At 43.4% G+C, this 137,880-nt stretch overlaps 5 protein-coding genes and 1 long non-coding RNA gene across 12 annotated transcripts; 3 read left to right on the top strand and 3 right to left on the bottom strand.

Annotated features, from left to right (window-relative positions):
* Positions 1–8,708: 8,708 nt before the first annotated feature.
* FKBP11 (FKBP prolyl isomerase 11) lies at positions 8,709–20,022 on the top strand. 3 transcript variants are annotated; one of them, XM_077170764.1, is made up of 6 exons: positions 8,709–8,969; positions 9,155–9,220; positions 9,613–9,700; positions 10,036–10,069; positions 10,405–10,475; positions 19,160–20,022. In XM_077170764.1, exons 1-6 carry the CDS (start codon positions 8,844–8,846, stop codon positions 19,279–19,281), a joined length of 507 nt encoding a protein of 168 aa, XP_077026879.1. In that variant the 5' UTR covers positions 8,709–8,843; the 3' UTR covers positions 19,282–20,022. The 3 variants fall into 3 exon arrangements, with proteins under 3 accessions (XP_077026879.1, XP_077026881.1, XP_077026878.1); XM_077170766.1 differs by having other exon boundaries at positions 8,712–8,969; positions 19,179–20,021; XM_077170763.1 differs by lacking the exon at positions 19,160–20,022 and adding an exon at positions 11,790–12,026 and having other exon boundaries at positions 8,712–8,969.
* On the bottom strand, positions 12,384–25,850 carry DRC2 (dynein regulatory complex subunit 2). The gene is made up of 8 exons (XM_077170762.1): positions 25,498–25,850; positions 24,726–24,893; positions 17,401–17,570; positions 16,740–16,878; positions 13,840–14,037; positions 13,407–13,625; positions 12,885–13,037; positions 12,384–12,800 (listed from the first exon to the last, which is right to left on the bottom strand). The coding sequence occupies exons 1-8, from the start codon at positions 25,627–25,629 to the stop codon at positions 12,483–12,485; spliced, it is 1,497 nt and encodes a 498-aa protein (XP_077026877.1). The 5' UTR covers positions 25,630–25,850; the 3' UTR covers positions 12,384–12,482.
* Positions 25,851–67,753: 41,903 nt separating this feature from the next.
* On the top strand, positions 67,754–74,521 carry RND1 (Rho family GTPase 1). Its single transcript, XM_077170761.1, has 5 exons — positions 67,754–67,996; positions 68,777–68,864; positions 71,557–71,666; positions 72,534–72,668; positions 73,435–74,521. Exons 1-5 carry the CDS (start codon positions 67,877–67,879, stop codon positions 73,678–73,680), a joined length of 699 nt encoding a protein of 232 aa, XP_077026876.1. The 5' UTR covers positions 67,754–67,876; the 3' UTR covers positions 73,681–74,521.
* Positions 68,661–72,904, bottom strand: LOC143691766 (uncharacterized). Of its 2 annotated transcripts, XR_013179690.1 has the most exons (4): positions 72,815–72,904; positions 71,338–71,426; positions 69,986–70,088; positions 68,661–69,551 (listed from the first exon to the last, which is right to left on the bottom strand). It is a non-coding gene; the product is annotated as an uncharacterized LOC143691766 (long non-coding RNA). The 2 variants fall into 2 exon arrangements; XR_013179689.1 differs by lacking the exon at positions 72,815–72,904 and having other exon boundaries at positions 71,338–71,786.
* Positions 74,522–81,065: 6,544 nt separating the features above from the next.
* DDX23 (DEAD-box helicase 23) lies at positions 81,066–95,421 on the top strand. Its single transcript, XM_077170755.1, has 17 exons — positions 81,066–81,167; positions 84,977–85,185; positions 85,622–85,732; positions 88,137–88,230; positions 88,337–88,402; positions 88,539–88,677; positions 88,959–89,092; positions 89,230–89,342; positions 89,575–89,718; positions 89,809–90,034; positions 90,349–90,494; positions 91,196–91,373; positions 92,059–92,301; positions 92,721–92,872; positions 93,106–93,214; positions 93,896–94,070; positions 94,519–95,421. Exons 2-17 carry the CDS (start codon positions 84,977–84,979, stop codon positions 94,740–94,742), a joined length of 2,463 nt encoding a protein of 820 aa, XP_077026870.1. The 5' UTR covers positions 81,066–81,167; the 3' UTR covers positions 94,743–95,421.
* On the bottom strand, positions 93,675–110,054 carry CACNB3 (calcium voltage-gated channel auxiliary subunit beta 3). 4 transcript variants are annotated; one of them, XR_013179688.1, is made up of 14 exons: positions 105,239–105,309; positions 101,400–101,522; positions 101,042–101,164; positions 100,480–100,595; positions 100,180–100,244; positions 99,948–99,967; positions 99,634–99,714; positions 99,387–99,445; positions 99,104–99,213; positions 98,826–98,977; positions 98,472–98,567; positions 98,195–98,344; positions 97,326–97,705; positions 93,675–96,032 (listed from the first exon to the last, which is right to left on the bottom strand). XR_013179688.1 is itself a non-coding variant. In XM_077170760.1 (13 exons), exons 1-13 carry the CDS (start codon positions 109,929–109,931, stop codon positions 97,391–97,393), a joined length of 1,425 nt encoding a protein of 474 aa, XP_077026875.1. In that variant the 5' UTR covers positions 109,932–110,054; the 3' UTR covers positions 96,321–97,390. The 4 variants fall into 4 exon arrangements, 3 of the variants coding, with proteins under 3 accessions (XP_077026875.1, XP_077026874.1, XP_077026871.1); XM_077170760.1 differs by lacking the exons at positions 93,675–96,032; positions 105,239–105,309 and adding an exon at positions 109,917–110,054 and having other exon boundaries at positions 96,321–97,705; XM_077170759.1 differs by lacking the exons at positions 93,675–96,032; positions 105,239–105,309 and adding an exon at positions 109,219–109,392 and having other exon boundaries at positions 96,321–97,705.
* Positions 110,055–137,880: the final 27,826 nt, after the last annotated feature.

Genomic DNA, 137,880 nt, shown 5'->3' with positions numbered 1-137,880 from the left:
CACACCCCTGGGAGTCATGTCCCATGCAGAGAGGGGGAGGGTCCTACCCTGCTGTTTTGGGAAACAGCGAGGGTTTAAGCATTTATTAAGTCAGAGAACCCCAAGTACCAGTATGAAGTATATCATTTGTATTCAGTTGCCTCCTTCCCTGCCATCTTTGTCAGTTATCTTTCAGCTCCTTCTCTGTTACAAGTCATCACCCTCAAAAACCATTGCTTCTCAAGCACAGCTTCCCTGAGCATTACTCACTCAGGGAAAATGAGTTGACATTTCCTTCTGGGCTCCTCAAAGTCCTACTTGGTGACTGTGCTGATAAGTTAGAAGCACCTTTCCCAAGTGCTTTATTTGTAAGTTAATAAATAGCTACCTTTCCAATGCCACAACCTCTTATAATGATAATGTAGAAGGTATTAGCTGAATTGCAGGCCAATAGGGGTCTTTTAACCCCCAACAACTTGAAGAGAAGATGACCTATTACTTGCTGTCCTTCAGATTAGGATGCCAGGAAAGAGGTAGAGGGAGCCCTCTTGTGGCAGTTGCCTCAGCCTTCCAGCCTCTGTTGGGGGAGCATGGAGGAAATGGGGGAGACTCAGCCTGGGAGGCAAATGCTTATTCCCTAGCTCTTGGGGGCTAAGAGTTGTGGCTGGGTAGAAGACCCAAGCTTGGGGTCTACTTCAGGATATCCTGGGCAAGGGAGCTTCCAAAATGAACCTGGAGAAAGCCAGTCCACCTTGGACTGGCCCAGGTGGAATAGAGGGCAAAGCTGTCCCCTTCATTTCAGAGTATGGGGCAATGGCAGAATGTGTGGCTGAGTATGTTTAAGGGTTTGATACGTTTTCATACTAGAGGCATAAGGTCAGAGCAGAAAAGTGTTGACTAATATTTAGAAACTTCAGTGTATCCAGACTGTTTTAAGAAAGAACCAAGGTATTCTGTTCAGGGAGTGGCCTGGGGATCTATTTCTGGGGTGCTCTGAAATCCTTTGAGAATCTGTAGTGGGCCATGTGGGGAGTGAGAGTTGGAGAATAACCATGGAGGGGAATTCCCCTGCCTATGTTATTGCTGAGTGCAGGGAGTGATGTCTTTGTGTTAACAATCCTAATGCTAAGAACAGCCTCTTTTCCAGTTCTGAAGGGTGTGGGCATAGGAGGGCCAGAGTCATGTTCTTTCACTTTTTACCCAGTAACTAGAGAGATGGAACATCATGCTGGTTATTGGGGTGTGGTGGGATCCAGATAGATGCCTGCCTTCTCAAGTTTTTCATTCTGAATTGGATCTCCTGACTGTGTTGCTAGGATGGGTAAGGATGACCCTGAGTTCCTGAGGGAAGGAAAGACGGCCAGGACTGAGCCATGAATATGGTAAAAAGAGTGAAGTCACTGAGGGCCTCCATGGTTGGAGGTCTGGAAGTGAGGAACTTGGGTTGAGACTATTCACTACAAAGACTTGAAGGTGAGTGTCTGTTGGCATGTGTCACCTTAGCTGTGAGCCATTGAAGAGAGTGTACGGGCTCTATTTCAAGAGAAAATCTGATTTCTTTAGTTGAGCCTGGTATAGTAGAGATGCTACTCAAGCCAGAACCCTGGCTATCCATGCCTAGAGCTGACCTATGCACCTGTTTTCTACCCAGGAAACCTTCCTTTGACACCCTAACTTGAAACTGGGCAAATGGAAAACTGTTTCTGAGTAGGCCTGTTCAGTCAGTCTAAGGCCAAGCAGGAGGCTTGAGAATGAGCTTGTCTTTGTGGCATGCCTCCCTGCCCCCAGCTCCCCCACCCTGTCCCTCTAATTCACACATTGCTAAGAGCCACCCTAGGGCAGGTCTTATGAAGACTGGGAGGCTTAGCTTGGGGTTCTTAACTACAGGGTTTTGGATAGCTAGCCTCTTTTTGAGTAGAAGATAGTAAAGAAGGGTGCTCTCTTGACTCTGGACTGTAGATGGGAAGTGGGGAATCTCTTTTCATCTGTGCCAGATCTTGCACTGATGGGATGATTCTTCTCTAACTTGAACAGTCATAGAGGAGAGTGGGGGGTGGGGGGGAGATAATTGTTTCTTTCTTGGATGAATGAGTGCATAACCATACCTAAAATAAAGTATCTAATCAACTAGGGTATACATGCCCTTGTAAATAAAGCCTCAAATTTTGAACCCAGATTTTCATAGGCTAACTCATAGGCTTTTTATTTATTAACAACTTATAAAAATAAACATTAAAAAAACAATTAAAGCAGTGCCCAGCTCACTATCTGCCACATAACAGAGACTCGATCTTAATGGACAAATGAATGACTGAATGAATAAGTAGTATTGTCTAACCAAGTGGGGCATGGTAGGTGCCCCATGAGTCTTGGAAGCAGGATGGTATGGTGGGGTTTTTCCTACTTATGGAGACAGTTCTTCTATTAGTGGTCCTCTGATTAAGTTGTGCCTCCAGCCAGGTTGGGCCAGTGCCCCTGCTTTTTCCGAAACCATCTCATCTTTCTTTATCCTTCATGTACCAGCTAACTTGACACATGGGGAGAGCTCCTTTCTCCCTGGTCCCTTCTGGGTCGAGGTGGGATTTTGGTGCCTTCTGTAGGTGGATAGTGTCTTAAGTAGTTCTCTTCTCTACCACTACCACCCTGCCACTCTACCCCTACACCCCCTTTGCATTTAGATTCTCAAATAAAGTCTCAAACCTGGATAAAGCAGTACTCTTCTACCTTCAGGACAGGATGCACTGTCACACCCTTTGCCCCGCAATATTCAATGGGTTCCCACTGTTTTAGTCTGGCATTCAAGGACAACCAGTCCTTCCCTCTCTAACTACCTCTCTGTCCCCTCTTCTGGCCAAATCCTTTGCTTTCACCACACTCATCCCCTCATGTCTCCTAAATATCCAACTCTCTGCCTTTATCCCTTTTCTCATTAGTTTAAAAAGCCCTCTTTTCCTTCAGGATCAAGCTTTACCTCTTCTATAAAGTTGCTTATGACTTCTCTAACCACAAGAACTATGTCCCTACCCTCCTCCACCTCCCTCTGGCTCCTTTAGCTCTATTAATACCACTTATTCCATACTTCCCACAAATACCCCTTGTATATTTATGTATCTTATTCATTCATTTAATATTTTATTTAATTAAAAAAAATTAACTTTTATAACAACTGTCTTAGTTTGCCACGGCTGCTGTGACAAATACTACACACTGATTGGCTTAAACAGGAATTTATTGTCTTAGTTTTGGAGACTAGAAGTCCAAAATCAATCTATCCTGAGAATGATCCATGAGCACTTGAGAAAAAGGTACATCATGCTGTTGTGGCATGTAATGTTCTATAACTGTTAAGTCTAGCTCATTTATTGTATTATTCAAATCCTGTGTTTCTTTATATTGGTCCTCTGTCTAGATGTTCTGTCCATTGATGAGAGTGGGGAATTGAAATCTCCAACTATTATGGTAGATGTGTCTATTTCTCTTTTTCAGTGTTTGCTTCATGTATTTTGGAGCACTCTGGCTTGGTGCAAAAATATTTATGATTGTTATATCTTCTTGTTGAATTGTTCCTTTTATAAATACATAGTTTCCTTCTTTGTCTCTTTTAATTGTTTTACATTTGAAATTTAATTTGTTGGATATTAGTATAGCTACTCCTGCTCTTTTCTGATTGTTATTTGCATGAAATATCTTTTCCCAATCTTTCACTTTCAATCTATGTTTATCCTTGGGTCTAAGATGCATTTCCTGTGGACAGCATATAGATGGGTCCTGTTTTTTAATCCATTCTGCCAGTCTGTGTCTTTTGATTGGGGAGTTTAATCCATTAATATTTAGTGTTATTACTGTACGGGCAGTACTTTCTTCTACCATTTTGCCTTTTGGATTTTATATGTCATATCTAATTTTCCTTCTTTTTATCTTTACTGATAGTCTTCATTTCTGCACTCTTCACACCTCTGTCTCCTGTCTTTTTGTATCTGTCTCTAGTGCTCTCTTTAGTATTTCTTGCAGAGCTGGTCTCTTGGTCACAAATTCTCTCAGTGATTTTTTGTCTGAAAATGTTTTAATTTTCCCCTCAGTTTTGAAGGACAGTTTTGCTGGATATAGAATTCTTTTTTTTGGATATAGAATTCTTGGTTGGCAGTTTTTTTCTTTTAGTAATTTAAATATATCATCCCACTGTCTTCTTGCCTCCATGGTTTCTGCTGAGTAATCTATGCATAGCCTTATTGGGCTTCCTTTGTATGTGATGGATTGCTTTTCTCTTGCTGCTTTCAAGATTATCTTTTTCTTTGACATCTGACATTCTGATTAGCAAGTGTCTTTGAGTATGTCTATTTGGATCTATTCTGTTTGGGGTATGCTGCACTTCTTGGATCTGTACTTTTAAGTCTTTCACAAGAGTTGGGAAATTTTCAGTGATGATTTCCTCCATTAGTTTTTCTCCTCCTTTTCCCTTCTGTTCTCCTTCTGGGACACCCACAACATGTATATTTGTGCACTTCATGTTGTCATTCAACCTGAATATGTCAGTCCCTACTCATATTTTTCCATTCTTTTCCCTATATTTTCTTTTGCTTTTCGGATTTCAGATGTTCCATCCTCCAGTTCACTAATCCCATCTTCTGCCTCTTGAAATCTGACATTATAGGTTTCCATTGTTTTTTTCATCTCTTCTGCCGTGCCTTTCATTCCTGTAAATTCTGTGATTTGTTTTTTCAGACTTTTGATTTCTTCTTTTTGTTCATTCCTTGCCTTCTTTATATTCTCTCTCAATTCACTGATTTGACTTTTGGTGAGGTTTTCTATGTCTGTTCGAACATTCTGAATTAATTGTTTCAACTCCTGTATCTCATTTGAATTGTTGGTTTGTTCCTTTAACTGGGCCACATCTTCAGTTTTCCTAGTATGATTTGTTATTTTTTGCTGGCGTCTAGGCATTTAATTACCTTAATTAGTTTATTCTGGAGATTGTTTTCACTTTTTTTACCTAGGATTTCCGTGCTGGATAACTTTGTTGTCTCTTTGTTCTTTGACATTCAGTTCAGCTTATTCTGGACCTCTAGCTTAGGTTTTGTTTAACAAAGGAGAATGTTTCAGTTCTTGTTTTCTTGTTTCTTGCCCTGCCTGTATGGTGCCTTTTTTCCCCCCTTAGGAGGGTCTACTTAGGTATTATAGACCCCAGCTGGATTTTCCCAGACCAAACTGGCCTCCTGTCAGGAGGAAAGAGTCACGTGCATCAGTTTTCCCTGAGGGTGAGACCCAGCAGATTGAAAGACTTTCCTATGAAGCCTCTGGGCTCTCTGTTTTTCCTTTCCTGCCCAGTATATGGTGCTTGTCTGCCTGCAGGTCCCAACAGCATAAGGTGATGTGGTACCTTTAACTTCAGCAGACTCCCCCTGCTCGGGGCATGGTGGAGACAGAGGAGAGGGTGTAGTTGGGTTTTAATCCCTTCACTTTTCCAGACCCTAGGGTCTGAACTCCTTGAGGGAGGGATTCCCCTTGAGCTGGGCCCCACCCCTCTCCTGGCGAAGGCACAGGCTCCAGACAAACACTCAAACAAGCTTAATTCCGCCTATGCCTGGGGCAGTGGAGCCCGAGAAGCCTTGCAGCTGTATCCAAAGAGCCGTGAAGCCGTACAAACTAGAAAAATCCTTTTCAGAGCAGGACCCCCGTTCCTTGGGTTTGCCAATCAAGAGCTTAAATTGGTACGTTGCTCTGTGTATCTCCAGGTCCTATGTGCCTTCTCCTTTCCTTCAGGGCCCAGACCTTTTCAAATCCAAAAAAAAACCTGTTTTCTTTTTCTTTTTCCGTCAGCCCTGCCCTTTCTGCTCTGGGGCAAAAACCAGTGACCTCTGCTTTTACTCGAGGTTCAGCTGAGCTGGGGGCCTATTTTTAATTGTCAGAATTTATTAACTAATTCCACAATTGGAGTTTTGTTGCACTCAGCCCCTGCTGCTGGTAAAGTCCCTTTCCTTTCCCCTCTGGGAAGCAGCCTATGGGGGAGGGGCACTGGCCGCACACGGCTTGGAGGACTCATGGTTCTGGAGGGCTTGTAGCCAGTCCAATTGGTCCAGACTGCGACATGCTGTGTGTCTGGTCACTGACATGGCCCCAGCAGTTGTTCTGTACTGTTCCTGGCTATTAGCTGCTGTGGAGGACAAACTAAATCCCACACCTTGCTAAGCCACCATCTTGGGCCTGGTCCCAAAATCAGTCTATCACTAGGCCATATCTTCTCCCAAGCCTGGCATTGTGGTGATGGCGGTCCAGCAGTTCTCCATCACATGATGATCTGTCTCCTTGTGTTTCTCCTCTGTTTTATACTCTTGTGTCCAAATTCTTTTACTTATCAGGACCTCTGCCAATTGGATTAAGGTCCACCCTGATTCATTTTGACTACAACTTAACTAATAACATATTCTAGGGTCTTATTTACAAATGGGTCCACATCCACAAGATCAGGAATTGGGACCCGAACATGTCTTTTGTGGGAGACATGATTCAATCCCCAACAAAATAATTTTTATTGCAAAATATCCAAATAGTACATAAGTAGACAGGGTAAAACGTGGAACCCTCAGCTATTTGGTGTGCATCCTTCTAATTCTTTTCTAAATATATGTGTCTGCACACACTTGGGAAGGGGTTAAAATAGAAATGGACTCACACCTATTATTCTACTTGCTTTTTTCATTTAAGGGGAAGAGATCTTCCGTGTTAGTATAGTTAGACCTCTTGACCTACATCTTAAATGATTTTTCAGTATTTCATTGTATAATACTTTATTCAAAGTAAAACGTATTTGTCTGGAATCTGTGATATGAGGGCACTGTGCAGCCAGCACTTAGGGGGCTCCAGACATGAACATAACCTTGTCTTTGCTGTCAGTGAGCAGACTCTTTGTGGAAGATGAGGAGGGAGGAGTGGGTGATGCAAATAATTGTAACACAAGGAAGAACATAATAAATATCCTGGAGAATATGCTGTGAAGTTTAGAAATAGAAATAACTTCTAGCCAAGAGAATTAGGACTTCACAGAGGAGTAGGATTTGAGCTTGCCCTGGAAAAAGTTTGACAGATGAAGGAAGAGCATGAGCCAGCAGGAGAGATGGAAACACATGATACAGGTTCTACTGACTCTAGACCACACAGCATGAGCAGGAAGAGGATTTGGTTGAATCCCATCAATGTTTATCAAGCATCTACTATGCATCAGATACCATACTGGGCAATGACAATATAGAAACAAGAAAGACAAAGTTGGCTATCTTTAAGAGACTTTCAGTTTAACAAATAAAAGCCAAATTTGGAAAGGCAGATTAGGGCCAGATGATGGAATCTTTCAATTGGTGAGTCAGGGAATCTGGATTTTATTCAGTGAGCAGTGTGGATCTTTTAGTGGCAGGTGGCATGACCAAAGCTGTTCTGATATCATCAGTGTACAGAATGGGGTAAAGTAGGGAGAAACTGGGGATAAGGGGGGTTATTACCTTTTTTTTTTTTTAAACAAGATAGAAGTTTATTTCTACCCCAGTTAAAGGTTCTGGTGTTAGCAACCCAGGGCTGGTATGGTAACTTTACAGTTATCAGGGACTTACGCTTTTATCTTTTTGCTTCACCATCTAGCACCTAGCTTCCATTCTTATGGTTACCTCCTGGTCTAATATGGCTGCAAAAGCATAAGTCATCTTATCTACATTCCAGGCAGCAAAAAAAAAAAAGAAGAGAAATTGGCGATGGTTGGCGATGGTGGGGTGTGTGGAGCAATGACAACCTAGATGAGTTAACTCCCTTAAGCAGCCTTCCTGGACGTCCAAGACAGTATCTTGCACTTCTCATTCAGTTTTGACTACAACTGTCTTATTGGCCAGAACATCCAGGTGGAGATACCCAGTAGATATTTGTGTCTAGAGCTTGGGAGGGTGGTCAGAGCTGAAAGGCATTAAATACCAGAGAAAAACTAAGGAGGGTTAGGTCCATGAAATGACCCATGAATTTCAAATCTTTTGAGGGAGCAGAATCCAGATGCCAAGGCCTGAGAGGGCAGTGAAAGTTTAAATCAAGCAGAAGGGGACTGGTAGGATCACATGAAATAATTTTCAAACCCTTTAAAAATTTGAAGTCCTTACACAAATATAAAAAGAAAAGGTACTGCTCTTTTGAGAAGTTTGTTGTAAGGAGAAAGGAAATTGTAATGTCAGAAGAAAAGAGCAGGAATTTACCACATTCTTGCAGGAGAACAGTCCCTTGCTCTTTTCAGTTGATTTCCCAATGACAGGAGGATAGGACAGCTCCCTACCTCCTTTTAAATTTATGAAATTCAAGCTGAAGGGGCTGAGGGAGGGGAGAGATGCAGCCTTTGACAACTGCTGGGTGGGGTGAGCCAGCCTGACACTGCTGGGAGAGCACACAGCAAACACACTGGTCTCAGGACTATGAAACACAGTCTCAGTCACCAATAGTTACTCTAGGCAAGTTGCTTAACCTGAGCTCCCAGTTCCTTATGTCACCTTTCAGGGTGATTTTGAGGATTAGAGACAAGAGCCTGGCATAAAGTAGGTAATCATAAATGGGTGCTATTCGGCCCAAACCCTCACAATGGGACAGAAGGGCTAACAGTTGGTCAGAATCTGCGACCTCCCGATCTTAAAGGGCAGGGAAGGCTCCCGGAGGCCACCTCCCTTCAGGAGGTGGGGACTAAATGGAGGAAAGGCTGCAGGAGGAGGAGCTGGGGCGTCACGACCCGCCCCGTCCCGTCCCGTCCAGTCTGGCCTGGGCTCAGAGGGAACGGCTGTCCTAGTCGCCACCACCCAAGCAGTCTGTCCTGGTGCCCACCTGGCTGCCCTGCCCGGCGTCCAGTCATGGCCCTGCGCCTCTCACTACTCCCGCTCCATCTGTTGCTGTTGTTGCTCAGTGGGGCGGGGTGCCAGGCTGAGGCTGGGCTCGAAAACGAAAGTCCCATCCGGACCCTCCAAGTGGAGACCCTGGTGAGGAAGAGACAGCCTCGGTCCCCAGCACCCGTGGGCTGGGCCCTGGGTGGGTATACAAGGGTCTGAACGAACCTGGGAGCCGGGAGGAGAGGAAGTTGCGGAAACAGTTGGGGGTGCTGGGTGTCGGGGCGAGAACGGGATCTTTGGAGGAGCCTCCGTGACTTCTCTAGCCCGAATCGTAGGTGGAGCCCCCTGAACCGTGTGCGGAGCCGGCCGCCTTTGGAGACACGCTTCACATACACTACACGGTGAGGGGTCCTGGGGGGCCGGGGCGGGGCCTGGAAGGGGTGGGGCCCTGATGAAACACGTCAGCTTTGGCTTGGACACGTGGCAAGGGGTTTGCGAGAGGAAACTCTGGGCACCGGTCGTGGAGCACGTGGCGGGGGGAGGGGCCCACCTCTCCCCCTGCCTATCTCTCCTTGCTTCTCAACCAGTTCCTCCAGGGCACTGAGAAGTAAAGGGCGGAGAGACCTCTGAGAAGTGCTAGCCCTTGGGGCTTCCTGTTCCCTTCTGCCCTGAGGGGATTACTAAACTGCAGCTGGAAGGGGGTTGCCGCTGCCCCAGCGGTCCAGGTGTGTGGTAGGCGCCTGCTGGGAGGGAGAAGTACTAGGTTTGCACTCTTGATGCTTTCTACCCTTAGGGCAGCTTGGTAGATGGACGCATTATTGACACCTCTCTGACCCGAGACCCTCTCGTTATAGAACTTGGTCAGAAGCAGGTGATCCCAGGTATGTGACCTGTGCCTCCCTTTCCACCTCTTCCTAACCTAAGCCCTTGCCTGGCATCTTCAATCCCTAAGGTGCACTGGAAAAACCCCTGGAATCAGTAAAGACCTCAGGGTTCTATCTAACTACCTCCTGAGGTTCAAATCTCATTTCCAGTACTCCTCTGGCTTTATACCCCACAGGAAGCCAGGGATAAGAAATGGGAGACTCTAAAAAAAAAAAAAAAAAAAGAAATGGGAGAATCTCAATCAAGGGTCTAGGGAGAGAATTTAGGCCTCCTCTAATGGGATTTGGGGACACTGGGCAGCTTTGAGCTCAATCCTGTCTTCTTCCTTAAGGTCTGGAGCAAAGCCTTCTAGACATGTGTGTGGGGTGAGTATCTGGGTACCCCCTTTTGTATCAGAGCAGGCAGAGGAATATGGAATAAAGGACCATGGCTTTGCACTGGTCACAGCTTGGTGAGTGGGATCCAGGAAGGCATCCAAAGCCTTTGTGCCTCTCTGACTGTGCGTTTCGTTAGAGGATTTGAGGCATGGGGGAAGGTGGACAACTTTGTTGATCAGCCTGTTTGGTGCTCAGGTGGGAGAATTGGCATTTGGGGTGAGCTCTGAGGATAGCTGGGGTTTTGCTGGTGGGGCCTCAGATGGACTGAAACTTCTGGTCTACCTGGTTTGGCCTCTGGCTTTGACTCATATTCTGTCCCTCAGAGAGAAGCGAAGGGCAATCATTCCTTCTCACTTGGCCTATGGAAAACGGGGCTTTCCACCATCTGTTCCAGGTAATCTGACTAGGCCTCCCCTAAGAGCTACGGGGAGCTACACACTTTGGAGCTTAGGGAGCTCTAGACCAAGTTTGCTGATAAGGGCAGGAGTGGCTGGGGCCTCCTTCTGCAGGGCCACTTTTTTCCTCCTTAGATCACCACAAGGGACTAGACACATTAACCTGTTAAGGCTGCCTGGCTTGGCCTCTGATTGCCAGCAAGTTTTCAGGGAGGAGACACCTGCTTGGGCCAGATGGGTCTGCTACCTATGCCATCGTTCACAAAACTGTGGACTTCTCTCCTGTCTTTTAGCTCTGACTTCAAACTGTGTCATTTGTGCAGTTGGCACAAATCCCCACCCTTCCTTTCAGCCTCCACGAGAGAAGAGATAGTAAAAATGAACATAGTCAAGTAGTTCAAAGCAAAATAAAATAAAATGAAAGCAACTTTTAAAATCCAGGTCAACACCATAACTTAAAAAGACCTCATAGGGGTGGGCCACAGTGGCTCAGCAGGCAGTTCTCGCCTGCCACGCCAGAGACCCGAGTTTGATTCCTGGTGCCTGCCCATGAAAAAAGAATGCCCTCATAGCCCTTGTAAGTCACTGCATTTCCCAAAATGCAGTTCTCTTACTTCTGGTTAATAAAATGTTCTGTTAACTAAAATGTATTGTGCTCGAAAATAGTGGAATCATGGTTCTTTTCCTAGTTCCAGCTTAGAGGGAGGCCTAGAGAGTAAGGAGACTAGGGAAAGTATCTTTTACCTAAAGCTCCCTCCCCTTCCCACTCCTGGTACTGCTTGGTTGCTTCTGTCAGCACACCTTCCCCCACTCACTCCTGTTTTCCCCTGCCCCTTCTTAAGCCACATCCTTCTTCCTCTCCAGTTCTTATGTTGAAACTTCTACATTTCTAGCCATCACACTGAGTATGCTCATTGGTTGTTGGAATTAAAAAAACATTCTAGTCTAATTGCAATTAATTTCAGCCTGGCAGATTCTAACAGTGTGGTTGTTTGGAAATGGGGTTGGGGTGGGGGACAGTTAGTATAGATGGCTCTCTCACTTATTTTTCAGATTCACAAAACTTTTCCTGTGCTGTCAAAGACATGGCACTGGAACTAAACCACACTTGTTAGCTGGGGTCAGCATGACTATTGCTAGACTCTGCTCACAACCCTCTTCTGCCTTTGTCTAAGAGAACTCAGTCCCTCATTTAAGTCTTGCCAGCTTCATACTTGATTTTGTTTTAGCTCACCCTCCCTATTTTCATTTGGATTCTGAGCCCTGGATAAAGTGTACAAATTCTAACCCTCACCCCCTCTCTACTTCTTCAGCGGATGCAGTGCTGCAGTTTGACGTGGAGCTGATTGCACTGATCCGAGCCAACTACTGGCAAAAGCTGGTAAAGGGCATTTTGCCTCTGATAGGCATGGCTATGGTGCCAGCTCTTCTGGGCCTCATTGGGTATCACCTATACAAAAAGGCCAACAGACCCAAAGTATCCAAAAAGAAGCTCAAGGAAGAGAAACGAAACAAGAGCAAAAAGAAATAAATAATTATTTTTAAAAATACTTCTTTGCATTCTCACCTGATACTTTCTGAGGCTGCTTTTGTAAGTGGGAATGAGGGAAAGGACTGGGGAATAAGGCAATCTGGATTGGATCTTGCCTGGCATGGGGTTTGTCAGAGGCCTTGGATCACCTTCATCTTCTTACTTTCCTAACTTACCCCAAGGGTCTGATCCTGGATCTTCCCATAGGATCTCTAGTTCCTGAAGGTATGGGTTTTGGCTCCCATGGGACCCTGACTCTGAGGAGCAGTGCTTCATGGAGCAGTAAGCCTCTGGGTTCTTGCCTAGCTTTTCTCACTACCCTCTGGGACCACAGTTTCTAGTGTCCTCAAAATGGACTGCTCTGTCCAATACAGCAAAGATGTAAGGAGCTCATAAACTCCATAGAAAATTTTAATAGCAAAATCCTCAGTCTCCCCAGAATAGCAGGGGGATGGGAAGAGGTTTTTCTCTTGGATCACAGGGTGTGGGAGATCACATGGGCTGCTTCAATTATGTTGTAAGTGGCTGGAGGTTTTTTGCCACCTGGCTGGGCTATAGGGGTGGATAAGGGCTGGGGTAAGTTGCTTCGATGGTTGACAATGAAGAGTGGATTGAGCTGGCTCAGCACTTCATCACTCACTGAAATGCCATCTAAGTATTGCTTGAGCATCACTCGCAACTTCCTGTTGATTTCTATCAGCTGGGCTTTTCTGCGTTGGAGGCTCAGTTGTTCCAGTTTTACTTTGTTGTATCTTTTCCAGAAATTGTCCATCCCTACGTAGTCCACCATCACCTGGAAGTTGAATTAAAGGGAGATAGTGTGCAGCAGGGCCCATTAGTGAATGCTGCCCAGTACCTCCTCATTCTCAACCTTTACCTTTGCGAGCTCCTCAGTAAGCTCTTCTGGGTTATTTTCCTCTATCTCCTCCTGCTCCTCAAGGGTCAATATTGATGAATAAAAAGGCAGCACTTTTTCTTCCTCTGTTTCAAATTTCCTACATATTTCAGCAAGTTTGAGGATCTTTTCACCCTATTGGTAGCAGAAAGACACCTTTTATTAGGAACAGGGCAGGAAGGGGAGATAGTGGAGATGGTTCCCTTGTTTATGCCCATGGAAGTTATAATCCAAATGGGAGACAATAGTAATAAAAATACCTAACAGTGTTGACTGTGTGCCACGCATTATTCCAAGTGTTTTATTTATTATACTATTTATAAATACTTACTATAAACTCATTTAAAATGTGAGAGGGGAGAGGAGGGAACATGGAATAAAAAAGGATTCCCAGTATCCCATTCAGGCAGGAAGGAGGAAAATTATCTTCTGCCTTCCTCTATCTTTCCCAAACCCTTTTCAAGTTCCTTGGCTTTGTTTGAACAGCCCTCTCCCCTTTGTTACCTTATCAACGATCTTTCTCAAGGTCTTGAGGGTGGAATTACTTTCAAGGGTGAGTTTGACCAGATTCTCCTGTGATACTCCCCGGGCCAGAGTCCTTTGGGCCTTAAGTTTCCGAAGCTGTACAAGTACCAACTCCTTGTCATTACGGATATACTGGTTCTGGTCTTCACTCTCACGGCTGTGCACCAAAATCTTACCTTTTAAAACACTTATGGAATCCTGGTTGGGAGAACAGAGTAGATTAAACACTTGACTAGCTAAGGATCTTTAATGACAGGTAAAAGGCCTGTCGGAGCATTGAAATCAGAGTGTATCAACCCTTCCCAAACAGTGTTAGGAAAACTGTTCCTCCAGGGGGAGGAAATTAGGGGAAGGTGAACAGGGAATGATGGAGCAACTGAAGTACTGAGTATTAACAGTTGGGTATGCTAACCTGTAGTTTCTGTATTTTTTTCATCTGTGCCTCAATCTCTTTGGAGCTCTTCTCATCCTTTACCTTCAGGGTCTCAAAGGCGATCTTTCGATCATCTGTGGCATCAGTGTAATTCTTGAGTGCATCCTGGAATCTCTTCCACAGATATTCCACCATGTTCTCCAGTTGCATTCTTAGAAAGTGCTTCTCTTCTAAATTCTAGGAAGTGGCATCCAAATAGCCAGGGCTTAGAATTACCCTATTAATATCCTTTGTCTTACACCTGCAACCTTACCCTCTTGAACTGTTTGTGGCAGTATAATACAGAGATCACAAGTGAAAATGCCTACAAAGAGCAGGCAGATGATAAAAATAAGTCTTGTGGGCTGGGTCGGGCTTGTGGTAAAAGCTCCATCAAAAGGAGGTCACAGGGCAGGCCACGGTAGCTCAGCAGGCAGAGTTCTCACCTGCCATGCGGGAGACCCGGGTTCAATTCCCGGTGCCTGCCCCCCCACACACACACACACAAAGGGTGCCACATCTCTCTCTCTAAACCAACTTGGCAGGTAAACTCACTGCCCTCCCCCTACATGGAACATAACCCCCAGGGGTGTAAATCTGGCAAGGTGGGACATGACTTCCAGGGATGAGCTGGGACCCGGCATCATGGAATTGAGAAAGCCTTGTTGACCAAAAGTTTCGGTGGCTGAGCGATTTCAAACAGAGTCAAGAGGTTATTTTGGAGGTTATTCTTATGCATTATACAGATATCCCTTTTTAGTTTATGGTGTATTGGAGTGGCTAGAGGGAAGTACCTGCAACTACTGAACTGTATTTCAGTAGCCTTGATTCTTGAAGATGATTGTATATAGCTTTTACAATGTGACCACGTGATTGTGAAAACCTTGTCCTGATGCTTCCTTTACCCAGGGTATGGACAGATGGGTAAAAAAATAAGGACAAATAAATAAATAATGGTGTGGGATAGGGAGTAAATGAAAATTGGGTAGATTACAATACTAGTGATAAGTGAGAGGGAGGGGTAAGGAGTAGGGGATGTATGGTTTTTACTTTTTTCTTTTTCTTTTTCTGGAGTGATGCAAATGTTCTAAAAATGATCATGGTGATGAACACACAACTAAATAAATGAAGGGGGCCATGGCTGTTCAGTTCCACATGAATGGTGCCAGTTGGAAATGTGGCCCAGTATTGCTAGATCTTTTCCATTTGCCACATCTTTCCATTTTTCAAGGGCAACTGAACATTCAGATTTTTATGTGAAATCTCCCAATTTTTAAATGTAGGTGGCTTAATAAAAATTTTATAAAACACTACGGGATGCAGTAGAGGATCAAAACATGTTCTATCATCCCAAAGATTTCTCCAAACTGTTAGGCAACTTTTGTGAAGCTTGACTTCTCTTCTTGGTGAACTGACCATGCAATCTGGCTATGGTCCAAACATAGAGACTTTTGCAGTCCAATACTCTCCTGCACATTTTAGTTGAGCACCTACTACATGCACGAAACAGTGCTATGGCTGTGGGATCAGCAATTCCATCCTGACCGAAAGGGGGGAAAGAAGTGTAACTAATAAAGAATCAGTGATAGAAAGAGTTTAAATAGAGTCAAGAGGCTACTCTGGAGGCTGCTCTTACGCAAGCTTCAGTTAGACCTTGCTACCTATCCTGCCAAACCCCACCCAGGACCATTCCAGCCAATTCTAAAGAATACTTAGGGCAATATATAAGATTCCACAAGAGTTCCAGGCACTAGAGTAACTTGCCAGAAACTTACAACCTCCAGATGGGTCCCTGGAACAGAGAAGTCCTGAAACCTAGAGGGCCCAGATTCTCCAGAACATCAGACAGTTCTATCTCCCTACCCCACATTAGTGACAGACCCTTCCCACATGAAAAAGTTAGAATAGCCATAGCCTAAACACCTCTAAAGAGAGGGATAGAAAGATCAAAGGTGATGGTGGAGTTATAAAGAGAAGATAGGATTTACCAAATGAATATGATTGCTGAATCATTAAATTGAGATCTCTTTTAGACTCCAGTATCTTAGAGAAGATAGAAGTAAAAACCTAAAATTGTAACACTGTAACCCATACTAAATTCTGAAATATGTTCTACAACTCATTGTGGTGGTATGCTTTGAAATTTATTGCTTTTTTGCAAATATGATATTTTTCACAAAGAAAGAAAAAAGTTGATTGTGGTGATAAATAAAAATATTTAAGCCTTCTAGCCTCCTATATTTTGGAGCAGCTAGAAGGAAAAATATGAGAGGATCATATGGTAAGCCCATGACAAACTGTGGGTTGTGTCCTGTAACTGCCTGTTGAAGAGCACTTTGAAAACTATTGCTTTTTTATTTCTTTGCTTTGTATATATGTTACACTATACAATAAAAAAGTTAAAAATAGAAACAAAAACAAAAAGAGAAACAACAACAACAAAAAACACTGTGGGACAAAACAAGAACCCCATATCCAAACCCAGATCTGCAGACTAAGTTTGCAGCTTCCAGGATGGTGGAAAGCACTTTGAGCCAAGGGACAGGAGACCTGGATTCTCCTTCTGGCTCTACCACAAACTAGTAGCATGATTTTGTCATACCATTTTATTTCTTTGTACCATAGTTGCTTCCTACAAAGAGGTGAATCCAAATGATCTCTTTGGTGCTTTTTAGCTCTAAACAGCACTCCTTCAACATTTCAGAAGGATCTTAACCTCCTAGTCAATTTTCACAAATTACAAAAGCCAGTAGGGGTACCTACAGTGGCCATGGACATTTTAATGACTGTGCCAGTGTCTGAAACATTAGCCTCTAGCCTCGGTGAAAGGGGTGTCTTCTAGCTCTAGTATCCTTGAGCATTTTTTTCTCACTTCTCTCCCAGCTCTTGCCTATCTGTACCTTGTTTTTGAGATCATCCCACATGCTCTGGAACTCCAGCTTGCTTTCATACTCGACATCTATGTAGTTCTGTTCCATGGCCATGAAGACATCTTGTAGATAGTGTATCTCTTTCTCATGTTGGTCAATGATTGTCTTCCTGTGGGAGAGAAGACACTGTCCCTGCTGTGAGAGCTAAAGTATATGGTCCAATAACAACAACTCAAAGCAGTATATATAAAACTATATAAATGGTACAAATTCTTAGATGCCGAAAGAGAATACAGGGAGGGAGGGTTCTATTCTTTTTTAGGGGCCAGGAAGAATGAATAAGATAATTTTATTCTGATTTTTGAACAGGTAATGCCTTCATGTGATACAAAAGTCAAAATGTACCAAAGGTACAGTAAGAAGTCTCCTTCCTTTCTCCCTTTGCTGTCCCCTGCCAGGAGGTAGGATTTTGATAGTTGAAAGTGGACGGTGAGGATGTTATAGACAGACTTCTGACAAAAGAAGGCCATAAGCTTAAACCTGCATTAGTTTAGAAGGCACACAGAATTCTCCATGTTGGGGGCCATGTCATAAAGTTAGATACTCCAGGCTGCTGGCTACCTGCTTACAGGCAGGTCCTTGACACACACTCTGGCTGCTGCCCTGGACTCAATTCCCTAGGACCCCATACCTTTCTGTTTCAAACTCCTTGGTTAGGGTCTCCAGTTCCATGTTGTAGCTTTCCTCCAGGAGGCTGAGCCGGTGTCTCTGGAGAGCCAAGAGCTGGTCAATGTTGTGCAAGTGGCTGCGCAGAGCATGGGCATACTGCTCCTCAGCTTCCGACAGATCCTTAGCTAAAGACTGGGCAGGGAACAGAGTTATCATTCTGGCTGAATGGTATCTGCCTGAGAAAATTAAAATGTCAGCTGGCTAAGTGGATGGCACAAATGCCATTTTCCCTCTGGTTCCTAAGGCTAGTTCTCTGGCTGTAGGAGTGCTGGCTCCCACGCTTGAATGTAAAGCAACAGTGACATCAGGTAAAAGGGGAAATTTTAGGTTGTATATATGTTACTAGAAAAAAAGTTAAGAAGAAAACAGGGTTGTACAAAACAAACAGTGAACCCTATCGTAAATGATGGACTACAGTTAATAATAGTTATAAAAATGTTCTTTCATGAATTGTAACAAATGTACCACATTAATGCAAGGTGTTACTAATAGGATGGTATATGGGAATCCATATTTTATGCATGATTGCTCTGTAAACCTACAACTTCTCTAATTAAAAAGGAAAAGAAAGAGGGTGACATTAGGGATCTCCATGGAGCCAGGCAGTGCCCTCAGGACCAAAGACATTTACAGCAATGGAGCAACCACTAAAATGAGCCAGTGATGCTTGTTGAGAAAATGGCTGCTTTGAGGTCTGAGGCAGAAAATAAACAAGTTGAACCTGGGGCATCTTGTCATGCTAGACAGCAGAGAGCTGTCTCAAAGAGCAATGGGATCATGTCAAAAAGACTCATGAACCAACTAAAGTGGCTCACTGTGACAGACCTTATTTTCCAAAGATGGGCACAACAATATCTCCCATCCTATAGTCTTCCTCAATGTGACATTGCCACTCCCCCATCAAGAAGAAGAGTCTTACTGAATGAAGCTGAATGTGAGCTGAATGATAGAGGGAGGAGGGCTGGGGGCACAAATGAAACCATAAAGAAAGATGATAAAGACTGAGATGGTATAATCTAGGAATGCCTAGAGTGTATAATGATAGTGACTAAATGTACAAATTTTAAAAATATTTTTGCATGAGGAAGAGCAAAGGAATGTCATTACTACAGGGTACTGAAAATAGATGGTAATTAATATTTTAAAATTTTAACTTATGTGTGAGACTAAAGCAAAAAATGTTTATTTGGTACAAAATTTATATTTTGACTAGTGGATTTCCTAATATAACTTATGTAGACAGCTTAATTGAACACCATAAGTACATGGAACCTTGAGTAGGACATGAGATTTTGTTGGTTTGTCCAGAGTGATGCCCCGATAAATCCCAGAGTGATTTGGACAATGAATAAAAAAAAGTACTTGTGATGAATATGCAACTATGTGATGATACTGAGAATTACTGATTGTATATGTAGAATGGAATGATATCTTAATGTTTTGTCTGTTAATTTTTTTTTAATTAATAAAAAAATAAAAATAATAAAAATAAAAGTATTTGCAAAGTCCCCTTTGGGGAATGGTGAGAAAGGGGGAAAAATTCAACTTCCCCAAGTTGAATTCTTGATATTCTCACAAGCAGTGCAGACAACCAAAACTATAGGCTGAGCCCCCAGTCTTGGGGGTTGTTCATATGAAACTTAACCCCACAAAGGATAGGTCAAGCCTACTTAAAATTAGGCCTAAGAGTCACCCCCAAAAGAACTTCTTTTGTTGCTCAGATGTGGCCTCTCTCTCCAGCCAACACGACAAGCAAACTCACCACCCTCTCCCTGTCTACGTGGGACATGACTCCCAGGGGTGTGGACCTTCCTGGCAACATGGGACAGAAATCCTAGAATGAGCAGAGACTCAGCATCAAGGGATTGAGAAAACCTTCTCGACCAAAAGGGGGAAGAGTGAAATGAGACAAAGTAAAGTGTCAATGGCTGAGAGATTCCAAACAGAGTGGAGAGGTTATCCTGGAGGTTATTCTTACGCATAAAATAGATACCACATTGTTAGTCAAGATGTAATGGAGATCTATGTGATGATATTAAGAATTACTGATTGCATATGTAGAATGGAATGATTTCTAAATGTTGTGTTAATTTCTTTTTTTTTTAATTAATAATAAAAAAAAAAGATGTAATGGAGAGGCTGGAGGGAATTGCCTGAAAATGTGGAGCTGTGTTCCAGTAGCCATGTTCCTTGAAGATGATTATATAATGATGTAGCTTTCACAATGTGACTGTGTGATTGTGAACACCTTGTGTCTGATTCTCCTTTTTTCTACCTTATTGACAGATGAGTAAAACATATGGAATAAAGATGAATAATAGGGGGAACAAATGCTAAAATAAATTTAGAGTGAAATGCTGGTGATCAGTGAGGGGAAGGGATGGGGGATATGGTATATATGAATTTTTTTCTGTTTTCTTTTTATTTCTTTTTCTGAATAGATGCAAATGTTCCAAGAAATTATCATGATGATGAATATGCAACTATGTGATGATATTGTGAATTACTGATTATATATGTAGAACAGAACGATCAAAAGTTAAGAATGTTTATGTTTGATGTTTATTGGTGTTTTAAAAAAATAAAAAAATTAATAATAATAATAATAAAAAGAGAGTCTTTTCTTCCACCTTCTTGAATTTGGGCAGACCCTGTGACACTTTGACCAATGAATATGGTGTGTCAGTTCTGGGACTAGCCCTTAAGTGCCCTGGCAACTTCTGCTTCCTGCCCCTTGGATCACTTGTTCTTGGGATGCTGCCTTCAGGAATCCAGCTTCCATGCTTTGAGAAACTCAACACGTGTGGAGGGCCACGTGAAAGCACTTCAGTCAGCAGCTTAGTTGAGCTCCTAGCTGACAACCAGAATTAAGTGCCTACCATCTTGGCTGTCCAACCAATCAAACCTTCAGATGACAGCAGCTTCAGCTGATATTTGAATGAGAAACCCCAAGCAAAAACAAGCCTTGTGGGCCCAGTCAACCCACAAAACCCTGAGATATAATAATACATTGTTGTTTTAAGCCACTAATTTAGGGGCATTTTAATATGTAGCAATAGATAACTGAAACACTCCCACTGGTAAAAAAGGGACAGTTTGAGCATGAAATGAACTACAATCGACCAAAATATATCAAACATGTTTCATAAAGATACTTTTAAAAAAATCAGCACTGGAAGATACCAAATCTTTCTCTCTCCCTCTTTTTTTAAAGAACAACTAGTAAAGAAAGGAAAGGGAAAGATTCAAGCATTTACTCTCCTTTTTCTATATAAACTATATCTCTGGATGATCAGATGGTAAATGAAGGGAAGCATCTCTAGAGGTATTTAAACTAATAAATGATCCCTAGTCCTGCTTCCAGAGGGAGGAGAGTAATTCTCACATACATATTGGGTTCATGAATGTCTGTCCCATTCTGTCTGGTGGTAGCCTGACGGACTCGTCCTCCCAGAAATTGCCTTATGTGTGGAAGGTGGCACAACTGAGCTTTCCAACAGAACACTGAGAGCGCAGTCAAGTCATGCTTTCTGAGGCATGGGATTTCTGGCTCTAGGACATACAGTGCAATGCCTGGGACCAGGACCATGAGGAAACTGTTTCCTAAGTAAGTGGGGACATTCCAAACTGTGTAAAAGGGGAAATTCCCAGGGCCATACATCTATGCCCAAGACAAGAGGCATAAGCAGGAAGGATTAGGGAGGCCCCTATGCTTAGGCCTGGAGCTATCTTACAAATTTATTGTATGGATAAACCCTGAAGGAGAACACTCACACAGGTTACCAGCAAAGACTGGGAAAGGTGTTTTGTTTTTTTAACTTCTACTTCTTTTTTTTATTAGCTCCTGACATTCAAAGAAAGCTCTGCCATAGCACTATCTAATACAGGCTTAAGGAACAGATGCCTCAGGGTTTAAATTCCAACAATAACATGCTAAAACATAAAAATGTCCAGGTTTCAACAAAAGATTACAAAACATACAAAGAAACAGGAAGTGATAGCTCAGGCAAAGAAGATTAAAGCATTAGAAGTCATCAATGAGGAGGACCAGACCTGAAACATTCCAGACAAAGACAAAAAAAAAAAAATGGCCCTAAACATGGTCAAAGAGCTAAAAGAAAACATGGACAAAGGACTAAAGGAAATCAGAAAAATGACAGATGAAGGTAAACATATCAATAGAGAGGTGGAAATTATGAGAAGGAACTAAACAGAGCTGAAGATTACAGTAACAGAAATTAAAAGTTCCCTAGTGGGGTTCAACAGCAGATTGGGCCTGGCAGAAGAAAGAATCAGAGAACTTGGAGATAAGACAATTGAAATCATTCAGTTTGAGCGTAGAAAGAAGGAAAAATGAAGAAGAGTGACTAGGGCCTAAGGAACCTGTGGGACACCATCAAACACATTGTGGGTATCCTAGAAGAAGGAGAGAAAGGAGCAGAGAGAATATTTTAAAATATAATGGCTGAAAACATAGCAAATTTAACAAAAGACAGGAATATACACATTTGAGATGCCCAATGAACTCCAAACAGCATAAACCCATAGAGACCACATCATCTTATAATCAAACTGTCAAATACCAAAGGTAAAGAGAGACTTCTGAAAGCCCTAAGAGAAAAGCAACATATCAAATACAAGGGTACCTCAATAAGATTAAGTGCTGATTTCTCATCGGAAATCAAAATCATGGAGACAAGAAGGCAGTGGAAAGACACTCAGTGTGGTGACAGCAAAAATTGCCAACCAACAATTTATTCAAACACCATAACTACGTGGAATGTTGAATAGGACATGTGATCTTATTGGTTTGTCCAGGTTAGTGTGATGCCCTGAGTAAGTGGGCAGAGAATAAAAAAGTATTTGCAAAATCCCCTTGGGGGTAGAGAGCCTGTTTTGTTGCTCAGATGTGGCCCCTCTCTCCAGCCAACACGATGAGCAATCTCACCACCCTCCCCCTCTCTGCGTGGGACATGACTCCCAGGGGTGTGGACCTTCCTGGCAACGTGGGACAGAGATCCTGGAATGGGCTGAGACTCAGCATCAAGGGACTGAGAAAAACCCTAGAATGAGCTGAGAATTAACATCAAGGGATTGAGAGAACCTTCTCAACCAAAAGGGGGAAGAGTAAAATGAGACAAAGTGTCAATGGCTGAGAGATTCCAGAGTTGAGAGGTTATCCTGGAGGTCATTCTTACGCATTAAGTAGATATCACCTTGTTGTTCAAGATGTAGTGGAGAGGCTGGAGGGAATTGCCTGAAAATGTAGTGCTGTGTTCCAGTAGCCATGTTTCTTGATGATGATTGAACAATGATATAGCTTTCACAGTGAGACTCTGTGAATGTGAAAACCTTATGTCTGATGCTCCTTTTAGCTACTATATCAACAGAAGAGTAGAACATATGGAATAAAAATAAATAGGGGGAACAAATGTTAAAATAAATTCAGTTTGAAATGCTAATGGTAAATGAAAGCGAGGGGTAAGGGGTATGGTATGTATAATCTTTTTTTTCCTCTATTATCATTTTATTTCTTTTTCTGTTGTCTTTTTATTTCTTTTTCTAAATCGATACAAATGTGCTAAGAAATGATGAATATGCAACTATGTGATGATATTAAGAATTACTGATTGTATATGTAGAATGGAATGATATCTAAATGTTTTGTTTGTTAATTTTTTTTTTAATTAATAAAAAAAAGTTTTAAAAAATCCCCTTGGGGGACTGTGGAGATAGGAGGAAATATTCAACTTCCCCATTTGGGGAATTTCTGATATTTTCGCCACTAGTGGGGACAACCAATTCAATAGGCTGAGCCCTGGATTTTGGGGTTTGCCCCTATGAAGCTTACTCTTGCAAAGGAGAAGCTAAGCCTACTTACTATATGCCTAAGAGTCACCCCCAGAGAACCTCTTTTGTTGCTCAGATGTATCCTCTCTCTCTAAGTCAACTTGACAGGTGACCTCACTGCCCTGCCTCCTACATGGGACATGACTCCCAGGGGTATAAATCTCCCCAGCAACATGGGACAGAAATCCCGGAATGAGCTGGGACCTGGCATCATGGGATTGAGAAAGCCTTCTTAACCAAAAGGGGGAAGATAGAAATTATATAAAATAAAGTTTCAGTGGCTGAGAGATTTCAAACAGCGTCAAGATGTTATCCTGAAGGTTATTCTTAAGTATTACATAGATATCCCTTCTTAGTTTATTGTGTATTGGAGTGGCTAGAGTGAAGTACTTGAAAATGTTGAACTGTGTTCCAATAGCCTTGATCCTTGAAGACAATTGTATAACTATATAGCTTTTAAATTGTGACCATATGATTGTGTAAACTTTGTATCTGATGTTCCTTTTATCCAGGGTATGGATAGATGAGCAAAAAATAAGGACAATAAATAAATAAGTAATGGGGGGAATAAGGGGTAAAACAATGGGTAGATTGAAATCCTAGCTGTCAATGAGAGGGAGGCGTAAGGGGTATGGGATGCATGAGTTTTTTTTTCTTTGTATTTCTTTTTCTGGAGTAATGCAAATGTTCTAAAAATGATCATGGTGATGAACACACAACTATGTGATGATATTGTGAGCCACTGATTATATACTTCACATGTACTGTATGTATGAAGCTATCTCAATAAAAATATATATTTTTAAAGTCTAAAGAGAAAAAAAAATTGCCAACCAAGAATTCTGTATCTGGCAAAACTGTCTTTCAAAAATGAGGGAGGAATTAAGACATTCCCAGATAAACAAAAGCTGAGGGTCTTACCACTAGATTGATCCTACAAGAGAGACTAAAGAGAGTTCTGCAGATTGAAAAAAAAGGACACTAGACAATTGACTGAAGCCGAATGAAGAAATAAAGATGTCAGGTAAAGATAATGACGTGGGTAAATACAAATACTTGTACTATTGTGTTTTGACTTGTACCTCTACTTTTTATTTTCTTCAGGTCCTAAAAGGAAAGTGCATACAGTGTAATGATAAATCAATGGTTTGGGACTCATTGGTTGAGGTACACTGTGCCTTATAACTCTGCTATTGTGTAGTACTGGTTTGGGGCAGTAGATGACCAAGGAAAATGGCTCCTCTGAGAAAGGGAGAGGGGCAGAAGTACAATATTCTATTTTTCAGTTCAGTGAAAACATTACCAACAGCCTGGCTTTGTCACATTCGGGGTCTTGTCAGGGCTTTAAGACTGAATAATTAATTCACGAGACCCACTCTATTAAAAGAAGCAGTCAAGGCAGCCCTACTCAAGTGTTCCCTCTGGAAGAGCACCTACCTTGATGACACTGTTCTTGCAATCCACTACGCGTTCAAATGTTTGGCTGAGGATCTCAATATCCTTAAGAAGCTCTCTGGTCTTGACTTCTCGAAGGACGGTTCTCCACTGTGTGTTAATCTTATTAAGGTTCAGAGCACTGTTGCGTTCCTCTTTAGCCAGCTTGTCCTGTGTGAAGAAATAAATACACCTCCAGGTCAAGGGCCAAAAGCCCTGACACAGTACTACAAACAAGATCATCTGATATCTGACACTTTGTCTCTTCTGAGAAATCAAAGCTCCTGATGGCTAACACTCAGGGGGTTTCCTGTTCTTATTTAGGGAGATTCTGAAGTAAGACAGGAACAGCCTTGTAGCATTTTAGGAAGGACAAGGGTGAATTTCCTTCAGTATGTAGGCATCAGAGAAGGATGTTGTTTTTAATGACCCATCTCCAGGGACAACATCACAATTTCAGACAGTTTCGGGACCTGACAGCACCTAGTGTCCCAGTTCTGGGGCTTAGTTGTGACTGCCAAGCTCTATGCCACCCCACTTCCCACCTCCGTGCTTTGCAGAGAAACATTCTTACCCCTTCCCCCAACAAAACTGCCTGAACTCAGTACATCTGGGTCTCAAATTTAACAGAGGGGAACCGGGATGAAAATGAGGCTGTGGCAATGACAGGGTGGAGGCGCAAAGACAGGGTTGAGGCGACAATGACTGTCGAGGAGATAGGGCCAGTGCAGGGGGCAGGAGAGGTGGAGCGAGGCATAATGCAGAAGACTATCACCTTTAAGAACTGACTCAGGAGCCTCTCTTTCTTCTTGGCTATCTCCTCCTCTGCCAGCAACTTCTGCTGAAACAGAAGCAGCTGCTCTTCATCGGATAGGGGCACCTTGGCCTTTTTCCCTTTCTTGGGCATGGCTGGGCGTGTGACAGGAGCCGGGCAAGAAGAACCGCCCCCTCACCTACTTTAGAGGGGGTAGGAGGAAAATGCCCAAAGGGGCCTTGCGGAACTGCCCCTCGGTGGTAGTGGGTCCTTAGATCGCGGCCCTCAGACCAGAAAACCCGGACTAGCGGTGGGACAGCGCTGGACGGAAACGCAGCTCCGTCTCCTAGCAATAAGACGCGGGCTAAGTCGGCGGCGTGTGAGGCTGGGAGGAGAGTTCCGGGTTTGGCGCGCCCCCTGCCCACTGGAGGACCGCGGCCGGTTTTTGGCAAGGAGGGTGGTCTTACCTATCAAAAGTCCTAGGCTCCTCATTGTACCTTTTACATCCTTTTAAAGTTTAGATTATTAGAATGACCATAATAAAAAAATACAGATGACAACAAATACTGGAGAAAATGTGAAGAAACGGGAACCCTCATACATTGCTGGCGGGAATGTAAAATGGTCTGCCACTTTGGAAAAGCAGTTTGGCGTTTCTTAAAACGTTAAATGTAAATTTATCATATGACCCAGCAATTCCACTCTCAGGTATTTACCCAAAAGAAATGAAAACATATATCAATGAAAGAAGCCAGTCACAAAAGGCCACAGAGTCTATGATTTCATTTATATGAAATGTCCAGAATGGGCAGATGCACGGAAGGAAGTGGTTGTTAGGAACTGGAGGGAGGAGTAAATGGGAAGTGAGGGTTATTAAGTATGGAGTTTCTTTGGGGGATTGACAAAAATGTTTTCAAATTAGTATTGATGGTATGTAACTCCATGAATATGCTAAAAAATCACTGAATTGTACTCTTAAACAGGGTGAACTTTACTATATGCAAAAAATAACTCAGTAGGAACTGAGTGTGGGGACATGAACATTTGCACACTGGTGTTTATGGTGGCAGTGTTCCTGATTCACAATGGAGGAGGTGGCCTAGGGGTACAACGACTGAGGGAAGGAAGGGGGAACTGCGGTGTATACATGCAGTGGACCACTGAGTGCAAGAAGGAATGAAGGTGTGAGGCATGCAGCTAGGTGAATGACCTTAAGGACTGTATGTGGAATGAAATGTCAGGAGCAAAAAATACAAACATTATCATGCCTCAATCATATGGACTAATGATAATATAAAAATTTGGTGAAACAAATGAATATGAATGCTGAATCATTAAATTGTTATCTCCTTTAGTCTGCAGAATTTTAGAACAGCTAGAAGTAAAAACCTGAAATTATGGAATTGTAAGCCATCTCAAACTTTGAAATATGTTCTATAACTAATTGTGGTACTGTGCTTTGAAATTTATAGCTTTTTTGTATATATGTTATTTTTCACCAAAAAAAGAGGAAAAAGTTGATTGTGGTGATAAAAAAATATTTAAGCTCTCTCGACTCCTATATTCTGAAGCAGCTAGAAGGAAAAATATGAGAGAATCATTTGGAAGCCCATGACAAACTCTGGGATCGGTCCTGTAACCATTTGTTGAAGAGTGCTTTGAAAACTACTACTTTTTTATTTCTTTGCTTTATATATATGTTATACTATACAATAAAAAAAGTTAAAAAAAGAGAAAGAGCTGTGATAAAGGTTTAAAAAAAAGAGAAAACTTGGTGAGCTGAAGTTGAGAACATGGGTTATCATGTTTGGGGCCTATTGTAAAGGGTCCTAGATTGTAAGCTCTTACAGCAGCCACATATATTCGGGAGTTGCAACTGTTATTTCTAAATTCTGAGATACAGTTTGTTTATAACCTGGTCATTCCCAGAAACTTTGGGTATCTATGTGACACCTGAGACTCAGCGTTAGAGTTCAGAAGCTGTGAGAGTCAGCAGTACCCCTGAGTGCTTTAAACAGGAACTGTTTAAAAAGTTGAAAAAGTAATCAGACTTTGAGTAGAGATATGAATGAAGCTGATCTGGTTAGGACTAAGATAAATCAGAATACAGGGTGAAGATGATATTGTCCGTATTTTAAAACTTCAACTTCTGTGTGAAACTAAAGGGAGAGATGCTTATTTGGTGCAAAATTTATATTTTGGGTAGTGCATTACCTAATTTAATATGTGTGGTCAGTTTAGTTGAACACCATAAGTACATGGAACTTTGAATAGGGTGCAAGATTTTGTTGGTTTGTCCAGGTTACTGTATTGCCCCATTATATCCCAGAGTAATTTGGGCAGTGAATAAAGAAATATTTGCAAAGTCCCCTTGGGGGATTCAGGAGAAAGGAGGCAATATTCAACTTCCCCATTTGGAGAATTTCTGATATTCTCACAAGCAGCAAGGACAACCAAATCAGCACGCCAAGCCCTTGATCTTGGGGTTTGCCCCTATGAAACATTCCTGCAAAGGACAGGCTAAGGATACTTAAAGTTAGGCCTAAGAGTCACCCCCAGAGAACCTCTTTTGTTGCTCAGATGGGGCCTCTCTCTTAGCCATGCAGCATGTGAACTCATTGCCCTCCCCCACTACGTGGGACATGACTTCCAGGGGTGTAAATCTTCCTGGCAAAGTGGGAAAGAAATCCTGGGATGAGCGGGGACCCGGCATCAAGGAATTGAGAAAGGCTTCTTGACCAAAAGAGGGAAGAGAGAAATGATACAAAGTTTCAGTGGCTGAGAGATTTCACGCCCCCCCCCCCCCCCCCCCCCCCCCCCGAGTCGACAGGTTATCCTGGAGATTAATCTTATGCATTATATAGATATCGCTTTTTAGTTTATGGTGTATTGGAGTGGCTAGAGGGAAGTACCTGAAACTGTTGAGCTGTGTTCCAGTAGCCTTGGTTCTTTAAGACAGTTGTATAATGTTATAACTTTTATAATGTGACTGTGTGATTGTGGAAACCTTGCGTCTGATGCTCCTTTTATCCAGGGTATAGACAGATGAGTAAAAAAATATGGATAAAAAATAAATTAATGGGGGGGATAAGGGGTAAAATAAATTGGGTAGATGGAAATATTAGTGGTCAATGAGAGGGAGGGGTAAGGAGTTTGTAATGTCTGAGTTTTTTTCTTTTTTCTTTTTATTTCTTTTTCTGGAGTAATGCAAATGTTCTAAAAAATGACCTTGGTGATGAATACACAACTATGTGATAATATTGTGAGCCATTGATTGTACACCATGTGTGGAATGTGTGCAAAGATTTGTCAATAAAAATATTTTTAAATGCCTCAATAAAATTATTTTAAAATGTGAAATATAATGCTGATACAGAAAAGTGCACTAAATAGTTAGCTCAGTTTGTATTTCAGTAACTTATCATTTGTATAACCATTACAGGGGCTATTGCAAGCCCTCAGAAGACTCCCTCCTGCTTCGTCCCAATCACTGTTAGCTGCCACTGTCACTGTTAGCTGCCACTGTCCCCAAAGGATAACCAGTCACTTTCTTGCCTAGCTTGCTTCCAAAAAAAACTGTAATTTAGTATTGCCCTTTTTGGGGGAACTTCATATAAATGAAATCATAGACATGTATTATTTGTGTATTGCTTCTTTAGCTCAAATTATATTTAGAAGAATTGTCTATCTTTTTCATTGCTGTGTATAATTCTGTTGTGTGAATATACTACCATATTTATCTTTTCTACTCTCAGTGGACATGTGGGTTGTTTCCAGTTTGGGGCTATTATGAATAATGCTGAAATGAATATTTTTGTACGTGCTCATTGGGAGCACAAATGCGTGTGTGCTGGTTCGTAAGATATGCACATATTAAACCTTATCAGAACAGATGGAGATGTTTTCCAAGGTGGTTGTATGGACTTGTACCCCCACCAGCAGGGAATGAAAGTTCTTGTTGCTCTACCTCTGTCCCAACAATTAATATTTTCAGTCTTTTTAATTTGAGTGTTTCTAGTGAGTATGTATTTCCTAGATAACTAATGAAGTCAAATGCTTACCTGCCATTGGGATCCCACTTTTGGTTTCTTCCCTATTTTTATGTTAGGTCATCTGTGTTTCTTTTATTGATTTGTAGTAGTTCATTTTAAATTCTGGATATAAGGTTTTTATCAGCCGTATGTTTTCCAAATATCTTCTCCCAGTCTACAGCTTACCTTTTCAATTTTTGTTTTCTAAATTAAGATTTAGTTTATACACCATAAAATATTCACCTTTTTCCTTTTTTTTTTTAAATTGGGTTCCTTCCAATTGTGAACAATGCTGCTATGAACACTGATGTATAAATAAACATTGGAATCTCGGCTTTCAATTCTTTTGGGTTTATCTAGAAGTGTGATTGCCAGGTCATATGGTAATCTTATGTTTAACATTTTGAGGAACCACTGAACTGTTCTCCATAGCAGCTGAAGCATTTTAAATTCCCACCAATAATATGTGAGGCTTCCTATTTTTCCTCATTCTGCTTTCTTTTCTTTTATTGATAGCCATCCCAATGGATGTGAGGTGGTATCTCATTGTGGTTTTTGTTTTCGTTTCCTTAATGGCTAATGATGTCGATGATCTTTTCATGTACTTTTGGCCATTCATATATATTCTTTGGAGAACCATCTATTCAGGTCTTTTGCTGATTTTTAATTTTTTTTTTTTTTTGGCATGGGCAGGCACCAGGAATCGAACCCAGGTCTCTGGGATGGCAGACAAGAATTCTGCCTGTGGAGCCCCATCACACTGCCCTTTAGCTGATTTTTTAAATTGGGTTTCATGTCTTTTTTGTGTGTGGAGTAGTAGGAGTTCTTTAAATATTCTGGATATTAAACCTTACCAGATATATGATCTTCAATTTTTTTTTCCATTCTGTAGTTTATCTTCCCACTTTCTTGATAATGTCCTCCAATGCAGAAAGTTTTAATTTGGATGAAGTCCTATTTATCTATTTTTTTCTTCTGTTGCAAAGTCTAATAATCCATTGCATAATTCAAGAGCCTAAAGATATTTCCCTGTGTTTACTTTTAAGAGTTGAATAGTATTAGCTCTTATATTTAGGTTGTTGATCCATTTTGAAATGATTTTCTGTGTGTGATATCAGGTATCACTTTCATTCTTTTGCATGTGAATATCCAGTTGTCCCACGCAATTTGAAGAGACTGTTGTTTCCCTATTGAATGGACTTGGCACTCTGGTCAAAAGTCAGTTGGCCATGGATGTGTGGGTTTATTTCTGAACTTTCAATTTTGTTCCACTGGTCTATATGTATATCCTTGAGCCAGTACTACAATGTTTTGATTACCACAGCTTTGTAATAACTTATAAAGTCAGAAAGTGTGAGTCCTCCAACTTCCTTCTTTTTAAAGATAGTTTTGGCTATTCGGGGTCCTTTGGTCTTTGATATGAATTTGATGAGTGGCTTTTCCATTTTTTGCAAAGAAGGCTATTGGAATTTTTTTTATAGTTTTTTTTTTATTAATTAAAAAAAAGAATTAACAAAACATTAGAAATCATTCCATTCTACATGTACAATCAGTAATTCTTAATAACATCACATAGTTGCATATTCATCATTTCTTAGCACATTTGCATCGATTTAGAAAAAGAAATAAAAAGACAACAGAATAAGAATTAAAACATTAATAGAAAGAAAAAAAAACCTATACCTCACATGCAGCTTCATTCAGTGTTTTAACATAATTGCATTACAATTGGGTAGTATTGTGCTGTCCATTTCTGAGTTTTTATATCCAGTCCCGTTGTACAGTCTGTATCCCTTCAGCTCCAATTACCCCTTCTCTTTTTTTTTTTTTTTAATTAACGGAAAAAAAGAAATTAACCCAACATTTAGAAATCATACCATTCTACATATGCAATCAGTAATTCTTAACATCATCACATAGATGCATGATCATCATTTCTTAGTACATTTGCATTGGTTTAGAAGAACTAGCAACATAACCGAAAAAGATATAGAATGTTAATATAGAGACAAAAATAAAAGTAATAATAGTAAAGTCAAAACAAAACAAAACAAAACAAAACAAAAACCTATAGCTCAGATGCAGCTTCATTCAGTGTTTTAACAAGATTACTTTACAATTAGGTATTATTGTGCTGTCCATTTTTGAGTTTTTGTATCTAGTCCTGTTGCACAGTCTGTATCCCTTCAACTCCAATTGCCCATTATATTACCCTGTTTCTACCTCCTGCTGGACTCTGTTACCAATAACATATTCCAAATTTATTCTCGAATGTCTGTTCACATCAGTGGGACCATACAGTATTTGTCCTTTAGTTTTTGGCTAGACTCACTCAGCATAATGTGCTCTAGGTCCATCCATGTTATTACATGCTTCATAAGTTTATCCTGTCTTAAAGCTGCATAGTATTCCATCGTATGTATATACCACAGTTTGTTTAGCCACTCTTCTGTTGATGGAGATTTCGGCTGTTTCCATCTCTTTGCAATTGTAAATAACGCTGCTATAAACATTGGTGTGCAAATGTCCGTTTGTGTCTTTGCCCTTAAGTCCTTTGAGTATATTCCCAGCAATGGTATTGCTGGGTCGTATGGCAATTCTATATTCAGCTTTTTGAGGAACCGCCAAACTGCCTTCCACAGTGGTTGCACCATTTGACATTCCCACCAACAGTGGATAAGTGTGCCTCTTTCTCCGCATCCTCTCCAGCACTTGTCATTTTCTGTTTTGTTGATAATGGCCATTCTGGTGGGTGTGAGATGATATCTCATTGTGGTTTTGATTTGCATTTCTCTAATGGCCAGGGACATTGAGCATCTCTTCATGTGCCTTTTGGCCATTTGTATTTCCTCTTCTGATAGGTGTCTGTTCAAGTCTTTTTCCCATTTTGTAATTGGGTTGGCTGTCTTTTTGTTGTTGAGATGAATAATCTCTTTATAAATTCTGGATACTAGACCTTTATCTGATATATCATTTCCAAATATTGTCTCCCATTGTGTAGGCTGTCTTTCTACTTTCTTGATGAAGTTCTTTGATGCACAAAAGTGTTTAATTTTGAGGAGCTCCCATTTATTTATTTCCTTCTTCAGTGCTCTTGCTTTAGGTTTAAGGTCCATAAAACCGCCTCCAGTTGTAAGATCCATATCTCCCAACATTTTCCTCTAACTGTTTTATGGTCTTAGACCTAATGTTTAGATCTTTGATCCATTTTGAGTTAACTTTTGTATAGGGTGTGAGAGATGGGTCTTCTTTCATTCTTTTGCATATGGATATCCAGTTCTCTAGGCACCATTTATTGAAGAGACTGTTCTGTCCCAGGTGAGTTGGCTTGACTGCCTTATCAAAGATCAAATGTCCATAGATGAGAGGGTCTATATCTGAGCACTCTATTCAATTCCATTGGTCGATATATCTATCTTTATGCCAATACCATGCTGTTTTGACCACTGTGGCTTCATAATATGCCTTAAAGTCCGGCATCACTAGACCTTCAGCTTCGTTTTTTTTCCTCAAGATGTTTTTAGCAATTCGGGGCACCCTGCCCTTCCAGATAAATTTGCTTATTGGTTTTTCTATTTCTGAAAAATAAGTTGTTGGGCTATTGGAATTTTGATTGGGACTGTGTGGAATCTGTAAGTCATGTTGGCATCTTAATTATTGATATCTTAATAATTGAAGTTTTCCAATTCATGAGCATGAGATAGCTTTCCATTTATTCAGATCTTCTTTAATTTCCTTTGGCAATGATCTGTAGTTTCCATTTATATCCTTGTTTCCCTTTATATCCTTGGTTAAATTTATACCTAGATATTTTATTCCTTTAGTTGCTATTGTAAATTTAATTGTTTCCTTGATTTCTTTTTTTGGATTGTCCATTGATGGTATATAGAAACACCATGGATTTTTCCATGTTGATTTTATACCACACCATGATGCAAATTAATGAGCTCTAGTGGTTCTCTTGTGGATTCTTTGGGAGTTTCTCTATATAGAATCATGTCTTCTATGACTAGGTATTTTCATTTCCTCACTGCTAAAACAAGTACCATACAATAGGATGGCTTAACAATAGAAATTTATTTGCTCACAGTTTCTGAGTCTGGTAGGCTACTTTCTCCCAGAGTTGGTATCTTCTGATTGGCCAACAACATTTGGGATTCTTTGTCTTTTCTGTCACATGGCAATATACATGGTGGTATTTTCTTCTTTCTCTTCTGGCTTCCATTGACTTCCAGCTTCTGAACACTCCCTCCATTTTTTACTTTCTTAATGGTATTTTGGTTGTTTAAAACTTTTTATTTTTAACATATATACAACCTAAAATTTCCTCCTTTAACCACATTCAGATACATAATTCAGTAGTGTTAATTATATTCACAGTGCTGTGCAACCATCATCATCATCATCTATTACCACAACTCTTCCATCTGCAACAGAAATTCTCTACCAATTAAGCTTTATCTTTCCCTTCCTTACTCCTCCCCAGCCCCTAGTAATCTGTATTCTAGTTTCTGACTCTGAGAATTTGCTTATCCTAATTAATTTATATCAGTGAGACCATAAAGTATTTGTCCTTTTGTGTCTGGCTTATTTCACGCAACATGGTGTCTTCAGGGTTCATCCATGTTGTCGTATCAGAACCCCATTCCTTTTTGTGGCTGCGTAATATTCCAACATATGTTTATACCACCTTTTGCTTATCTGTTCATCTATGATGGACACTTGGGTTACTTCCATCTTCTGGCAATTGTGAATAATGTCACTTTGAACATTTATGTACAAATACCTATTCAAGTCCCTGCTTTGAATTCTTTTGATTATATACCTAGAATGAGTTTGCCAGATCATATGATAATTCTATACTTAACTTTCTGAGGAATCACCAAACTGTTTTCCACAGTGGCAGTACCATTTTACATTCCCACCAGTGAATGAGTGTTCTTACTTCTCCACATCTTCTCCAGCAGTTCTTCTTTTTCTTTTTTTTAATTAGTAGCCATTCTAGTAGGTGTGTTTTGGTTGTTTCTGATCAACAGAATTAAAAAAAAAATGTGGTTTAATGTATCAGTCTTTTTCTTTAGGTTTATTTATTTATTTACTGGTATCATGTTTAAGAAGGCTTTCCCTATCCTATTAGTCTGCCTTTTACATTTATATCTATAATTCACTTGGAGTTGATTTCTATATATTGTGATTTCTGTATATACCTTGGGTATATTTCCTCACTGTTCTGCACTGTTCCCTTTGCCATAAACCAAGTGTCCATATGGTATCGTATTTGCTTTTGGATTCCTCTGCTATTCCTTTAGCCTGTTTGTTTATCCTTGTTTATACTTAACTTCACAGTCTTAATTATTATTACCTTATTCTAAATCTTTATAGATACTAAAGCAAAAACTTGCATCTTGTTTATCTCGAAGACTGTACTGGTTATTCTCGGCTCTTTGTGTTTCTATATACATTTATAAATTAGCTTATCAGTTACCATTAAAAAAAAAAAAGCCCTTTTGGCATTTTAGGGGAGGATTGCAGTAAATGTCTAGATAAGTTTGAGGAAAAATTGTTGAAACACCCAGGACTTCCGGGTCAAGATGGCGGCTTAACAACGTGTGCGTTTTAGTTCATCCTCCAGAACAACTACTAAATAACCAGAAACAGTACAGAACAGCTCCTGGGGCCACGTCATGTGACCAGACACACAGCGTATCCCAGTCTGGACCAGCTGAACTGGCTGCGAGCACCCCCCTGAACCGTGAGTTCCCAAAGCTGCAGCTGCCAGCGCCCCTCCCCCACAGGCCGCTTCCCAGAGGGGAAAGGAAAGGACTTTACCAGCAGCAGGGACTGGGCACAATCAAACGCCAATTGTGGAACTAATTAACAAATTCTGACTACTAAAAATAGGCCCCCAGCTTAGGTGAACCTGATCAAAGCAGAGGTTGCTCATTTTGCCCCGGTGCCAAGGAGGCAGGACTGACAGAAAAAGGGGGGGAAAAAATAAGGAAACAGAGGTTTTTGTGGCTGTGTATCTAAAAGGCTTGACTGCCTCTGGATACAGCTGCAGGACTTTTCAGACCGCAACTGCCCCAGGCATAGGCAAAAGTAAGCTCTTTGGGGGGCTTGTCTGCAGCCTGTGCCTTCCCCAGGGGAGGGGTGAAGCCCAACTCAGGTGGAATCCCTCCATCAAGAAATTCAGACACCAGGGCTTGGTAATTTGAAGCTATTAAAAACAGCCTACAATCTCTCCTGTGTCTCCACCACGCCCCCAGCAGGGAGAGTCTGCCAAAGTTAAAGGTACCGCATCATCTTATGCTGGTGGGACCTGCAGTCAGACAAGCGCCACACACAGGGCAGGATAAGAAAAACAGAGTCCAGAGACTTCACATGAAAGTCTTTCAACCTGCTGGGTCTCACCCTCAGGGAAAACCCATGCAGGTGACTCTTTCCTCCTGATAGGAGGCCAGTTTGGTCTGTGAAAATCCAGCTGGGGTCTATAATACCTAAGTAGACCCTCCTAAGTGTGTGTGTGTGTGGGAAGGCACCACCCAAGCAGGGCAAGAAACAAGAAAACAAGAACTGAAAAATTCTCCTCTGTTAGACAAAACTTAAGCTAAAGGTCCAGATAAAGCTGAACAGAATGTCAAAGAACAGATAGACAACAAATTCATCCAGCAAGAAAACCTTAGATAAAAGAAGTGAAAGCAATCTCCAGAATAAACTAATTAAGGTAATTAAATGCCTAGACGCCAGCAAAAAATAACAAATCACACTAGGAAAATTGAAGATATGGCCCAAAGGAACAAACCAACAATTCAAATGACATACAGGAGCTGAAACAATTAATTCAGAATGTACGAACAGACATGGAAAACCTCATCAAAAACCAAATCAATGAATTGAGGGAGGATATAAAGAAGGCAAGGAAAGAATATAAAGAAGAAACTGAAAGTCTGAAAAAACAAATCACAGAACTTATGGGAATGAAAGACACAGTAGAAGAGATGAAAAAAACTATGGAAACCTACAATGGTAGATTTCGGGAGACAGAACATAGGATTTCTGAACTGGAGGACAGAACATCTGAAATCCGACAAGAAACAGAAACTATAGGGGAAAAAATGGAAAAATATGAGCAGGGACTCAGGGAATTGAAAGACAATATGAAGCGCACGAATATATGTGTTGTGGGTGTCCCAGAAGGAGAAGAGAAGGGAAAAGGAGGAGAAAAACTAATGGAGGAAATTATCACTGAAAATTTCCCAACTCTTATGAAAGACTTAAAATTACAGATCCAAGAAGTACAGCATACCCCAAAGAGAATAGATCCAAATAGACATACTCCAAGACATTTAATAATCAGAATGTCAGAGGTCAAAGAGAAATAAAGGATCTTGAAAGCAGCAAGAGAAAAGCAATCCATCACATACAAGGGAAGCCCAATAAGACTATGCACAGATCTCTCAGCAGAAACCATGGAGGCAAGAAGACAGTGGGATAATATATTTAAATTATTAAAAGAGAAAAACTGCCAACCAAGAATTCTATATCCAGCAAAACTGTCCTTCAAAAATGAGGGAGAAATTAAAACATTTTCAGACAAAAAATCACTGAGAGAATTTGTGACCAAGAGACCAGCTCTGCAAGAAATACTAAAGGGAGCACTAGAGACAGTTAGGTAAAGACAGAAGAGAGAGGTGTGGAGAAGAGTGTAGAAAGGAAGACTATGAGTAAAGGTAAAAAGAAGGAAAATTAGATATGACATATAAAATCCAGAAGGCAAAATAGTAGAAGAAAGTACTACCCATGCAGTAATAACACTGAATGTTAATGAATTAAACTATCCAATCAAAAGACATAGTCTGGCAGAATGGATTAAAAAACAGGACCCATCTATATGCTGTCTCTACTCAAAGGACACGAGGCCAAGGACACAAATGGACATTTACACACCAATGTTTATAGCAGCATTATTAACAATTACCAAGAGATGGAAACAGCCAAAATGTCCATCAACAGACAGTTGACTAAACAAACTGTGACATTTACATAAGATGGAATATTATGCGGCTGTAAGACAGAATAAAGTTATGAAGTATGTAACAACATGAATGGACCTTAAGGACATTATGCTGAGTGTGATTAGCCAGAAACAAAAGGACAAATACTGTATGGTCTCACTGATATGAGCTGACATTAGTGAATAAACTTGGAATATTTCCTTGGTAACAGAGACCATCAGGAGATAGAAATAGGGTGAGATATTGGGTAACTGGAGTTGAAGGGATACAGATTGTGCAACAGGACTAAATATAAAAACTCAGAAATGGACAGCACAATATTACCTAACTGTAATACAATTATGTTAAAACATTGAATGAAGCTGCATATGAGAATGATAAAGGGAGGAGGGCTGGGGCATAAATGATTAATCCCAGAGTGATTTGATCAGTGACTGGAAAAGTATTTGCAAGCCCCCTTCGGGGAATGGTGAGAGTGGGGAGAAATTCAACTTCCCCAAGTTGAATTCTTGATATTCTCACAAGCAGTGTAGACAACAAAAGCTATAGGCTGAGCCCCCAGTCTTGGGGTTTGTTCATATGAAACTTAACCCCACAAAGGATAGGTCAAGTCTACTTAAAATTTAGGCCCAAGAGTCACCCTCAAGAGAGCCTCTTTTGTTGCTCAGATGTGGCTTCTCTCTCCAGCCAACATGACGAGCAGTCTTACCACCCTCCCCCTCTCTGCGTGGGACATGACTCCCAGGGGTGTGGACCTTCCTGGCAACGTGGGACAGAGATCCTGGAATGAGCTGAGACTCAGCATCAAGGGACTGAGAAAAACCCTAGAATGAGCTGAGAATTAACATCAAGGGATTGAGAGAACCTTCTCGACCAAAGGGGGAAGAGTGAAATGAGACAAAGTGCCAATGACTGAGAGATTCCAAACAGAGTGGAGAGGTTATCCTGGAGGTTATTCCTATGCATTAAGTAGATATCACCTTGTTGTTCAAGATGTAGTGGAGAGGCTGGAGGGAACTGCCTGAAAATGTAGAGCTGTGTTCCAGTAGCCATGTTTCTTGATGATGATTGAACAATGATATAGCTTTCACAATGAGACTCTGTGAATGTGAAAACCTTGTGTCTGATGCTCCTTTTAGCTACTATATCAACAGAAGAGTAGAACATATGGAATAAAAATAAATAATAGGGGGAACAAATGTTAAAATAAATTCAGTTTGAAATGAAAGCGAGGGGTAAATGAAAGTGAGCGGTAAGGGGTATGGTATGTATAATCTTTTTTTTTCTCTATTATCACTTTATTTCTTTTTCTAAATCAATGTAAATGTTCTAAGAAATGATGAATATGCAACTATGTGATGATATTAAGAATTACTGATTGTATATGTAGAATGGAATGATACCTCAATGTTTTGTTAATTTTTTTTAATAAAAAACTTAAAAAATAAAAAAACAAAAAACAAACAAAAAAAGGTTTGAGGAAAATAACCATTCATACAATACTGAACAATTCATGAACATGATCTATCACTTCATTTATTTAAGACTTCTTTAATTTCTCTTAATATTATTACATAGCTTGCTCTGTAGAAGTCTTAAACATTTTATTAGTCTTAGGTATTTGATATTTGATATTTTAAATCCAAATACAAATTATATATTTTTTAAAACTTTCTTTTTCTGTGTGCTGCTGACACAAAGGAATGAAACTGATTATAATTAATTGATCTTATAGTCAGCAATATTGCTAAATTGACTTATTAATTCCTATAATTTATTTGTAGATTTTTGTAGATTTTCTATATCAGAATTATATCATCTGTAAACAATGACAGGTTTATTTCTTCTTGATCTTTAAATCTATGTCATGGTCAGGTTCATGTGTCAACTTGGCCAAGTGGTAGTACCTGTTTGCCTGGTTGGGCAAGTGCTGGCCTGTCTGTTGCGATGAGGACATTTCATAGAATTAAATCATGATCAGGTCAGCTGCATCCACAGCTGATTCCATTTGTAATCAGCCAAAGGGGAGTGTCTTCTGCAATGAATGATGCTTAATCTAATCACTGAAAGCCTTTTAAGGAGGATTCAGAAGAGACAGGCTCTTTCTGTTTCAGCTGGTGAGCCTCTCCTGTGGAGTTTGTCCAGACCTTCCATCGGAATCCTCGGCTTCACAGTCTGCCCTGCGGATTTTGGACTCTGTGTTCCCATGGTCACGTGACACCCTTTAATAAATTTTATATTTGCGAGTGTTCCCTGTTGATTCTGTTTCTCTAGAGAACCCTAACTAATACAATCTTTTATTCCTTTTCCGTGTCTTCCTGCACTGGTTAGGACCTCCAGGACAATGTTAAACAATACTGATTAGAAAAATGATAGCAGGCATTTTGTTGATGATTTCAAAGGGAAAGCTTTCAACATCTCACCATTGAGTGTAATGTTTGCTTATGGGTATTTTGAAGTCCCTTTTTAACAAATAAAGAAAAATTTCTTTTATTCCTTAATTAGGAGATTTGATTGTTTTAAATCATTAATGGATGTTGAATTCTACCAAACACTTTCTACGTCTATTGTTCTGCACTCATTCCTTTGTCATAAATCAATGTCCATATATGTGGAAAAATTATTTGCTCTCACTTATATGTTTGGTTAATGTAGTGAATTACATTGGCTGATTTTCAAATATTAAAATATCCTTTCTTTTTTTGAATAAGATAAGCATAGTCATGGTATATTATCTTTTTTATACATGTCTAGATACTATCTACTTATATCTGGCTTATGCCTTTTGCATCTGTGACTCTGGGTTTAATTTTCCTTTCTTGTGATGTTTTTGATAGCTTCGGTATTAAGGTTATGCTTGCAAAATAAAGTGAGTTGGAGAGACTAGCCTTTCTTTCTGTTTTGGGGAGAATTTTTGATGGTTGCCATTATTTCTTCCTTAAATTTTTGGTAGAATTCACTGGTACCACACGGGTCTGGGATTTTATTTATCCCAGCTTTATTTACATATAAGGCACATCCCATAAACTTTACTCATTTAAAGTGTACAATTCAACAGTTTCTTTGTATATTCACAGAGTTGTGCAACCATCACCACATTCGATTTTAGAATATATCTATTCCAATTTGCTAGCTGCTGGAATGCAATATACCAGAAACAGAATGACTTTTAAAAGGGGGGATTTAATGAGTTGCTAGTGTACAGTTCTAAGGCCAAGAAAATTACAAGTCTATAGAAATGTCCAATCAAAGGCATCCAAGGAAAGATACCTTGGTTCAACAAGGCTGATGAAGTTCAGGGTTTCTCTCTCAAGTGGAAGGGCACATGGTGAACACAGTCATAGTTTCTCCTCATCTGGAAGGGCACATGGCGGACACAGCATCATCTGCTAGCTTCTTCTCCTGGCTTCCGTTTTCATGAAGCTCCCCAAGAGGCATTTTCCTTCTTCATCTCCAAAGGTCACTGCCTCATGGACTCTGCTTTGTGGTGCTGCAGCATTCTCTGCTCTCTGCGAATCTCCTTTCTCCAAAATGTTTCCTCTTTTATAGGACTCCAGAAACTTATCAAGACCCAAATGGGTGGAGACATGTCATCACCTAATCCAGTTTAACAACCACTCTTGATTTAATCATATCTCCAGGGAGATGATCTAATTACATATAGTATCGAATAGGAATTATTCTGTCTTTACAAAATTGGATTTTGATTAAAACATGGCTTTTGTAGGGGACATACATCCTTTCAAACCAGCACAATATCATACCCCAAAAAGAACCCACACCATTAGCAGTTATTTCCCTTTTGTGGGATTTTTTTTTTTTTACTTTAAAAAGATTTTATTGTCGAAAGAGAGATGTACTTAGTCACTCCATTTAGTGGAGTAGAGTGGTGCAGCTCCTCTGGAGGTCAGTGTGGTGGCTCCTAGGGGTGGTGTGGCCATATGATCCTGTAACCCCGCAGTTAGGTTTATACTTAGAGGAATTGAGAGCAGAACCATGAATGGCTGTTTGCACACTGGTGTCTATGGCGGCTGTGTTCGAGATTTGCAGTGGATGAGGAAGCCTAAGGACACATAGACAGAAGAATGGAAGGGGGAACTGTGGTGTACACATACAACAGACTGTTAAGCTGCTGCAAGAAGGAATGAAATGGTGATGCATGAAATGAAGTGAATTAAACTTCAGGACAGTATGTTGAGTGAAATAAGTAAGAAATGAAAAGTCAAAATTATAACGCTTCACTAATATGGGCTAACCATAATGTACAAACTCTGAGAATTGAATTAGAGAGCATAGGTTATTGGTGAAAGCATATTGTAAAGGTTCCTAGACTGTAAATTCTTACAGCAGTCACATCTATTCTGGAGTTGTAACTGTTATTTCTAAATTCTGAGATGCTGAGCTCTTTGTGTATAAGCTGGTCGTTCCCTGGAACTTTAGGTATTCGTGTGATACCTGAGACTCAGAACTAGAGTTCTGCAGCTACAAAACTCAGTTTACCCATTAAACAACTGTTAAAAAAACACTGAAAAAATTATCAGACTTCAATTAGAGATGTAAATAAAGCTGATCTGGCTAAGACTAAGATAAATCAGACTAAACTGTAAAGGATGATATAGACTGTATTTTAAAACTTCAACTTCTGTGTTAGAACAAAGGAGAGGTTTATTTGGTGCAAAATTTATATTTTCGGTAGCACACTATCTGATTTAACTTGTATGGTCAGCTCATCAAACATGATAAATACATGGAATCTTGCATAGGGAATGAGATCCTGTTTGTTAGCTTGGTATGATGCCCTGATGCAACTCTGAGTAAGCTGGGCAGAAGACTAAAAAGTGTTTGCAAAGTTCCCTTGAGGGACTGGGAGAAAAGGTGGAAATATTAAACTTCCACACCTGGGGAAGACCTGATATTCTCACAAGCACTGGGGACTGCCAATTTGATGGGCCAGACACTCGCTCTTGGGTCTTGCTTTATGAGACTTATTCCTGCAAAGGAGAAGCTAAGCCTACTTATCATTATGTCTAAGAGTCACCCCCCCCACCCAGAGAACCTCTTTTGTTGCTCAGATGTGGCCTTTCCCTCTAAACCAACTCTGCAGGTGAACCCACTGCCCTCCCCACTAAGTGGGACATGACTTCCAAGGTTGAGCCTGGCTAGCAGTGTGGGAGAGAGAAAGTCTTCTGGACCAAAAGAGGGAAGAGAAATGAAACAAAATAAAGTGTCAGTGACTGAGAGGTTTTACATAGAATGGAGAGGTCATTCTGGAGGTTATGCTTATGCAGTATATAGATATGCCTTTTCAGTTTTCGGTATATTGAACTAGCTAGAGGGACATATCTGAAACTGTCGAAGTGTAATTCCATAACCTTGATTCTTGAAGATGATTGAATAACTATAAGAGCTTTAAAGGTGTCTGTGTGATTGTGAAAAACCTTGTGACTGATACTTCCTTTATCCAGTGGCTGGAGAGATGGGTAAGAAAAAAAAGAGAGACAAAAAATAAATTAACAGTGAGGGGGTATGGAGGTATGGAATATTTTTGATGTTCTTTTTTACTTTTATTTTTTATTTTTTGGAGTAATGAAAATGTTCAAAAATCAATTATGATGAATGCACAGGTGTATGACGATACTGTGAACCACTGATGATCATATGGTATGTAAATGTATCATATATCTCAATTAAAGAAAGAAAAAAGAAAGTAAAAATAATTTTATGCCTATGGCAATTTTCTACCCAATATTCCCATGTTGATAACATTTCCCTATACTTGAAACCACTTATTTCTGTCATTAGTTACCTCTTTACTCTGAATTTAGCTCTTTCTTGCCTAGGGAAAGGAAAATGGTACAACAATTTCTAGTTCTCCAAATAGGGCTGAAGAATCTAGAATGTAGATGGATCTACAATACTAAATGGTGGTCATCTGTTTATGAGATGCACGTCAGTCATTTTAGCTCAAAGAGTTTAAACTGCAGAAATTCAGCGGGAATGTCAATGTCAGGAAGAAAAATGTTGAAAGAAAAGATTGAGGGTAGGCAATAGAAAGCCCCATATGACACACATCACAGAAAAAATAGCTGAAAGAACAAGTTTCTTTTTCTAATGAACTGACAAAAGAAATGTACTTACAAGTAACAGTACGAGGAGAATAGGGCAAGAGGAAAAGATGCGTTTTTCAATATGATAGCTCATATGAATTCTAAGAGAAGAGAAAAAACAAAACCCGGAGTCCAATATAGAATCTTCTCCAAAAAGACATTTTATTTTTAAAGGAAAGCACCTACTGCCCCAGTGTGGGTCTAAGGGCCTCCAAGACCCAGGACCTACAGGTGCTGCTGTAGGGTCATTAGAAAAGTAGACAAAGAATGGCCTGAGGCCCTGGAGGGGAAATGCTGGGTTCCACTTAAGAAAACTCTTTCTCCATGTAAGAAAGTGAGCATCCTAGAGCTGTGCTCCAGTAGCCATGTTTCTTGAAGATGACTGTATAATGATAAAGCTTTCACAATGTGACTGTGTGATTGAGAAAACCTTGTGTCTGATGCTCCTTTTATCTACCTTGTCAACAGATGAGTAAAACATACTGCATAAAAATAAATAATAGGGGGAAAAAATGTTAAAATAAATTTAGATTGACATGCTAGTGATCAATGAAAGGGAGGGGTAAGGAGTATGATGTATGAATTTTTTTCTGTTGTCTTTTTATTTCTTTTTCTGAATTGATGCAAATCTTCTGAGACGTGATCGTGATGATGAATATGCAACAATGTTGATAATATTGTGAATTACTGATTATGTATGTAGAACAGAATGATCAAAAGTTAAGAATGGGAGTTCTGGGTCAAGATGGCAGCTTAACAACGTGCGCGTTTTAGTTCGTCCTCCAGAACAAATGCTAAATAACCGGAAACAGTACAGAACAGCTCCTGGGGCCACGTCATGTGACCAGACACACAGCGTACCCCAGTCTGGACCAGCTGGACCGGCTGCGAGCACCCCCCAAAACCGTGAGTTCCCAAAGCTGCGGCGGCCAGCGCCCCTCCCCCACAGGCCGCTTCCCAGAGGGGAAAGGAAAGAACTTTACCAGCAGCAGTGACTGGGCACAATCAAACGCCAATTGTGGAACTAATTAACAAATTCTGACTACTAAAAATAGGCCCCCAGCTTAGGTGAACCTGATCAAAGCGGAGGTTGCTCATTTTTGCCCTGGCGCCAAGGGGCAGGACTGACAGGAAAAGGGGGGAAAAAAAAAAGAAGGAAACAGGTTTTTGTGGCTGTGTATCTACAAAGGCTTGACTGCCTCTGGATACAGCGGCAGGACTTTTCAGGCTGCAACTGCCCCAGGCATAGGCAGAAGTGAGCTCTTTTGGGGGCTTATCTGGAGCCTGTGCCTTCCCCAGGGGAGGGGTGAAGTCCCACCCAGGTGGAATCCCTCCATCAAGGAATTCAGACACCAGGGCTTGGTAATTTGAAGCCATTAAAACCAGCCTACAATCTCTCCTCTGTCTCCACCACAGCCCCAGCAGGGAGAGTCTGCCAAAGTTAAAGGTACCACATCATCTTATGCTGGTGGAACCTGCAGTCAGACAAGCGCCACATACTGGGCAGGATAAGAAAAACAGAGTCCAGAGACTTCACATGAAAGTCTTTCAACCTGCTGGGTCTCACGCTCAGGGAAAACCGACGCAGATGACTCTTTCCTCCTGATAGGAGGCCAGTTTGGTCTGGGAAAATCCGGCTGGGGTCTATAATATCTAAGCAGACCCTCCTAAGTGTGTGTGGGGGAAAGGTACCACACAAGCAGGGCAAGAAACAAGAAAACAAGAACTGAAAAATTCTCCTCTGTTAGACAAAACTTAAGCTAAAGGTCCAGATAAAGCTGAACAGAATGTCAAAGAACAGATAGACAACAAATTCATCCAGCAAGAAAACCCTAGATAAAAGAAGTGAAAGCAATCTCCAGAATAAACTAATTAAGGTAATTAAATGCCTAGACTCCAGCAAAAAATAACAAATCACACTAAGGAAATTGAAGATATGGCCCAGTCAAAGGAACAAACCAACAATTCAAATGACATACAGGAGCTGAAACAACTAATTCAGAATGTACGAACAGACATGGAAAACCTCATCAAAAACCAAATCAATGAATTGAGGGAGGATATAAAAAAGGCAAGGAAGGAACAAAAAGAAGAAACTGAAAGTCTGAAAAAACAAATCACAGAACTTATGGGAATGAAAGACACAGTAGAAGAGATGAAAAAAACTATGGAAACCTACAATGGTAGATTTCTAGAGGCAGAACATAGGATTAATGAACTGGAGGACAGAACATCTGAAATCCGACAAGAAACAGAAACTATAGGGAAAAAAATGGAAAAATATGAGCAGGGACTCAGGGAATTGAAAGACAATATGAAGCGCACGAATATATGTGTTGTGGGTGTCCCAGAAGGAGAAGAGAAGGGAAAAGGAGGAGAAAAACTAATGGAGGAAATTAACACTGAAAATTTCCCAACTCTTATTTCTTTTTCTGTTGTCTTTTTATTTCTTTTTCTAAATTGATGCAAATGTTCTAAGAAATGATGAATATGCAACTATGTGATGATATTAAGAATTACCAATTGTATAGGTAGAATGGAATGATCTCTTAATGTTTTGTTTGTTAATTTTTTTAATTAATAAAAAAAGTTAAAAAAAGTTAAGAATGTTTGCGTTTTTTTTTTAATTTAAAAATTAATTTTAAAAAAAGAAAGTAAGCATCCAATGTTCAACATGGGAATGGAGAGCAAAAAAAAAAGAGTCACATAGTACCTTCCATTCAGTAATGACATAAAAGAAATCCCAAAGAAAATTGGTCCTCCAAGAAATAGACAAAGCAGCCACATCTCCGAGGCGTCCGTGAAGGTGTAATCACCTGTGCTAGGTTCTGGCCCGAGACGATTAGCGGTTGTTAACATATATTCAAGAAAGAGGGTTCCTTTCTGCCACTGTAAAGTATTAATGTTTTAATGTTGAATAATTACACTTCATTTCATGAATTATCAGCTATACTTTTAGGCTATTTGGGTCCAGAAGAGGGAAAGAAAATATAGACACAGTGTGATTGAATAAATTTTTCATTCATTTACTTATTTGCAGTTACAATCTAAATGTTTGTTACTCAGAGCCTCCTGTAATGCCACTGGAGACTAGTAATTGAAATAGACAGTATGTGTAACAAGAGACTAAGGAACCATCTGAGTTTTGCCCCCCCAAAAAACCTATTTCCCAAGGGTAGGGATTAAGTTGTAGGACTCCATCACAGACTAGAATAGCAGCCAGAAGCCTGGGACAAACAACTAGAAAGGTAGCTGGAGGGGAGGGCAGGATGAAAACTGATGACATGTTCCTGAAGCAGAAGCCCAAATGTCAAACATCAATAGGGAATCCTCCTAAAATGTTGTATCCCCTTAAATCTTTCTGTGGTCCTTGGGGGCAGATACTGTGAATTGTCTCTTTAAACTTCCATTCCACCCTTATTTTAATTGGAGAAGTTAGAGAGCTCAGAACTACATTGCCGTATGTGCTTACACCTAGCATTATGGTTGCAAATCAGATTTACTTGTGGGAGATTTAGAAAGTAGAAGTGAACCAAAGATTGTCTTCTTCTGATCAGCAAGGCAATAGAGACACGAGTTAGATGTCATTACCATCACCCGACTGAGGATTCCAGGGGTTACTCATGGCCTTCGGAATACGAGACGCAGCTTCCTGACCTGTGAATCCCAGCATTCTCCATGTATTCCTGTCATCTCTTCTTCCATTACCTTATCTTTTTTTCTTGGCCTTTCTCTTTGCCATTCCTAGATTTTTTGTAGTCATGACACATGGAAATGGCACTGAAATGACTGAATTATTTTTTCTGGGATTTGGTGCCCAACACAGGTTTCAGCATGTCCTCTTTGTCATATTTCTACTGACCTACAGGACCTGGATTCCTCAGATGGCAAGGCACATGGTGGCATCTGCTGATCTCTCCCTTCTCTTCCAGGATCTGTTCCTTACAGCATCTGGCTTCAGTGGCTTCATCACTGTTTCTGTGGCTATCTCTCTCAGATTTTGTCTTACTCTTTTAGTTTCTGTGTGTCCCTTTTATGGGAATGTTTTAAATTATAGATTGAAGTAAGGGTTTTCAGCTTCCTTCATGGTCAAATACAAACTCCCACACTTGAGAATTAGCTCTTCCCTGAGACCCCTGTTTCAGGGGATTAGTGCCGGCAAACAACGAGCCACCGACTTTGCCACCGCACTGGGCACAGGGACACACAGAAAGGGGATGAGTGAATAGGACAATGAACCTTGGCTCTACATCATCCTGAGTTTTAGCACCAGCTCAGAGCTGAAACTTTGGACAAGCTTAAACTCTGAATCTGCATCCTCATCTGGAAAGTGGGAAGAATAATCTCTCTTCTGTGTCTATTTCTTAGAACTGGAGTAAAAGGGCTTACAATTTAGATGAAACAAAAATAATGAACATAGACACATAAGCATGCACAGCAAAAACTACATTTTTGAGCACTCTCTATGTGTGAAGCACTCACAATGCATTAACTCATTGGATTCTTACAATAACTCTGAAGTTAGTGCGGTTATTGTTTTTATTTTACGGATGAAAAAAGTGGTACTTAGGCTAAATGACTCACTCAAGTTACACAGCTATCAAATGACAGCTGGTGGGCAGGGGTTGGCACTGACCAGTGTCCCATGAGAGTACTACATTTGTGGTCTGTCAAGGAAGCTTTACAGGATACCGGGTTTGGCTCTTCCAATAACTCTTATAAAGCAATCCCTCCTCCACCTGACTTCTCTCTTGCTCCATAATTTCTACTAACCTTTTCCCATTTGCTCTTCCTGTTTCTCTCTGTGGCCCCACTCTGAAATCCACATTCTTCTCATAGCTTCACAGATCAGCTCTAGGATGGATACAGAGGCTCCTGTTTCCATGGCGATATGGAGAGGTTGGTACACCACACGCTAAGTGTAGGCGATGCAGAGAATTGGCTCAGGATCCAAAGGTGTCAGCGGTAGCCAGGCTCTGGGAAAAAGAGATTGATGTGAAAGCCAAATCTGAGTGACTGGACTTCCTTTGAGCTCTAGAAGAACCTCCACCCCCCATTCCCCATTCCCAAGCCCTCTGTCCTCCCTACACTCCTAATTTGGAAGAGGGTAGAATATATAAGCCCTGGAAGCGCCAAAGCAGAAGCTACCACCCTTGACTTGCTTGAAGACAAAGCTTAGTCTCTCGTGATGGGAAGACTGCCTGGGGGGAGAGGGAGGCCACCCCTCCCCGGCTCCCTTTGCCTTGCTTCCCTCTCCTCTTCACTGCCCTGACCTCGTTCTTTGAACCACCGACCCAGGTGCTGACGAGGACCTAGGCCACCAGCAGGGGGCAGAGTCTCCCTCATGAAAAAACTTCTGTAGACCTCACTCTGCTCCCACACCATCCCCGCCTTCACCAGGATTATTTTCAGCTGACAGGCAGCAAAGGGGCAGTAGGTGGATTTCAAGGCAGGAGATGGATACTGGCAGGAGCTGTGAGCCTGTGAAGTTCTGATCTTAAACTGTGGGTCCCACTGGGGAGGGTGAATATTTAAGACCACAGAGTCAGGGGCTGAGATAAGTGACACTTGGACTTTTACTGGCAACGGTTTCTTCTGACATTTTTCTTGATCTGTTGAAAACAGCCAAGCCTAACCCTGTCAGGCAGGCTTATTCACTCATTCAAAAACTGTTCATTGAGTATCAACTATTATATTCATGAATGGAAAGATCTAATTAAAAAATAAGTATTTATTGAATGCCTACACAGTGGCTGTTAAAGCCATTTTTGGGGTGGGGAGGATATCCCTTGATATCATGATAAAAAATACTATAGACTCTTTCCCAGAAAGAACGCACTACAAACCTACAAACATGTCCATATGATTTTGGGAGCTCATGAACTCCTGAAAGCTCATCGATGGACCCCAGGGTATAAAACTCTAGTCTATTATAGACCAAGCCCTGTGGTGGGCACTGGGGATACAATTGTGAATTAGATAAACTGCGGTCCCTGCCCTGCCTGAGCTTACACAGACAGTGGAGAGACAAAGACAAGTAAAGAGATGTTTTCAATTCAATAGGGGGGCAGGCCATGGTGGCACAGTGGCAGAGTTCTTGCCTGCCATGCCGGAGACCCGGGTTCGATTCCCAGTACCTACCCATGCAAAAAAAAAAAAAAATACAGTGAGGGGAATGCAGGTGCTGAGAGCTCCGAAAGCCGGGCAACCACCTAGACCAGAATCCTCCTAGAGGAAGTGATGGGTAAACTGAGGTCTGACAAGCCAGTTGGAGCTGGCTAGACAAGGACCCGGGGAAGAACAATTTGGATAGGGAAGAAAGCCCATGTAAAGGCCTGAGGAGAGAGAAGAGCAAACTTGAAAACCCGAAAACCCGACAGCAGGCCAGTGTTGCTGGCTTAGAAATGCCAGGAAGAGGACTGGTGAGAAATGAGGCTAGAGGGGAATGTGCCATATGTAGGCCCTGGGATGCAACAGAGAAACAGGGAGTCAGCTGCTGCCCTCAAGGACATGGACAAGAGAGTCACTGGTGATGGTGCAGAATGCAAGTTCTACATTGGGAGGAGGTGCATGGGCGGAGGGGGGGTGCGGGGGAGGCGGGGGGGGCGAGAGGGCAGGGGGAGGGGAAGGTGGGGGGGCAAGGGGGCAGGGGGAGGGGAAGGCGGGGGAGGCGGGGGGGGTGGCAGGGGTGGGGTAGCAAATTCAGTGTGGGTGGTCTGGCCCGGGGTCCCGTTAGTGAAGCTTCAGGAGCAATGTGGGTCAGCGATGCATTCAGGTATCTGAGTATGCAGAGTGTTCAGGATCCTCTCAGCCTCTGAAAGCAGCTGCAGTCTTGGTGGGGGTGGGGGATCACAAGTGCACTGTGGTTTGCCTGCAGCCTTACCATCAGGAACATCATTTATTCTAGGGGTGAAAGGGCTGAACTGGAAAAGTGCCGAAGAATTGTGGCCAGAGACAGCCTCGGAAAGGGAAGCCTGTGGGGAGAAAGGGCAGCAGGCTCAGCCCCTGGCTCTACGCTGAGCCTGGTGGGACTGAGAGAGCATGAGGTAGTCTCGCAGAGCTTAGGCAAATTTATGCTTCTTCCCTCTAAGCCTCCTCCACTTCACAAAAGCACCCTGCAGGGAGCAGGGGAGGGACAGAGTAGTAAAGGAAGTGATAGCGCTACAGAAGAAAGAGGGTTATAGGCCAGAGAAAAAGCAGGCTTTAAGTCAGGAAGGCAGGCAATGTTGCAATGATTTACCGTCAATGACTTCTTTTATTTAACAAACACTCATATAGTACTTCCTACATGCCAGGTACCGTCCTAAATACTTAAACAGAGATGAACTTATAACACTCCTAGGAGAGAGGAATGATCATCATCTTCATTTTATGCATGGAGAAACCGAGACACAGGGTAGTTAAGGAACTTGCCAAGGTCAAACAGCAAATAAATGACCACGATCCGAACCTGGGCAGTCTGACTGCAGAGTCCGTGCACTTCACAGCGCTACATTGTGCTGCCTCTTGAGAGGGAAGGCAGTTGCAAGTGCTAAGAATTAAGCTTAGGCCTCCCACACAAGACATGAAAATTTTACCACTCTGCCTCACAGGACACTGATTAGGTACAAGAAGCACCTGCTGCGTGTGAGGCCTTCGAGAAATAGGAGCTGCAGTGAATGCTGAGGATCCGCCATGGGGTGAGCAGCCAGACTCTAAGGCCTAGGGGCCCAGAACTGGAGATGGGCAACTAGTTAAGAGATAACGTTAAGGTACTGGATAAAGTCCAAACTCCTACTGTGGCCTATGAGGTCTTCTTACTTGTGTCACCTCTGCCCACCCCTCCCCTAAACATGCCCTCTCTTTTCCCAGGCTCATCCTTCAGATCTTAGCATCAATGTCAGTTCCTTGGAGAGGCCCTCTTGAATGCCATCTCTGAATTAGATCCCTGCTGTTATTCACTCATTTTCCTTTATAACCTGCATCATAATTTGAAATGATATATTCAGTTGTGCTTGTTCATTTACTTAATGCCTGATTTTCCCATTAGACAGTAAGCTCCGTGAGGGTGGGAGTTCCATTTTATTCTCCACTGTAAACCTTGTCCCTGACACAGTTCTGGACACATATTGGTATTCCATAAAAATTTGCTAAACGGGAGTATCAAATTAGGGAGATCTCAGAGGTCCACTGGACCAATGCTCCTTTCCCTCTACCATATGCCCAATAGGTGGTCACCTACTGTGCTGGTTTGAAAGGAAGTATGCCCCCTAAGAAAAGCCATGTTTTAATATAAATCCCATTTCTTAAAGGTAGAATAATCCCTATTCAATACTGTATATTTGAAACTGTAATGAGATCATCTCCCTGGTTGATGTGATTTAGTTAAGAATGGTTGTTAAACTGGATTAGGGGATGACATGTCTCCACCCATTTGAGTGGGTTTTGATCAGTTTCTGAAGTCCTATAAAAGAGGAAACATTTTGGAGAATGAGAGATTCAGAGAGATTCAGAGAGATTCAGAGAGAGCAGAGAATGCTGCAGCACCACGAAGCAGAGAGTCCACCAGCCAGCGACCTTTGGAGATGAAGAAGGAAAACACCTCCCGGGGAGCTTCACGAAACAGGAAGCCAGGAGACAAAGCTAGCAGATGACATCGTATTCGCCATGTGCCCTTCCAGCCGAGACAGAAGCTCTGACTGTGTTCGCCATGTGCCATCTCACTTGAGAGAGAAACCCTGAACTTCATCAGCCTTCTTGAACCAAGGTATCTTTCCCTGGATGCCTTTGATTGGACATTTCTATAGACTTGTTTTAATTGGGACATTTTCTCACCCTTAGAACTGTAAACTTGCAACTTATTAAATTCCCCTTGTTAAAAGCCATTCCGTTTTTGGTATATTGCATTCCGGCAGCTAGCAAACTAGAACACCTACTTTCTCCTTGAATACTCCAAGTAGCAGAAACTCATTACCTTACCAAGAATCCCATCCCACTTTCAAAGAGATTTAATAGTGAGAAAGTTCTTCCTTATCAAAGAAAGATTTGATGCCCTGTCACTTCTTCTTGATCTTAGTTTGGCCCTCTGCAGCCACATGCAACCATTACAGCCCTTAAAAAGCTGGAGGCAGGGGTGCAAGGGTAGTTCAGTGGTAGAATTCTCTCTTGCCATGCGGGAAACTGGGGTTCAATTCCCAGTTCATGCACTCCCTCCCCCAATTTTTTTCAACAAATGGTACTGCAATAACGAGATGGTTACATGGGAAAAGAATGAAATATGACCCTCACCATACAGCATACAAAAAAAAAAAAAAAGTTGAGGCAGCCATCATCCTTGCCCCCTCCACTCTCAAGCCTTCTCTTTGCCACTTGAACAGTTCCTTCAGCTCCAGAAGGCTTGGCTTCTTAACTCTTCTTTACCCTCTTCCCCCTTCTCAAGAAACACTACCTTCACTCAGTACCCTGAATGTAGCCTCATTTATTAATGATTAGGCCCCATGCACTCTAGCAACTGGAGTACAGGTCCAGCTGATAAGAGAGGAGAAGGAGAAGAAAGTAGCCTGTATTTCTCAGGAAACTATGTTCTTGATGATGGAATTGGCCCTAGGCTATTCCTGAACTAGATATAACCACTGACGGCTGCATTCTGGGTCAAGTGGCCCTTCTAGATCCACTTAATACCCTTTTCCTGGGAAAAATGTGTTTGGGTTCCAAACAATCAAGTTAAATACAAACCTTTTAAATAACTAGCTTATAAAGTGGGAACTGCTTCTATAGAAGTATTTGGGTAACATCGAGTGGGAGAGTGAAGGGATGAGAACAGAGTGGGTTTGCTCACAAAAATTTCCAAGAAGTTGGTGAAGCATAGGTGGGAAAAATGGCACATAAGCCAGGCTTTAGAATTGGATGTATCTGGGTTCAAATCCCAGCTCTGTCCCTTTCTGGCTGTGAGACCCTCTGTGTCCTACCTGACTTCCCCTCATATTCCTCCTTTTAGTAGAAGACCGTAATTCCTACTTCCAGATTTTGTAGGGGAGCATTAAGTGAGAGCCTGTTTGAATTTCCTTCAGCACAGTACCTGGCAGTAGTGAGGGCTCCATATTGTCATGTTTTCCAAGTGGGAGTCTTTTCTCGTTACATGAGTAGCAGGATCCTTGGCCTGCTAAAGCCCCTGAACTCAATGCACAACTCCTCTTTCGCAGGAAACTGAGCTTATTAACAAGAGGGTTGCCCCTCCTTCCCCTTTCCAGGAGGGTTGGAGACTACAAGGGGGCTCCAGAGAGGAGTCAGGGGGACACAGATGTAGGGGGCTTCAGTGTCCCTAAGACTGGTGCTTCAGCACTCATTGTTTCTGCGGAAGTCTGTGCCTGCCTCTGTGTGCCCTGGTGGAGCACGGTGACTGTGTGTGCCAGTGTCACGCTGGATGCCGACGCGTTGCATATTCTGCCCTTAATTGGAGGCTGGAGTTTCCCTCCCTCTCTCAGGCTCCAGTACTCAGGCCTTTGCAGTTTCAGACCTTATCGCTTGTTGTCTGCCCTCTGGCCTCTTCCCTTTGTTTACCAACTTGGCTGGCTTTCTCCTCTGGGAACAAAGGAGGTGTTCAGTTCTGGGCAGTGCCTGGCTCCAACTACACCCCCCCCCCCCCGCCCCGCCCTCCCTTACCCTTTCCAGGAGGGTTGCCCCTGTCTGGAGAGACCCCGTTGATTCTGAGAAGCCAGTTCCCACAGTTCCAGGCTGAGGCTGAGCTCCTTGGTTGGCACCCCTTTTTTTCTCACCCTCTGGCTTCCATTCCCGTCCCCAGTGAGGCCCCCAAAGCTTCACTTGTCTAGGCTGGAGACAGCTCCTCTCCCTATTGTCTGGCCAGGATTTGGAAGCTCTGGTTTCCATAGCAACTCCAGGGCATTTAATTAAGGGAGGAGGCCTTCATCTCTTCTAGGCTGGGCAGTTCCAAATCTCAACCCGAAAAGGATACCCTGAGGGGGTGAGGGAAAAGCGTCATCCTCCAATATAGCACAATCCTGGCTTCCCACAGAGTCCATTATAGCTTCCCTAGTCCACCCCCCTCCCACCTGCCACCCCTGTCCCCACCTCACTCCAGAGCAGGCTAGAGAGATTGCCCAAATCAGCTTGGGCAAACCTCAGGTCCCAGGATAACAGGAATGTCGAGGGGTGACAGGTAATTGCTATGAGTTACCCGCCCCCACCATGCCCGCTACCCCCCATGTACACTGTTGCTTTGTTCATTGAACTCTCAGGTTGGGGATAGGGTGGCAGATCATTCAACATTGCCCCACCGTTCAATTTCTTAGCCACAAGATGGGTTTAGGTGCTCTTTGAACTCCCTGGAATTGTAAAATGTTGTGTATAAGTTCATTATAAGCTTTTTCCCGGGTATTGGGCATGTAGCTTTCATCAGATCTTCAAACACAATCTGTGATCTCAAAAAGTTGCCTAGCTTTGCCATTTCACAACTGTGAAGCTTTAGCAAAATACTTAACCTCTCTGTGCCTGCTGTCCTCATCTGTGGAGTTGGGAGAATGGTACTTCACAAGATTGTTGGCATCTGGAGAGCACTCAGTAAAGGGTGGTGGTGGTTGTAATTATCATTACTATGAGTGAGGACTAAAAGGAAGATCCCACTTTACCCAGCCCATGACAGACTGGTGACAGAGCTGCCCCATACACCTCCTCAAGATGAGAGATGATGGGCCTGCCCTCTCAGTGGGGGGCATTCACCTCCTCCCTTCTCACCCCCTCTACCCCACCCCAGACTGCTGGAAAGTACTCCAGACTGATCGGAAGCCGGCAGATTTCAAGAACCTTGTCACAGGGTGGAATTTCCATGTCAGGTCACTGAGTTATCCCAGTTCCTGAAATTCCTGTCTCAGATTTCTGAGCTATTGCCATGACCACTTCTTCCCATTTCTGGTTAGGTTCATTTGTATGTGTGTGTGTTTCCTTTTCACTGTATTTTTAGACTTTGGAAAAAATAAACACAGTTCACACACTAGCACCTTCCTGATCTCTCGAATCTTCAAAGGCATGGGGGTGGGGGTGGGGCGCTCAGATTGTTCTTCAGCCCTGCCCACCCCCCACGCACCCTGCGTTTTTACTTTCTGTTGAAAATTCCCGACTTACCCCACCCATCTCCCATCACTTTGCCTCTCCCATCCCTCCAGCAGTGAGATATGCAGATTATAATACAAATCTGAACTGTACATGCTTCTGGCTTTTTTTTTTTTTTAATACTTTTTATGTTTTTATCTTGTTTCCTTCCTGGAACTTTCTTACTGTAGCATTTTTTTCCTCCTTTTGGAACAGGCATCTCTAGCCCCACAGTTCTTGGCTGTGGAGCCAGATTAACATAGGACCTTGTGCCCCACCAAATATGTTTAGGTTTCATCGTTAATAAAATAGTATCTAATTGACGGAGTTGCAGAGAGGCTTCTGTGAAATAATGAATGCAAGCCCCTAGCACAGTGCCTTGCAAACAGTAAAGACCTCAAAAGTGGAGCTACCATTCTCTGGATCTGAGGGTCCAACAGGAGCAGGGTGCTTTCTCAGCCCTCTTTTTCTCAGCTTGGTTCAAACCCCAGCTAGAGTCGTCAGGCTAGACTTGGTGTTATGGGTGTCAGGGGACAGATAATGAAAGGAGGTGGCTCAAGGACAGACGCATAGACAACGGGACAGAATTGAGAGTTCAGAAGTTAACCTTCACATCTATGGCCAATGTGGTTAAAAAGGGAAATTTTAGGTCATAGATATGTAACTAGAATAAAAGATAAAACAGGACCATACAACACAGTGAACCCTGTTGTAATTGATGGACTATAGTTAATAGTGCAATTATAAAAATGTTCTTTCTTGAATTATACAAATGTACCACATGAATGCCAAATGTTAATGTGGGGAGAAGTTTCGGTGGCTGAGAGATTTCAAAAAGAGTCGAGAGGTTATTCTAGAGGTTATTCTTATGCATTATAACAGATATCCTTTTTAGTTTTTAGTGTATTAGAATAGCTAAAAGGAAATACCTGAAACTATTGAGCTGTGTTCCAGTAGCTTTGATTCTTAAAGACGATTGTATAATATATAGCTTTTACAATGTGACCTTGTAGCTGATGCTCCCTTTACCCAGGGCATAGAACGATGAGTAAAAAAAATAAGGACAAAAAAAAAACGAATGATAGGGGATGGGATAAGGGCTAAAAAGAAAATTGGGTAGATTGCAGTACTAGTGGCCAATAAGAGGGAGGGGTAAGGGATATAGGATGTATGGGATTTTTCTTTTTATTTTTTTTTCTGGAGTGATGCAGATGTTCTAAAAATGATCAGGTGATGAATATACAACTATGTGATGATATTGTGAGCCATTGATTGGATACTTTGGGTGGACTGTATGTGCATGAAGATATCTCAATAGAAATATTTTAAAATTAATGGGCGGAGGGGTATATATATTTTACATTTTTTTGGTGAAACTTACCTAACTAAAAAAAATTTTTTAAGGATATTGAAAAAAAGAGAGAGATACCCTATTACACCCACTATAATGACTACTATTAAAAAGGCAGAAAATAACACGTGTTGGACAGGGTATAGAGAAAGAAGAACACTCATACGTTGTTAGTAGAAATGTAAAATGGTGCAGCCATTGTGAAAAGCAGTTTGGTGGTTCATAGAAAGTTAAGTATAGAATTGCCATATGACCTAGCAATCCCACTTCTGGGTACATACCCAAAATAACTGAAAGCAGGGACTCGAACAGTTATTTGCATACTGATGTTCACAGCAGCATTATTTACAACTGCCAAAAGATGGAAGCAACCCAAGTGTCCATCAACAGATGAATGGATAAGCAATATGTGGTATGTATAGGTAATGGAATATTATTCAGCTATAAAAAGGGATGAAGTTCTGACACATGTGACAGCATGGATGAACCTTGAAGGTACCATGTTGAGTGAAATAAGCCAGACACAAAGGGAAAATATTGTCTGATCTCACTGATAGGAAATAAGTAGATAAGCAAGTACCGAGAGTTAGAAACTAGACTATAAATTACCAGGGGCTGGAGGTACGGATGGGTGGGTTGGGGCAGCAGGATGAGGAGTTAATGCTTAAATTGTACAGAGTTGCTATTTGGGGTGATGGGAAAGTTCTGGTAATGGATGGAGGTGATGGTAGCACAACACTATGTGTGTAATTAACATCACTGAATTATATATTTGAAAATAGTTAAAAGGGAAAATGTTAGATTGCCTATACGTTTACCCTCACCCCTCAAAAAAAAAAAAAAAAGAGAGAGAGAGAGAGAGAGAGAGGTGGCAAAGGAAAGAATTGGGAAGGGCTGGAGAATTAGATTTGTGAGGGCAAGAGAAAGGAATTTGAATTATTCAGTCTGGAGAAAACTGGAAAAAGGAAGGAAAGACATTTTATAACAGGTTTCAGGGCTCTCTCTGTGGCATTCTATTTTCTTTCCCTCAGGGAAGACATGTTGGGTGGAAAGACTGAGACTGGTCATTAGAAAGAATTTCCCAGCTGTGGATGAAACCCTGGCTTAGGAAATAAACCTTGCTGAGGAAAGCAAGGCTCACAGAGGTTGTGGCTTGTCTAAGGTCACAGGTTAGTAAGTGCCCACGCATGGATCCAAACACATCACCCTGCTGAATGCAGAGCCAAGACTCTCAACCCCTATGCTGCACTTCAGAGGCCAGGAGCCCCGTGGGGTCGGGTTGATGGGAGGCCAGCTGGAGACTCCCAGGTTGCTTAATATTCTCAATCCCCAAGACGGTTTCCTGGTGATGTGCTGGAAAGAGCATGAGGTGATGCAATTAATATCATTCCTATTTGAGACATAAGAAAGCTCAATGAGAGGCCAGAATTCAAACCTGGAGAGTATGGCTCAAGCCTGGGCTCTCCACTTCTCTGCTGTGCTGCCTCTGCAAGTGTCAGAGTCAGGTTTTGAGTCGGTCTGGCTGACTCCTGAGCGGGAGTGCCTGAGGGTGTTCTGTACCACCTCTGCCCACGGAGGACTGGGGGAGGAGTACGAGAGAGGATGTGGGTAGGGCATTTAGCACACAGTAAGCACACCACCATGGTTGTTTTCATTACTGCTGTAGAATTTCCACTTGGGTCCAATACTGCCTTTACAATATTTGCTCTGTGTCTGGCTTTATACACGTGACCTTCCCCAGCCTGGAAGCAAGGAGCTTCCTTCAAATCTACCCTCAGTCCATGCACAGGATTGCTGGTGAACAGGTGGACCTTCTGACCCTCCCTGTCCTGCCTGCTGGGGCCAGACACTGAGAGTGTGGAGCATCCTCTGGCGTCTTCTGAGAAACTACAGACTGATGGTTAGAGCTGGAGGGGCTCTCAGACAGAGTCCAATCTCTCCTTTTGTAGATAAGAACGCTGAGAACCAAGAGAGAAGGAGGTGTGACTAAGGTCACTCTTTCATTCAAACAATATTTACTAAGCACCTGCAGTACTCTAGGCACTCTTCCTAGGTGCTGGAGACACAGTGGGAAATAAGACAAAAGGGCCTTGCCCCACAGAGCTTGCTCTATTGTACTGTGGGAGAAAGGCAACTAAAAAAAATAGACAAACAAGAAATCATAATGGAGAAAAATAGAGTGACATGTGCCATTTGGAGAATGAAAAAGAATGGTCAGGTGACTGTTTTAATCTGTGTTATCTGTGAGATGATTTTTAACCTGAGGCTTAAGAGAGAAAAAGGTAGCACTTATGAAACGTTTAGGGAGACGAGCACTCCTGGCAGAGGGAAAGCTAGTGAAAAGGCCCTAAGTATAAGCCTGGTGTATTAGAGCAGAACAGGTAGTAAAATCAATTTAGTGGGTCCTGACTAGCATTTTTTTAAAACTAGAAAAGAAAATTTCAGAGTGCGTTGCATATATAGGAAACTGTAGTTTCAGATATATATAAAATGTGTGTGTGTGTTAATGTTCTGAATGTAACACGTATTTCTGACTGTGAGCTGCGGACAGAAAAGTTTGAAAGCCATTACTGAGGAATCAAAAGAAGTCCCATGTGGCTGCAACATAGTAGAAGAGGGGAAGAGCAGCAGGAGATAAGGTCAGCGGGGGGTAGAGTGTGTCACGTGTGGCTCTGAGTTGGATTTTTTTTTTTAACATTTGTTCCCCCTATTATTTATTTTTATTCCATATGTTCTACTGTTCTGTTGATATAGTAGTTAAAAGGAGCATCAGACATAAGGTTTTCACAGTCATACAGTCACATTGTGAAAGCTATATCATTATACAATCATCTTTAAGAAACATGGCTACTGGAACACAGCTCTACATTTTCAGGCAGTTCCCTCTAGCCTCTCTATTACATCTTGAATACCAGGGTGATATCTACTTAATGCATAAGAATAACCTCCAAGATAACCTCTTGACTCTGTTTGAAATCTCTCAGCCATTGACACTTTGTCTCATTTCACTCTTCCCCCTTTTGGTCGAGAAGGTTTTCTCAATCCCCTGATGCTGAGTCTCAGTTTATTCTAGGATTTCTGTCCCACGTTGCCACGAAGGTCTACACCTCTGGGAGTCATGTCCCACGTAGAGAGGGGGAGGGTGGTGAGATTGCTTGTTGTGTTGGCTGGAGAGAGAGGCCACATCTGAGCAACAAAAGAGGTTTTCTTAGGGGTGACTCTTAGGCCTAATTTTAAGTAGGCTTGACCTATCCTTTGTGAGGTTAAATTTCATATGAACAAACCCCAAGACTGGGAGCTCAGCGTATAGCTTTGGTTGTCCACACTGCTTGTGAGAATATCAAGAATTCAACTTGGGGAAGTTCTGAGTTGGATTTTATTTGAAGTGGATGTGATGTCACAGAAAGACTTTAAGCAGGGGATTGACATAATCTATATGTTTTTTTTGTTTTTGTTTTTAATCCTGCCATTTAGAAACAGAAGGCCTAAATCTCCTCACACCTGGTCCAGTCATTTCCCCACCATAATAGGTTTATCTCACTTTGCCAGATCAGAAGGGCTTCCCAGAGTGGCCTGGAATGTGGAAGCAAGAATATCCCTAGGGAGACGCTAAGTGGAGGGTGAGCAAAAGAGGGTGTGGGAGTTGCTTCATGGCAGGATGAGGAAGTGGCTAGATTTGGAAAACTGGAGAGGGAGTGGTCTTAGAGTCCACATCATTTCTCAGCTCACTCTCCTGTCCCGAGGGCCTTTCCTCCATTAGAATTCCCCCTAGCTTGAGGGCTCCCTATCGTTCATCCAGAAAATGGCTACTTTGGTCTTGACAAAGTCCTGGGGTAGTGGCAAAAGAAGGCAGGCTGTCTTTCAGCCAACACGGCAAGCATACTCACTGCTCTCCCCTCTCTACATGGGACATGACTCCCAGGGGTGTGGACCTCCCTGGCTACATGGCACAGAAATCCTAGAATGAGCTGGGACTCAGCATCAAGGGATTGAGAAAACCTTCTTGACAGAAAGGGGGAAGAGAGAAATGAGACAAAATAAAGTGTCAATGGCTGAGAGATTTCAACCAGAGTCGAGAGATTATTCTGGAGGTTATTTTTACGCATTATATAGATATCCCCTTTTTAGTTTAAGATATATTAGAGTGGCGAGAGGGAAGGGCCTGAAAATGTAGAGCTGTGTTCCAGTAGCAGTGTTTCTTGAAGATGATTGTATAATGATATAGCTTTCACAATGTGACTGTGTGATTGTGAAAACCTTGTGTCTGATGTTCCTATTATCTGTGGTATGGACAGATGAGTAAGAAATATGGGTAAAAAATAAATAAGGGGAACAAAAGTTAAAATAAATTGAGTAGATTGAAATACCAGGGAGTGGTAAGGAGTATAGGAAAAAAATAGGGGGGATAAAGGTTAAAATATATTGGGTAGATGGAAATAGTAGTGGCCAATGAGAGGGAGGAGTAAGGGGTATGGTATGTAGGGGTTTTTTCTTTTTTCTTTTTATTTCTTTTTCTGGAGTGATACAAAAGTTCTGAGAAGTGATCATGGTGGTGAATACACACTATGAGATGATATTGTGAGCCATTGATTGTGCACCAACTGTGGAATGTTCATATGTTAAGAATGTTCGTGCTTTTTGTTGTTTTGTTTTGTCAATAAAAATATTTAAAAAAATAAGTAAACAGAAAGAAGGCAGGAAGGCCTCCTTGCTGCGGTGTCTCCAATGCCCTGAATGCCAAGTGCTTGTTCCATGTCTGGTTACTGCTGAACTCCCTTCAACTCCCTTCTGCTCCCTACGTGTCCTACCCTTCCCACAGCTCACCCCATACCAAGCAGGACACCGTCCACTTGATGACCACTGTGCTCACCTCCGTCCCCATTTTCCCCTCCCGCCATTCCTCTGTCATCTTCATACTTCCCTCCTTCTGGATCAGGGGGCTTTTTGTTGTTGTTGTCCTTGCTCCTTCTACAAACACTTTTAACCTGTCTCTCTCTCTCTCTCTCTCTCACACACACACACACACACACACACACACACAACTCTCTCCCAGGCCTCTATCTTCCAAGCCATCCCATCCCCCTAGGAGTTTCCCTCTACCTTGACCCACTTCTCAGTATCCAAGTCTTGTTTTACATCGTAAGCTCAATGCTATTTCCTCCAGGAAGTTTTTGTGGAAAAATCTCCTCTTTCCTTTTGTTTCTCTTTCTACTTTCCTACCAGACTTACGTAGCAATGCCCAGCTCCCAGGAAGAGGAGCAGAAGAGAAGAGCAGCCCCTACCAGGCAGGAGCTGACCTGACAGGTAACTGCCTCGGTGTGCGATGTGCTGACCTGGCACTCACAGCGAGGCTTCGGTGCTCTTCTGTTGGGCATAATTTCACAGAATACTAACATCAGAGGAGGCACTCTTTGACCATGGTAGATCCAGACAAAAAAGACAACTCTGTAATCATGTCTCAACTCAGATGAAAGCAAGAACATGATCCAAACCACAAAAATGATCAAATAGCCCCCCTCCCCTAGTTAATAGGAGTGACTGTGTCTTCCTTTTTTTTTTTTTTTTCTGTTTCACACGGGCAGGCATCAGGAATCAAACCTGGGTCTCTGGCATGGCAGCTGAGAATTCTGCCACTGAGCCACCATCACACTGCCCTGACTGCTGCTTCTTTACCAACTACAGCTTTAGCCTTGCTTCATGCTCCCATCTTCTAGATATGATTTATTGATACCTCATCAGAGAATACCCCCCACTTTCTGACAGCAAAGACTTGCTTCCCTGAACTCTCCCCCAAATTTGCAAACAAGCCCCAATCCTAAATCCTTTCTAACACCCTCCTACTAGATGTCCCATTGCCCCCCATGGTGTGCATTCTCTCTTGCAGCAATTAATTGATAAACCCAATTTTGTTCAATTACAAGTATCACTGGTGATCTTTAGCTGAAGGGATTTGACAATAAAGAGCGCCATATATGTATACTTGTATTTATTTTTGTAAACTACAAACTCCTATATCTTTGGATTTGAAGTGCATCATAGCATTTTTGTGGCAGATTTCTCTTCCTAATCATGTTCTCAGGCCAAGTGCCCCATCTCCATTGTGAAGAGTCTGTTCCAGTCACTTGGATAAATTCTTTAGTCCTTGGGTATGTTTAGCGTTTTCCTGTATCCATATCCTTCCCTCACCAATTTTGTATAAGAATTGCAGTCCTCTCTCATAAGCCTTCCAAATCTGATCCTTTCCTTTTCAGTCCTCCTACTGCACTTGGTTTCAATTACCTTACCCACGGGGCTTCTCGCCTTGTCCCCTCTCTTAGAGGTAAACTTCCTGAAGACACCTGAAGGCAGCACTTAGCTAAGTACTCTAGTGGCTAAAACACCAGTAGTCAAAAGGCGTCAGTGTTCCCAGGTGCCAAGGGCCAGAGGGCCCTGTGATCATGTGAAGTTATGGTTTAGAACCTAGGAATGAAGCACCCAAGTGGTGTTAAAATAGAGGAAAATGGACCTTGCCCTGTCAGATTCCTGGTGGTTGTAGATGGCTGAGCAGCTGGAGGCTCCTTCCAAGGATCCCTAGGGCAGAGAAAGTACTGAGCTCATGTACCCTCTGGTAAGAGCCAAAGTGAATTTGAATTTGCTACTATCCTGAACACCTTTGTGTATTATCTCCCTGTCCCAGATAGGGGAACTTATCAGAGTAATCAGAGTTAGAAAAAGATAAGGGAGCCCGGAGTGCCTGCGCACAAGGATGTGCTAGAGGGTATATTATCCAGGCTAGTGATTTTTAATTTGTGTTACCTGGGGTTTGTTCCATGGAGGTATCCCAGGAGGGGAGGGGAGAGGAGGCTGGGTGAGCCCCACTCCGACTCTTCTCTTCTTATTCAATCAGAGTAGTTTTGTTTTGTTTTGTTTTTCTTAAATCTTTGTTGTGTTTTGGTGTTCTGCATAAGATTTGGTTTGTGAAAGAGTTCACGACATGCAAGAAACACCACGAAGATACAATCAGTGAAATCTAGATTGTGGGAAATGCTGTAGAACAAACAACCTGAGTCCTCCAATAAATAAATTGCAGAAAAAAGAAAAAAAAGAAGAGGTGGAACCTAAAAAAATAAAAAATATTTAAGAACCATATCAACCAAACTCAATGAATGGATTTTGTTTGGATTCGAATGTGAATAAATCAACTTAACAACAACAACAAAAACCCATGTATGACACAATTGGGGAAATTTTAACACTGTCTAGATATTTGATGGTATTATGGAGTTATTATTTATTTATCCACTTATTTATATTTTGTTTATCATTTATTTATTCTGGTTGTGTTAACAAAGACTCCTTTTATTTTAGAGATGTGTACTTAACATCTATGGGTGAAACGATATTTTGGCTAAATTAAAAAAAAAATCATCCAGTACAGGGAGTATAGTTGCAAAAAGTGGGTAGGTGGGGGGTCATGGATGAAGCAAGATTGTACTGATAATTGTTGAAGCTGGGCAACGGATAAATGGGGGCTCACTGTATTAGTCTTCCTACCTTTTTGAATGTTAGAATATTTCCACCAAAAAGTTTTTGTAAAACAGAAGACTGTATAAAGAAGATTTGGAATGATAACTTTTTTTAATAACACTTATCAAGATATAATTCACATACCATACAACTCACCTATTTAAAGTGTACACTTGAGTGGGTTTTTTTTGTATATTCACAGTTGTGCAACTATGGAGCCAAAGTTCAGCAAATCGGGGTGTTAGCACCAGCTCTGTCTGCCCTTAAAACGAATTGTGGGGAATTGGATAAGTCACTCCCCTTCTCTGAGCCTGTTTCCTTAAATGTAGAATGAGAGGTTTGGATTAGAGAAAGGGTTTTAGACTTGTTTTTAGCAGTAAAACCTAACCCCACTCCCACACTCCCCCACACTAAAAATCTCTTCCAAGTGTCTTTATTTTAAAAATCCATTGTCATTGTGATAAATTTACAAGATTGCTCTTCTCTGTCAAGATCAGGAAAGTTCAAAATAAGGCTATACTTGAAAATATTATGCTAGGTGATAAAACCAGTCACAAAGGACTTCGTATTGTATGAGTTCATTTATAAGAACTGTTCCGACCAGGCAAGTTCATACAGACAGAAAGTAAATTAGTGGTCCCCAGGCCCTGTGGGACTTAGAGGGAGATGGGAAATGACTATATTGGGTACAAGATTTCTTTTGGGATTGTTCTATAATCGATTGTGACAGAGAAGAGCAATCTTGTAAATTTATCACAATGACAATGGATTTTTAAAATAAAGACACTTGGAAGAGATTTTTAAAAGTGTGGGGGAGTGTGGGAGTGGGGTTAGGTTTTACTGCTAAAAACAAGTCTAAAACCCTTTCTCTAATCCAAACCTCTCATTCTACATTTAAGGAAACAGGCTCAGAGAAGGGGAGTGACTTATCCAATTCCCCACAATTCGTTTTAAGGGCAGACAGAGCTGGTGCTAACACCCCGATTTGCTGAACTTTGGCTCCATCTCTTTTCATGTTGCCATGCCGCCTCCTGACCACGCACACACTGACACACACACACCTTCCCCACCACAGCTCATAAAACACATGACCGACAAATATCTTTGAGAGACACATCTAGAGAATCAGACTAATGGAGGCTCTCTGTGCCACAGCCCTGAAATACAGCCACCCAGCGAAGAATCATTGTCGGTGTCAGCTCCCAGAATTTCTATCCCGGGAGAGCTCAGGAATGGCAATCTTGTTAGAAACCAGAGGAAGCTGTTTGTATGTAGCAGGAATGTTTTTTACTTACATTAAGTGTTTATTTAGAGTGGCTAGTAGAGGGTATACGCGTAGGGAGAGGCTAGTGGGGAGAAGTCTAAAACCCTTGGAGCTGCCATTGGAAGGAAATCAGTTAAGGGTTAATAGGATGTATGGAAACCCCATGGATGCTTCCAGAATTGAGTCCAGATGAGTCTAAGGGTGGGGAATGGGAGGATAAAGAAGGAAAAGGTCAGGGTGAGGAAAAGGACTCCAGGTTGAGGCAGTCTGTAGTCTTACAGCTAGCTGTTCCTGGAACTCTCCCAAACCATATTTACGGGCAGCTCAGAGAGGCTGTCAGGTTTCTGGGAAAGGGCAAGTAGACAACAAATTCTATAGAAAGACCATATCTGAGATTTGGAGACAAGGCCTGGGGGAAGGTGGGGTGAAGAAACTTCCAGAGAGCCTTGAAGAGGAGGGTAACCAGAGAATGGAAGCATCTGGATAAACCTCTTTCTACCTTAGAGATTCCCTCGGTTAATTCCTGATCCCTGAAAGGAGTGAGGGGTGAGGGCTTAAGAGATGGGTGGAGTACAGTGTAGGCCTTGCCCCCAAAGCCCTCAGCCAAACAACTTGGACTTAGAAGCCACTGGCTTGGACTGGAGGCATACTGGCTAGGCTACATTGTTTAAATAACCTCCATCCTCCTACTTACTGCACACAGTGGGCATTGGAAATCTCACAGATTTAGACATCTGTCCCTTTGGGTCTGGGAAAACATTTAAACATCCTTTATAACGGGAAAAATATCTATAGGTGGGGCAGCAATGACTGAATTAACAGTAAAGCTCTGATGGAACAAGACCTAGGGCATGCTCCGGAGGCACTGGGCTTGATAAGGCAAAGGGGCCTAAAGACAAACTCTGGAGGGCTCTCAATTTTGCCCAGTGTTGGTCTTGCTTCAATTCCTGATCCCTAGGCTTCTGGACAATCAATGTTCCGCTTGATCTGTGTATACCTGAGGGTTCTGTCTAATAGAAATGCAAGGGCTCTGAAGGGTAGAGCTGGTAGCATTATGCAGCTGATCTCAATTGTAGGTTGAGCTCCAGCTTTCTAATCGCAAGTCTCGGGTCCTGTTTTCCAGTCTGGACTTTAACCAGGTGACACACACATTAGTGCGTCAGCGTCAATAGGTGTCAACCTGGAACTGGACTTGTGCCTGATTCATCCAGGAAACTGAACCCAAGCAGCAGAACAAACACTCTTAAGCAGCTACTGCCAGGTTTGGGCCTGGCCAAACAGACAGTGACTTTGTTTGCTTTGTTCTCTTCCTGTCTTCCAAGTCTCACTTGTCAGACTCTCTTTGGCCATCTCTGGATCAGGAACTGTGTGGTTTTTTTCCAGATGACGCTAGAAGGCTTTTTGTGGGGATGAAGGTGATTTCTGAAAAGAGACTTGGGCTTTGAAGGGGGTAGGGCAGGAACGGATATTGGGAGGGGAAGCCAGAAATGGGAACTGGTTTGAATGGGGATTAGATGGAACAAAAGGATCAGAGATCTTTAAGTTTACCCCACCACCCCCAGGAGTGCCCCCTTATCTATTGTTTAGGCAGATCCTAAACAATCCTAATAACTCCAGCTTGACCTCATTCTCTGCTTCATTGCTAGTTTATTGTTTTTGACACTCATTTGTGGACACTCAAGGTCGTTTAATTTTGCTTCACATCCCCTCCCGCCTCCCTAATACAAGCGCAAAACAGCATGGGAATCCCCTTTCAGGGGAGGCAACGGTTCAGCTTTAAGAGAAAGGGAAGGAGGAAAAAGGGCACTGACTCAGATTCTCCTACTATTGGCGGTTGGAGGGGATCCCATCTTAGGGATTGGCTTTGGCAGAGTCCTCCTCCTCTTGTGATTGGCTCAGAAGGAAAGATATAAAGTGGCTGTGTCTGCCTCCTTCTCAGTTGGAGGGAGGCAGGGAATCTGGCTAACTTTATATGCTGAGACGCACCTGGAGAAAGCCTCTCCTTTCTGGATCCGAGTCCAAGTCCCGTGGAGGCTACAACCATGAAGGAGAGACGGGCCCCACAGCCAGTCGTGGCCAGATGTAAGCTTGTTCTGGTGGGAGATGTGCAGTGTGGGAAGACAGCAATGTTACAGGTGTTAGCGAAGGACTGCTATCCGGAGGTGAGCAGCCTGCCAGCCTGATGGCCAGCTTTTCTCCTTGCCTCCCTACCTGGGGATAGATTCCCACCTGTCCAGGGGAGCTGCCTCTCTCCAACCCACCTCATCCTCCCCCATCCTCGGCTATTTTCTGGCTACAAGACTACTGCACTGCCTTAGCTTCCCTTGAGACCTGTCCCACTTCTGCCGCCCCGCTGGCTCCTCCTCACCTCTTCACCCACTGGCCCCAATCAAATCCCTTCCTACTTCCCTTCATCCTTGGAGTCTGCTCTCTGGAGAGGGAACTGGAGGCATTTGGGAATCTGGGGTTTCTCCTTGACGTAATACCTGCCCTTTCCCTCATCTCATCCTCAAAGGTTCTATGAGCATGTCCCCAAACTGGCTTATGATGCTCCTTTCTGCTTGAAAGGAGCCCGAGGGGCTTGAAAGGAAAAGATAAAGAACTAGAATTAGCCTGTGGCTCTAAAATTGGGACAGAAACAAATCTGAGGATGAGAGGAATCTGTGTGTGTGTCTTTCGGACAATCTAGGTAGAATATGGGGGCTTGTCCCTGACTGTATGTGGGGGTTGTCATTCACACTTCTTACTTTGATGGAGCAAAGTACCTGTGCTTCTCATGCCCTTCCTTCCGGCCCCCCCCCCCCCCCCCGTATCTCTGGCCCCCTATCTCCTGCCACTCCAGGGTCTCACTAAGGTGAATAACTTATTGTGCATCCAGAACTAACCTGAGGGTTACAGGAGCAGGGGTGCCTGGGGTGTGAATGGTTCCCCTCTTCCCACAGACATACGTGCCCACCGTGTTTGAGAATTACACAGCCTGCTTGGAGACAGAGGAACAGAGAGTGGAGCTCAGTCTGTGGGATACCTCAGGTAAGACTGACTGCTGGCCCCAAATGCTCTCTTCTTTCCCACCTCCACTGAACTGCTGCAGCTGCTGTCTTTTAGAAATGTTTTCCTTCTTTCGAGGGAGAAGTGGTATGGTGTTTGCCAGGAAATTGAAGGAAGGGTATCTGAAGATTCCTTGGTTGTTGGGGTGGGGAGGGGGAGAGGAGATGGTTAAGTCAAGTGGATAATCGAGAGGTGCAGTGGATGAACCCCAGAAGCCACTCACTTCTCTGGGTCTGGCTCCAACCTTCAGGGTGCTGCAACAATGAGGGGAATGGACTTGTGATACTACTTGGGGGTTGTCGGGGGCTTTTCAATTTTCACCCCACTCCCATCCCCCAACAACAACCCCCTCCCCTTTACAAAGTTTACTGCCCCGAGCAAAGCCACTAAGAAGCAGGTGGCAGTGCTGCTGAAGGCAGTTGTGTTTGGGTCAGGGAGACAGCCTGCTTTGGAGGAAATATTGCTCAGACTCAGTTCTCTCTCCTACATTCCACCTCGGGCTTCTGCTGTCTGCCTGCCGCAGCTCGGCCCCTCTCGTCATACCTCTGCGGCTCAGAGATGAAGTGATGCATCACTGGTGTTTTGGAGAGTCGTGGAGAGGGCTTAACATAGGGCATAGTCATGTTGGGGATGCTGGTGGGGGGTGGGGTCTTGCCAGTTTGTCCTATACTGGGGTGGGAGAGAAGAAATTCTGTCTTTCTAGAATGTAGAGAGTGATGTTTTTCCAACCTCTGAGCCCCAAACCCTCAATGCTAGGATTTCTTTTGCTTTGATTATGACCCCTCCTACTTTTTAATGGACTGGGCTCAAGTCATAATTACGGGCTCAAAATGAGGAATAGGAGAAAGAAAATAAAATCCACTCCTTCCCTAAAATACATATGCAGGCTGAGTTTAAAGGGGAACTACAAATCACTGGGGGGTTTCTTGTTACATGTAATAAATATGCTGTCCTACTCCTCCAAAGAGCGGTTGTTACCATAATCCAATTTTGAGGTCTGAAAAGATTGGAGGTAGGGGGTGGGTAGGGAGAAAATAAGGAGACTTCCCCTTGCTTCCTTACTCCCTCCTCAAACCAAACCAAATCACCCCCAAATTCCTCACCCCGGGATGCTTTCCTCTGTCGCAGATCCAGGGGTTGGGGAGCAGGGTTCTGGTTGTCCTGGACTCTGCTTTTCTGGCTGGATCAGGCTGGAATGCAGCTTGGCTGTTTGATGTATGGTTTTCTCTTGCTTTATATTGCCTATCTCCCAATCTTCCCAGAATCTTACCGCAGCTCCTCTCTTTTTACTATCACCACCCCAAAGCCCCAGCTGCTTCCTTACTCCTACTTTCAGAATGCAGCCCTTGAATCTCAATACAGATAATGAAACAACAGCAAGAGTGGTCTCTATTCCCTATGCCTCACCCGCTTTGTACCCTCGATAGAATAAAGGCTATTAGTCATTCTCAGGTAGACTCCCTCTTTCAAATTAGGTGCCCAGGAGGAAAGAGGAAGTGGCAGGGAATGTGGGATGGGGCTTCCCAACACTGGGGTCAGGGTCAAAGCAAATACCTGTTCCATTTTCACTTGCTGGTCCTAGGGGAAGGGGATTGCTTGGAGCTAAAATGGAGGCCCTCCTCCCCCTCCCCCTTCCCCAGTGCTGCAGTGCTCCTTCTGCTCAGTGCTGCGGGGATAAGACCCCACCTCAGAAAGAGATGGCCGTGGACTGCTGAAGGCAGCTATCCCAACTCCCTTTTACTCTGTTTTTTTTTTTTTTTTACAACCAACAACCCTCTCCTTCCCCCAGCTTGGGTTCCCCCCAGTTTCCATGGTGATTGCGGTACAGGGAGAGGGGCTGCTTGCTATTCTGAGCATGGATTGTCTGGGTTCCAAATCCTCCTTCCCAAGGCTGGAGGGGGGCAGCCTCAGCCCCTAAGATTCTCCTATATCAGACCACCTGGGACAGCATTGCCCACTCCCCTACCAACCAAGGACCCCTTCTCTAGCCTCTAAATCCCAGCTATTGGTGCTCCCGTCTTTGAGACACTCTCCGCCCCCCACCAAAAATTTTAGGGGATAGGGGCCACAGCTTTCCTTTTGCCCTTTTCAGTATAAGCTGACTTGAGTGAGTAGGGGAATGAGGCACTGAATCCTTGATGCTCCCCCTCCCCTGCCAACAACCTCCTGTAGTTCTGACCCCATGGCAAAGAAGCAGGGCAGCAGATAGTTATATAATAGGCAGATTTGTTTCCTCTTTAGGGAGACCCTGGAGCAGAAGGGAGCAGAGGTTGAGCAACAGGCAGACTCAAAAAAAGACCTTAAAACAAGCCGTGGTCTCACTACAGGGGTCAGGAGTATCTTCCTCTGTGATTCAGAAAATGTAGGGGAACTTAAATTAAGTCCACTGTAGGAACTCACAGGGTCAAATTACAGAATCCCTTCCGCCCCACCCCCACCCCCCTTTTTGGCCTACCTTCCCTTTTTCAAGACTGAGAAGCCCATATTCTTGAATGCCTTCAGGGTGGTGGTCAGTCCCAAACCTCCAGACTGTAGCGCATGCCTCTGGGAAACAGGTGAGGCCAATTAGCCTAAAGACTCAAGAATCTATTTCCAGGGCATTTGGGGCATAGGCTGGTGGGGGTGGGAGAAATGCCACGGCTCACTGTAAACTCTTCCCCTCGCCACCCTGCAGGATCTCCCTACTATGACAATGTCCGTCCACTCTGCTACAGCGACTCAGATGCAGTATTACTATGCTTTGATATCAGCCGTCCTGAGACAGTGGACAGCGCACTCAAGAAGGTAAGGCTGAATACACTCTACAATCTCTAATTAGAACAAGAAGAAACCATGGGGACCCAGTCATCTAATTCCCTCTTGTGTAACATGAAGAAACTGAGGCCAGGGGAGGAAGGGATTTGTCCAGGGCCATAACTATTAGCTATAGTTCTGGAACTAGAATCCAGGTCTCAGCCTTCCATGCCAGTGCCCTTTCCACTGTCCTATACTGCTTTGCAGCCCAACAAGGGAAAACAGTGTTGAAGACTCAGGAAGGGATAGAATGAGAGTTTGAGAACCTTTTTGGTGTTAAGGTTTGAGGGTCAGGGATGGGGACTTCTGGGAGGCAGCTTTTATGGAACTTGATCCCAGACTCACTGAGACTGGGCAGGCAGGCAAGCCTGGGCTGAACTGTGGGAAGGAAAAGTTGGGGTCTATGTGCCAAGAACTGCTTATACTCAGGGCAGTTGAGTTGACACCTTGTAGAACTAGCTTAGTTTTCCAGAAGACTGAGATTATCTCCTTCCCTTGGGAACAGATTGGTTCATTTCCCCCTGACATTCTGGACTTATGAATTACTTTGGGGTGAGGTGGCATATCCATGTTCCCCATGCTTGCAGGGTGTGGGGTAGGGGGAGAAATGTCCATGTGCCTGGGCTATAGACTTCAGAGACAGGCTCCTGGGTCAGCACTCCTGTGGCCCCAAAAGACTCATGGGCAAAAAGATGATGTAATTAATGCAGTGGTGGTGCTGTGACTCAGAGGAAGAACTGGCTGGTGATAAGCTAGATGATGTGATGTTGCTAACTGGGCTTCTCCGGGTGTCTGTCTGACTACTGACCCTCCTTCCTTCTTTCTTCTCCTTCCTTCCCACCTTCTTGGGTCCTTCAGTGGAAGACAGAAATCCTAGATTATTGTCCCAGCACCCGGGTGTTGCTTATTGGTTGCAAGACAGATCTACGAACAGATTTAAGTACTCTGATGGAGCTTTCCCACCAGAAGCAGGCACCCATCTCCTATGAACAGGTAGGGGTATGTAGGGGTGTGTTTTGGGGGTGGGGTGGGGAAGGCTACAGGCAGAGGGCTTGATTGTGGCCCTGCTCAAACTGTCATACTATGGCAAAAGAGAATTAGCCTCATGGGGGATCATCTATAATCAGCAAACTAGTTACCTGGATAGAGGTGTTGGGTTGGACATACACCAGAGGTTGGCAGGTGAGCCATTTCTGTGTGCCAGTGTTTCTCAAGTAGTTAGTTTTCTGTGGACCACCTGCATTAGAATCAGTAGGGGGAACGTGTTAGAATTTCAAATTCCTGGCTCCATCCCCACAGACTCACCCTGGGAGAAAGATATGGGAATCTGCATTTTTAACATGATCCCTGGAAAATTTCTTATGCACATGAAACTATAAGGATCATTTACTTGAAACCGGTTACATTAGAATCACCCAGGGAGCTCTTAAAAATGCTCATGTCTAATCTCTACCCACAGAAATTAGTTTCCTTGGTTTGACATCAATACATATATATATATTATATAATATATTATATATATTTCTTTTTTTTTGTATGCTGTGTGGTGCGATCACAATCAATATGTTTTTAAAAGTGTTCCAGGTGATTCTAATGTGCAGTCAAGCTTCACCTTCAGAAAAACAATCAGCATGGCTTGTGGTGGGAAACTTGCAGTTGGGTCCCATCGTGAGTAGCCCTGGGGAGTGTGCTAACCACAGAGGGCAGTGTTGCGGAGCTATTTTGAACCACCTCACTAATGACTTCACCCCTCTTACAGGGCTGTGCAATAGCCAAGCAGCTGGGTGCAGAAATCTACCTGGAAGGCTCAGCTTTCACCTCAGAAAAGAGTGTCCACAGCATCTTTCGGATGGCGTCCATGGTATGTCTGAACAAGACCAGCCCAATGCCCCCAAAGAGTCCTGTCCGAAGCCTCTCCAAGCGGCTGCTACACCTCCCCAGTCGCTCTGAACTCATCTCTTCTACCTTCAAGAAGGAAAAGGCCAAAAGCTGTTCGATTATGTGAAGTGAAAGTTGGACAGGGGAGACAGTCTCCCACTTCCTCCCTTGGGAGCAGAGGCACGGGGAGAGGGAGGATGAGACAATTTAGGACACTGGACATGGGTTTTTCTGATGGCCACAGTGAGGGCATGGAAGGACCCGGAATGGGATGAGGAAGGAGCCAGGCCTGGTATGAGGACCTGACACTGAGAGAACCATCACACCCCAAGCCAGGCACTAGGTGGTGGAGGGGTCAGCTGTCCTAGTGTTCCCTGCCTCAGAGGAGGGACAGGTGTGGAAGTATGGGTGGCTTGCTGGCCTCATGAGCTTGGGGGCCTCACCTTTAGCATAATAATGCCTCTTCCACACAGCGTTTTCATGCAGTCCAGGGGATGGGAGGGGTCCCTCAGCCCTTCCCTTCCCCTCTGAGGAGGCAGTAGAGGAATGAAAAGTGGAGAAGCTAAGCATCAGTTCACTTGGGAATGTAGCCTGGGTGCTTCATAACTGAAATTAGAAGGGCAAGAGCTGGTCAGAGCCAATGAGAAGGAAAACTCATCTTTGTCATAGCCCATGCCTCTTGGAGGGGTGACATCACATATTTACATGCTTCTCAACTCTATCTCCAGGGCCCAAGGGAGAAGCCCCAGACCCCTTCTCTTGTGGAGTGTGGGGGTGGTGGTGCTGGAGGGGACAGGGCTGGGTGGGAGTACCAGACTTTTTCTGCCCTTAGGGCAATACAGCTGGCATTTGTTTTATAGACTCTTGTCTTTGGAATCGGGGGGAGGGGGGAGTGTTTCAATCTGTTATATATTGTGTTTAAAGAAGAAAACCTATTTATTAATGAAAAATATAACACATATAAAGAACTTGACTCTGTTTTTGTGGGTTTCTTTCTCTGTTTCCTTTGGTCATATATTACGAGGAAAAATCTGTCCTGGAACACTTTCAATAAGGTGGCAGAGTGACCTATTATCTGGCTGCCTCCACTATTCCCTGACATCTACAACAAGGAACTCCTTTTCTTCACCATTCCCTGGCCCCATTCCCAACCTCACCTACTAAACCAAGGAAAAGCTTAGCTCCATAGCTCAGGGTTTCTTAACTTCAGAACTATTGATATTTTGGATGGATAACGCTTTGTGGTAAGGGCTTGTCCTGTACTTCATAATGTTGAACAGTACCCTTGGCCTCTACCCACTTGATGTCAGTAGTACCCTCCTGCCCCTGGTTGGATAATCAAAATATCCTGAGGTATTTCAAAAAGTCTCCTGGTTGAGAAGCATTGCCTTCAATAGTTTAGAGGGGAGAGAAAAGGTTCAGTAAAATTATCAGAAGAATATCTAAACTGCTGCAATTCCAATCCCTGCACAACGTAGACAGACTGAAGCCAAGGTTCCTGGGGTTCTGGTCTCTGAGTTCAAGGAGAGATGATATCTTCTGCCTTCTCAACCTTCTGTTTCCATTGTCTGTTGATAGCAGCACAGGGGCCTTAACTTTCCTACCCAGTGACCTACCTATTGCTCTTATTTTCCAAATTTCATAGTGTAGTGCCAGAAATAAAACGTTATTACATACTGAGTACTTACTATGTGCTCAGTACTTAGCTGGGGGCTTTATCTACGTTATTGTGCTTAACCTCATAAATGATGAGAGTTAACACTGTTAAATGTTTACTATGAAAGAGGTGCTTATGATTTTTTATATGTCATTTATTCCTTGTGGTAACCCTATGAAGTTACACAGAAAAGGAAACTGAGTTTCTGAGAGATTAGTTAACATGCCCAAAGTTACACAGAAAGTAGAACCTGGATACAAATCCAGGCACTCTGACTCCAGAACCTAGACTCTTATCTTAACTGCTTTCCTATCCTATTCTGAGAGGCAAGTGTTATTATTTTCCCTATTCTATAAATAAAGAAATAGAAAAAGCAGAAATACTATAAAACTTGCACAAGTTCACATTGTTGGTAGTAACAGAGTCAGGATTCAAATTGGGTTTCAGCATTAACTATAATCCCGTGGGTCCCTTATTGTCAGCCATGTTGTAACTAAAGAGGAGACTTTACCTGTGGTCCTTTCTAGGGCAACAGTCCCTCTGTTTCCATCTCCAAAGAACCAGCAGACAAATGTGGCCTCTTTCTCTAAGTCAAGTCTGCAAATAAAACTCACTATACCCTCCCCCACTACGTGGGACCTGACTCCCATAGATGTGCCTGGCCCTGTCATCACAGGACTGTGAAAGCCTTCTTCACCAAAAGGGGGAAAAGAAAAAAAGAAACAAAGTTATAGTGGCTAAGAGATTTCAAACAGAGTTGAAACGTCATTCTGGAGGTTATTCTTTTTTTTCCCTCTTGCGTGGGCAGGCACCAGGAATTGAACCCTGGTCCTCAGCATGGCAGATAAGAACTCTGCCACTGAGCCACCATTGCCCTGGAAGTTCTTCTTATATATTTATTACATAGGTATTCCTTTTTAGTTTCTAGTATATTAGAATAGCTAGAAGGAAATACCTGAAACTGTTTGAACTGTACTCCAGTAGCCTTGGTTCTGGATGATGACTGTATAACTATATGGCTTTGATGGTGTGACTGTGTGACTGTAAAAACCTTGTGACTAATACTCCCTTTATCCAATGTAGGACAGATGAGTACAAAAAAGATGAATAAAAAATAAATGAATAGGGAGATAAGGGGTATGGGATATTTGGGGTGTTCTTTTCTTATTTTTTATTTGGAATAATGAAAATGTCCTAAAATTGATTGTGGTGATGAATGCACAACTATATGATGATAACTGTGAGCCATGGATTGTATACTTTAGATAATTATATGATATGTGAAAATATCTCAATAAAATTGCATTAAAAAAAAGAACCAGCAGAGTAAGACAAACAGCAAATATCCTTTAAGCTGATATGTCTTATATGTGTTGTGAGTGAGGTATGCACAAGTACTAGGGGAACTCTGCCACTACGAACCTGGAGAAGCTTTGTCACCTTTCTGGGTTTCAATTCCCTTAATTTTAAGGATGGTGAAGAATGGTAGCCTGGAAATAGGGAAAGCATAGATTCTGAAGTTGGATGATTCTGGAGTTGAATTCTGGCTCCATCTTCCTTTTTTTTTTTAAATTGTGAAATATAACATGTATACAAAAAAGTAATACATTTCCAAGTACATTTTAAGAAGTAGTTATACAACAGATTTTAAAATTTGGCTTGGGTTACAGTTCCACGTTTTTTCTGTTTTTTTATTTTAGCTGCTCCAAGACACAGGAGACCAAAAGAAATATCAATATAATGATTCAGCAGTCATACTCATTTGTTAAATCCTATCTTCTCTGTTATATTCCTCCTCTTTTTTTTCTTTTTTGTGAAAAATAACATATATGCAAAAAAGCAAATTTCAAAGTACATCGCAACAATTAATTGTAGAACAGATTTCAGAGTTTGGTATGGGTTACAATTCCACAATTTTAGGTTTCTACCTTCTACCTTCTAAGGTACTGGAGACTAAAAGAAACATCAGTATAATGATTCAGCCCTCATACTTATGTGTTAAACTCTACCTTCTCTATATAACTCCACTCTCCCCTTTGATCTTTCTTCCACTCTTTTTAAAAAATTTTTATTAATAAAACCGATCAACAAACAATATGAACATTCTTTTTTATCACATAATTGTATATTCCTCATCATGATCATTTCGTAGAACATTTGCATCAATTCAGAAAAATAAAGAGACAACAGAGAAAAATTCATACATGCCATTCCCCTTACCCCTCCCTTTCATTGATCACTAGCATTTCGATCTAAATTTATTTAAACATTTGTTCCCCCTATTATTTATTTATTTATAAACTTTTTTTATTAATTAAAAAAATTAACAAAACATTAAGATATCATTCCATTCTACATATACAATCAGTAATTCTTAATATCATCACATAGTTGCATATTCACCATTTCTTAGAACATTTGCATCGATTTAGAAAAAGAAATAAAAAGACAACAGAAAAAGAAATAAAACGATAACAGAGAAAAAAAAGATTATACATACCATACCCCTTACCCCTCGCTTTCATTTCCCACTAGCATTTCAAACTAAATTTATTTTAACATTTGTTCCCCCTATTATTTATTTTTATTCCATATGTTCTACTGTTCTGTTGATATAGTAGTTAAAAGGAGCATCAGACATAAGGTTTTCACATTCACAGAATCTCATTGTGAAAGTTATATCATTGTTCAATCATCATCAAGAAGCATGGCTACTGGAACACAGCTCTACATTTTCAGGCAGTTCCCTCCAGCCTCTCCGCTACATCTAGAACAACAAGGTGATACCTACTTAATGCATAAGAATAACCTCCAGGATAACCTCTCGACTCTGTTTGGAATCTCTCAGCCATTGACACTTTGTCTCATTTCACTCTTTCCCCTTTTGGTCGAGAAGGTTCTCTCAATCCCTTGATGTTAATTCTCAGCTCATTCTAGGGTTTTTCTCAGTCCCTTGATGCTGAGTCTCAGCTCATTCCAGGATTTCTGTCCCACCTTGCCAGGAAGGTTCACACCCCTGGGAGTCATGTCCCACGCAGAGAGGGGGAGGGTGGTGAGACTGCTCTTCATGTTGGCTGGAGAGAGAGGCCACATCTGAGCAACAAAAGAGGCTCTCTTGGGGGTGACTCTTAGGCCTAAATTTTGAGTAGACTTGACCTATCCTTTGTGGGGTCAAGTTTCATATGAACAAACCTCAAGACTGGGGGCTCAGCCTACAGCTTTGGTTGTCCACACTGCTTGTGAGAACATCAAGAATTCAACTTGGGGAAGTTGAATTTCTCCCCACTCTCACCATTCCCTGAAGGGGGCTTGCAAATACTTTTCCACTCACTGATCAAATCACTCTGGGATTCATCGGGGCATCACTCTGGACAAACCAACAAAATCTCATGTCCTACCTGAGATTCTAAGTACTTATGACATTCAATCAAACTATCTACATGAGTTGTATTAGGAAATGCTCTTGTCAAAATATAAATTTTGTAACAAATAAACATTTTTTGCTTTAGTCTCACACATAAGGTGACATTCTAAAGTATTAATTATCATCTATCTTCAGCACCCTGCAATAATGACATTCCTTTGTTCTTATTATTTATTTTCATGCAGTATGTTTTACTCATCTGTCAATAAGGTAGATAAAAGGAGCATCAGACACAAGGTTGTCACAATCACACAGTCACATTGTGAAAGCTATATTATTATACAATCATCTTCAAGAAACATAGCTACTGGAACACAGGTCTACATTTTCAGGCAGTTCCCTCCAGACTCTCTGTTATGCCTTAACTGAAAAGGTGATACCTATTTAATGCATAAGAATAACCTCCACGATAACCTTTTGACTCTGTTTGGAATCTCTGAGCTATTGACACTTTATTTTGTCTCACTTCTCTCTTCCCCCTTTTGGTTGAGAAGTTTTTTTCAATCCATTGGTTCTGAGTCCCAGCTCATTCTAGGATTTCTGTACCATGTTGCCAGGGAGGTCCACACCCCTGGGAGTTATATAGAGAAGGGGCGGGCACTCTTTAGGGGTATACAGGCTATGCCCATTCTAACTTTACCATGTTGGAAGGGGCTATAGTGGCTCCAACCTTGCTAAGTGTTTAAGGCAAAATTAACCTTGCTGGACCACAGCCTCCTCATTGGCAAAATGGAGATAATAGCCATCTCATATGGTTATGAGAACTAAGTAAGGTGGGTTGAGTGTCCATGTAGAAGCCAAGAGTTTAAAGCAAGACCTACAGAATTTGTTGCAAGCTGCTGGCCTCAGGATGGCGGCGGTAAACTGTGGAGATTGTTATGTAGAGCAGTCTGGGAGGAAGAGAATGTTTACCCAAAACAGTTATGTTAAGTATGAAGAACACTGTGAGATAAGAATCTTGCTCCCTCAGGAAATGCCTGCGTATCTATTGACATCCTGTGGTATATAACTGGGATCTGGTTGAGAATAAAGTTGTCTGATGTCTGATGTAGATTTAAGCTTCAGACCCCCTGAACCCATTCGCATCTGTCTTTCTTTTCTTCCTTTATCTCTCTCCTTCTCATCATTCCTTAATATCCTTCGAGCTGTTTCAACATAAAGCAACATGTTCAGTGTAGGATTCGACACTTACAAGATTCTCAGCGCATGCTAGTTGCAGCTCTAAAGATTCCAGCTTTCTCTTAAGGTCTGATTTTCAGTTGTGGTTCCAATCTGTGAGTGGAGGGCCCTCTTGTGTTCACTGGTTGTAGTACACTTAGTAGATCTCAGACTTCCTTTCTCTCTGTTCTCCCTTTGGGTAGAAGTCAGGAGCAGGTCAAAGGCAGCAGAGTTCTGAGTAACTCCCAAGGTTACTTTGAGCCACTGTGTGCGAGGCTCAGGGCTTCAGAAGTATTTGCATTTATCTCGAAGCTCTGTTTGAGAAGAATGGGAAGCATATTTGGAGAGAGTAGCGGGACCCACAGCCCCGTGCGGTTGCGATAACAAAGGTGATGATGAGAAAATGGGAAGGAAGGAGGCACAAGATACTTCATGCATGGTATTTAAACTGTCCTATAAGTGGCATGGATTTTGTTTTTTAGTTTGGTTTTAGGGAATATTATGAAACCATAAGACCAAAGAGAAAAAGAATTTGGGAGTAAAAGAGCTCAGGGAGAGGGAGAACAAAGCCTAAATCCCAAGATAGCTCAACAATTGGCTAGATCCCAAAGGGCAAGAAAATGAAGCCAGGTCCTGTCTGGAATGCTGAAGGACAGCAGGTATCACAAGCAGGACAAATACACTCTCCCAGATGACCGCTGGAAACATGTGGGCTTATTTCGAGTTGTCACTATAACAGGGGGTTGTTAACGGCATTTACCTCCTTCAGGGTCACAGTTGCTAAATGTCCTCCAAAGCGTGGGATAGTACCGCACAAGGAAGAACTGATCCATCCTCGTTGTGAAATACTAGGTTACTCTTTCCCGTATCTTAACCCTTAGCTTAAGGGGCTAATAATCTTCTTCTACCTCAGAATTTTTGTAAAAATGCTTTTTCAGAAACAGTATTTTGTTGTTATTGCTGCAGTTAACTTTTATAATTAAGAAAATCATTAAATCTCTCCGCTGTTAAGGGACAAGCCATGAGAGTCATTAGCTGTAGTTCCTAGGAAGACCAGCATATTCCAGAAAGACTGCGCGACAGGAAAACTCCACGCGGGAAGTCGACCCAACGAAACTTCCTCCTCCTGCAGACGCAAAACACTTTGGCGAACCACATTATCCAGCAGACCCCGCGGCCGGGGTCGGCGCTCGCGCCGTACATTCTGGGATTGGTAGTTTCCAGGCCCTATTGTTGACTTGCAGCATTCAGGACCCGGAACTCGCCTTCCCAGCTTGCCGCGCGGCCGGGGGCTCAACTCTGTGACCAGGAAACGGGAAAGATGGCGACTGCTCGGCGACGTTAAGGCCGCGTTGGGCGGCTCACACTCAGGGTGGTGAGTCCCGGGCGAGAGAGGTGGTTCTCAGTACCTTGCAAGAGCGGGCGAGAGTGGGGTCACGGCGGTGGCCGTTGCTTCCGGCGTGAGGTGGGGAAGTACGCCTCAGGGAAGGAGCACGAGCGTGGGAAGCTCTGGTGGGCAAAAGCTGAGGGGCGCGGGCCCTTAGCTGAAAGTGTTGGCTCCTAGGGTCCAGGCCAAGACCCTAGACGCGGGTCGACGTTGTTAGGGGCCCAGACATTTGCCCACGGCATAGCCCCTTGATATTCCCTGTTCAGTTCGACTTGGTTTCTTCGTTCTTCGAGTACTTCTTGCTGCAGCCAAACTGGCACTCTGGCTTTTCTTCCAGAACCAGTGCATGCTTTCCCGCCTCTGCTCCTCCTGTATTATTTCTTTTGCCAGGAATGACTTCCTTTCTTCGCCCTCAATTACACATCATGAAATTCTACCTATATTTAAGGGCTCAAGAACTATTTCCTCTACGGAACCTTCCAACTCCCCTTTCACAAACGGAATTAAAACCCCTTTGAATTCCGGTAATACTTATCTGAGTCTTCACCCTGGCATCTATTTGCTTGTGTCTAATCCCCATTGTTGAGCTATAAACTTCCTGTGGGTAGGATCTTCCTGATTTCCTTTTGTAACTCACAGAGTGCCTAGAATGGTGCCTAGCATATAGTAGACAATTGAAAAATACTTACTTGAACGAAAAAATCTGCCCCTACCTTACAAGAACTGAGGAACTCAAAGATCTGGAGGTTTGTTTGACAGGGAATCAATAGCCAGGGCAGCTTAGTTATCTGGCCCTTTTGATAAGTAAAGCCTGTAATAAAAATGGTCTGTATTTACTGTCTATATTTTTTTCTCCTCGTTCTCTCCTTAGCTCTCTTCACACAGGCTTTTACTCCTTCTGTGGAATTGAAATAGCTTTTGTCAGGGTCACTAGCAATCTCCGTTTTTCCGAATGAATTGCTAACTTCTCTCTTTCCTGTTTTTTCTCCATCTCATTAGTATTTGACACTGTTGATTACTCCCTCCTTGACACACTTTTTTGGCTTCTGTAGTGCTATACTTTCCTTTTTACTCTTTTCTCATTACTGCTTTTTTTCCAGTTTTTTTCTCTTTCTCCTCTGCTTGACCTCTTAAAATGTCAGAGTACCCCAGAGCTCAGTTAACTATTCTGTCTACTTAAATAATATTTTGTGCCATGACTTTAAAAGCCATCTTAATGTATTGATTGACTCATATTTTTGTCTCCAGTCTTGAACTCTCCCGTGGGTTCCAGATTTGCATATGTGTCTGCCTTCCTGGAATCTCCTCTTTGTTCTCTTATTAACATCTCACACTCAACCCAAGTGAAACTTTTGATTTCCTCTTTCATCTGTTCCTCTCTCAGTCTTCTCTCGTTCAGTTTTGCCACCACTAACCATTAAGTTGATCAAACCATAAATTTAGGAGTTATATTTGTGTCTGCTCTTCCCCTCTTTCTCCTTATCAGTAAGTCCTGTCAACTGAGCTCTCAGAGCATCCCCTGAAGCTGTCTACTTCTTTCCATCTCCGTTGCCATCTTCCTAGAATAAGCCACCATTCTTTCTTTCTTTTTTTATTGAGATATCTTCACACATGTACAGTTCATGCAAAGTATACAATCAGTGGCTCAAAATGTCATCACATAGATCTGTGTTCATCACTATGATCATTTTTAGAACGTTTACATCACTCTAGAAAAAAAGAAAAAGAAAAAACTCATACATCCCAAACTGCCTTACCCTTCTTCTCATTGACCACTAGTATTTCAATCTACCCATTTTTTTTTTACCCCTTATCCCCCCATTATTTATTTTTTATTCTTATTTTTCCATCAGTTTTATGCATACACTACTGTAATAGTTTTCTCAGAGGTTATTTTTTTAGTCTTGCCCCCCCCCACATATTTTCTTGCAAATTACTGAAGTAATTCTCTTAAAATGTTAAATTATACCATATCATATCATAAACATTCACATAGTCGGATTAAAATCCAAATTCCTTGCTGTGGCTTGTAACACATTTCCATGATCTGAGTCCTACCTACCTCACTGACCTCATCTTGAATCAGTTTTTCCCCTGGGTTACTGCCATTCAGTCACGCAGGTCTGTTTTTAATTAGCAAGCATACTAAGGTAATTCCTGCCCTAGTGCCTCGGTACTTGTGATTCTTTCTACCTAATAGATTATTTTCCCTGATCTTTGCATAGCTATCTCTCCTTTTGTTCAAGTCTCAGCCTAAATGTAATCTAAAAAATTCTTTCCTAAGCTTTCTATCTCTTGTTCGTTCCCTTTCTCATCATATCACTGTTTTATTTTCTTCATTAGTACTTTGTTGGTGTTCTTACTCTTGCCTAATTATTTATTGTAAGCCACACTAGAAAGTAGAGTCTTTGATTTGTTTACTGCTGAATCTCCAGCACGTAGAATAGTTTCTGGCACCAATAGGTGCTCAATGAATATTCATTGAAAGAATGAATGAAGTTTAGGATCCTTTATAGAGCAGGTAGCCTTTCCTCTAGAGTGTTTCTTTAGGGCTATAAGTAGGAGACATAAAATTTCCAGGTGATATACATGGTCTCTCGATTATAGAACATTCAGTCATTTCTAAGGAAATTGTCAGATTCAAGTGGCTTGTTTCCACCTTTTCTAAGTGCTATGCATTCTTTTTTCTTTTCTCACCTTTTTAAATTTCCTTTTTGAAGATACATGGCAGGGGATGGCATGAAAAAGGGGACTGCAAGCTAAAGTTTAGGGAACTGATATTCTAGCTGAACCAGCTGGGTATAAAGTAAGTTCTGAGAAATGTATCCTAAGCCTTAAGGATGATGATGATGGATAGAGGAAGATTCAGATTTGCTGTCATTTTAACTCCTGGCTGAAGTAGTCCAAGGGACAGTCAACAGTGTTCTTGTCCCCCAGGCAGGAAGGGAACAGAATAAATTCCTTGCTTAAACCTTTTATGAGACTGGGTAATGTTGAAGTTTGTCAAACTTATGAAAAGTACAAATAGGGCATGTCAGGACTTCTGGGACTACTCGTGTTTGGTACATTTCTTTTTTTTTTAACATGGGCAGGCACCGGGAATTGAACCCGGGTCCTCTGGCATGGCAGGCAAGCATTCTTGCCTGCTGAGCCACCGTGGCCCGCCCTGGTACATTTCTTTTGATGGTCATTTTTCTTTTACCCATAATAAAAATGGTTTTGTTTATCTATTTAAATTTAGGTTTTCCTTGACGCTCATTCTTTGGGGTGCTGATTATAATTCCAAATCTCAAAATTAAACTTTTTCTTGCCTCTTCTTTATGTACTCAAAAGGCCTTATCTCTCTTAGGCGTGTATGTATCCTGGTGGGCTGGCAGACCTAGTAGATTTAAGAACGCAATACAAGATGTTTCTAGAGATACATGGTACATTGTTCATTCCCTAACACTTCTTTTAATACTGTTTTGGGGTGTAATTACAGAAATGTGGCATACTCAATGTACTGATTTAGACATGAATATATTCATAAAGAAATCACAGAAGGACAGTGCAATGTAGTGAATAAGAGTACAAACTGAGTTCACTCAGTGAAACCAGAGTTCCTGGAACTCTGCCACTTACTACCTGAGTATCCTTAGGCAAGTTACTTTATATACCTGAGCTTCAGTTTCCTCATCTGTAAAGTGGGCATACTAATATATCTACTTCATAGGATTTTTTTGAGATTAAGTGAATTATAGATAAGCACTTTAGGCTAGTACCTAGTACATTATAAGTACTTCTCTTATCCATGACAGATGGCAGGAGAGCTGGCTGACAAGAAGGACCGTGATGCATCACCTTCCAAGGAGGAAAGGAAGCGATCACGGACTCCTGACAGAGAGCGGGAAAGAGACCGGGACAGGAAATCTTCCCCATCTAAAGATAGGAAGAGGCATCGTTCAAGGGATAGACGTCGAGGAGGCAGCCGCTCTCGCTCCCGTTCCCGTTCCAAATCTACAGAAAGGTAAAGTAACTTTGTAAGTCTCTTTCATAGGAAGGGATAGTACATTTCAAACTTCTTCATTCTCAGTTCCCTGGATGTCCTAACTAATATTAGGACATTAGTCTTCTACATAGTTCTCTATCCCTATCCCAGTTGAATCTGCAAGTATTTTCACTTTTTCCTCAGTAGCTCTTAAAAGGTTGAGAGGGAACGTGTAAGATGAAGACCCAGATGATCAAGGAAGGTGGGTCTTCTGATCAAATAGTCTCTGGTCTATCGTTTACATTAAGATCTATTAGATCTTCTTAGAATTTGCTCATAATTATCCCAAGAAACACATTTTGCAGTTTAATAAACATTATTTTGGGGAGAAAAACTATGGGAACTTTCTGAGAGCTGCAGTGAAGTAGGATACTCTGAAAATATTGAGTGATTTCTTAAATTTTCTGTTTTCCAGAGAAAGACGGCACAAAGAACGAGAACGAGAGAAGGAGCGAGATCGGAACAAGAAGGACCGAGATCGGGACAAGGACGGGCACAGACGGGACAAGGACCGTAAACTTTCCAGGTACCTGAGGGAATGAGAATGGGCTTTAGGTGAACACATTTCTCTTTTCCTATCCACATCTGAGCTGGCTTAGCTTCATAGAGTAGTAAATTTCTCTTAATGGATTCTATTGATAGTTATTGCAGAGCTGTCTTTTAAAAGTACTTGTCTTCTTTCGAAAGGATAACCAGTTAGTGAAGTCACAACTCTTTGAGGATCAACTTGTTCTTAGAGTTTAGAAATTAGTTTGAAAAGGTTACCAACCTATAAAACATTTCTTTTTCTCTATTAGATCAGTCATACAAATATATACAAGATATATTTGTTGGGATACCTTCATGCCCCGGTGTCTTGATGTCTTTCCTCTGCAAACTTTTAATGCAAAGTTCTTATCAGACCTTGAATGTGTAGGTAAACAATCATGGCAAGGACATAGTGCTCAAAACAGAAATATGGTAGGGTTGTTTTAGTTCTATTGTAGATTAAGCTAATAGCAGGCCTGGGGAAATGATTTCTGAGATGGTTAAGAAGGAAAAATGAAAATGAGGCATATATAGTAGTAACTGGTACAGGTCTGTGTAAGGTAGCCATGAAGGCTAAATTCACTCATTGTGTGTTGTAAAATTAAGGAGGATTTTTTTCAATGTATAACTGTTTTTTGGAGGTTTTATTTATTTATTTATTTAAACATTTTTATTCATATACCATACAATCCATCCTAAGTGTATAGTCACTGGCTTCTGGAACAATTACATAGTTATGCATTCACCACCGCAATCACCGAAATTCCCATTCCAAAAATAATCCCATACCCCTTCCTCATATCCCCTTATCATTGACATTTAGCTTTGGTATAGTGCCTTTGTTGATTAATGAAAGACTGTAACATTGTTAATGTTAACAATAGATCTTAGTTTGCATTAATTGTATTTTTTCCCATATACAACCCCATTATTAACACCTTATAATAGTGACAGGCATTTGTTTTAGTACATGTAAAAATTTTCTTATATTTGTAAATATTTGTGTAATTAACCACTGTCATCATCTACTTTGGGTTTCATTAAGTTATACAGTACTGGTTTTTATCCTCTAGCTGTCCTTTTTGTGACATCCACGACCCTAGCCTTCCTCTTTCAGCCATACTGATGTTCAGCTTTGTTTATTATACTTAAAATAGTGTGCTACAGGCAACACAGTATTGTGCCGTCCATTTCTGAGCCTTTATTATCACCCTTATTAAACATTCTGTACCCCTTAAGCAATCTCTACCCTCTTTCTATCTCCTGGTAACCTGTTCTTGAATTTAACTCTCAGAATTTACTCATAGTTCGTGTTAGTGAGACCATACAGAACTTCCTTTTGTTTTTGGCTTATTTCATTTAACATGTCCTCCACTTTCAGTCATGTTGTTACATGCATCATGACTTCATTCCATCTTATACTACATAATATTCCATTGTATGTATACACCAGTTTGTTTATCCACTTGTCAGTTGATGGATATTTGGTCTGTTTCCATCTGTTGGCAATCTTGAATAATGCCGCTGTAAATATCGGTGTGCAGATGTCTATTCATGTCCCTGCTTTCAGTTCTTCTGAGTATATACCTAGTAACGGTATTGGTGGATCATATGGCAATTCTATACTTAGCTTCCTAAGGAACTGCCAAACTATCTTCCAGAGTAGCTACACCGTTTTACATTCCCACCAACAGTGAATAAGTGTACCTATTTCTCCACATCCTCTCTGGCACATGTAGTTTTCTGTTTTTTGATAATGTCCATTCTAGTAGGTGTGAAATGGTATCTCATTGTGGTTTTGAACTAGCATGTCCCTAATAGCTAGTGAAGTTGAGCATTTTTTAATATGCTTTTTAGACATTTGTATTTCCTCTTTGGAAAAGTGTCTATCCATGTCTTTTGCCCATTTTTAAGTTGGGTTGTTTGTCTTTTTGTTGAATTGTGAGATTTCTTTATATTAAACCCTTATCGGATATCTGGTTTCTGAGTATTTTAGGAGGATTTATTTATTTATTTATTTATTTATATTTTTTTGGGTGCATGGTCTGGGACCCAAACCCGGATCTCCTGCATGTAAGGCAAGCATTGTAACACTGAACCACCTGTGCACCCTGGAGGATTTATTTTTGACGCCAGTAGTGAAGACTTTTTTCCTCAGAAGGTAGTCTCTGAAAAGGAGATGCTGGTATAATGGGGTCAAGACTGGGCAGTCATTAGGTTGCAGAGCAGGCAGAGTGACCATGACTGCTATGGGAGCTCCAGGACATGATAGATGAATATAGACTGGTCTTGTTGTGTTACGGCTAAACTTTCCATCTTCTTTTTGGGGCTCATCCTGAACCTCATACAGGGGCCAGGGCTAAGATAGCAATATGGACTTTTTCACTGCCTTTTCTTTAAAGTTTATCTCCTGGCCGAGGAAAAGATTTTAAATCTCGAAAGGACCGAGACTCTAAGAAGGATGAAGAGGATGAACATGGCGATAAGAAGCCTAAGGTAAAGGAAAGGAAGTATTTTCTCATTTTCCTCTTCAACTCAAGCCCTACTTTGTTGATTTTCAACGAGAGAACCCTTATGGCCTGAAATCCTGTTTCATCTTCAGGCCCAGCCATTATCCCTGGAGGAACTTCTGGCCAAGAAAAAGGCTGAGGAAGAAGCTGAGGCCAAGGTAAGAGCTTGGGATACAAGGCTTCTTTCCACAGGTATAATGCCTGAGTAGATTTTTTAGGGTTTCTTGCTGCTTCTCCCATCACTTGTACCCTGTTCTCACATACTTTGTTTATGGTTCCATTCTTGTTTTATAGCCCAAGTTCCTCTCCAAAGCAGAACGAGAGGCTGAAGCTCTAAAGCGGCGACAGCAGGAAGTAGAAGAGCGGCAAAAGATGCTTGAAGAGGAGAGGAAGAAGAGGAAACAGTTCCAAGACATGGGCAGGAAGATGCTGGGTTCGTTTTTCTACCCTGTGTATCTCCTAGAAGGAACAGGAAAAGAAAGCATGGGGTTATAGAGTCACTTGGGAGAGACAGAAAACTGTTTGTTCTGAATTTGGAGAAGAAGAGTGGGGAGGTTTATGAGAAAAAAGCTTTAAGTTAGAGCTCCATTTCCCTCATATCATAAATCTACTTTTTAAAAAATTCTTATTTGGCATATGTTGTCTGGACCCTCTCCATTCCCGCTCTTTTCTTCCACTGACCTCTTCTGCAGCTTTGCTTTCTTTGGTCTACAGAAGACCCTCAGGAACGGGAACGTCGGGAACGCAGGGAAAGGATGGAACGGGAGACCAATGGAAATGAGGATGAGGAAGGACGGCAGAAGATCCGGGAAGAAAAGGATAAGAGCAAGGAACTGCATGCTATTAAGGTACAGGCTTTGGTTCTGTCCTCATTTCCCACACACAAAAATAAGGTTAACTTTTTGGCCATTCTGATTTCTGCATGCTCCAAAATGTGGCATTTGGGCTTTGAGCTTGATGGGTTTTGTGTTGTCTTCCTGGGCAGGAGCGTTATCTGGGTGGCATCAAGAAGCGGCGCCGAACAAGGCATCTCAATGACCGCAAGTTTGTCTTTGAATGGGATGCTTCTGAGGACACGTCCATTGACTACAACCCCTTGTAAGTGGATTTGGGACTAAGTGCTAGGTCTTTTGCCCTAGGCAGTTCCTAGAGAGAACTGGTGACTACAGAGGTGGGAGAAGCAGGATGAGCTGGGACAGGCAAATTGACAAACTAACAGTCAGTCAGCCAGCCCTCTGAATAAGAAAACAACCTGGCCAGGAAGGAAAATGGTTATATAAGTGTGCCCTTCCCTCCTAGTTCTCTTTTTCTTCTTTTGTCTCAATCCCAGGTATAAGGAACGGCACCAGGTACAGTTGTTGGGGCGAGGCTTCATTGCAGGCATTGACCTAAAACAGCAGAAAAGAGAGCAGTCACGTTTCTATGGAGACCTAATGGAGAAGAGGCGAACACTGGAAGAAAAGGAGCAGGAGGAGTGAGTGATCAGGGCTAGGAGTGGTTGGTCAGAGCCCAGAGTCTCTACAGAAAGGAACTAATTCCTCTCATGCCTCACATCCTGCTCCAGGGCAAGACTCCGCAAACTGCGTAAGAAGGAAGCCAAACAGCGCTGGGATGACAGGCATTGGTCCCAGAAGAAGTTAGATGAGATGACAGACAGGGACTGGCGGATCTTCCGTGAAGACTACAGCATTACTACCAAAGGTGGCAAGATCCCCAATCCCATCCGCTCTTGGAAAGACTCTTCTCTACCTCCGCACATCTTGGAGGTCATTGATAAATGTGGCTACAAGGTAAGGAGGGGCAGCGTAGCCTAGGAGACCTGACCTGCTCTTACCTTCTGGGAGATACAGACTTTATTTCGGAATAGAGAACTTGTTCCTTCACTCTTTGGTGCCTTCTCTGCCGGTGGACACCAACATGACCTTGTCTGTCTTACTTTCTAGAGGAAGTCTTGGCTTTTAGTGCTTGTGTTTCTTCTCAGGTTTCCATTCCTGTGCACTGTACTTGGTGGCCTCCCATTCTGATAGCATATTGTACACTGTCACCAATAGCCCAAGTAGTATAATTCTGTCTGATCCATTACATTCTGTCTGGGTCACTGCAGGAACCAACACCTATCCAACGCCAGGCAATTCCTATTGGGCTACAAAATCGTGACATCATTGGTGTAGCTGAGACTGGCAGTGGCAAGACAGCAGCCTTCCTCATCCCCTTGCTGGTCTGGATCACTACACTCCCCAAGATTGACAGGTAGGGTCAGCTGCTCCAAGTGCAGTGGGTTTGGCTGGGTAGAGAAGGTGAAACTGGCAAATGAGTGTTTGGTTTTCTTTTTTTTTTTTTTTTCATTCTACATATACAATCAGTAATCCTTAATATCATCACATAGTTGCATATTCATCATTTCTTAGAACATTTGCATTGGTTTAGAAAAAGAAATAAAAAGACAACAGAAAAAGAAATAAAACGATAACAGAGAAAAAAAAAGATTATACATACCATACCCCTTACCCCTCGCTGGTTTTCTTTATAATCTGGAACAGGTATTGGGAAGTGATTGGATTATGATGGCAAGGAATTTTGATGCTGACAAGGATACTCCCTGGAGAACTTTGCTATCCTGGAGTCTTTGATTTTTTTATTTTTTTATTTTTTTTATTTTTAAATTTAAAAAAAAATCACAACAAATACAAAATTCTTAACTTGTGATCGTTCCGTCCTACATATATAATCACTAAATCATAATATCATTACGTAGTTGCATATTCATCATCATGATCATTTCTTAGAACATTTGCATCAATTCAGAAAAAGAAATAAAAAGACAACAGAAAAAAATTCATACATACCATAACCCTTAGAGTCTTTGATTTTTAAATGGGATCATTGCATCCTTTACCACACCTCCTCTTGAACATGCCTGATGAAGCTGTGGGATTCCTCATTTACCACAGGATTGAAGAGTCAGACCAGGGCCCTTATGCCATCATTCTGGCCCCTACCCGTGAGTTGGCTCAGCAGATTGAGGAAGAGACCATCAAGTTTGGGAAGCCTCTGGGCATTCGCACTGTGGCTGTTATTGGTGGCATCTCCAGAGAAGACCAGGGCTTCAGACTGCGCATGGGTTGTGAGGTTTGTTCATCTAGCCAGCAGCTAGCCCACTGTTTCGGAAGGCTGTCTATTCTGGGGCTTCATTTCTAGGTTCTGCCATAGATGGTCAGTAAAACTAAGAAAGGTCCTGGTTTATGTATACATCCTACTATTTATTGAGAACTTATGTATCAGAGATTATACTAGGCACGTTGTATGTATAAGCTCATTAGTTTTCACAACAGCCAGATGAGAGTAGGTAATGGTATCTCCCTGTGGCTGAGGCTCAGGTTAATAACTTGCCCAAAGTCACATCTAGCTTTTGTGTGACAGTGATTCAGATCTAAGACCTGTGCTCTTAATCATTCTGCCAGCCCATCTCATTGACTTTGTGTGTGTATTTTTCTTGTAATGGGGGAGGAGAATGGGAAGGTAGCTTTTCACAAGAAGTTTGTTGTTGAAATGAGTCTTCTGTAGAGTTTTTAGTGTAATCCCTCTATATTACCCTCTCCACAAGATTCCTTAATTTTTCTTCCATCTAGGAAAGTTCCTTCTGATTTTATCTTCTCTCTGGTTTCATGCCAGTTCATTGTCAAACATAACTAGAAGTTGGGATCCAAGTTCCTTAGCATTGGATGTCTGTTACTCATATAGATGGGTAGTTCATAGGAAAGAGAAGAAAGGGGTACATGCTAGGGCCACATATACATTACACTTTACCCCCCAGATTGTGATCGCTACCCCAGGACGTCTGATTGATGTACTGGAGAACCGCTACCTGGTGCTGAGCCGCTGTACCTATGTGGTTTTGGATGAAGCAGATAGGATGATTGACATGGGCTTTGAACCGGACGTCCAGAAGATTCTGGAGCACATGCCTGTTAGCAACCAGAAGCCAGACACAGATGAGGCTGAGGACCCTGAGAAGATGTTGGCCAACTTTGAGTCAGGAAAACATAAGTACCGCCAAGTAAGACTGATTCCCTGTGTTGAAAAAGGTTGACAAGTTCCCAAACCTGCTTCAGGGCCCTTTCTGCCATGGGTGGACCTTCAGTACATTTCCAGAAAGGTGAAGTGTGCCTAGGTACAATTCTCTTGGCTGTCTTAGGACTGCAGCTATTTAGCTCAGCCCTGGAAAATGTTCTGCTACTACCTGGAAAATAAAATGTTAGCAAATGCTCCCAGCCCTTCCCATCCTCATAGGTTTTAAAGTGCCTTGATGAACAAATACTGAGGAAAGAGATGGGAAGGCAAAGGACAGTGTTTTTTAAGGCAATGGTTAGCAAAGCTTACCACCGTTTTAGATTCTTTAGCCTGGGCTGAGCTGCTTATGGTGATGGTGGGATATATGTCTACCTGGATGCAGGACTGAGTTTCCTGTTTTCCTAGACAGTCATGTTCACGGCCACTATGCCCCCAGCGGTGGAACGGCTGGCCCGGAGCTATCTTCGGCGACCTGCTGTGGTGTACATTGGCTCTGCAGGCAAGCCACATGAACGTGTGGAACAGAAGGTCTTCCTCATGTCAGAATCAGAAAAGAGGTACAGCGGTAACTGAACCAGGGAAAACAGGGTGGGGAAAGGGCTTTGTGAACTTCTTTCAGTAAGAGCGATGACTAGAAGGTCATTGCTTTTCTATGTTGAAGAACTTCAGTTTTCTTATTCAGAATGCAAAGGCATTGAAAATCCTGGAATTGTTTTTCATAGATTAGGACTGGGTGTATCACTTGCAGTGGGAAATATTATACATCTCATGTTCCTCCTTTTCTCCCCAGGAAAAAGCTGCTGGCAATCTTGGAGCAAGGCTTTGATCCACCCATCATCATTTTTGTCAACCAGAAGAAGGGCTGCGATGTGTTGGCCAAATCCCTGGAGAAGATGGGGGTGTGTCTAGCAAGGGAGAGCAAAGACTGGCATCTGGGGAGCTGCTTTCTCAAACTAGAGGGTCCCTTTAGGCTCCTGCTTTCAATTCTCACTACATTCTTAAACTTCTCCAGTATTAACCAGTCAGAGCCAGAGGGGAAAGGGTGGTTTGATGGGGTAAGGAGTAATTGGGTCACTTGAAACAACTCCCCGTCCATTCCAGCAGTGTCAGCCAAAACTGCCCTGGGTCTCTGTACAAGTGAGGAGGAGCCAGGGAGAGGTTTTGAGACACATATTCTGGAAGGGTCTGAGGATATGGAATAGAATGGGCCAAAGCTGTTTGTGTTTATATATGTTTAGGAGAGGGAGATTACTCCTGATACTGGTGTTTGAGGAAAGGGTGTGTTTTCTCCACTCCCCACTTTCCATCCTATTCTCTCATCCTAACTCTATCTTGCTCCCTGTATGGCCCCGATTGCTTTTCCTTTGACCTTACCCTCTCCCAACCACTTCTCATTGTTTACTATCCCTTTCTTCAGCTTACCTCTTCTATTGTGTTATTTCTTCTGCCTCCTTCTCCCTCCCTTTCTACCCTGTTGCTATCACTAACTCTCCCTCTCTTTTTTTGTCCTCCCTCCCTCTTAATTCTGTATCTTTCCATGATCCCATTGCTCTTTCTTCACCTCATCATTCTTCCAACAGTATAATGCTTGTACACTGCATGGTGGAAAAGGCCAGGAACAGCGAGAGTTTGCACTGTCCAACCTCAAAGCTGGGGCCAAGGATATTTTGGTGGCTACAGATGTGGCTGGTCGTGGTATCGACATTCAAGATGTGTCTATGGTTGTCAACTATGATATGGCCAAAAACATTGAAGGTAAGTGCAGGGGATATCAGCTTCAGTCCAGGGTAGAATGAGACTCCTCTCTCTCCATTCGAAGTCAGTGGCTGCCCTGAGGAGGCTATTGCTGCCATCTCTTGGCCCTGAGTCCAGAATTGCTTGTCTTCATGACAAGAGCTCCTGCTCTCTATCTCACCTGGATTTGTTGTGTCTGCACCTGGGGTCATACTACTAACCTCAGGAGAAGTGTGGAGCTAGGCAACTCTTGGTCTCAGTGTGGTAGGTTGACCAACAATCAGTAGTCATAGTGGGTTCACAGTTCACCAGTGGAGAATACTGTTAGCACTTCAGGTTCAGCCAGTACGGTTGTATGTACCGCCTTGGTGGTGTGGTGGGGGAAGATGATGCCTTTAGAAATGGAAGCATCATACTGCTCACCAGTGTCTGACCTGGTGCCCTAAGTGACATTCTTCCCAATTCCCAGATTATATCCATCGCATTGGCCGCACAGGACGAGCTGGCAAGAGTGGTGTGGCCATCACTTTCCTTACCAAAGAGGACTCTGCTGTGTTCTATGAGCTGAAGCAGGCCATCTTGGAAAGCCCAGTGTCCTCCTGCCCTCCAGAGCTAGCCAACCACCCAGATGCCCAGCACAAGCCAGGCACCATCCTCACTAAGAAGCGCCGGGAAGAGACCATCTTTGCCTGACTCAGCACTTCCCAAGGGTTTAAGGGCATGCGCTGAACATCATGCCTGATGTTCAGGACCCTCAGATTCCTTCTTTCATGTCCTCACTTGTGGGTTATGGGGGCATATGAAACAAGCAGACTTCTGGACCTAGATGTTCAAGTTTGAAGGCCGGGGACTGCAGGAGAGGACTGCTATAGGAGGCAGGGAGAGCAAATCACCACAGATTTTGGCCCAGCTCTGCCCATGTGTGGCTTTGGGATTGCAGTGGACCATTAGCCCTTGCCAGGATATGGGGACAGGCAGTGGGCATTGCCCCTCACCCCCACCCCCAGTGAACAAGAAGCTGGCTGCCTAGATGAGACCTCCTTTGGCACAGACTTGACTGCATCAGTGACAGCCACACCGCTGTTCTAGGTGACCAGGGGTTCTTGCATCGTGAGGATTATGGACCTTGGATTCTTACTGTCATTTTGACAGCTGTTTTCCTATTTGGATTATGAAACTCATAGAGAGCTTTTAGAGCTGTGTACGGCCCCTGTGCCAAGGGTGCTGTGCACTCTAGGCACCCCTCACCCAGGGAATTTTTTAGTAGATGTGGGGTCAGGGTGAGCTATGTCCATCTTCAAGTCACTGAGTGAAATTTCTGTTTTATATTCTCTGAGTTTGTATGTTCTGAGAATAAATACATGAATATGAAGGCTGTGTCTAGTTTAAGCTGAATTTATCTTCCAAGTTTTCTCTGTCACCACAGAAGACAGGAGGGATAGCACTGGGCACAGTGGGTTGATTTGGAAAGTGAAAGGAAATCACCTTGAGAGCCTAGGGTGTCCGCTGGTAGTCTAGGTCTGTGGGTGGTATATGGAAAAGCCATTGGCTGTAGGATCATAATACATTTACCTTCCCCTGCTCCAGCGCCTGGTAACTTGTACCCCTGGCCTGGACACCCTTTAGGGAGGTTTGTGCAAGAATAAAAAAGCAAAGCATTTGTGATATGTGGGCAGGTGAGGCATAATTGGAACCAGTTTTCTGTAGGCTGTTTGTCCTATACCCAGTCTTCAGTTCCCCTGCTTGTGGTTTCCCTAATTACAGTCCACTGCTTATAGGAGGAGATGGCAAAGGGGAGGTGGGCATCATAGGCATCATGGACAGAGCAAGGAGCTAAGCCTGGCTGAGTTGGTTCTGGTGAGAGTGCTGCAGGGCCTGGGGCCTCCCACTGATGTCCCCTGTATCCACTTGCTCTTCCTTGATACTCAGAATGGGGCAGGTACATGGAGTTCATCTTGCAGTTCTTTCTAGCTTCTTTTTGGCCTGAGGCAGGGAAAGTGTAAAGATGTGATTAAGTCTCCCCTTCCACACCTCACAGAACAGTCCCATCTCTGCTGCCAAATGTCTCCCTCCAGACACCCGCATGAAGCTGGGGAGGTGGGTGTCAGGGAGTATAGTACCCCCTCCCCCCAGTTCTGTCCATTTTTCCTTCCCACTCAGTGGATCCTTTGGGAGAGGAGGGAGGCCAAAATACTGTACTTCCTCCAGGCTTGGGCCATGCAGTGAGAAGCCTGGACCACTGGAGTCGGCAGACAGAGAACAAGCCTGATGGACTGTGCATGGTGTTTTATTAGAGATGGCAGTGCAGTGGGGACAGGGTCTTGTGGAACATGCTCTGTAGGTCACAAACTAGAGCCATAAGGTGAGAATAGCTGGGTAGACAAGGCCTCTGGGGTCGTCCACTGTGTCCTGTCTCTCCTCATCTAACCCTAACTTAAGCAGCAGCTATGAATTAGGGAATAAAGTTTGGGGCTTGTACCCCAAGGAGGCATGAGGGGCAAGAAGAAAGATGATGGGATGCAAGGGCAAAAGAATGAGGGGGGTGAGGAGGCCCCCGAAGCTGTTCCATACTTTCTGTGCTACACATGCCCTCCCTCCCCAAACCCCGGGGAGTCAATCCAGGTTGACTCCTGCCCTCCCTCTGGCTTGACCATGCTCCTAATCCCACTCCTATTAGATGTTAAGAAGCTTTCTGGCAGAGCCTTCCCTCGAAGACCTTCAGTTGTGAGGTCTTCTGCCTCTGCCTAACCTGCCTGCTGCTCCAGTCTTGTACTTGGATGCCCTGCCCCAGCTGATGGATGGGAGTGCCACCCGGATGGGCTCTGACTATCTCATTTCTAATGTATGGCAGTGAGGTGAGTGGAGGCCCTCAGACCCCAAAGCCCAACCCCTGAGTCCCTTGAATGTTAGAACTTGTGCCTGGTCAGGGATCTGGTTTCTTCATCATGCCATACTGCCCACATCCTTATCCTTTTGTCACTTTGAAGGGGCATCCTTCCCTGAGTCTGGTGGGAAGGTCCCTGTTAAGGGAATCCTGGCCTGAGGGCACTGCCCAGTGGGGCAGCATCTTGTGCAGGAGGAGAGGAAGGTGCCAGGGGTGCAGAACACACAGCTAGTACCTGGAATGGGAACCTAGGGAGGTCACTGTGCCCAGGAGGTGAGGGGGCCCCCTGCTTCTCCCAGAACCTTGGGACCCCAGGCAACCCTGGAGCTGGGCCTGGGCAGGGATTGTGGGGGCTGAGTCTACTGCCAGCCTAATGCCAGTCTAACACCAACCTGCCTGGACTGGGTGCCCCAGTCAGCTGTGCCTGTGCCTACCCAAGTAAGGCAGCAGGAAGCTGTCAGTAACTATCCTTGGGCCAGGGTCGGTTGCGCTGCCAGTTCCGGTCATTGTGGTTGTGCTCCGAGTCCTGGGCTAGGAGCCGGTCTTGGGGATCATGCCCGTTAGCACTAGGCAGCCCAGAGGTGTGTTGGCGGTGAGGCTGGTACAGGTCCTGGTAGGCATCTGCATAGTCCTCCTCCAGGTGGCGGGAGCTACGCTGTGAAGATCCTGTCCAGGCTTGGCGTGAGCTCTCGCTGGCCTCATCTGAAGGCATCAAGCTGTCCCTCTCGAGGGGCGAGTGCTCCTCGCCACGCTCCCCCAGCAGCTGCTGGTTCTGGGGTGGTGACATAAAAGCTCTAAGTGAGGTAGCACAGACCTAGACTTAGCCCCCTTCCCTCCTCTGGTAGGGTGAGGGATTCTTTCCCCTCATCTCTTAATTATTGCTACAGGAAATAGTACAAGGAAGGAAAGTCATGCAGGAGCATTCTTCCTTTTCAGATATGGAAAACTGCAGCTTTTGATTCCCCCCAAATTCAGCCTCTGCCTTCAAGATTTACTGGAAAAAAAGGTATGGAAATTTTATTTCCCTTGATCTTAGAAAACTAATCTCTGATTACCCATCTTATTTGATTTCCTCTCTCATCAGGAAGTTCCATTGCTATCAGCACTAGATCTAGATCCAACAGAGCTGAGAGTTCTAGAATCCCTTGACCTTCTGAACTAGAGGAGACACTCCTCTACTTTGGCTGGGCACGGATGAGGGTAGGCAGGCAGTGCTGTGGTTGGCTTGGCCTAAGGATCTGTGCCCACTGGTAATGGTTACCTGAAGTCCAGGAATGGCACTGGGAGGGCCCAGAAGACCAGGGCCAGGGGCTGGGTGGTGGGTGGCCCGCCAGTAAACCTCCAGGTACTCAGCCAGGTGCTCACAGGCATCCTCTAGTTGGTTCTCATCCAGAATCACATCAAATGACTCCTGGAGAGGAAGGGGGAAAAGGGGAATGTTGGAGCCCTCTTAGTGGCAGCTCCTCAGCCATCTTTAATGCTCTCCCAGTCCAGGAAAAGCAAGTGTGAGCACAGGAGTAGCTGAGTCAGGCACTCACCGGAGGGCACTGAACCAGCTTATCATATGCCATCATCTGTACAGTCAGATGCTTCATTTGTGACTTCCCTCGGGAGCGGATAAGGCGCTGGAGTACCTGAGGGGGAAGGGAAGGGCTAGGTCTTGTTTTGCTTGGGGCCCTGGGCAGAGCTGGGCCTGGAAAGCACTGGTGGGAAACACTGGGCTTACTCCCCTCCCCAACTTGTGATATGGCATCAGTGGTAGGTGAGGTTAGAATAGTCAGACCCAGTAGGGAGAGGGAATTCAGGTGCCCTTAGGCAGGGACCGGGCAGAGTTGTGCATATTTTGGAAGGGCAGTCCTGTGGGCCTCCTCTATCACCCCCTGCTCCCTTACCTTCGGTGAGGAGACTTTGACAAAGACAATGATAGGAGCCAGTGAAGTCTTGGCCAGCTGTGCTGGGTGGTTGATGGTGTCAGCATCCAGCACTACCAGCTGCAGGGATTTGGCCAGCTCGAATATGCGCTCGATCTCACTCTGTACTTCAGCTGTAGAAAGAGTGGGTGTGCTCACCAGTGGCCCCATCCACTTCTTACTCCAACAGGGCTTTCCTACAGGAAGGTTCTCATTAATGCTTGAGTGGGCAGGGAAGCAGGGAGATGGGGACTTCTCACCAATGCTGGAGCGGGCGGAGGAACGTTCAATGATGGTCCTCTTGCCAGGATTGTTGAGCACAGATCGCTTTGCCAGTGAGAGGTCAGCTGTGACACGGGTGATAGAGATCCTGGGGTGGAGGTACAGAATCACTACTCACTTCCAAACCTAAAGCCTGAGGCCCCTCCCTTCTTCCCCAGGCCCCATTAACTTTCCCTTTAGAGAAGACAGTGCTACAGGCACTAGAAAGAGGCAATGGTCTTCTCTCTGGTTCTCATACCACCCCAGGCCAGAGTAGCTTACCTGCCATCAAACCTATGTTTGAGGAAGTCGAAGAGAGCCTTCTGCATCATGTCTGTGACCTGGGAAGGCACAAAGCTGACTGAGAGCCCTTTTGGAAAAGGCAGTGCCCCCAGGCATGACCTTTGAAGGACATGCCCTCTGCACACAGGCCTAGGGGAGAATACCCCCTTCCACTCTCCCACTGTCCCAGGGGTCTTCCTGTGGTAGGCTTGGAAAAGCAACTCTAGGGTCAGGGACCTCCTCTTACCTCGTAACCTTTGAGAGATGGCCCCACCAGCACCACCGGTCGCATGGAGGGTACCACATCATATGGGGGAACATGCTCCGCCTGCAGAAAGGATATGAGGTCATGCAAAATCATGGCCCTATGCCTGCCCTATATCTGATGTGTCTTGAGGACACATTTCCAAAGTTCTAGAGCTCCTTCCCTTCTCTGTTCTCCTACCCTCCAAAAATTATTGTCCAGAAAACTCTTCTCAGAGCCATAAACCATGAGCCAAGCTACCACCCACTCCTACCCCCACTCCCTAGTCCCCAGCCCAGTCCCATTCCTTGACTTACCTGCTTCTGCTTCTGCTTGGCTTTTTGGAAAAGGAAATAAAAGGTTAAAATTTGTGAAAGAGGAAAAGGCCCTGGGGGCATGATATCCCCTTCCCCAGGGGAGAAAATGGGCTTCTCCCAGTTCTTTTGATCCTGCCACCAACCCCTCCCCACACAGTTAATCTGGGAAGAATTTTCCCTGTGCCTTAGTTACCCACCTACACAAGATAGGTGGCGTGGGACGGGGAACTACCTAAAGATGGAGGAGGGGAGCGTCGGTTGCCAATGTCACTCAGACTGGAGGGGTTCCCGGATCTCCTGAGAACAGAGAGTGAGGTCAGAGAGAGTGTCTCTGTGTGTGTGTCTAAACATTACTTACTAGTCATGTGCATTTATGTGTATGCTTGTGTATCTGTGTGGTTGTATAGCAGGGTTTAGGGTTTGTACATAGGACATATGCGCATGTGTGGTGTGTGTGTGTGGTGACTGTGTACTGTGGTTAATGTGTACATGTCTGGGGTGAGTGTTTGTTGAGCCACAGCCCTGCTCTCACCTGGCCTTCTGCTCCTGTTTGAGCCGGATGCTCTCCAGGCGCTGGGGGCTGGGGATGAAAGCGATGTCCCCACCTTCTTTCACTAGCCGGCCGATCCACCAGTCATTGCTGTACTTCTGGGAGTGGGATGGAGCCAGAAGGGGAGGTGTGAGGAGGTAGCCTAAGCCTCAGTCCTGGTTCTTCAATGTGAAGGAACCAGGGAGGCACTCAGCTGGTTCAAGTGGGCTGAGGAAGGCAGTGTAAGGGAGGTGGGCAGGAGAAGGTGCCAGAGGGAAGGGCAGCCAGGACTCAGAGTGAGGCATCCCAGCTGTCCCATGGGACCCAAGAGGCACCTTACAGATATGGAGGCTGAGGCCCAAGCCAGGTCTCAGAAGGATGGAGACCCTGGGAATTAGGTCTTAGATGTGAGAGGTGAATGTGTGCATGTTATAGATAAGAGCTGAGGAGTTTGGGGCTTGTTTTTTATAGACTGAGGACCTTAAGAAGTAAGAGGCACTGGGATTTGGGGCAGGAGTAGGAAACTTAAGTGGTAGAGGCTTCGGTGGGCTAGGGGGTCGATCACCTCTTTAATATGCAGAAAATCTTTGGCTTCAAAGTTGACTCCAGAGCCCTGGACTGGGCACTCCTCGTCCAGTACGCCACAGTAGCTGACATTGGTCCTCACAGCAAATGCCACAGGCTTGTGCTGGAGAATTTGGCCATCAGCGCATGTGAGGGGAGGCTCAGTCCACCCCTTTCCCAGTTTCAGTACCCTATCCGCAGAGGGCTTGGCCTTGGTCAGAATCTCTGCCCATCACACACACGCACATTCTTTCACACTCACATCCACCTTGCCCAGTGACCTTTCAGGACTTAGGACCAAGCACAGGTTTCCACGTAGTCTGGCCTTCTGTCTTGGCCCCTACCCCAGAAGGTGATACCTTGGCCCTTTCAAGCTGCTGCTGAGCCTGGCTCTCCACTTCGCGCCGGGCACTCTCTCGGTCCTCCTCCAGCGAGACGTCTGAGTCCAGAGATGGGCGGCTGGTATAAGAGTCAGCTGAACCCTGGGAGAGGAGAGAGGCTGTGACCCCTGAGCTCCAGCAAGCAGTGTACTGTATAGAGTACAGGCACCCTCCTAACCCACAGTTGTGCCACGGCGAATCCCCAATCCCCAGCCTGTCTCCAAGAGGGGTGGCTGGGCCCCTTCAGTCCTTGCCATTCCCTTGGGAAAGGCTCCAGGGCCTCCAGTACAGCAAAGTTGGTCCAATCCATATGTGCTAAGAACTGGACCTCTTCCCCCAAGCCTATTAATACTGCAGCTTTGAATAGAGTCTGCCACACTTTTCTCCTTCCTGCCTTTTCTCCCCTCTACCAGGTCCTCTGAAGCACAGGGTAGAAAGATATACTAAAGGTGGTATACTGGAGATGATTCTGAATCTAAGAGACCCAGCCCTCTTGTTCATACCTTCTTCCCTTTAAAAAGCCTGGCAGGAGAACAGCCCACCAGGAAAGAAGCAAGGGATGCTGGCTGGTGTTGCACTGGCCCTGAGTGTTTGGATATAGCCATCCGCCTCCTTAGAGCTCATCTTCCCCAGTCTCTACCCTTCCAGGGTGAAGAGGAGGGTACAAGCTGCCAACTCCTGAAAGTTATTTCCCCTTTACTCTTCCCCACCCCCAACTTTCCTCCCACACCTGCCAGGGCAACTGGCCAAGTGTGGGCAGCAAACAAAACACAGACTGAGAAGGCAACACAAAGCTATCTCCCTGGGCATGGGTGAGGTTGGGCCCTGCCTACCACCTGGCCTACATTCCCCCCAACTCCTTCCCTAAGCCCAGGGGAGATCAGGCCCTGGAGAAGGGCCAGGCTTGTGCCAGGCAACCCAGCCAAAGAGTCAGACCCTGGGGACGCAGGGGGAGGGTCTCTAGTAAGCAAAGCAAAGAGAGTCTCTGAATCCTGCCCATACGAAGGGCAATGAGGGTGTATTTGGAGAACCCCAGAGCTCATCTTCAGGGCTATGAGGGAGATACACAAATGAAAAAGGGAAGCTGGACCCTGGGACAAGAGACCTGAAGTCAGGATATCTGAGTTTCTCCTCAGTCTAGGGAGAAAGGAATGTTGTTTTCTACTTTAGTTTCCCTTCTTTACGGGCAGAAGACTGAAATGATGCTTCCCTCAATTCTAAGTACAGGTGGCAAACAAGGTAGGAGTCTAGATAAGCTGTTCGTGTGTGTGTGTAGGGGAAGAAACTTTAGTCCAGTGTCCAGAATGTTCTCAGACCGAGGAATATTTCCCCAAGTTCTCTGTGCATAAGTACCTCGCAAGAGGCAGCAGAGACCAGATTCTCAGTGGGAACACATACCTACTGTCCACTTGGCCTCTGCCCCAGTCGTCTCTTGGGCAGGAGGGCTTGTCAGCTTGGTCTTAGCCTAGGTCCTAGAGCTTAAGCTATAGATAACATCTGTGGTAGACCAAACGCATGAAGATAGCACAAGGGGGGGAAAGTCTTAATTTTACAGAGGAGTTGAGTCTGTCTGCTCTTTCTCATTTCTCATGAGAGTAAAATAAGGCTTGCTTGGCAGCAGGAAGGAGAGGCTGATCCCCAGGAAGGATCTATGCATTGTCAGTAGGAGGGACGTCTTTCCCAGGGGTCTGAGTATAAAAGAGATACCTCTGCAGGATACGGCTGTGTGAAGTAGATAGGGGCTGATAGGCTCGGAGACAGGAGGAAAGGCAGGATAAATTAATATCAGGTACCTCTTAGATGCCTAGCACTGAGCTGGGAGAGGAGTCTAACCTTTACTCCCTGTCCTCTAGGCTGTCAACCTAATAGTAATCTTAATGTCCCCGCCTGGGACATCAGGGTTACCTGGCCTCCCATCTAGGATGGGAATGACAGGATCTCTCCTTAAATATTAAATAAGCTGTGCTCAGAATGGAACCCCCTCTTCATTACTCCCAAGTCCTCAGGGCTCACTCATCTCTGATGCTCTGGCGTCACTGAGGGAGGCCAAGACTCCTCTTCCAAGTACACTGTGGGGTCTTGTCTCCCCCATCTCCTGCTTTGCCAAAACAGTCACAGGCTCAGTACTTTGGAGCTGCCAGGAGTTGGCACAGAGCCCTGGTGGTGCCCCCCTTGCCTGGTGAGTGTGTGGGCAGGCTGCAGCTCCACTCTTGCCTGGCACGGGGGAAGGCGAGGAGGGAGATGAGCCGGTAGATTTATTTCGAGTCTGATCTCCCTCCTACTTCTTCAGAGGGGGCCTCAGGGAGAGCAGGGAGCCAGGCAAGAGAAAGGGAAGTGGGGGCAGGGGATCTAGGAACCAGAAAGGGGCAGGAAGGGAGCAATAGGTTTTCACACAGCCTTCAAACGCCATCCACCTTGCAACAGCTCCTTCCTTCTCTCTCTAGGGATGTGAAGAACCTCCCGGCTCCCCTCCAGCCCCACAGAAAGGTCCCTTTTTCAAGCTCCCCTTGGCACCCTGGGCCATGCCAGCTGTCCCTTCATTTTTCAGACACGGGCCTTGAAAATGATGTGCTCTAGCTGCTAGGTAATTAGCCCCAGAGGCCCAATGGGGAACTAGGCCCAGCCGGAGCCCAATCCCAGAAAAGGACTGACAGCCTCCTATTCTGAGCCCTAGCACTCATCTATCCTGAGCCTGGCATCAAGAGATAGGAAAGAGCTTGAATACACTTCATTTTTAGACCCAGTAGTGTTGGTAACCATACAGTTCTACCCTTCACAACAATCAGGGGGTCCCTTCTAAGACATCTATCTGGTGGTCCTCTTCCAAGGAGACCTTCTTTCAGGTTTAAGGGAAGGTTGATAACTCCAGGAGTCTGAAAAGCTGCTCCCCATCCATGCCCCCTCTTTCTAGATCCTGTCCCTGATCTCTGAGCTCCGGGAATCACTGCCTAATGAACTGCCTTGTCTCAGTGGGTCAGGAGATAAAAGCAAAGAGGAGAATTAAATATTTATTAGTTGCCTGGTTCTCTGAGCAAAGAGCTTCCTCTCCAACCTCAGGCCTTCGGCTTCTCTGGCCTCACCTCCGGGCCCTCCATGCTGAGCAGGGATTCAGGGTGCCTACTGCTAATGAGGAAGCCTCAGCAGGGAGCTGTGGAATGGATCCAGCTTGGTCAACCAGCCCACCTATGTAGTGGGTGCCTGGATTTCAACCTTGGTCAGAAGCTGGGCTACAGAAGTGTGAGGAGATAAGGCAATGCGCAGACATGGAGGGCAGGAAGGGATAATGGAGGTTCTCAAGTTTTATGATCCCTCTTTATGAAAAGGCTAGGACCAGACTCCTTGATGTTCTCCCAGGCTCCCTTATTTTTTGCTGACTTGGGGCACTGGTCTGGAATGTCCCCCTCCTCAAGAGCCCCAGCTCCTCCTGTAGCTGTTGTGTTTAGATCCCATAAATCCTCCTCTTCGAACTCTAGACATTGCGTCGGCCCTCTCTAAAGCATCTGTGCCATTTATCTCCACTCCTCCATTCCTTCCTCCCTCCACTCCTCCCGTTCTATGCTTGAGAGCCACCTGCCCAAGCCTTTTCCCCAAACTGCCCCCTACTTGCTCGCATCCGATGGCCCTTGGTCTAGGACTAGGGCACTGGGGAGCCCCCGGCATGAAATTCCACCTCCCCACTTTCCTACAGCGCCCCCACCGTTGCCCTGCCACTGAGGCTTTTTTTTTTTTTTTTTCAAAGTCCTGAACTGGGGGAAGGGTCCAAAGGAGAGGAGGTGCCATCCCAACTCCCCACCCCCACCCTCACCGTGGGCACTCACCGCCTCCGAGTCCTCAAACCCGGGCACGTAGGAGTCGTCATACATGGGGGAGTCCGGGTGGGGGGAAGCGAGCGGCGCCGGGGCGGGAGCGGCCGGGACGCAGGGGCGAAGGCAGCGGCCGCGCCCGAGAGATGCCACCGAGCCCCGCAGCCCGGCGGGCGGCGGCGGCGGCGGCGGCGGCGGCAGCGGCGAGCGAGAGAGCGCGAAGCAGGCAGCGAGTCGCGAAGACCAGCTGCTCCCAGCTCAAATCACCGCTCCCCCTACTCCTCCCCCCCAACCCCGCTGGTCCCACCCCAGGAGCGGCTGAGGAATCTGGCGCCGGCTCCTACAACAATAGTGCCCGCCCACCTGCCTCCCCTCCCCGGGAGAAGGCGGGGTAGGCGGTGGGGGACGCTGGCCACTGGGGGAGCTCTGGACTGGGCCGGGAGAGGGTAGTAGACCGGAGCTGGGTAGAAGGTGGGTCCCCAAGCACCTATGGGGCAGAGGGGGAGGCGGGGAGGAGGGGGAGGAAAGGGAGGAGAGACAGCGGGTGGGGCGGATCCAGGCTTGGAGGAGGCGGGGCGAGGAGAGATGCGGAGACCCAGACGCCAGGCAACCCAGGAAATACTCCGTCGGGAAACAAAGGGCTGGAGCGGGGGAGGGGAGGGGACACCGAGACTGGGAGGGAGACGAGACTCGAGCTGAGAAAGGAGAGGGCGCAGGTTACCGGGAGTCAGGAGAGAAAAAGAAGGGATAAAAGCAGAGGGAGGAAGCGGGGAGACAGGGAAATGGGGAGACTGAGGAAAACAGAAGAGGCGTGGGGGAGGGACAGCTGCAGACGGGGGAGGGGCCCCAGGTGAGAGGGCGGTGTGTCTGGGCCCTGGCAGTCCTGGAGACTCCAAAAGCAAACCTCTCAATGGAATTGGTGAGAAATGAGTTTGGTGACGGAAGTCAACGCCATGAAAGCAGCCCCTATCCCAACAGGTGCCCACCCCCCTCAGTCCAGAGATGCTTCAGCAAAGGGTTGTGTTGCCCAACCCCGTACTGAGGGTAAGGGGCGGGGTGGGGGGTGGGTGTGTGGGGGGGTGGGATGAGATGGTGGTGGTGGTAGTGGTGATGATGTTTCCTGAGCTGGGGTTAGGCTGGCAGATTTCATTTTAGTCTAGCAGGGATGGAGGTTCCCTTCCTCACTTCCCTGACAAGGACTGTGCCAGCTCCTCGGGAACTGGAGCTGGGAGAGGCTGTCTTAGCTGAGCCTCAAGGGAGGGGGGAAGAAACAAGTGGATGGAGGTAGGGGGGTTATTTTGGGTAGGAGAGAAAATAGGGTCCTGGCCACACTGGAGTTGGAAGGGAGAAAAGGCATGTCTCCCCAGAGTCACTGGCACTGGCGTAAGACTAGATTCTCTCCTTAGCAAAGATGAGGGCTAGGTATTCAGATTCCATGTACCACTCTGCACCAGTCAGTCTCCTCCAGAGGAGCCCCAAGATTAGAGACAGAGCCATGGCCTTATCTTGAAGAAATTTCTCCAAAGATGCCCCCATTGAGCTCCCTCCTTTCTTCATCTCCTGAGCAAAGTTAGTTCTCTAAATTTTGATTAATGGTCTAGACTGCCTACCCACCAACCTGCCCAGCCCACTCCCCTCAGGGGGATGACAGAAGTAGACAAGGGGTTACACACTTGGTGAGAGGTCTTAGGCCTCCTAGTGTCTGGACCTTTGTCCCTGAGCTTGATTTTTCTCTATTCCCAGTTTTTCACACCTCACTATGAGGGTGAGATAAGAAAATGGGGGTGTGAGAGCCTCTATAAACTAAAAATCCCTGCCCAATTGTAGGGAGTTATTGTTATCACTTTAATAACCATTTAGTGATGCTTCTTTCCCTCTCAATAATGTGTTGAAGGAAGATGAACAGGAAGGGAAGAGTTTAGAATAGGGACCTCTCTGTCCATGAGCAGAGGGTGGGGAATGGGGGAGGGATAGTGGGAAGGGTATATGGTATAGTAGCTAAAAGATGTTTGGAAGTTAAGATACTTGCATATTAATTTTGGCTCTGCCACTAAAAAACTATGTGATCCCAGTCAAGTTACTTATCTCTGAGACTATTTCCCGCTCCTTAAAAGAATGTTGGGCTAGACTTTCTGGGGGGTCTTTTAGCATTGAGACTTGGAGTCTAGGAGAGGGACCACCAAATGTTCCTTACCCATCTCTGCTCACTAATTTATTCCTTCCACAAACATTTATAGAACATCTTGCTCTAAATAATTCCCAGTCTCTTCCTGTTTCAGGGCTAGAGGAGACTCAGGAAACCAAAACTTGACAAGGTTCATGGGCTCTTTGGTAGAAGGGCCTATGCGTGGGAGAGAAGAAGACCCTTAAACCAGTCGGCTTCCCATCTATGCTACTTGTTTGTGCTTGCTTGGCAAGGAAAAGAGAGAGAAGGGGCCTCATCTTAAAACTATTTTTAGTTTGCCTTTAGTCTGACTGTGCCTGTGGATGGTCCAAGCCCCGTCCAGCCCAGCATCCTCCTTCTGCTAGGTTTGGCAAACTGGATTTGGCTGGAGCCCCTACAGCTGAGGGGACCAGTCCCTATTGTGAATGCAGTTTGCTTTCACAGTTCCCTATCCTGAGGTTATTATATATTGGATTATTATATATAATTTGAGGTTATTATATATTTTAATATATAATATTAAATTGGGAATCCCCCAACACACTGGCTTTTCACTTCTTTGCCCTCTCCCACTTTCATAGCATTCCCTCTATCCTCCTCTTTTATTCTCTCTGCCACTTCCATTTCTTCTGTCCATTTCTTCTGGGGGCAGAGAAGAGATCTGAAGTATGAAACAATAAGACCCTTAAGGGGCTTGCTCCTAGGAGAGGATTCCAGTGAAGACAGATGCTGAGTCGGCTGCTTCACTCTCCATCCCTGAATCTAATCTGCGGGCATCTCTTTTTTGTACTCTCCCTAATCCCAGGGAGTCCTGGAGACTGCAAATAACAATGGACCTGTATCAGCAGTACGCCTTCCTCACACACCTTGTTGTCTTCATCCACATCTGGGACAATAGTGCATAAGTCTGCGCATGAGGCATGAATTGCCATGCCAACAAATCCCAGGAGATGGATTCAATCTCCTCACACCTGGCCCATCCCCTGGGTTCTCCTGGTGCTTTGGAGCCTCCCTTTCTTCTTGTTGTATCTCTGGGTTGCTACCAATGCCCTCTACCATTTGGTAGACGAATGTCTTCTCTAATTCTCAGGCCAACCTAGTGATTCCTATCTGTAGCAGGACATGTCAGTATCCCTAATCTTTTTTCTTTCTCATGGCTGGGCCTAAGGGGAGAATGCTGAGGGCAAAAAGGATCAGGGGAGGTACAATGGTGGCTCAGTGGCAGAATTCTCGCCTGCCATGTCAGAATGTCAGAGACCTGGGTTCGGTTCCTGGAGCCTGCCCATGTAAAAAAAAAAAAGGATCAGGGTCCAAGCCTTGAGGAGAGGACTCCTTCTGCCAATCTCTGCCTAGACGAGATTAGACTGGCAAGTAGCCAGGCATTGAAGCAGGACAGAGGGGGCAAAGTCTGAGTAACCAGGTTTGGGAAGTAGAGTTCTTGGGTGCCTCCAGAATACATTCTAGCTTTTCTCATTGCACCAGGAAGCTGTGTAGATCCTAATCCCTGAGCCTTGAAGGGGGAAACTGAGGCAGGAGCCAACACCTCTGCAAAGTCCTCCCTCCAGGAGTCTCCAACAAGTGCATTCTAGGGGCTAAACTGACGCCAGGGAATTCCGGGTGAGGTACCAAGGAGAGTTCAGCAGAGCCCTCCCTACTCCCTCTAATCTTGCCCCTTTCCAGCTTCCCATAAATCCTCTCCTCCCTTCCCAGTTCTAATGCTTAGGAGCTGCCAGCTCTGGCTTCTCCCTTCTACGGGTTGCCTTCCACCCTTGGTCTGGCTTCCTCTGGTCTCCCTCCCCTACCACCCATTAGGGAGGGGGCCCGCGTTTACCTCGTTCAGCAGGAAGGTTGCACTGGAGTCAGAAAAAGACATAGACCGGGCTAGTGGCCTCTCCCCCTTCCCCGGGCCCGGGGCTCCGAGGCGGGAGCAGGACCCGGCCGCCGCTCCGCACACTGGGTGCTTTCTGCACGCCTTGCCTCGCCCCACGCCGGCTCGGCTCCTCCGCCTGCTCCCCTCCCTCTTGCCGGGTCCGCTCCCCTCCCTCCTGTCGGTTCCCTCCCCCTTCCCTCCTCCTTTCTTTCCCTCCCTTTCCCCTCCTATCTTGGCGCCTCTGTCAGTCTCTTTCGCTGTTCTTTCGCCTTTCCTTCCAGCCTATCTCCCTCCCCGTTTCTTCTACCTCCTCTCTCTGATCTCAGCTGTTTATCTGGGCGCCTCCTACTGCCCTTCATCCCAATCTCTGGCGCTCGTTCTCCAGCTCCCCCTCCCCTCAGGTTCCCTCTCAACCCCCTCCCCAGAAAGGGAAAGGGCTTTGGAGCCCCCATCGCCGCAGACTGAAGGGCAAGAGTAGCCCAAGGCTGCCTTAACTCTTGTGCTTTAGGCAGAAGCTTCTACTCCTTCCGAATCCCCGTTGCGTGCGCCAGGCGCCCATCCTCTGTCTCCCAAAGAAGAAAGGCTCCCGCAGTTCCAGCCATGGCCTCCACCCCGACCGCAGCGGAGGAAGGGACCGAAAAGGAAGAATACTCATTTACGGCTTGCGGGTCCATGCGTCAAGCCACGTTCATCCACCCCTCCCAGGCCCGGGCCCTGGGGCTCTAGCGGGATCCATTTGGAGACAGTTCAGGCGGGACGCGCCCGGCGCCTGGGGAGTCTCTGCTGTCACCCCTCCTGTCCTGGGTTCTAGCGCCGTGGTCCCAGCCCGCGACGGGGAAGGGCGAGGCGAGGCGGCTCCTCCCTAACTGGCTGCAGCGCACCCTGGGTTCGCTCGCGGTGTGGCTGCACACCCCTTCCAGGTGGCTGCACTCGCCCGGGGTTCAGTTTCGTCTCCCTTTCGGCAGGGGTCCGGCCCTGCCAGCAGGAGGCGCTGTCCTGACCCGAGCCCAGAAGCTCAGCCGGGAGCCAGACCCTGCCGAAGCTTAGTACGAATCCCTCTTCCATCCTTTCCAGGAACTGCGGTCCTAGCTCTAGACCCCCAGTAGCCGACCCCAGGATGCGCTCGTTTTATCTCCATCACCGTGGGGATTCCTTTGAAACATGCGCCTCTCCGCCCCCCAGACCTCTCTTACCTCCATCCTGGTCCCCTGAGCCGGACAGCGTCCGGGTCGGGACTGGACAGCAGGGAGTACAGAGCCGCGGGACCGCTCTTTGGGTCAGTACCCCCCCCCCCGCCCCCTTCGGCGGGCACGTCAAACAGGACAAGCCCAAGTTCTGGCGGGGGAAGGGGGGGAGCGAGGGTGTAGCCCCATCGGGCTCTTTCTCTGTACCCTTCTTTAGCGAACTGGTTTCTAACTGGTCCCTCCACAATCCCCAACAACCTCAGGCTGGACCCCCCACTCCCACCCGCTTCTCCATATCAAAGACGGTGGCTGGGGGCTATGGACAGAAACACCCTGAGACCTATGACCTGGATCCCCAACTTCCCCTCATCACTGACTAGAACTCTTCCCTTTCAGATGGAGGGTGCCCCACCGTTGCCTGGCCCTTCGTTTAACCCATTTCCTTTGTGGGTTCTGGGAACCCCTTCTCACAATCCTCCCATCCCCTGGGGGTGGGGGCTCTCGGGATGCTGCCCCATCTCTCTGCTCAGCTGATCCCCCACTTGCCCCCATTCCAGAGGGAATGAAGTTGGAGGACAGTCTCCTCTCTTCACCCCCAGCTCCTCCTCAAGCTGGATGTAACCAGGATGGTGCTTTGTGAGGACACCTCCCACCCTCCCACCCTCCCTCTGTGGTCCAGTCCAATCGGTCACAGATGCCCTACCCACCCCAACTGCCCCCACCAGGCACCCCCAAGTCACCCAGCTTCAGCTATTCAGAGAAGATAAAGAGGGTGTGTTTTGTGTGTATTTTTAAAAATGTGTGAGCATGTTTTAATGCTTTTTTGTGCTGTTTTGTTTTTGTTTGGGGGCCCTTTGAGAAGAAGGAGAAGCTCTGCCTTCTATTTGGCAAGAAGAGCTTGAAGGAGAGCCCCCCCCCTTCCTGCACCCCCTGTTGACCACAGCTAATGGACTAGCTCCTCTGGGCCTTGGGGCAGCTTAAGTTTCCACAGGAGAAGGGGGCAGGGTGCTGGCCAAGGCAAGCAATTGTCTCTGGCTCTCCCCTCCCTCCCTCCCTCCCTCCCTCCCTCTCTCCCTCTCTCTGAACCTATAGACTAAAACACCATTTCTCCGCCCTTACTTTAAAATAGAAATATCAATTACTTCTCCCTGAGCATATCAGAGGGAATCTGAGGTGCACATAAGGGCAGTTCCGCACCCTTTGCTTTTTCTCATTTCCACCCCAGCTGTGGCACCACACCCCCCTCCCTTTTGCCCCTCCGTGTGAGATGCCTGGCAGGATTCTCTCTTTGGGCCCTGTCCAGGACTCACACCCTCTTCCTTGCCACTCGAGTTCCTTGGGGTCACCCCATCTCTGGCTGACCTCATAGTTTCTGTGCAGGGCAGCCTGCTCAGGGTGGTCTCTGGTATGGGCCATTAGGGTCCTCAGCCCTGGTCTACAAGCCCCCAGGACTCCCCAGGTACCCTTGAAACCTTCTTCCCAGGTTCAGCTCACCCTCTCTTCTGACCTCCCACACCCCCAGGTTGTCAGGACTTCAGGATACTCGACAGGACTCTGCAAGGTCTTTGGGTTGGTGTTTGGGCACATTTCTAAAAGATGCCCTCTCCTGTGAAACACCGCTCTACACCAGGGGGCTTAACTGATCTAGGGCTGGAGTTCGATCCCCACTCATCTCCTCAGCAAAGCAAAACTGTACAACTGTACTTAGTGATCCTGGCATTTGAAAAATCTGCACCACGAAGACAACAGAACAAGAGATCACCATGTCCTTCCCTTTGTATCTATTCTGCCTAGACCTTCTGAAATAGCTCTGTAGAAATAGCTTCCACAGGGAATTCCCATTCCCAATACCAATATTACTCTGGGGAAGTTCCTCTGACAACACACTTCAATCCCTCCTGCTGCAACCTCTGCCTGTTTCTGTGCTCTGCCTCTAGACCTATGGTAGTATTTGTTGCTTCTAGGCACTTTCAGACTCCATCCTCTGATGCAGCGTTTGTTAGAAATATGTCTGAAGAGTTTCTTGCCGATGTGACCAGCAAGATTGCACCCTCCTTTCCTACTGGGCCTCACTTTAGGGACTGGGGAGTCAGCAAAGACTTCAAGAGCCAACCCTTGCCTGCACTGGGGCCCGGGAGGGTTTTTGCTCTATGGATTTCGAAGCTCTTCCTGGTGCCTGGGAAGGAGGGGAGAATGAGAGGACTGAGTTGCTTGGCTTTTACTGCCTTGCTACCCAAAGTATGGCTCAGCCTGGCATACAGCAGGTGCTTCATATGTGTTAGTTTTAGATCTCAGTTTCCCCTCTGGGTCCAGTGCATGTGATGGGTGATTCCAATTGCACAGAATGGGTTAGAGTGCAGAGTGAGGGTGGGACAGGAGGGGAACTTTAAAATATTGCCCCAGGTGGAGGAAGGGGCCCCTTAGGATGGGGCCAGGGGAGGAGGGGCTGGCCTTGACTTTGCATGTTTCTTCTTCGCTAGAGGCCAAGAACCTCTCCTGCCAAACTCCTAACACTTTAGGACTCTGAATAACAACACTGCCCAAGGAGTCAGTTCAAGTCCTTCCCCATACCATACATTTACAACTTTGTAAACATCAGAGGTTAGCCATGGAAGCTGGTGCTGGAAAGGGTTGGGATAGGATGGGGAAATCCTTGGAAGATATTATGAGATATTTGACTTCAATTAAAGGCCAGAAGGGTGGGAGCCTTTGGGGGAAACAGTTCCCTTGGTGGGGGCAATGGAAAGATCCCAGGGCTTCCACAAGCCTAGAACAGAGGGAAGTCCAGCACTCTTTAGGAGGGTGAGGCTGCTGATGAGAGTCAGGGGGTGGCCTCAAGAAGGCTCAGAGGGATGGGGAAGAGACTGACCCTAGCATGTAGAGCTGGTGTGAGTAGGGTTGAGGCACTGCATCTGGACGCTTCCTCTCTGCCCCTCTGGTATACTGCAGTTTGTGAGTTCCTTTATCTCTCACTGGGTCCCTGTTCTCAGCACAGATGAGAGCCTCTCTCCAATGGAGAGTAAGGGGAAGAGGTGCCAGCCAATGGGGCTGGAAGCCGGGTACACTTCTTGTCCCCACTAGCCCTCTGCCCTAACCTGAGTCCCTCCCCTTCTAAATATAAGGATCGGAGATATAGTAGGCATCTCCAGCTCAGAATGAGGGCATAATGTCCGCAGTCTCTGTTGGAATGAATTATTGAGGAGGGTGAGGTACTAGCTGCTGCCTCCTGGGCCCACTACTGCTTTGCTTCTCGCTGCTGCTTCTTCACCATCTGGGAGGGTGATGGGACCTGAGGGCCTAAGAAGACGGCCTTAGGGAGAGGGAGGAACTGAATAGAGATGGAATTGGGGACTGGGGTTTGGGGAGAATCCTTCCGGGTGGAAAGAAGAGGACTGATAAAGAATTGTGCCCTCTCATCATGGATCAGGAGAGTATGCTTAGAACAGAGGGAGCTGGCAGGCCTTGATCTGAGTGGCTACCCAGCATTGGAGCTCTGGACTCTCATATGCCTCAGGTAATACAGAGCCAGAAGAGTCTGGGTCCTTCCTGGAATGACCTGAAGTCAGCACTAGTAAGGCCTATTAGGTCATTCAGGGATGCTCTATGCAGAGCCCTCTGTCCTTCCTCAGAAAATTAGGTTCTGCCAAGGATGTAGGTGAACAGCAGATCTGCTCTGAGCATTTGTAGGGTGAAGGAGGGGTGTAGTTCAGTGTCGGGGTCCTAGACAGACTATCTGACGTAGAGGAAAGAATACAAGTCTTGGAGAAGTCCAGAGGGAAGGTGGTGATTCTTATCTTTAAAGAGGGAAAGAACAACGCTTGCTTCACAAGAGGTTCTGTGAAAATCCAACAAGAACACTGGTATTTCATAAAATGTAAATTGCTATATAAATTGGAGGTAAGAAGATCATAAACAAGGAAGCAACATATGCTGGAAGGACCTGTGCACAGTCAGCGCTGCTCTGTGACTAATTCACTGAAGGACCTCTAAGGTTACTTTCATCGCCAAGGTTAAATGACTTGCCAAAGGCCACAATTACTTGACGGTTGGATCTGGATTCAGACCTAAATCTTCAGATTCTATCTCTTGGATTCTTTCCATTATGCCATGAGGTTTGGATTCTTGGAGCCCACTCCGACCTTCCAGGCACTCAGAGCTTGGGACTTCCCCTGAACAGTCCCACATACCTGGATGCCACCGCAATTAGCACTTCATCCCTTTTTTTTTTATATGCATGGCCACACTCCTCTCTCCTGCAGGGGCAAGGCAGTAAGTATATTTCTCAACTCTCCCCTGAGGTAGCATGAATAATATCATGGAGCAATTGGACTGAAACCTCACAAATAACCTTTTATTATTGCAGAAGCAGCACATATGTATTATAGTAAGTTAGAAAACGCAGATGAGCAGCAAAACAAAACAAATCAGAACATCATATTCCCATAGCCATCAATTACCACTGTTCACATTGTTAAGTGTTCATCCTTCTGTATTTTTGTCTTTGAAAATGTTTAAATTGCGGTATACCTCAATTGTGTAAAGGACATAAATCTTAAATGTGCAACTTGAATTTTTGCATATGTATGTGTCTATGGAAGCACAGCCGCATGAAGTCTGGAAGGTCACCCTCACCGCAAAGTTTTCCTCATGCACCTTCCCAGTCATCCCAGAGGTAACAGCTTCCCTTAGGGAACCGCTATTCAGATTCTTATCACCATAGATTTGATTTGGCAAATCTTGAACTTTATTGAAACAGGATAATAAAGTGTGTACTCTTTTTTTTTTTTAAACTTTTATATATTGTGAAATATAACATATGTACAAAAAAGCAATACATTTCCAAGTACATTTCAACAAGTAGTTGTAGAACAAATTTTAAAGTTTGGTATGGCTTACAGTTCCACCATTTTTCGTTTTTTCTTCTAACTGCTCCAAGACACTGGAGACCGACAGAAATATCAATATAATGATTTGGCACTCATACTCATTTGTTAAATCCTATTTTCTCTGATATACTCCTCCTTCTCTTTAAATAACATATATACATAAAAGCAATAAATTTCAAAGTACATCACAACAATTAGTTGTAGAACAGATTTCAGAGTTTGATATGGGTTACAATTCCACAATTTTAGATTTTTTATTTCTAGCTGCTCTAAGGTACTGAGGCTAAAAGAAATATCAGTATAATGATTAGTACTCATACTCATTTGTTAAACCCAATCTTTTCTGTTTATTTCCACTATCACCTTTGATCTTTCTCCCACTCTTTAGGGGTATTTTGGCTATTCCCATTCTAACTTTTTCATGTTGGAAGGGGCTGTCGATAATATGGGATGGGGGATGGAACTAGTTGTTCTGGAGAGAGTGGCCCCTCTGCATTTCAGGACTTATCTGGTCCAGGGACCCATCTGGAGGTTGTAGGTTTTGGAAAGTTAACTTAGTGCATGGAACCTTTGTAGAATCTTATATAACACCCTAGGTATTTAGAATTGGCAAGAATGGTTTTGGTTGGAGTTTGGCAAGTTATGATAGGTAACAATACTGAAGCTTGCATAAGAGTGACCTCCAGTGTAGCCTCTTTGCAATCTCTCAGCCACTGATACCTTATTTTTTTACACTTCTTTTCCTTCTTTTTGTCAGGATGGCATTGTTGATCCCATGGTCCCAGGGCCAGGCTCATCCCTGGGAGTTATCTCCCACATCACCAGGGAGACTTTCACCCCTGGATGTCATGTTCCACATAGGCGGAAGGGCAATGGTTTCACTCACCGAGCTGGATTTAGAGAAAAAGAGGCTGCATCTGAGCAACAAAAGAGGTCCTCTGGAGGTGACTCTTAGGCATAACTAATAGGTAGGCTAAGCTTCTCTGCTCCATCCATAAGCTTCATAAAAGCAAACCTCAGGATCAAGGAATGTGTACTCTTGTATCTTGGCTTCTTTCCCACAGCATTATATTTTTGAGATTCATCTCTGTAGTTACATTTATTAGCAGTTTTTTAAAAATTGCTGTTTAGTATTTCATTGTTAAAATATACCATAATTTATTCTTTCTCTTGTTAATGAACATTTAGGATGATTTCAATTTTATCTATAATGAAGAAGATTGCTATGAACATTCGTGAGCATGTCTTTTGGTAGACATAAATCTCTTTTCTCTTAGAAATACCTAGAAATAGACTTGCTGAATTATACGGTACGCTGTATCTTTTTCTATGCACATACACACAAATGAATGCTGTTAACAAATGAGATTATAATGAATGCATGCTGTTTTGAACCTGATTTTCAGTCAGTGGTACCTACCTTTCCATGTCATAAAGTTCTATCTTATCTAATCCCAGTCAATGTTTGAATTTCTCCCAAATGGCCCCCAAATTTCTTCTACAGCTTATATATCCTAATCTGTATCCAATTGACGACCATACATTGCACACAACACAGTGATCTTGTAGTTGCCTCCCAGGATACCTCACCCTTGCCTCTGCTGGCTGTTTCCCAGAGAAGTCAGGTACTTGCCATGTGGGCCCCTTCCTAGGGCTAGTCACAAAATGGCAACTTACTTTCTGCAAGAGAAAGAGAGAGAACAGAAGTCTCAGTGTTGATGTAATCTAATTTTGGAGGTGACCTCTTGTCACTTTTGCCGTATTTTATTCCTAGAAGCGAGTTGCTAGGTCCAGCCCACACTCAAAGGGAGGGGATTACACAAGTTGCCTGCCACATACGTTATAAATTATACTACATACTTTATCACATGGGAAAAGCTAGATAGTAGTTTTTTGAATAACCAGGTAGTATTTTAAAAAGCATTTTCTCTATATATTTTTGAACTTTAGAACAACCCTGTATCCTCTGAACGTCTTTCAGAATGTATCAGTTTTTCCTTGAAGTCGAATAGCTTAGGTATTCCTAACTAAGAAAGACAAAGTATAGAAAGATGACACATCAAGACTTCATGAATCCTTCCAAATCATCTAACAGGGTTGCATACATCACAGAGAAACAATAGAGCTGCAGTTACCAACTTGAAGAGCTAATGCTGGGAATTTGTCACACCATCATTAATGAGACTAGAAATGCATTTCGTACCAATTACAGATATGGCATGGGGCTATAGCTATGCCACTTTCAAAAATATTTTATTGTCTGTGCACATGTTCTGCTCCAGCTGTCACATTTTTGGTTAGAATAATTTTACAGTGATATTTTAAAATGCCTTCAAACTTTCCTGGTGGAAGTGCATTGCAGTAAGATACAAAACACTAAATGATCTGAAGTCTTATTAAATTGAAAAGGGAACATGCTGACATCTCAGAATTTTAGACTGGCTTATTATGTCACCTTCATCGATTACTGAGAATAAATGCACAAGGAACTTGAAAGAGTATTTAAAGCATATAGAGTTAATCAGTGTTTTAAATATCATAGTAATAGTTCTGAGATTTAGAGTAAAATCATATAAATTTAACATTAATTTGGATTTTTTAAAACAACAATATTGTGATTGTCACAGAAACAAATGGTTCAACCTCAGGAGCAGATAATAAATTTGGTGGCTCTGTGGGGAGCAAGACAGATGAAACAATTGTTTTAACTGCCCACTAGGAGAGCAATTTCAATTACTACAGTTCATAGCTTTTGATTCGAGCACAGGAAAAATGGAATTATATTGATGAGCCCTTGTGGCTGTGCAGACACCTACCTCACAGAGTTGTAGCAGAGGATTGGTAGTTTGGTTCAAACTTTGCAATTTAGGAATTTGTCAAGAAGTTTATTCTTTTGAATAAAAGCATGATATATGAAATTAAACAGCAACAAAACAACCCTGTGAAGACAAATACCCCTATGTCCATTTTAAAGATGAAAAAGCCTTCCTTCAACACCCTACGTGAAATAGATTCCTACGGTCAACCTTTATCACAGGTTAACTTTTGTTTTTTTGCTTGCAAGGACAGGCACCGGGAAGCGAACCCGGGTCTCTGGCATGACAAGTACTCTGCCTGCTGAGCCACCGTGGCCCGCCCACAGTTTAACGTCTTGCCATACACTTTGCATGCTCTATAATTTTGTTATTCATTTACCTGCTTGCTCGCTATCTGCCTCCTTGGACTTGAGGGTAGGAGCTTTGCCCTCTTTATTCATTCCTCTTGCCCCACTGCCTAGTACTGTGCCTGCCACCTACTAAGCACTGATGGCACATCCTAATTGTTTGGAATCTAGGCCTTCTTGACATCATGACCCAGACTGACCTGTCCATTGCACACACTGGGAAGAAAAAAGAGAGAGAGAAAAGAGCTCAGAGAAGGGAAGAGCAGAAGAAGTGAAGGGAAGACAGGAGGAAGATAAGAAGCAAATAGACTTTCTACAAAACACATAGGTGGCCCAAAGGGCATCTTTGGGAGGTGGGTTCTGGCTGTCCCCCTTCTCGCTTAGGGCTGTGCCCAAGACTGAGTGTAACCCCTGTCCTTGGCTCTTTTCAACATAGCTGAGAGAGGTTCATTTTCTTTTTCTTTTTTTTTTCTTATTTATTTCTTTTTCTTTTTTTTTATTTGAGAGGCTCACTTTAAACAAGCAAACAAAAAACTTTACCTAATATTAAAGAAGAACCAAAGAAAAATAAACAGTGGAAATACATGATATCTAAAACAGCCCAAGGAGAGACTGAAGTACAAAATTTCCATTCTCACTATCATTAGCCTTAGCAGAGGGTTCCCAGACTCAGGCCCTGTGCATATCTTGCATCCCAGAAAATTGCTATCCAATCTCAAAGGGTTTTGTTTTTGTTTTTGTTTCTACAAGTTTGTAGTCTTCTTGTAGGACTTCCTGGTTTCTCTACCTTTTGGCTCCCAGCCTGCTTGCCTGTGGTGGCTGTGGGGACACAGTAGGACTTTTAGATGCCCAAAGCACTGAAAAGATTATGATGCAATTAAAAACAAGTCAATTCAACAAACAATTCAACTGTAAAAAAGTTTACTATGTCTAAAAAATCTGAAAATTTCCATGACAAAATTGATGTTTTTTGGAAAGATTTCAAATACCAAACTATTCCCAAATAAATATTTTTCATTGCTTCTGCTTTGTTGTCATGTGGTTCTTAGTGTGTCTGTTAGGTAAATATTTACTGTTGCAGTACTCCCCTCCCCCTCAAGCCCCCAAGGGAAATGTGACATTTAGGAGAACCACAGTACATTGTCCATTGTCACTTTCCTTATCTGGAGTATTGTCCTGCTGGCATTAAAATTCTTAAGGCTTGGCATGTTCCCAACTTTTGATCTTGGAAAATTGTAAATCTACAGAAAAGCTGCAAGGACAATACAACTAATGCATGCACTTTCACCTAGGTTAACTAGCTGTCAATATCTTTCCACATTTGCTTTAGTTCTATGTAGATGTATAATTTTTGTGTGTGTTTCTGTTGAACCATTTGAGAGTTAGTTGCAGGTATTAACTTCATTTATAAATACTACATCATGTGTTTACCAAGAACAGAGATAGTTCTACTTGACCATGGGATAATTATCACACTCAGGAAATTTAACATTAATTATCTAATACACAATCTGTTTCAAGGTTCACCAGTTGTCCCAGTAATGACCTTTATGGCTTTTTAAAAAATCTGTGAGCCCGTCAGACTTCATGCATAATGTCTCTCTAGTTTCCTTTCATCTATAACAGTTTCCCAGCTGTTTTTTTTTCTTTTTTCATGACATTGATATTTTTGAAGACTGCAGGCCAATTGCATTAGAAATGTCCCACAATCTGTTTCCTCATAATTAGATTCAAGCTGAACAATTTTTGGTAAGAATACTATACCAGTGACGTAGAGCCCTCAGTGCACTGATGCAAGGGCACACAATGTCAGTTTGTTCCATTTTGGCAATGCTAAGTTTGATTACTTGGTTTAAAGTGGTTCTCCTGGTATTCCTAATTAGGGAGGATGTCGCCTGCGAGAGGAGGAGAGAAATGAGGAGGGCTGGAGGGCAGATTCAGGAGACCAAAGAAGAAAGTTCCAGAGTGAAAAGGCTACGGTGGTTCATAATTTTTCCTGGGGTCAAGACTGCACAGAGTGAGTCTTCCTGCTCCCTGCTGCAGAGATAATGAGCCTTGGATCCAGTCTGAACCACGGTCAGGAGCAAGTGAGGAATCTTTCCCCTCTTCACCTCTACTTCCCCAAGCCTAAGTCCTGAAATCCATCAGGGTCAAGTTCAAGTGAAGAGAGGGTCCTTTGCCTTGGGTCTGTGACTCCCAAACAGCTGTGTGATGGTGCCGGCAATGAGCAGAGAGAGAATTGATTTCTGGCTCCCCATTCTGGGCTTTCCCTAGCACCCTCTCTCTTCCTGATCTGAGGGATCAAGCACAGTAGGGAAAGGGAAATGCAAATGGCAAATACCAAGCCCTCCCCCCTTTTAATGACAAGATCTGTAAATCCAATAACACCCATTCCTACTGCATATTCTTTTGCTTGGGGTTGATGGAAGAATTTCAGTGATGGGAGTCTGCTGAGGTTTATGAGATGGGGAAATTTGCTATTTGTTAAGTATTATTCCTTCCAGTCCCTCCCACCTTTTACACACATACACAAAACTGACTTTCTGGACAGCTTTTGGAAAAAGCAAAATCAGCCTTTTCCTTGGCAGCTGTGTAGCCAGGTAGATTGGGAAACGAAGGGAGAAAACCTATGACCCTCCCTTACTAACCTAAAATATTATGACCCTTTCCTTGTGACTCTAAAATATTTTCAAGAAAAGTGTGGGCATCGTGATAGTCTACCCCCAATGTTTTAGTAGTATCTTTAAAAAAAAACCCACATTTTTCCTATACTACCAAATTAATATCATCCTTTCTAACATAATTTAAAATAATTTCGTCTAACTCCCCGTACATCCACAAGTTGATCCATTTGTAAGAGGGACTAATTTTGATGGTTTGGGGTTGGAGAGGGATTTGAGAAGGCCTCAAGAAGGAAATGCGATTTTGGACAAGCCTTGAATTTTGAATAACAGCTATTATTGTATTGTGGCAGGCAGACTCTAAGAAGACCCCCACTTGTCCTGGTATTTGCGTCCTTGGGTAATCCCCTTCCTTTAAGTGTGGGCTGGCCTAGTGACATGCTTTTAATCAATGGAATACAACAAATGTAATGGAATATCACTTCTGTGATTAGACATCAGAAGACTGTGACTTGTCTTGATGGCAGGCATTCTCCCTTGCTGGCTTTGATGAAACAAGTTGCCATTTTGGAGAGACCCTTGTGGCAAGGAACTGAAGCTCTCGGCCCAGCAGCCTGCAAGGACGTGAATCCTGGCCACCAACCAGGGGAACTTGCAAGTGGAGCCTTCCTCAGCGGAGCCTCAGATGAAACTGCAGCCCCAGAGGACACCTTGATTGCAGCTCTGGGAGTCCCCAGACAGAGCACCCAGGTAAGCCAGGCCCAGACATCTGACCTACAGAAGCTGTGAGATAATAAATGTTATGTTGTTTCAAGCTGCTAAATTTGTGGTAATTTGTTATGCCGCAATAAAAAACACTAATATGCTCTTTAATAAAAAGCCATGTAAATGAAAGTCGAAGTTATTATCCCTTTTCAGCGAGGAGGAAACTAAGACTCAGAGAGCCTTGCTCAATTGTCCAATATGCCAGTCAGCTTCTTGGTTGCAAAAATAGAAATAGACTCTGATGTGAGCAAAAATGCCATTTATTGGAAGGATAGTGAATGGCTTGTTCAGAGAATTGATGGGAAGGCCAGAGGACCAGGTTTAAAAAACAGGGAGGGACAAAGGGAAATTAGCCGGCAGGAGTCTGAGAAGTGTCTGGTTTGAGGTCTCCTGCCACCGTCACTGGATGTACTGTGCTGACAGCAGGATGAATTCTAAATTTCCCCAACATCTTCACATCATGAGCTCCAGATTCAAAGCCCGAGCTCGGTGCCCACTCATCTGAGCTTGGGTCAGACGCTACACACATATTGGTACCTGGGATCAGCTCATAGGATCTCAAAGATGGTTTATTCAATTCATAAGCAAAAGACTAACTTGGAACTTGAACAGAATAGATGGAGGGCTAGCTCATGCCTCAAAGGTTCAGGAGCCTTTGTCTTTCTGCAATGATATCCCCAGCTCTTCCTGAATTTCCTCAATTTCCCCCATTGCCCCTGGCGGCATAGGAGCCAGAGGAGAAAGAGCCAATAGTAAAAAGCTGGGGAGACCAACTGTGGGCTGTAGTGCCAAGAATATGCCACCAGAGGGCACCTAAGACTCAAATTTATCGAAGGAGCGTGAGAGGATTGCTGCAGAACTCGGGCGGAAAGCTGAGGAAGGCGGGTTTGCCTGGGGCTTCGTTGGTCTGGGCTTTGGAGACCTACACACCCAGAGCAGGCAGAGCAGTGGTGTGAGCACTGAGAGATTTCTCTTGTTCTCATGGCCCCGGCAGTACCCTCTCCCCACTCTGGGAGCTTTGGGCTTCCCTGTTCTTTGTTCTGAGATCGTGGGAGGACTTTGGACTCTTCTTTTTATGGCATCAATTCTCCAACTGTAAACATTCCCCCAATCCCATCAGTCTGAGCTCAGCATTGGAGTAGAGTGCAGGGGTGTGGGATGAGGGAGTGAGGTTGTATTCCTTTTGGCCCTGGAAATGGGTCAGGGTTGGGATGGGCAATTGTTTTCCCAACTCAGAGCTTCCTTTGGCAGTGGGTGGGAGGTGAGGTGTGTCTTCTGAGGATTGTAACTTCCAGTGCCTAGCCCAGTGCCCAGCATATTGCAGGTGCTCCATAAATATGTCTACTCTTGATAATTATTTGATGTGGATAAATCATTCAGAGGGAACCAAGGTAGGTCATTTGGGTATCCCAAGTCCAAAATATTTTCTTAGTCCTTCCACTTCTCAACACTCATGATTACCATCCTTGTCCAAGCCACCGCTCTGCCCATCTGGACAACTGCAATAGCTTCCTCAACAGTTTCCCTTGAATTCCTGCCCCTGAAGTTTATTCTTCATCCAATAGCCAGCATGATCTTTTTTTTTTTTTTGACTTTTTAAAAAATTTATTAAAAAAAATTAACTAACACAACATTTAGAAATCATTCCATTCTACATATGCAATCAGTGATTCTTAATATCATCACATAGATGTATGATCATCATTTCTTAGTACATTTTCATCGATTTAGAAAAAGAAATAGCAAGACAACAGAAAAAGAAATAAAATGATAATATAGAGAAAAAATAAAAATAAAAAATACAAAAAATATATATTAAAAAACTATAGCTCAGATGCAGCTTCATTCAGTGTTTTAACATAATTACATTACAATTAGGTAGTATTGTGCTGTCCATTTTTAAGTTTTTGTATTCGGTCCTGTTGCACAGTCTGTATCCCTTCAGCTCCCATTACCCATTATCTTACCCTATTTCTAACTCCTGATGGTCTCTGTTACCAATGACATATTCCAAGTTTATTCTCTAATGTCGGTTCACATCAGTGGGACCATACAGTATTTGTCCTTTAGTTTTTGGCTAGTCTCACTCAGCATAATGTTCTCTAGGTCCATCCATGTTATTACATGCTTCATAAGTTTATTCTGTCTTAAAGCTGCATAATATTCCATCGTATGTATATACCACAGTTTGTTTAGCCACTCGTCTGTTGATGGACATTTTGGCTGTTTTCATCTCTTTGCAATTTGCTGCTATAAACATTGGTGTGCAAATGTCCGTCAGCATGATCTTTTAAAACCATAAGTGAGATCATGCCACGTCCAAGCTTAACACCCTCCAAATTCTTCTCATTATACCTTGAATGAAATCCAAACTCCTTACCCGGCCTGTGAGCTCCTACCCTAGCTAGAGCATTCAGCCCCCTCAGAACTCATCCTGTACTTTCTGTCTCCCATACACGAAGCTTTAGCCACTTTGACCTTTCTGTTTCTTGAACATGTTGAACTTGCTCTTGCCTTAGGTCTTTTGCATTAGCTGTCCCCAGTGCCTGGAATGCTCTTTACCCAGATTCTTCGCATGGCTGACTCCTTGTGATTCAGGTCTCCAAGCAAATGTCACTTTGTCAGAGAGGCCTCTCTTAACAATTCAACCTAGGTTTCTCCCCAGTTACTTCCTGTCCATCCCCTTTTTTAATAGCCAAGGTAGCACTTATCACCCCCTGCTATCTTCTCATCTGTTCGTTTCTTGTTTTCTCCTCTAGAAGGTAAGCTAATGAGAATAGAGATCCTGTCTGCTGAACTTGATTATTGTATCCCTAGCACCTCTTTTTTTTTTTTTTTTTTGGTCTTTGCTAATTTTATTCTCTATTTTTTTTATTAATTAAAAAAATTACAGAAAGAAACACAAACATTCCCAATAGGTGATCATTCCATTCTACATATATAATCAGTAATTCACAATATCATCACATAACTGCAGATTCATCATCCTGATCATTTCTTAGAACATTTGCATCAATTCAGAAAAAGAAACAAAAAGACAACAGAAAAATAAAATGAAAACAGAAAAAAAAACCATACAAACATACCCCTTACTCCTCCCTTTCATTGATCACTAGCATTTCAAAATAAATTTATTTTAACCTTTGTTCCCCCATTATTTATTTTTGTTCCATATGTTCTACTCATCTGTTGATAAGGTAGATAAAAGGAGCATAAGACACAAGGTTTTCACAATCCCATTGTCACACTGTGAAAGCTACACCGTTATACCATCATCATCAAGAAACATGGCTACTGGAACACAGCTCTACATTTTCAGGCAGTTCCCTCCAGCCTCTCCATTTCCTCTTAGATAACAAAGTGATATCTACTTAATGCCTAAGAATAACCTCCAGGATAACTTCTCGACTTTGGTTGGAATCTCTCAGCCATCGACACTTTGTCTCATTTCACTCTTGCCCCTTTTGGTCAAGAGGATTTTCTCAATCCCTTGATGCTGGGTCTCAGCTCATTCTAGGGTTTTTCTCAATCCCTTGATGCTGAGTCCGAGTTCATTCTGGGATTTCTGTCCCACGTTTCCAGGAAGTTCCATACCCCTGGGAGTCATGTCCCACATAGACAGGGGGAGGGTGGTGAGTTTGCTTGCTGTGTTGGCTGGAGAGAGAGGCCACATCTGAGCAACAAAAGAGGTTCTCTTGGGGGTGACTCTTAGGCCTAATTTTAAGTAGGCTTGACCTATCCTTTGTGGGGTTAGGTTTCATATGAACAAACCCCAAGACTGGGGGCTCAGCCTATAGCTTTAGTTGTCCACACTGCTTGTGAGAATATCAAGAATTCAACTTGGGGGAAGTTGAATTTTCCCCCGTTCTCACGGGGGACTTTGCAAGGGAACTTTGCCAATACTTTTCCACTCACTGATCAGATCACTCTGGGATTCATTGGGGCATCACTCTGTACAAACCAACAAAATCTCATGTCCTACTCAAGGTTCCGTGTACTTATGTTGCTCAACCAAGCTATCTACATAAGTTATATTAGGAAATACACTAGTCAAAATATAAATTTTGTACCAAATAAACATTTTTTTGCTTTAGTCTCACACACAAGTTGGAATTAAAAAAAATTTTTCTATTAATTAAAAAAAATTACAAGAAACACACACATTCCCAACACATACATTCAGCAATTCACAATATCATCACATAGTTGCATAGTCATCATCATGATCATTTCCCAGAACATTTGCATCAATTCAGAAAAAGAAATAAAAAGACAACAGAAAAATAAAACAAAAACAGAAAAAAAAATTTTACATACCATACCCCTTACCCCACCCTTTCATTGATCACTAGCATTTCAAACTAAGTTTATTTTAACATTTGTTCCCCCTATTATTTATTTTTATTCCATATGTTCCACTCCTCTGTTAACAAGGTAGATAAAGGGAGCATCAGACCCAAGGTTTTCACAATCACACAGTCACATTGTGAAAGCTATATAATTATACAATCATCATCAAGAAACATGGCTACTGGAACACAGCTCTACATTTTCAGGCAGTTCCCTCCAGCCTCTCCATTACATCTTGAATAACAAGGTGATAGCTACTTAATGCATAAGAATAACCTCCAGAATAACCTCTCGACTCTGTTTGGAATCTCTCAGCCATTGACACTTTGTCTCATGTCACTCTTCTCCCTTTTGGTGGAGAAGGTTTTCTCAATCTCTTGATGCTGGGTCTTAGCTCATTCTAGAGTTTTTCTCAATCCCTTGATGCTGAGTCTCAGCTCATTCTAGGATTTCTGTCCCACGTTGCCAGGAAGATCCACACCCCTGGAAGTCATGTACCACATAGACAGGGGGAGAGTGGTGAATTTGCTTGTTGTATTGGCTGGAGACAGAGTCCACATCAGAGCAACAAAAGAGGCTCTCTTGGGGGTGACTCTTAGGCCCAATTTTAAGTAGGCTTGACCTATTCTTTGTGGGGTTAAGTTTCATGTGAACAAACCCCAAGACTGGGGGCTCAGCCTATAGCTTTGGTTGTCCACACTGCTTGTGGGAATATCAAGAATTCAACTTGGGGAAGTTGAGTTTTCTCTTGTTCTCACCATTCCCCGAAGGGAACTTTGCAAATACTTTTCCAGTCACTGATCAAATCATTCTGGGATTCATTAGGGCATCACCTGGACAAACCAACAAATTCTCATGTCCTATACAAAGTTCCATGTACTTAAGTTGTTCAACCAACTATCTACATAAGTTGTATTAGGAAATGCACTAGTCAAAGTATAAATTTGTACCAAATAAACATTTTTTGCTTTAGTCTCACACATAAGTTGAAATTTTAAAATACTAGTTACCATCTATTTTCAGCGCACACTGCAGTAATGGACATTCTTTTGTTCTTCCTCATGCAAAAGCATTTTTAAAATTTGTACATTTAGTCACTATCATTGTACACTCTAGGCATTCCTAGATTATACCATCTCAATCTTTATCGTCTATCTTTCTTTGTGATTTCATTTATGCCCCAGCCCCCCTCCCTCTATCATTCTCACATTCACCTTCATTCAGTGTTTTAACATAATTGTATTAAAGTTAGGTAATATTGTGCTGTCCATTTCTGAGTTTTTGTATCTAGTCCTGTTGCACAGTCTGTATCCCTTCAGCTCCAATTACCCAATATCTCACCCTATTTCTATCTCCTGATGGTCTTTGTTACCAATGAAATTCTCCAAGTTTATTCACTAATGTCAGTTCATATCAGTGAGACCATACAGTATTTGTCCTTTTGTTTCTGGCTAATCACACTCAGCATAATGTCCTTAGGTCCATCCATGTTGTTACATACTTCATAACTTTATTCTGTCTTACAGCTGCATAATATTCCATCGTATGTATATATCACAGTTTGTTTAGCCACTTGTCTGTTGATGGACATTTTGGCTGTTTCCATCTCTTGGTAATTGTAAATAATGCTGCTATAAATATTGGTGTGCAAATGTCCGTTTGTGTCCTTGCCCTCATGTCCTTTGAGTAGAGGCAGCATATAGATGGGTCCCGTTCCCTAATCCATTCTGCCAGTCCATGTCCCCCGATTGGGAAGCTTAATCCATCAACATCAGTGTTCTTACTGCCCGGGCTTTTTGCCTTTTGGCTTTATATGTCCTTCTAATTTTCCCTCTTTTTACCTTTACGCATAGTCTTCCTTTCTACACTCTTTCCACACCTTTGTCTTCTGCCTTCGTAACTGTCTGTAGTGCTCCCTTTAGTATTTCTTGCAGAGCTGGTCTCTTGGTCACAAATTCTCTCAGTGATTTTTTGTCTGAAAATGTTTTAATTTCTCCCTCATTTTTGAAGGACAATTTTGCTGGATATAGAATTCTTGGTTGGCAGTTTTTCTCTTTTAATAATTTAAATATATCATCCCACTGTCTTCTTGCCTCCATGGTTTCTGTTGAGAAATTTACACATAGTCTTATTGGGCTTCCCTTGTATGTGATGGATTGCTTTTCTCTTGCTGTTTTCAAGATTCTCTCTTTCTCTTTGACGCCTGACATTCTGATTAGTAAATGTCTTGGAGTACATCTATTTGGGTCTATTCTCTTTGGGGTACGCTGTACTTCTTGGATCGAAATTTTAAGTCTTTCATAAGAATTGGGAAATTTTCAGTAATAATTTCCTCCATTAGTTTTTCTCCTCCTTTCCCCTTCTCTTCTCCTTCTGGGACACCCACAGCATGTATATTCGTGTGCTTCATGTTGTCCTTCAATTCCCTGAGTCCCTGCTCATATTTTTCCCTATATTTTCTTTTTCTTACTGGATTTCAGATATTCCATCCTCCAGTTCAGAAATCCTATGTTCTGTCTCTCGAAATCTACCATTGTAGGTTTCCATTGTTTTTTTCATCTCTTCTACCGTGCCTTTCATTCCCATAAGTTCTGTGATTTGTTTTTTCAGACTTTCCATTTCTTCTTTTTGTTCATTCCTTGCCTTCTTCATGTCCTCCCTCAGTTCATCGATTTGGTTTTTGATGAGGTTTTCCATGTCTGTTTGTATATTCTGAATTAAATGTTTCAGCTCCTGTATCTCATTTAAATTGTTGGTTTGTTCCTTTGACTGGGCCATATCTTCAATTTTCCTAGTGTGATTTATTATTTTTTGCTGGTGTCTAGGCATTTAATTACCTTAATTAGTTTATTCTGGAGATTGCTTTCACTTCTTTTACCTAGGGTTTTCTTGCTGGATGAATTTGTTATCTATTTGTTCTTTGACATTCAGTTCAGCTTTTTCTGGACCTGTAGCTTAGGTTTTGTTTAACGTAGGAGAATTTTTCAGTTCTTGTTTTCTTGTGTCTTGCCCTGCTTGTATGGTGCTTAGAGTCTCTGGCATGGCAGGCGAGAACTCTGCCACTGAGCCACCGTGGCCCACCCACAAAAACATTTTTTAATTTGTACATTTAGTCACTATCATTGTACACTCTAGGCATTCCTAGATTATACCATCTCAGTCTTTATCGTCTATCTTTCCTTTTGATTTCATCTGTGCCCCCAGCCTTCCTCTCTCTATCATTCTCACATTCAGCTTCATTCGGTGTTCTAACATTATTGTGCTACAATTAGGTAGTATTGTGCTATCCATGCTTCGCTCTTTTTTTCTTTCTGTCAGTGTCCTTCTGATTAATCCCTGATTTGCTGTTTATTTTCCAACCTGGGATAAAGAGTCCCTTTATGTATGTTTTACTTACTGCAGGGATTCTCAAACTAGGCTCAGCAGAGCTGCTGTTCCACAGGCCAGATCAGGGTATACTGCCATAAAAACTGAATAGTAACAAAAATAAAAAAAGAAAAGAAAAGACAATAAAGAAAGAAAGAAACAAAAGCACAACAAACAAAATTGAATAATAACAGTCTTGTACCAGCTCAAATTAAAAAATGGATAGAATTTTCTCAATTTTAAGTTTTGTTTCATATTTTTCTCTAAAAGTTTTGGTGCCTCCTATTCTAGACTCTATTGGATCTGACATAGCACACATTTATATATCTAGTTTTTTTTTTTTTTATGTTAAAAAACCAAACAGGGGGAAGAGTGAAAGGAGACAAAGCGTCAGTGGCTGAGAGATTCCAAACAGAGTCAAGAGGCTACCCTGGAGGTTATTCTTATGCATTAAGTTGATATCACCTTGTTAATCAAGATGTAATGGAGAGGCTGGAGGAACTGCCTGAAAATGTAGAGCTGTGTTCCAGTAGCCATGTTTCTTGAGGATAATTGAATAATGATATAACTTTCACAATGTGACTGTGTGATTGTGAAAAACTTGTGCCTGATGCTCCTTTTATCTACCTTGTCAACAGATGAGTAGAACATATGGAATAAAATTAAATAATAAGGAGAACAAATGTTAAAATAAATTTTGTTTGAAATGCTAGTGATCAATGAAAGGGAGGGGTAAGGGGTATGTTTATGTATAATTTTTTTTCTGTTTTCATTTTTTTTCTTTTTATGTTATCTTTTATTTCTTTTTCTGAATTGATGCATATGTTCTAAGAAATGATCATCATGATGAATATGCAACTATGTAATGATATTGTGAATTACTGATTATATATGTAGAATGGAATGATTATATATTAAGAATATTTGTGTTTCTTTGTTGTCATATTTTTTAAATTTAAAATTAATAAAAAAATTAAAACAAGCCCAAACAGCTTTATTTAAGATTTAATTCATTCGTATTGTACAATTCAGTGGATTGTTAGTATTTGCAGAGCTGTACCACCTTCACCACTATCTAATCTTTTTTTTTTAATTGTGAAAAACAACATATATACAAAAAACACAATACATTTCAAAGCACACTGCAACAATTAGTTATAGAACAGATTTCAGGGTTTAGTATGGGTTACAACTCCACAATTTTAGGTTTTTACTTCTAGCTGCTCTAAGACACTGGAGACTAAAATAAATACCAATATAATGATTCAGCAGTCATACTCAGTTGTTAAATCCTATCTTCTCTGTTATAACTCCTTCTTCTCCTTTGGTCTTTCTCCCAATCTTTAGGGGTATTTGGGCTATGCCCGTTCTAACTTTTTCAAGCTGGAAAGAGCTGTCGATAATATGGGATACGGGGATGGAACTAGTTGATGTTCTGGAAAGGCTGGCCTCTCTGTATTTCAGGACTTATTTGGCCTAAGAACCCATCTGGAGGTTGTAGGTATCCAGAAAGTAATCACAGTGCATGGAACCTTTGTAGAATCTTAGATAGTGCCCTAGGTATTCTTTAGGGTTTTCAGGAATTGTTTTGGTTGGTGTTGGCAAACCATGGTAAATAGCAACATCTAGCTGAAGCCTGTGCAAGAGTAGCCTCCAGAGTAGCCTCTCAACTCTATTTGAACTCTCTCAGCCACTTATATCTTATTTGCTACAATTCTTTCCCCTCTTTTGGTCAGGAAGGCATTGCTAATCCCACAGTGCCAGGGTCAGGCTCATCCCTGGGAATCATATCCCATATTGCCAGGGAGACATTCACTCCTGGGTGTCATGTCCCCTGCAGGAGGGAGGGTAATGATTTCACTCACAGAGTTTGGCTTAGAGAGGGAGAAACCACATCTGAGCAACAAAAGTAGTTCTCGGAAGTAACTCTTAGGCACAACTATATGTAGGCTTAGCTTCTCTACTACATAAATAAGCTTCACAAGAGCAAGCCTCAAGATCAAGGGCTTGGCCTATTGACTTGAGAGTCCCTAATGTTTGAGACAGTATCAGGGGTTTCTCCAGTGTTAAAGTTCAATAGTTCTATATTTTTTCTCCAATCCCTCAAAGGACTTTGCTGTTTTTTTTTTTTTTTTGGTATGCTGTATGGCGGGGGTCACATTTCATTCTTTTTCCACGTGAGTGTCCCATTATTGCAGCACCATTTGTTGAATTTGTTTGTTTGTTTGCTCTTTTGTTCATTTTTGGGCAGTGCATGGGTCAGGAATCAAACCCAGGGATCCTGCATGGAAAATAAGCATACAACCACTGAACCACCTATGTACCCTATGCCAATATTTTTAATCATCTTCTCAATGTATTCACAGATGTATCCGGTCATTACATTAAGCTATACAGAATTACAAGCCCTGTGTTTGGGTTGTTTAAATGATCCACCCAGATAAGTTCAATTAGATTATGTACTACAGAATATTTAGGTTTTGGACAAAATAAACCTCTCTTCCTTTGCTCTCATAGAGTAGCTGACATTCTAAAAAGGAGACAATATCCTCCTTACCTTGGTATTCTCATTTTTTTTTGCATGGGCAGGTATAGGGAATCAAACCTGGGTCTGCGGAGTGGCAGGCGAGAACTCTGCCTGCTTGGCCACCATGACCAGCCCACTGGCTTTGTTCCTAACTCTAATTGAAGGCTGATCCTTTTTTCAATTTCTTTAACAGTTGGTGAATATTCATTTATTTACAGTTATTTTAATATAGGAATATTTCATCATGTTCTCTTAAGGGTTCCATTTCTTCCAGGGGCTCAGAGTGCATCTGAGAACCACTGTCTTTGAGACTCCAAGTTTCCTACTAAGCTACTCACCTGCAGTCTCTTTTAACAGCCTTGATGTGTTTCAGAGACAGATGATTTGATTATAACATGTCCAGTGCAGGCAGCAATCCTCTGTCACGGAAGGGGTTGGCTGAAGGCCCAGACTCTAAACTTGCTGATCCAATTAGGTCTCCCCACCCCGTTCTTTGTGGTTGGTCAGTGGCAACAGTTCTCACACTTTTTGAGTTACGGAAGCTCAAGATTGAGGGCCCACTGTCTCCATCTTTCAGAGTAGCCAAATGGAAACAAAGCCCCACCCATGAGCAGAAAATTTCTGTGCTTCTGAGGAAACACTAGGGAAGGACTGGCATAACTCATGCCAGAAACATGAGTGATACATAAATACAAATGGCATAATCCCATCAAGGCAGAGTGAAAAGAGCAAGGAAGTAGGGTCAGTGGTTATGTGTTCTGGTCCTACCAATCAGCCAGGTAACTGTGGGTGAGTCACCTCCTTTCCCGGGAGTTCTATACCTTGAAAAATTCAATTGTTGGCTGTGTTAGTTAGATTCCGCTGTCAACTTGGCCAGGTGAGCATACCTAGTCTTGTTGCTGCGGACATAAGCCAACAGTACGTGACCGTCATCTGTTGCCAATTACATCTGCAGTCCGCTAGGAGGCGTGTCTGCTGCAATGAGTGATGTTTGACTTAATTGGCTGGTGCTTAAATGGGAGATTGCAACGTAGCACTGCCAAGCAGCTCAGCATTCCTCATCTCAGCACTAGCAGCTCAGCCCAGGCCTTTGGAGATGCAGAAAGAAGTCACCCCGGGGAAAGTTGTTGGAACCCAGGGGCCTGGAGAGAACACCAGCAGAGACCATCCTGTTGGAGGGCTTGAAGAGACTGTTGGTGTAAATGGAACCACTGCCAATCTTGGCAAAGGAGGACACAAAAGGGAAAAATTGGAGTTTGCAGAGTAAGAACCATGGAAACTCGGGTCTGAAGCCAAGAAACCTCGGCCAGGAGAGTGGACCCACCCATATACATGGAGAGAGTGAGTTTACCCTGAAGGGCGAGGATGAGTCTCCCCTCTCATTGCAGTGGAAGAGTCGTGCAGCCTCGGGCCTTGGAAAAGGCATAGCACGCTCCTTGGGGGACTGGGAGAGCCTGGCTGCCACCATGTGGAGGGGTTGAGCGTGTGCCTCAGAAATGGCAGAGAGCCCAGGGGTGGCCCTGATGCCTGGAGAGAAGACCAGCAGAGACCATCTTGTGCCTTCCACGTAAGAAAGAACCTCAATGGAAAGTTAGCTGCTTTTCCTCTGAAGAACCAACAAAATAAATCCTGTTTTATTAAAAGCCAATCCGTCTCTGGTGTGTTGCATTCCGGCAGCTAGCAAACTGAAACATTGACCATTTCTCATGTGCCTAGCATTGGCTTGCATTTCCTTGCTATTGCAATAGGGACTGGAATGCCTTTTAAGGCTCTTCCTTTCCTCAGTGCTAGACGAGACCCCCTGTAAAAGGTGCTAATGGCGGCACTGCTCTGCAGGACCTGAAACTGGATTTCAGGAGGGCAGACTAACTCGTGGGCATATGCTAGGGCAGAGGAGGCCAGCGTGACTTAAAGCGCCCAGTGAAGGGCCCTTCGCATGTTTCTCCAGCTTACTTGGTTGGTATACAGATTTCTTTTCATTCTAAAATAAAACAAAGAACAAAGATTTCCATTCCAAATTATAAATTTTCATTTCATAATACGTGTTTTTTAATTTTTTACAAAATAGAAGAAAATACTGCTCTCGTGGAAGTTATACTCATTGCCTCTTAAAAAAATTTGTAAAGTTTTTAAAATGTTATTTTTATTTTTTTGATTTTTTAAAAATTTTTTATTAATTAAGAAAAAAATTACAAGAAACACAAACATTCCCAACACATACACTCAGCAATTCACAATATCATCACATAGTTGCATAGTCATCATCATGATCATTTCCCAGAACATTTGCATCAATTCAGAAAAGAAAATAAAAAGACAACAGAAAAGTAAAACAAAAACAGAAAAAAAATTTTACATACCATACCCCTTACCCCACCCTTTCATTGATCACTAGCATTTCAAACTAAATTTATTTTGACATTTGTTCCCCCTATTATTTATTTTTATTCCATATGCTCTACTCCTTCGTTGACAAGGTAGATAAAAGGAGCATCAGACACAAGGTTTTCACAATCACACAGTCACATTGTGAAAGCTATATAATTATACAATCATCATCAAGAAACATGGCTACTGGAACACAGCTCTACATTTTCAGGCAGTTCCCTCCAGCCTCTCCATTACATCTTGAATAACAAGGTGATAGCTACTTAATGCGTAAGAATAACCTCCAGGATAACCTCTCGACTCTGTCTGGAATCTCTCAGCCATTGACACTTTGTCTCATGTCACTCTTCCCCCTTTTGGTGGAGAAGGTTTTCTCAATCCCTTGATGCTGGGTCTCAGCTCATTCTAGAGTTTTTCTCAATTCCTTGATGCTGAATCTCAGCTCATTCTGGGATTTCTGTCCCACGTTGCCAGGAAGATCCACACCCCTGGGAGTCATGTCCCACGTAGACAGGGGGAGGGTAAAATGTTATTTTTAATTTTTATTAGTGCAGTTTTAAGTTTACAGAAGCATGCAGAACTACAGAGTTCCCACATATCCCCCCTCACACACTGTTTTCCCTATTATTAACATTTTGCATTAGTGCAGTACCTTTTTTTACAATTCATGAAACAGTACTATTTTAACTATTTATGCCATTAACTTTATCCCACTGTTTACATTAGGGGGTTTCACTCTTTATGTTGTGCAGTTCTTTGTGTGTGTCAATTTATATACAACCTAAAATTTCCCTTTTTAATCCCTTTACAAATATGCAATTCAGTGTTAATTGCAGACATGAAATTATGCCTCCACCCCATCATCCATTGCCAAAACTTTTCCATCACCCCAAGCAGAACTCCATACCAATTAAACATTAACTTCCCATTCCCTTCCCCCAATGAGCCCCTGTTAACCTGCATTCTAGTTCTGATTTTCAGAATATGCATATTCTGCTCGTTTCACATAAGTGAGATCATACAGTATTTGACCTTTTTGTTTGGCTTATTTCACTCAACATGATGTCTTCAAGGATCATATAGGTTGTAGCATGCATCAGAACTTCATTCTTTTTTATAGCCAAATAATAGACCTTTGTATGAATATACCACATTTATCTATTCATTTGTTGATGGATACTTAGGTTGCTTCCACCTTTTGGTAGTCACTATGTACATCTTTCTTGACCTCAAGAAATGTACATTTTCCCCATATGGACTGTAGACACATGATCTAACCTGATCCAGGCTGGAGAAGAAATTTTAATAGTGGCGAGAATACTGGCTGCTTGAAGAGAGAGGTCAGACAAAGAAGGCACAAAGGTCAAATAACAGGCCACTTCTACAGAATGCCAGAATAGCCAGCTCATGTCAGAATCACCATCTTATTTAGATCACTTTGCCATTTTCAAGCATTTTAAACCAACATTTTCCTATCTGATCCTCAAAATTCTGCAAGAAAGACAAAGTAGATGGTTTTATTACTACTTCATAGCTGAGGCTCAAAGAAACTACATGATGATTTATGCACAATATACAGTTTGTAGTTATATGGCTGCTAAATGATGGAAACTGATTTTTCTAACTATTCGCCTTTCTTCTTTGCCTCAAGCTTTGTCCAGGGCTTAGGAATCCCTGTGGGGTTTCTCATTTAAAATTTTCTTATCGTGTACACATATTTGTACATATAACATTTCCCATTTTAACCACTTTCAGGAATGCAGTTCAGTAGTGTTAAATGCATTCACAATGTTTGCCACCATCACCACCATCCATTGTCAACACTTTTTTTATCACCCCAAACAGAAATCCTGTACCAACTGAGCATTAACTTTTCATTCCCCACCCCATTCCTACCCCTGGCTCCCTGTAATCTACTCTCTGTTTCTGTGACTTTGCATATTCTAGTTATTTCATATAAGTGAGATCAAATAGTATTTGTCCTTTTTTTCTGGTTTATTTCACTCAATATGATGCCTTCATGATCCATCCATGTTGTAGCATGCATCAGAATTTCATGCCTTTTTTATGATTGAATAAAATTCCATTGTATGAGTATGGCAAATTTTGTTTATTCATTCATCTGTGGATGGACACTTGGGTTGCTTGTAACTTTTGGCTATCGTGAATAATAGTGCTATGAAGATTGGTGCACTAATATCTGAGTTCCTGCTTTCAATTCTTTTGGAAAGATACCTAGAATTGGGTAGCTGGCTCACATGGTAGTTCTATGTTTAACTTTTTCAGGAACAGCCAAACTATCTTCTGTACAATGGCTGCACCATTTTACATTCCTGCCGAAAATGCACAAGGGTTCCTAATTCTAGGCAGTCTCACGACACTTTTTATTTTCCATTTTAAAAATAATAACCATTCTAGTGGGGGGTGAAGTGGTATCTCATTACGATTTTGATTTGCATTTCCCTAAGGGCTAATGATGTTGAACATCTTTGGCTATTTTGTATATCGTGTTTGGAGAAATGTCTGTTCAAAACCCATTTGTAAAATTGAGTTTTCTTCTCATTGTTGAGTTGTAATAGTTCTTTATATATTCTGGATAATAAACCCTTATCTGATATAGGGTTTCCAAATATTTTCTCCCATTCTGTTGGCTGTCTTTTCACTTTCTTGTTAATGTTCTTTGATGAACAAAAGGTCTTAAATTTTGATAAGGTCCAATTTATCAATGTTTTCTTTTGTTGCTTGTGTTTCTGGCGTAATCTAGGAATCCATTGCTTAATAAAAGGTTCTGCAGATATTCTTATATTAAGATCTCTGACCCATTTTGAGTTAATTTTTGTATATGGAATAAGGTAGGGGTCCACTTCCATTCTTTTGCATATGGATAGCCAGCAGTGGGGGTCTGGAATGGTCACAAGTTGGACCTTGAAGGGCAAGAGTGTAAGGGGGTCTGGGGATGGAGAAGCTTCAGATATCTAGGTTGCGGGATTTTGGGTGAGCAGGGACTGCCAGGTTGTGGGATTTTGGGTGAGCAGGGACTGCCAGGAGAAAGGCTGAATTGGAAGGAGAAACTACAGGTCAGGTTGAAGGAAATGGGCGGGGACCAGGCATCCCCTCTAAAGTCAGACTCACCCTTATCCTGGTAATTAACTCCCCTGCCTTCTCTGGCTCCACCATTATTCTCACCTTCAAAGGGTTAAAGGAGCTTCCATGCAATTTTCCCACTTTCCAGGTAACTTGGGCAACTACTTGGAGGGAGGGATGAAAAATGGAAATAAATAAAATATCCAAACATTTCTCAGTATCTGCAAGTAGCAATGCACCCCTTCCCCCCAACTTCACACACACACACACACACACACACACACACACA

This window comes from Tamandua tetradactyla, chromosome 7 (assembly GCF_023851605.1).
Source record: "Tamandua tetradactyla isolate mTamTet1 chromosome 7, mTamTet1.pri, whole genome shotgun sequence".
NCBI lineage: Eukaryota > Metazoa > Chordata > Mammalia > Pilosa > Myrmecophagidae > Tamandua > Tamandua tetradactyla.
Note: the sequence above shows the minus strand (reverse complement) of the source record. Positions and strands in the feature narration are given on the sequence as shown.

Excerpts from the sequence above, each read along its gene's own strand:
- DRC2 (XM_077170762.1), bottom strand. The coding sequence starts at position 25,629 with ATGCCCAAGAAAGGGAAAAAGGCCAAGGTGCCCCTATCCGATGAAGAG. Across the intron at positions 14,038-16,739 it reads GGGATGATCTCAAAAACAAG|AATTTAGAAGAGAAGCACTT; the intron begins GTACAGATAGGC and ends GCCACTTCCTAG. Across the intron at positions 12,801-12,884 it reads TTACTGAGGAGCTCGCAAAG|GTGATGGTGGACTACGTAGG; the intron begins GTAAAGGTTGAG and ends TTCAACTTCCAG.
- CACNB3 (XM_077170756.1), bottom strand. The coding sequence starts at position 105,283 with ATGTATGACGACTCCTACGTGCCCGGGTTTGAGGACTCGGAGGCG. Across the intron at positions 98,978-99,103 it reads CTCCGCCCGCTCCAGCATTG|CTGAAGTACAGAGTGAGATC; the intron begins GTGAGAAGTCCC and ends CTCTTTCTACAG. Across the intron at positions 98,568-98,825 it reads TCAAAGTCTCCTCACCGAAG|GTACTCCAGCGCCTTATCCG; the intron begins GTAAGGGAGCAG and ends CTTCCCCCTCAG.
- DDX23 (XM_077170755.1), top strand. The coding sequence starts at position 84,977 with ATGGCAGGAGAGCTGGCTGACAAGAAGGACCGTGATGCATCACCTTCC. Across the intron at positions 91,374-92,058 it reads GACTGCGCATGGGTTGTGAG|ATTGTGATCGCTACCCCAGG; the intron begins GTTTGTTCATCT and ends TTTACCCCCCAG. Across the intron at positions 94,071-94,518 it reads TATGGCCAAAAACATTGAAG|ATTATATCCATCGCATTGGC; the intron begins GTAAGTGCAGGG and ends CCCAATTCCCAG.
- FKBP11 (XM_077170763.1), top strand. The coding sequence starts at position 8,844 with ATGGCCCTGCGCCTCTCACTACTCCCGCTCCATCTGTTGCTGTTGTTG. Across the intron at positions 8,970-9,154 it reads CCCTCCAAGTGGAGACCCTG|GTGGAGCCCCCTGAACCGTG; the intron begins GTGAGGAAGAGA and ends CCCGAATCGTAG. Across the intron at positions 10,476-11,789 it reads CTTTCCACCATCTGTTCCAG|CGGATGCAGTGCTGCAGTTT; the intron begins GTAATCTGACTA and ends CTACTTCTTCAG.
- RND1 (XM_077170761.1), top strand. The coding sequence starts at position 67,877 with ATGAAGGAGAGACGGGCCCCACAGCCAGTCGTGGCCAGATGTAAGCTT. Across the intron at positions 67,997-68,776 it reads CGAAGGACTGCTATCCGGAG|ACATACGTGCCCACCGTGTT; the intron begins GTGAGCAGCCTG and ends CTCTTCCCACAG. Across the intron at positions 68,865-71,556 it reads CAGTCTGTGGGATACCTCAG|GATCTCCCTACTATGACAAT; the intron begins GTAAGACTGACT and ends GCCACCCTGCAG.